At 46.4% G+C, this 121128-nt stretch overlaps 1 protein-coding gene and 1 pseudogene across 1 annotated transcript; both read left to right on the top strand.

Annotated features, from left to right (window-relative positions):
- Positions 1-19544: 19544 nt before the first annotated feature.
- On the top strand, positions 19545-99953 carry LOC142767135 (uncharacterized). The gene is made up of 7 exons (XM_075868357.1): positions 19545-19595; positions 24650-24772; positions 24893-24972; positions 54116-54162; positions 92355-92433; positions 97600-97751; positions 99814-99953. Exons 1-7 carry the CDS (start codon positions 19545-19547, stop codon positions 99951-99953), a joined length of 672 nt encoding a protein of 223 aa, XP_075724472.1.
- On the top strand, positions 93734-96400 carry LOC142771274 (protein cycle-like; annotated as a pseudogene).
- Positions 99954-121128: the final 21175 nt, after the last annotated feature.

Raw genomic sequence — 121128 nt, 5'->3', positions numbered from 1 at the left:
GAGATTTCTCACCCAGTCTTAATAACGTTCACTTAGTTTCGGAGCGACCGACCACGCTGTTAACGAAACGCCTATATACAGTTCGCTGTCACTTTTGTTTCTACTTTAGCTTTGATACACAACTCGGGCGCGTGAAAGCTTCTGTAAAATAGAATTCTCTTTGGGCTGTCAGACGTATTCCAGGAGAAACTGGAAGTTCTATAGCGCCCTTTTAATTTCTTTTGGCCCATCTCATTCAACACGCGTTCGGCTGTAATACACTGTTCTGTAAACGCCTTCTTAAAGGGTAAGGTTAAAGCTCGGGCGAGTTGGATCACATACATGCTTAAAAAGCCGGGCGCAAAAACGGCTGGAAAGAAAGGAGGAGACAGGACAGAGGACAACTAATCTTTATTTAGAAATGCGAACACATATATACCCTGGCAGGCAAACAACACGTGTCCACCACAATATCACAAATTCTCACGAACGTCACCATCACCGTGCCGCCACTCTGCCTCAGCGCACACGTGTTCATCTTAAAGATAATAAATCAATATATTTTTGAGAGAGGGTTACAGACGCCCCACTAACGCATTGATCTTTAAGGCGCGCAATTTCAGCCACTTCCATTATCTCCCTATATAGTTTTCCTTTCTTTGTGTCTGGCAAGGACCTTAGTGTGGCGAAACATTGGTGTGCAGCCGCAATCTCTTCAATGGATGCAAAGGGAAGCTCGGGCAGCTTTTGAAGGGTGTTATGATATATGCCATTTTCAAATGGCACATGCAGTTCTCTAAAACGTAGTGTGGTGCTTTCTACGGAAAAGTCTCGTTAATAATTTTAAACAAACACGAAAAGGAACGATGTTTCGAAAGCATAACAGGTACAGCTGCTTCGTGGGGCGTATACGATGTCGTCACATGCATGGACGTGCAAAGGTTTCTCATCAGGTAAGCCGAGTGTCGACGCACTGACCCCCCCCCTCCCCCTTAAAAATCGGTCAGGTCCGGAAGACTTCGCAATGAATTTTCAAACATAAATGACTACGCGCTGTTCGCAACGGTCCGCTTTAGGTCTCTGGAAAAGTAAACAATTTTCGGAATGCAAGATTGGGGCTCTTCGGCCACCTAAACCCTGCATGGCATAACACTGCAATGTTAACAATGACGGGTCTGGCACGACTAAGTAATGCTATGAGGCAGACTGTGAGCCTTGCGTTACCACGTTTCATTATGGATATAGCCTCATTAGGAGGAGAGGGAGGGAGGGAGGGACGCTTCTATCTCTCCTATGCACGCGCCTATCCTGCCGTAGTTTAAACCCAGTCAGTAGACATGGTCTTCACGCTAGAAAAGAGAAACTGACACGAGTCGTACGAGCTGTTTGGAAGTTTACAACGGCCATTTCAGTGGCTTGAAAGAACAAGGCACAATCAAAATAATTCAAGCGCTCATCGTCAGTAGAACTACCTGTGGTACCGCTTACTTTATACCTCATGAAATTGAAGAACTGAACATCCCCATTCATTGGGAGGAGGCAGAACAACAAGGTAGAAGGTAGTGAGGTTAACCACACACTTGCCCGTTTGGCTACCCTACGCTGAGGAAATGGGGAAGGGGCGCACAAAGATGAGAAAAAGAGGATAGATAAGGGAAATATTCGAGAGAATTGTCAGTATACATGCGCTGGCGCGTATGCAGCGTTGACACTCTCCGTATATACGACAGCCACAAGCATAGAAAAACAAAATAATGCTCGCTTTCCTTGTTAACGAGCTGTACTATTTTGATTCTGGAGTTGGCGCAGTTTTTACACATTTGCTGCACCTTGGCCTTCTCGAGCATTCACTCTGTCGAGCCATAGAACATTCAAGTTCATTGATTCTTTCGCTCAAGTAAGAAAGTTCAGCTGCGTAAGGAAGTTCAGCTTTTCTCAGCTCATGCCAGAAGAGCTCGGAGGTATCGCAAAACAAGCGCAAAGTAGCGGGACGTTCCGGGATCAAAGCGAACGCTATCCTCGGTGCACAAAAGCGAGGCTCATTTATAAGCCGCGCGATCATCGCGGTCGCAAACAAGGAAGCAGCAGAGGCATTTATTCTCTTTCCGTGTTTACTTTGACGGCGGAAAGAATGCGGACAAGAGGAGCTGAAAACGGCGGTAGATGCGTTGTTATCGCTCAGTAACAGAAGCGCCCCTTGGTTTTGTGTGGCTGCTTGACTTGCAAACCTTTGCTCGGCTCCCTTTCGCCGTTTTCGTTGGCGTGCATGTTCGCTGACGCTTCGATAACATAATGCCCTCGGCGTGCACGGTGAAAAATAAGGGGCTCATTCTTTCTTTGCTCGCGCCGCCAGAATGCGCTTGTGGTGCTTGTTGCGGCTAAGTGAAAAAGGCGACCGGGAATACGCCAGAGATTGTCGCGCAAAAAAGAAATGAAAAAAAAATGCGCAGAATCGTGGGCTACGCTCAATAAAGGCGTCAGCTTTGAAAGAAGGGACGCTTGCAGAAATTGCGGTAGATATGCCCTGCGAGAAAACGAAGTTGTGCTTTTCAAAAAAGAAAAAGCCAGTCACATCTACACGGTGCGGGAATAATGGTGATAGCCTAAACAGAAAGTTACAAGCACCTTACGGGCGAAATTCCAAGCGAGAGCACGAACAAGGATCAGACTAGTTGGTGAAGATAGTGTGGAAAGAAGGGCTTTGCGCTTGTGCTAAATCAACACCCCCTAGACTCGAAGGCCTGAAAACATGCCAACGTGACGTCACAAAGCAGCCGCCGCCGTCACGAAGCGACGGCGGCACCTGCGCGCCTCCTAGCAGTGAATTTTAGCGCTTGTACGTACCTTCTTTTTCTTTTTAGCAAGTGTACCCTTTTTTTTGCGCTTCCTAATTCCTTTTGCAGGAGTGAATGAAATAAATGCAAATATTTACGGTCATATAAACTTGACGCATGTTGACATATTCTTTCCCTTGCGCACCGTACGAAAAGTGTGCTTCATATTAAGAATTACAAGCTCTCAATTTAAGCTTGGTAGTAAGCACAAACACATATGTGAAAAGTTCAGAGATGGTAAAAGTTTAGTCTACCGGTTCTTGGACATCCTGTAGGTACAGCGGATAATTGAAGCATCGGAGGCGTCTGCAAGAGTAGTTTCTCTTCTTAAAATTCCTCGACTTGCGCTGTTGCCCACTTGAATTGCACATCGATCTTTTTTGAGTTAGTGGCTCGGCGATCTGCGAAAGTGCCTTAACGGAGCGTCTGTGATAAGTGTGCAAGCCGCCGAAAAGTCGACTTAACGTCCTTCTTGTGCTTCGGCGGCCTATTCCCGTGGACTTGTACGCGAAGCGGTACTTTTCTGGATTTAGATTGAGTCCGGAAGTCTTCATTACTTGAAGTTCAACTTCAAGGTGTCGGAGGTGCTCACCCAAAGTTGAGGTAAACACGAAAACGCAGCCCAAGTACACGAAGCTAGTGTGCTACTTGGCTTCAAGTCCGCCAATACTGTATCCATAACTCGTTGAAAAGTCGAAGATACCGATCAAAGAACAAAATGCATGACCTTGAACTCTATCAGGCCGTCTGGTGTTATAAACGCAGTCCTTTCTCGGTCTCTCTCGTCAACTTCGACTTGCCAGTAGTCGGCCTTGAGGTTCATCTATGCACCGCGTCGCGGAGTCGATCTAAGGCGCCATCTATCCGTGGGAGAGGATACACGTCCTTCTTCAAGATTCGGTTCAGGCAAAGATAATCCATACACAAACATGAGGTTTCACCTTTGTTCTTCACAAACACCACAGGAGATAGCCACGTACTCCTGCCCTGCTGAATGATATATGCCGTCACGTAACATTTCGTCGACTTGTTTCTTGACGGCATCGGATTCTCGCGTCAAAACTCGATACGGGCTCTGCCAGATCGGTCGGGCACTTTCTTCAGTTATGATGCGATGTTTCGCGAGTGAGGTCTGTCAGATTCTTGACAACCCCGAGAAGACATCCTTGAATTCAAGAAGCAAGGCTTTGAGCTGGTCGTGCTTGTGTTTCCGAAGGACCGTGTTGACGTTGAAGTCTGGTGGGCACATTGATTCGTCAAAGCAGGTTCGGTAGTATCGAAGAGAGTGACAGCATTGCTGGCTTGCACAAATTACTCCATGTAGGCGATTGTCGTATCGAAGTTGAGCTGCTTATACTCGGAGCCGAAGTTTGTAGCATTACCTTTGTTTTATCATCATGCAGCTCGGTCATGCTTCTTGCGACGCAAACGTGACGGTTCAGAAGCTGGTGCTAGTCACCCTTGACGTCGCCTTCAAAGTCTATTTTTCAGTGCCGATGAAAAAAGACGCCGGGAAGAGGCGAAACGGTGACCTGCTGTTCTATAACATTCAGTGTTGCGATCCCCTGGCGTCGTGTGGGGCGGCAGTGCTTTTTCCAAGGTTATTGTTATTGACTGATATCTCTGCAGATCGGTGATGGCGCCGTGATGACTCAAGGAGTCCATCCCAAGTATCACATGTAATGTTGTAGGATCACAATGCTCGCAGGATAAGTCGTGCTATTGACTATGATTCTTGCTGTGAATGCTCCTGCCACCGTTATTAGATGAGACGAGCGGTCCACATTTCGAGCATTTCCCGTCAGCCTTGACTTTCTTCAACGTCGTGGCGAACGATTCACTGATGACACAGTAATTTTGTTCCGGTGTCGACAGTGACGACGTTGTGGCCGTCGTTAGTGCCTTTATGGAGGCGCTGCTGACACGTTTTTCTCGTAAAGTACTTTACCATGTACCATTTACCAATGTTATGACGTATATGAACACGTATTCCTTACTCAATTCTCACCAGCACGGCGTTCGTAGTCGTTTTTTGTGTACAACACTGTTACTTGAAATGACATCAGACTTATACTGCATGGTTTTGGTAAAGGTTTCTCAGTTGACTGCTTGCTTCTATAGATTCTGAAGAACCTTTGACGTTGTACTCCACTCACTATTGATTGAAGAACTAAATATGTATAACTTGGACGACACCGTTGTCACTAAATAAACGAGTATTTATATTTAAGAATGCAAGAGGTTGTGTAAGACATCCCGGAAAGTTAATGTGTCCTCTAGCATGCCGCAAGGGCCAACAATGGGTTCGCTGTTGTTCCTCATTTGCATATGACATCTATATAAATGATATAGAGACTCCCCTTTACTTTCATTGGCATCATTGTCTGTCAGTGCGACGCCTGTCGTTGCGAGGAGACGCTATACCACATCCTGTTTGACTGTCAGGTATATGAAAAAAAAAATCAGTAAACAGGGGTTGTCTCGAGCCAACGTTTCGACGAGTGGACTTGTCTTCCTCAAAGCCAGAAGGGAACTGATGTCTTTAGCGCTAGCGCGTCTACGCTTCGTATCCTCTACTCCATCCTAACAAAGGAGGGGGAGAGGGTAAACAAGATAGTTTAGGGCGTCTTGTGGACAATTTTTTTTTCTCCCAATGCTTCCTTTTGGTTGCTCAAGCCGTGAACGTATTCACCTTCGTCGCTACAGATCCTTCTTATACGCCTCGGTTGTCCGACGAAAATCCCTTGTTTGCTGTGTCGCGGGTGGTGACCAGTGTAATCTAGGTATTGTTGGCTGTCTACCGGTGTTTTGATAACACACACAGTCACAACTTGTTAAGTTCAATACACTCCGACCAGTAAGTATGAACGTTTCTGAAGGGGCTCTTGAATTCATTCCGTAAGGTACATACACAAAGAAAACCAATGTGAGTTAAGCCCTTCGTCTGGGAATTTCAAACTTGGCATTGTTAACTTACGACAACCGTGATCCAGCGACGCGTGTACATCCTCACTTCCCCACCGCTTCCTTATTTTCCTTTTATTCACGGAACACCTGTTCCCTCTTCACTCATGCAATTCGTCACAGCACACGCTTTCCCCCTCTTTAACACCCGCGTATCCAATGGTGCCTTCTCCCCCTCCTTCGTTATGATGGAGGAGAGGGTACGAAGCGTAGGCATGCTAGCGCTAAAGAAATCAGTTCTATTCTAGCGTTAAAGAGAACAAGTCCGCTTGTCGAAACGTTGGCTCGACACAGCCACTGTTTACTGATTTTTCATCGCGAGCTTCCATCTTCCCCTTCCCGCCGTTTTTTTTTTTGTTGTCCGGTATGTGGTGTTCAAAGACGGCCGTCCGTCCCAGTGCTCTGTGACAATAGACGAATGTCTGTTTTTTAGTCCATTCTTGAATGTCTACCACAGGAGACACCGCAGCTGAGGGCGACTAAAGAACTGAAGTTTCTAAGAAAAGCTAACTCGGACAAACAGCTGTGACTGTGACGTCGCGCACCATGTGAGCGTGATGAACATGTTACTGACTGCATGTTTGTGTTATATTTCTCTTTCTTCCCACTCTTTCCTCTCCCTCGTTCAATCTCCACCTTCCCGTTCCTCCGTGTAGGGTAGCAAACCGGTTTTCCTGAACTGGTTAACTTCCCTGCCTTTCCTTCCCTATCATTATTTATATTTATTGTCTGTTATTTCTCACTGATATTCTGGTTTCACCAGACATTTCACTGTTTTAAAAGCAAAAGAAATCCCCGGTTGCGAACTTCCACGCAAACGAAGGGATTATCTGAGACTGAGACTTTTTCACGGCATAATTAGTAATCGAACAGGTCTGGACCCCTGGCGATATTTTTGCCAACTGGATTATGCCTCTAGTGACTGGACCACGTCAATAAGATAAAGGAACTTTGTTGCAGGGTTGAAGCATTTAAAGTGTCATTTTTTCCCCGCACGATAGGCCAGTGGATAGGACTGAAGTAGCAGGAGTCACTTCACGTGATTTCCGATGGAGGCGGAAACGTTGTAGGCCCGTGTTCTCAGGTTTGGGTGCACGTTAAAGAACCCCAGGTTGTCGAAATTTCAGGAGCTCTCCACTATGGCGTCTCTCATAATCATATGGTGGTTTTGGGACGTTAAACTCCAGAAATCAATCAATCAATAATCAATCAATCAATCAATCACGTGATGCATCTTCAAACTCACTGCAGGGTTTTCAGATGTGTGCTCGGGGCCCCGCCGCGGTGGTCTAGTGGCTAAGGTACTCGGCTGCTGACCCGCAGGTCGCGGGTTCGATTCCCGGCTGCGGCGGCTGCATTTCCGATGGAGGCGGAAATGTTGTAGGCCCGTGTGCTCAGATTTGGGGGCACGTTAAAGAACCCCAGGTGGTCGAAATTTCCGGAGCCCTCCACTACGGCGTCTCTCATAATCAAATAGTGGTTTTGGGACGTTAAACCCCACAAATCAGATGTGTGCTCGGGCGGTTGCGTAAGCACGAAACGGTGTCATGGAACCTATTTTTAATATTGTGTATGTACTCCCGTGTGCCACTACGTGTGTTCACAGTGAATTGCCCTTTATTGTAATGTTGAAGTGTGAAAATCTGCATTCTGTATGTTGAAATATTCTATACTCTTCCCCTTTCTTCTGTAACGACCTTGGGCGCTGTGGGTACAGGGTGTTCTTGCGATGGTGCTTCAAGCATCGGCTGTCTGTTTGGTGGGCTGCCACCAAACAAATGGACTGCCACCCAAAGGGCATTGATTCGAATCCCACTAGATCCTGGATTTACTTTCTTACAGCGTGCGATAGCGTTAACGGAAACCGGCGGCGGCCAACGACGCCTCCGAATTTGGCTCATGTGACCTCATGGCTTTCACTGTCAAAAAAAAAAAAAAGTATGCCGCTATGATTATCAGTCTTTTGGTTGTTCTTCGTTGTTTATCGTTCATTCGATATAATTGAGACGCAAAGACGGCGTAGCACTTGTTCTGAAGTATGTCCACCTATTAGGTGTTTAGACATTGCTTCGTGATATATTGTTTAAACGTGGCGTTCAGTTTGTGTTGCTTTCCTGATAGAGTATCAGAAAAAAAAACGCGTGCTTTGTCGCACAGTCTCGAAGCTACGATGTTCTTTTCTTGTAAACGGGCTGGGCTTGCGCAGTTGTGAAGGGGATTTCAATTTTATTTTTACACTGAGAGCAGTTTTGAGATCACAGCAAGGGCCGCGCACGGAGCCGTATGTTATCCGCCGGTATCTGTAACCACTATCGCACAAAATAAGGAAAAAAAACTTGGTAAATAAAAGCACTAAACACACAGAAAGATTCGAACCCGGGTCCCCTACGTGCCAGCTTAGCATTCTATCATAGAGCTACACCGCTGATTGAAACTCAAACTTGCCTTAGGCAGACTCGATGTCGAGAAAGGAATCGGGTAATAAGAGTAATAAAGCGTTTTAGAACAGCAAAGGAATATCCAGGCGCCACACAATGCAAATTGCGTAACGAGCGGGTCGTCTATTGATCCAAACCTTTACGAAAACTTGTTCTTGATCACCTATTAACTGTGGCGCATAACCACATCAGTCATACTTCTTAGTCATCGTCAGCCATCGCATAAATACTTTGCTCAATATTCCTCGCAAGTGTGTATAGCGGATACCACGCTTCTCCGGAGAATGACGAAGGATAGCATAATGAATGCCGGACAGAAATTGATTATTTATGGCGTAGTGGCTACCCAGCAAGTGCGCGTGTAGCAAGTAACCAAAAAGTGTTTAGACGAGGCTCTGAGAGGCTGCTCTTCCAGTTTTCGCTGAGACAGTGGTGCGCGTTCCGTGCAGGCCTGGTGGTTTTTGGGAGTTAAGTTTCTTAGGACATGAGTCTGTACATCATATGGGGTTTGTTGTTGTGATGTACGTAGCTACCGGTGGCACATACCCGCTCTAGAATGGGTATGTGCCACCAATGGTGGTACTCGTAGGTGATGCTGCTTGTATGTGATAAATGTTTAAACATAGTACAAGAATGCACCGTTCATACTCGTTGGTGATTTCAACTTTGATAATGCTGACAAGACCAATAATTGGCTTATCCAACATGTGGCTTCTAGACATGCACTCAGATGTATATCGTATGACCACATGAAACCAACCAAGATCCGAGGCACATGAATTGACCAAGTATTTGCAAATTTTCCACTGCAACCTATACAGGAACCGCTCACCCTTCATTTCATGGACCATAAAGCCGTCATATTGAAGGGACATCGCAAGTCATCCATCGTCTCTAAGAACAAATAAAAGTTGATTTCTATATATACACACACATAGTGTTTCTCATGATGTCTTTAGATCATGATCGACTGAGCGAATTGCACACGGAAGATTCACGGTTTTACCGTTTTACCGATGATTCTCCCCAGAGCTTCGCCCATTCGTCATCATTCACTCCGTGGATATGCTGTGACTTTTTTGTGTCGTGTTTCGATGGCACGAACATGAGCCTTGCAAATAGCAGCTATCTGCGAAAGGATAACGTGGCGTAATTAATACGGCTTCGCGTCTGTTGTTCTGGGAAAGAAAGAAAATTGCGAATAAAAAACAGAAACAAAACAAAACACGCGAGGCAATAAGGGATGGCTCCATGATACGAAAGCATGCATGCAGACTAAATAGAAATAAAAACAGCGACGGGGAAGCGGTGTTTAGCCACCCAATGTCGCCACCAGGAGGACACAGGCGGCACGAGAGTGTTGACCGAGCAAACGAGGCCGCTGTTTGCCGCCGCGTCAGGGATCAAGATTCGAACGCAGTCGATGCAAGGATGACTGCCCACGCGAGCCAAACACCGTCGAGTCAAACACGGGCACATGTACGGCTCACGCATTCGCTCTGGCTGCTGCAGGGAAAGTGAAGCGCAAGGAAAGGAACGCCACGCTGGCTTGCAGCGGCGCTAAATGGCTGAATATTCGTCTGTCAGGTGCAGAAAAAAGCTGCACAGCAAGAGCCTGAAGATTATATGCAGAGTAAACAGCGAAAAAAAAAACAGTTTATTTTTATCAGTTCTTTATGTTCTGTCTTGAGTATGTCCCAAAGAGTCCGAAGTTGACTAGGTACGCGCGAAAGTATACGTACGTGATACTTCCTGTATTAGTGCCCACTGTGACCAGGATTCGATGACGTATCCACGTGGCGTCATTTTTTTTTTGGTGGTGGCAGTAGCGCCGTCGCGAGGCGGCCCCACAGATACTGTTTGCGTCAACTGCATTTAGCAGTTCAAAACTACCACCACGCATATTTGTTTTGAACTGCGAGTTATTTCTTGTGCACCGCCCTGCGGCGAGATGTTATTTCGCGCTTGATTCGTTTTGGAGAATTCTGGTGCATAATGTTTTGAAAAACGGGGCATTAAGCGAGTTGGTGTGCCACGGTAAATGACATTTGCCCAAAGAAAGCCGCCGGGCAATCGCCTAACAATATCCAAGCCACAGCAATGCGCCATCTCGAGGAGCAGTCACCGTCAAACCATACCCTCCAACGGCGACAGCAAGAGCGATGCCAGGGGGGGGGGGGGGGGGTAGGGGGGGGGTGAGCTTGAGCCACCCCGTAATTCTCGCCTGCCCCCCTTTGCCACGCTCCCCCAAAGCAAGTATAGTCAAAACACAACGCATAAGCTCTGTGCCTTTCCCCTGAAGAAACACAATTGTCATCGGTGCCCCCCCCCCCCCCCCCATAGAAAACAAATCGCAGCATATCCAGGGAGTGCATGATGATGAGTGGGGCGAAGCATCCGTCCGTCCATTGGTTCTTGCTTCTGACCATCCGTGCGTCAATCCGTCCATCCGTGCGTCAATCCGTCCATCCGTGCGACCGTCCGTTCATCTGTCTGTCAGTCCATCCGTCCATCCGTCCGCTCATCTAGTGAACACTCGAAGTACCACCATCTCACATTTTTCCATCATATATTCGGTATATAGAAGTTCCGCTATCTAGCGGACATTTCAAGGACTAAACGAGAGGTGGCACTCGCGCACTTTTTTACGGCCTGCGCTTCGTGTCTACTTCCCACCTTTGACCGCCGCTAGTTCGTGGCTATATACTAGTTCACTACATTCATGGCACCACGGCCCAACCCTTCGCGAAACCTTGCTAAAACCAAGGAGGTTACGCCCAGCGAGTTTAACGTGGCAACCCTTTGTGGTCAGATCGTGCTCAAAGTGCGTCCTTCTGATACTAGTTTTTTTAGTAAGCATCAAATTCAAGGCAAAGCTTTTTGGAGAACCAATACTCGTCTCTGTCAGTTACCTCCTCAATTGAAAAGGATGCGTGCGTGCTGTTCCTTTAGCCCGGCCGTAGAGGTGGCTACCTACTACTACTACTACTACTACTACTACTACTACTACTACTACTACTACTACTACTACTACTACTACTACTACTACTATGACTACTATTATTACTACTACTACTACTACTACTACTACTACTACTAATACTACTACTACTACCACCACTACCACCACCACCACCACCACCACCACCACTACTACCACTACCACTACCACTACCACTACAACAACAACAACAACAACAACAACAACAACAACAACAACAACAACAACAACAACAATAACAACAACAACAACAACAACAACAACAACAACAACAACAACAACAACATACATTGCGGACGCATGACCCACGGCATAGGAAGCTTCGCCTCCCAAAATTCTGCGCCGCTCCTGGGCGGCAGTCTGCGCAGTCGCCACGCTGAGTTGGCCCTTCGTGGCGCGAGCCGAGCACGAGAGACCCGCGCTTCTACAGGGGTACAGCAGCCAGGTTTGCGCGTGAGTTTCTGACGTTGGAGGTTGGACACTCTTGCAAGGTCTGTGGCAGGCTGCGGTTGGACTCTAGTCTGTCTACGCCAAGCAAAAGCATCAGCCAAGAAGGCCACTTTAAGCCCCTCAGATCAATTATAGCGTCACTGTTTCTTATGATTTACATGGCTGCTGTGAACTTCGTTTTTTTTTCTCTCTTTTCCTCGCTTTTTTTTTTCAGATTTTCTTCCTCAAAGTGTAGTTGGTGTAAAGGCTTTCTATAGTCTTGTAGCGGCCTGAGTTTCTAAGATAATGTCAATTATCGTGTCTCTGCCATATAGTTTTATACACCGGTGGCTATGAGAAAGACTAGAAGAGAGGACGTCAACGTGGGGCTATGTTCTCTAGCAGCCATAAAACCTCGGGGGAATACGTTTCGGCGCGTATTGAGTAACACGTTGTCGACACGGCGCTGCACACAATGCGATGTCGATTATGAGTGAAATAAATCACTGCGAGGTGAAGCAAATAATTATAGCGTCCTCGGTAGCTCCGTTTCTTTGTGCGGTGCGTATACAGCTTTCCCCTCGTTTACTATACGCTTGCTTTTCGGCCCTCAGAGGCACATGTCGGCCTACTGCTGTGTCCACAGTCCGTCGTAAAGAATACCGCTAAAGATCGAAGACGCATTCGAAAGAAAAGTCTGGCACAAACAGCAGAATTGATGATTCTTTTGTGGCGGTTCCTTTCTCGATCGAAGACCTCATCACTTTCAGGGGCCGGACAAAGGAGCGTGTAAGGCGTTACGGCGCTCGGCCATTGTCCGGCGTTCTTCGGGGCGCCGACAATTTTGCTCTGCTTTGTTGTTTTGTCCGCGCCCGTCCTCGCAAACAGCTGCGTCGAGGAGCAGTGAGACCCGCGGAGACGTTTTTGCGGACGAGTGCTTTGAGCCGAAAGGAGCGTCGGCAGCACGATTGGCGCCGAAAATCGGCCGATGCCACGGGAGATGCAGTGGTAGTTGTACGATAGGTGTGATGATGTAACGTCATCACTAAGTCACGTATCAACCAAGTTTTAGGCGTTTTATGACGACTTAATAATGTGACATTGTCACTTAGTTAAAGGGGGTCAATCTCTCAGGCAGTACCGCACCACGTAAGATGCAGAGGGCTTTAGGGAGGCGGGAAATAATACAATCAGCTGAAAAAAAAATGCCTTTAAATTGCGTTAGACGAACGCCTAAGGCACGCTGTGAATTCTTGCCTCGAGGATGCGCGAATACATATATAGGAATTCTATTTGTAGATTTTACACTCCGAATCCAAAAAACCACGTGCCGATTCAAATTTTTAGAATGCAAGTTAAAGAAATAAAAATGCACGTATCTCCACGAAGTTAGTGATGAGTGGGCGAAGCTCGGTCCTAAGGTTCATAATGTCTACGTTGAAGTCGCCGACGGCTCGTGTAGGTGGTTTGTGCTTGTAGTTGTTTTATATTGTTTGGTCCCAATCGTGATTGTTGTTCGTATATTGTAAACCCCCCTTTTTTTTATTCACACACACTCATATCTGTCGTCTATAGCAATGTTTTCTAACCACGGTGACAGCGGACAGCGAGCGCTGAAGACAAAGATAGGTACCAAATGCCATAATGTGTACGTTAAGTTTGCCTACTAATATGAAGGGTTTGTGCTTGTATAGGTGTTTTATATTGTTTTTTTAACATTTTGTTAATGGTGCAGGTGTTTTTTAGGGGCAAAGTTTCTAAAGGCGTTGGTCGCTCGTCACCTGTATGTATGCATGTATGTAATAACTACCTCACAGCATATCCACGGAGTGCATAATGATGGGGCGAAGCTTCGGAGGTTTTTATCGGCAAACCGTGAATCATCTGCTGGCCGCGTCTGTCCGTCCGTCGTCTGTCTGTTTGTTAGACGCACGAATGGACGCACGGACGTACACATGGACGGACGGACGCACGAACGAATGAATGGATGCACGAACGGAGGCGCGGATGGACTGACGGACTCTTCGCCCTGCTCATCCTCATACACTCCGTGGTATGCTGTGATTTTTTTTTTCGCCACTGTGTACCAGTTATAGGTCTGATACGACTCTGGACGCTGGTACATCGACGGATGCCGAACAAGCCTATAGGCCCTAAGGAACTTCGCCCCAAAAAGCGACCATGTACCCTGCCATATTTCGTTGTGCCACGTCCCGTACTCTTGTCCAAGTTTTCTTCTGGCTGAGCTGCATGCATGAACTGCGTTAGAAGCGCACAAGGGCTATTCCCCGCAAAACATTATGAGCTCGACTACAAACGTTGACAAGGATAATTAGCGCATAAACTCAACAAGCAATGAGGGAAGTTAATGAGTGAGCGTGATTACGAAATAGGTACTCTCCGCTGGGGAAGAGAGAGTCGTCTTCGGTCTTGTAGGCTCCATTATTTGTTGCTTTGTGCAGTGAAGCGACCGCCGTTCATGCGAGCGCACGTACTGCGGAAAATTGGTTCCATGCTAATCCTTCAAGTGTGCCTGAAGTGAGACCTCGTTAGTGCGAGCCGCTTCTGCGAGGCTTCTTGTTGGCATAAATTTTAACATTTTGAGATAACCGTGCAACTAGGGGTGCTTTGCACGTGCTGTTTTTCGGTAAATGCGCTCCGATTGTTTGCATAAAATGTATTATGGTCTCTCTGGCTCCTCGTCTCAAGCCAGCGTATGCACAACTGAAGAAGATGACGAACACCCATGGCGATGATTTTATTTCGTAAATTGGGAATCGCTCTGAATTATGAAAATATTCTTTCCCTTGGGGCTTCTTATTCGTGCCACAGAAACAAGAGCGTCTGTATTGCCTCGTGCGAATTTCTTAGAGACATAAGAAGAACGAACTGTCAAGTTATTCTCGACCGAAAGTATTTTTGTGACTTCATCACACTAGTTTGATCGTATTGAATATTAGAGTTTTATACCTATATAATCCTTAGACGAACGCATATCTCATTTTCCGTCACGTAAATTTCAAACATTTTTTCTTATTTTAACCGCCAGCTAAAAATGGCTAATCGCCCGCATAGTGGATACGAGCCACTTGTAAAGGGACACGCAAGGGAGCAAGCAAATATGCGTGAAGAACGCAGACTTGTCTAGTGAACGTCCGCAATATTCGAAAAGGCAATATTTACAGGGAAGAACGAGCTGTTTAATATCAGAGGAGGTTCGAGTGACTGTCTCACGCACGTGGCTGCGATGGGCGCTGGTTCAGAGCTTTGAATGCGCAGAAATAAAGATCCTCCACTTTCATACGAAGCACTTAACCAGTAGCGGAACTGTGACTTTTTTTGGTTTTGATAGAAGTGTTACAACGAGAATCAACGAAAATATGCGTTTATTGAGTAGCCGGCCGGGCGCATATCGCTTGCCAAGCACGACTACTAACACTGGCGAGTAAGGGTAGCTCGTGGTCCGACGTACCATCGGAACTGAAGTTGAAGTGGTGCCAGTTTTAAATTTGCATATTTTTTATTATAATATTATTAATCAAATTCGAAACATCGATTTTAAACGTGTTCGAAATTACTGCGATTTCAATTCAAGATATATATTACTATGTCTGGTCGAAACGACAAAAAATATATATTGCACTCTTTCTGTATTTACGTGTGCTTTATCCTCCTTCTGTTAGGTATAAATATCATTCGAAAGGCCTTAAATTTCATATCCACAATTCTTGGCTAATCCCCCTGAGTGGGCAAGAGCCATACTGGATGCATCATCATCATCATCATCATCATCATCATCATCATCATCATCATCATAATATCGACCAGGTGAACCCAATATATATAAGGAGCGGTGATACGCACATCATAAGTTGCCGTTGTTAGCGTATTTGAGCATGGCGATACTCAATATTGAGTTTGAAGCTTCAAATTCCGGTTTTGGATACTTGCGGTTACGTTTTCTTTTTGGGGGGGAGGGGGGCGAAGATGGGCTGATAATTATAATTGACCGTTTAAATATGAAGGCGCATTTTCATGTCTTGAATAAACAATCACTGAAAAAAATGGCAAAAGAATTGCAGACCATATTTTGGAGAAATATCACTTTTCGGAGGGTGGCTCCTCGAAAGGTTATACGAAGGACTTGCTTCCTCCCCCCCCCACCCTCCCCAAACATAAAAAGACACCTATATAGGGCAAGCGGTGCAGTATATTTTGTAATGGTCGCAACAACCTGCTGTTGGATTCATGCAAACGCATTGAGCAGCCGCCTTTACATGGATGCAGCAGTATAGCATGTCGCATTTTCTTGTCTTGTCTCAAAAACACAGTATGCTCAAATTCGGAGCAGCACTGAAGGGGCTTACACTGCGCGCAAATCGTGGGTCTCGGTGCCGATTCGACAAACTAGCGCAACAATTTCACTGTCCATTGCAGCCACTGGAACCGCCCTCTACCGGACCGTCTTTTGTGTCGCTCGACAAAGAAGGCTTCAAGCGGGAAACAGCTGGCCCCTTCGGCTGTCTCTATCACGCACCCCGCCCCCCAAACTTTCCTTTGGCGCCAGGAGGACATAGCGAGACTGTGGGGCCCTTAGCGACATTGCCATGGGCGCGTCCAAAGAACATATTATAGGAAGAAACGGTTTCTTATTACAATACCAAAGCAGGCGCGCCAACAGCGCTCTGGAAAGAGCGGCTGCTGCCCCCCTTTGTGCTCCGAGACGCCCCAACACATAAGGCACGTCATTAAGGCGTCAGAAACAAACTAATGAGAGTTACTTTCTGACGCGGAAAGAAATATTTCGTTTTGCTTCTTTGCTATACAAGGTGAACGCAGAGAGGGCAGAATTTCGAGCTTGAGCGAGAGCTTATACGTCGTGTAATCGGTCAATACGTCCGAGCACCGAAGCATATCGCTCCACCGAAGGCCAGGTATATAGACTTCGGTATGAAAGCTCTAGGAAACCAATTTGATGCGAAAAAATTATAAGAAAAGTGCCAAGAGATATTTGTTCTTAGAAATTCAAGTTAGCCAAGGGAATATTCTGCTATTGGCAGAGAGATGTTTGCTGGTTTCCCGGGGTTTCAAGGTGGTGCGAGAGCGCTTTTCGTAAATTTAGCAGCCCAGGTGCACCCTGTTGCTTTGCCAATGATTGTAGAAGGTTATATTGAAGGGTGGGTTTGTATACGTGTAACTTGTATGAAAAGCAGCGGGGTCGAGTCCGCCGTTGCCTGTTCACGTGCAGTGCACCACTCCGCGCGAGCTCCACTAGCAAAGCGACGAGTGCCGCAGTGTTCGCTCTAACAACAAACGCTTTGTTGTCTTTGACGCCCCCCCCCCCCCTCCTTTCCCCCATCACAAAGTACAACGTTCACTTCCGGGACGCGGGGAAGAAAAGGGCTTCTACGCCCAGGCGGTACACAAAGGGCACAAGCCGGCAAAATTACTCTTGAGTCGATTCACTAATACTCAGACCGAGCCATGAGTCTGAATCTGGATGATTGATCCTTTGGTGAGTTTTCGTATGGTGAGTCCAGCTGAGAAAATTTTTAGTGAGTCTGAGTCCAAGTGAGTTCGGTTGAGGAAAATTTTGGCGAGTCTGTGTTTGAGTGAACCCAATAAAAAAAAAATAGTATATTTCATGAGTGAGCCTGATTGAGCTTGACATTTTTTGGTAACAGGACAAAGGGGGACCGTGAGCACGTCGCTTCTGGCAATGGCCGCTTTGGCTCACCGTTCTGGGAAAGCTCCCTCGAGGATACATGCTACGCACCCAGCTATGACCACTGCCCTATCGTGTGAGTTAGGGCAGTGGGTCTCCAGTGAGTGCGGCTCAGTGCAGTACCAACACACGCTAAGCACCAGGCACCACTTTTTGGCTAAGCGTACGGATTCGGGTCTAGCACAAAATGTAAACGCTCTCACCGAGGGTGCGGAGGCACCGAGCTAAGCTGCATTCCGGCGATTCTCAAAAGAGTCGTCGACAACACGCTGCAACGAGTGCGCAAACACGCACTCGTTGCAGCGTGTAATCTCGCTCGCTGGATTCCGTGCCGACCGGCTGTGGCATCAGGATCTCCGACGTCAGCGTAGCTCTGGCCGACCAGCTGGCCCGGCCCTACGTCATCTCCTGACGCCGATCTCCGACAACAGCGTAGCTCCGACCTACTGGACTTGCCCTACGCCATTTCCTGACGCCGACAAGAGCTCTCGCAAGTGTTGCCCCGTTCTCGGACCCCTGTGACCGTGTTTCCATCTTTCTTATCTCTCCTATCCCCTCAGATGTCCTCGCTCGCTGTCCCAGTGCATCTCTCTCTCTCTCTCTCTCTCTCTACACCTTTACTCCTACCCTTTTAATCCCTCCTCACCCCCATCCCCTGTGAGCTACTGTTGAGGTGTCGCACGCTGATGCAGACAGTTACGGAGCTCACTTTTCTCTTATTTTCCCTCTTATAGCCACAATCGTTGCAGCGTGTAAGCACGTGGTTTTTTCACGGTGGTGGTGGTGGTGGTTAGAAGAGGAGAAAGGCACCTAATTTCTGCAGTCTGGTAGGGAGCACGGCGCAGTGCCTTTTTTTTTTTTTTTGACGCGGCACCGCGCGTGAATAGGTGAAGCCACTGACCCTAGTAGAGATCAGTGGGCGAAGCTGAGCCCCGTCTTTCTTCTCAGGGGCTTTAGGTGCGTGTGGTCAGGCCTTTACACAGATCCGCTAGGGGTGCGAGCACGTTACCAGCGCGTGCGCGTCTCGAGACTACGCGCAGCGCCACCACGAGAACGAGCACACGAAAAACGGTGGCGCCACTTACTGTCCCGGGTGAACAGGAGAGGGAAGGGATTCGCAGGAAGCTCGCGCGGAGGCTTCGGGTGCACCGCGGGATCCCCACAATTCATACATACATACATACATACATACATACATACATACATACATACATACATACATACATACATACATACATACATACATACATACATACATACATACATACATACATACATACATACATACATACATACATGCATACACACATACATACATACAGTGCGAGGAGTGTCCAACGATTGTAATATTGCGTTTCAAAGGCATGAAAAGATGTGCTTTGCACAACGAGTGGTTGGTTGAAAGGCCCGCTAATTGAAAAAGCGCACAGGCATAGTTAACCTTCATCATCAGTAAAAGCATCAACAAAGTAATCAGATGGGTAGGTGCGTGCGTCGCTTTACCGACGCGTAGTTGGTACGTCGTCGATTGAAAAAATGAAGGTTTATGGCGTTATAGTGGGCACTGCGCAACTGCGGTTGCCGCAGGCATTCCGCAATGAAGTTCTCACTCGGTAGGATACTTTGAAAGGATCGATGGTATACGAGCACAGATGTTGCATTCCTTACGGCACGGTTGACGTATCTACCCGGCAACGAAGTCGGGCTATAGGGAATGAGAAAACGATGCCAGTGGGGCCATATTACTCTATATGCATATTACTCTTGAAAGTGCAAAACCAAGATAGACGGAAACAACGTAGTGGGATAATCAGGGTGAACAGTGGAAGTGCCTCACACAGGCTGGCCGACGTTTCACGCGCCACCATCAAGAGATGACGTCACTACTAACCCCTTTAAAACTAACACGCAAAGGATGACATGGCACCTTTGAGAAAGATAGGTCCTCCAATCGAAACATCGGCCAGCCTGTCTGAGGCACGTCCACTGTTCAGCCTGATTATCCCACTACTCCTGAAAGTGAAATTCAGGTGCCGTCCAAGCCTTTTTTTAGGGGCGAAGCTCGTCTTAGTCTAACCTTGTCATGCGTCACGCGTAACCGAGAGAAGAAGAGACAAGAAAGGCAAGAAGACAGTATCCCCCGAACAGTATAATAGACGGCGGATATTCTATTAATGGCACTGTACCGCTACCCTCCGATTGGCTGCAGCGCGGGCTGTGCCCGGGTACGCGGAATACGAGTGGCTCTCTCAGTCTCCTGGATAGTCGTCATACGTGGCGGATCGTTGGTGGGACATGGACGAAGCAGAGCGGCGGGCGCGTTGAAGACGCCTGCGCTCGGCTTCCTTGGCTCGCGTCTCGTCTGTGTTACCTGCGCGCGCCATCTGCATTCTCTAACGCCATCGGATGCATATACGTATGCACTGACAAATGGACACACGGACGGATGGATGGACGCACGCTTTGCCCAACTCATCATCATTCACTACGTGGATATGCTGTGATTTTTTTTTCTTTCTCTCTGCTTAAATAGCCACCGAGGCATTCATACCATTGTCACATGATCGTGGTAGTGAAGAAGGAAGCAGCCTGGCTTCATTTTCCATCACAGTTTGATTAAAGGAGACGCCGTAGTAAAGGACTCCGGAAATTTTCTTAGTGCTTCTTAACGTGAACTGACATCGCACACTATACTGGCCTCTGCCATTTCGCCTCCACTGAAATGTGAACGCCGCGACCGGGATTCAACCCGAAGCCCTCCCACACAAATCTTCCGTAAACAATGACGACTCCGAGCACGTGTGAATCGGAGCAATTTCTGAGCAAATGCCGATGAGATATTTTGATATTAAAGTCGACTTTGCCATAGAGCACCTGCCGACATCGATACTAGCTTGACGTCAGGTATAACAGTATACTAATTCTGGCACTTCCAAAATGGCAGTGTCTGCGCCACCAACGAAGCTGCGGTGCGGAGCGGCCGTGGAAAAGTCACGATATCTTGCACGACAAAGTCATGAGAAACTCACTCCAACACTTGTTGCGACGCTAGGGTACAGTGAGAATCAAGATTAGCTTTTAAGGATATACTGTAATTACTTGTTCAGGGTGTACTCACCATTATCAGTACATTTTCTAGAACACTGAGTGCTTTGTCTTCTGTACGAAACAAGAAATGAAACTTTTTTGTGAGTATGACCCTTCATAGACAGAACTCTTTGTTAGACGAACATGTGCTCACGAAATGAAAATTCAGTGTAAGCAATACACGCTGTGCCCTGATAGCTCCAGTCGCAGTCGTTGCACGCCGGTAATTGATCAGCGGTAAGGCACGTCGGCAATTCTGCACGTGGCATCGAAGTTTCCAGGCTCGTCGGTAGTGACCGCATTAGTTCCGCAATAAACTGCCCTGTTAGCGTTGTGTGCTCAAGGTTATCAGAACAATTTACAATAATAGGGAATATTCCTAGACAATGTGGCGCAGCGTGCACAAAGAATTGTGTGCGCGGATGTATTTCTTGGGTTGACTGCTTGTATCGTTGAGATGTGCTTCGTTAGGGGTTGCCCCGAACACGTTTGCAAACAAACGTCTGCTCTTTCATTCAACTCAATCAATCAACCTTGAATCGTTGTTGTAATAGTTAATTGTCTAGTATTTTAACTTTTTAAGTAACATACCCTCCAATATCATACGCGCCCAATATTTAACTCGAACCAGAATCTTCGCGCCTGTTTCATTTCTTTTAAAGACACAATGTCTCAAATATGCGTTAAACCAGAAGTGAGAGTTCTACCGGAAGTGCCTGAAAGAGAAACGAGAGCGTCAGTAGTTGCTCGTGTAGCAAATAGATTGCGGGTTTTAACGCACTCTGCACGTCTCTTGTCGTGTCATGCGGTTCACTTTCTCCTTCATCCGTATAATGTTTATTTTTTTGCAACTCCTGTATATTCATTTGAATTCCCACAGTACATGCGTTGTTCGGATTTATAAACACAAACACGCAAGGATGGCTGGCACATTCTGTCCTGGTGCTCTCGTCGCCTCACAGTTTCAACTGACATTGCGGCACACGTGCTGAAAATGCTACGTCATTGAACGCTGCTTTGTACGAGAGCCTTTCTTGTCTTTCCTTCAAGCAAGAGGCCCTCGGACAGTCGCTTCATCTGTCTTCGCTTTTTTTTTCAAGGCGTCGCAATCCTCTCGATCTGCTCTTCTAGCTGCCTGTCTCTTCGTCGATGCCGTTTATTGGCACATTTCCCAGAGATGTATCTTTTTTTTTCCCCTGACACTCTCGATTCTCTGCAGTTTGCGTTGTGTGGATATATCATGGCGAGGGGAGCTTTCTAATATCTTCATTTCGCATTTTGTTGTTGACCCAGTTCTTCTGCGGTGCCTGCTGCTGTGTTCCGCTTTGGGAGCACTCTAGACAATGGGCCTTCATTGCCGATTCCACATGATGGCGCTTGGAGGCACGCTTTGCTGCCACACTGTTCTTCCAACGGCTGTCCAGTCTAACACGCTCATTTTTCGGTTTGAAACATTTTTCTCACGTTCGAATGCCGTTTCAAAGTGTTATTGCGTTTGTTGGACTCTTCCTCGTTCTCTTTTCTTGGTCCTAGGTCTTCTTTTTTACTTATTATTACTCGCCCTGCCACTAGAGTTTGATGTTGTATTCACAGATCGATTGCTTCAAAAGCGATGAAACTTTTTTGAAAAAAAAAAACGTAATTGAAGCCGTTTTATAATTGGCGCAACATTATGTTCTTCACCGCTATTTATAAGCAGTGGGCACACCTCAGTATGGAACTTCTTAATTTACATTCTCTCAACTAGAATACAGGAGGTCGACGTAGGCCCGTGTGCTCAGATTTGGGTGCACGTTAAAGAACCCCAGGTGGTCAAAATTTCCGGAGCCCTCCACAACGGCGTCTCTCATAATCATATGGTGGTTTTGGGACGTTAAACCCCACAAATCAATCAATACAGGAGGTCGACGACAATGTCATTCGGCCAATAAACAGAACTGAAGATGTTATCTGAAAACGATGTGGAGTGGAATATTTTAGGTCGATTCCTTGAATGGTCTTCCAAGCACCCACCCTAGCCGAGTAGTTTCATTGTTTTAGGGCATTATTCAAATGGGCCCCGTGATTAACTTGTAAAATACGCTTGTTGGAATTGACGAGGCATTTCGTTCGACTCTTCTTTATCTTGACACTTCGACAATGACTCCTAATAGATTGCCCAAAAAATTTGCGCATAAAATTGTGTTGTAATACAACATTCCGTCTGGAACTAACGCGCTTTTTTTTCGTGTTGAAAGAACGGCAGTTGTGTGCAACGTTGTGCAGGCTGGAGTGGAGCCTCCACCATTTCTCACATTACGTGTCGCTGCCCCAACTTACGTAGGACGGACACCGTGCATTAGATGCACACTGCTTTGGAAGACCGAGAATGTGAGGTACCTCATGAAAATAAGGTAGATCGGGGCAGTTACTGAAGGTAATAATGCAGTATTTCTCGTCTCCTTTGTGTTTCCTTCCTCCGTGCTTGCGCAGCACACAGCCTGTTCGAAATGAACAAATGCCGTGTTTGGCAACTACCTGCGATAAAATTTTGACGACGCAGTGCCTTCGACAGTGGACCTTGATCACGTAATAAGTCATTTGCTTGCCACGCTTTGCTGCTCGTTGGACACCTCAACCGTACCAGTCTGCTGGCGCAAATGCGGCAAAATTTAAATGGTGGCTATCACTTCACCATAACTTGTTGCAGCGTGGTCACGTGAGAGAAGTAGTATAGGAGGTCACCTTTAAAGGTGTAAATAGGGCGAGGGAGTCAATCGCTCACGCAAACTTCAATATGAATTTAACATACTTTCATCGCTATATTCGCGGTGTATATTTTGCAGTGATAAAGGCATGTTCACGGAAATCGATCTCGCAGGTTATCTCGGCCACAATATTTTGTGTCAGTGCCCCTTGAACATTGTTTTTCAAGCTATCGTCTATTGCAAGTACATCGAAATGCCCGCTACCAAAAAAAAAAAGCGTTGTTTCCGTGGATACACCAAAAGGTCAGTTCTGTCCACCGATCTGGTGGACGATCGGTTAGCTGACACTTGTAACTGGAACTTCTAATAACTGGAAAACAGTTGGGTCGTACATTGCGGGCGCTGGCTTCGCCGCTGCGACGCTCCATGGGGCAAATTGAGAAGCGCTGAGCTTGCAATCTGGAATTTATACTGGAGCGCGCCGGCATAGGCTGGAGTGGAGTTTATACTCTTCGAGCCAATGCCACGCTGCCTTCAGTATTGTGCGGAGCACAATGCGTTGTTATCGTCCAATATCGAATTCTTGATGTGATGCCACAAATGGAGGCTATCCTTACAGGTCCCAAAACCTTTCGCCAGGGAGAAAAAAAAGGGATAAGACGTGCAGTATGTATTGTCATGACAAGTGGCGCAGCCAAGAGATGGCACAGAGGACCCCCTCTTCGCAAATTTCTTCCGCATACATAGCGCAGTATGATCATCATTCTGTCCTGCCCCCGCTCTAGATTCAATTCTGCCTACGGTACCGCACTGTGTCCTCGATGGTACATGCAGTGCGGTAGAAATGAAGTGCATTTACTGAGTCATCGCGATTTTATTCGTTTTTCGTTCACGTCTGATTGAATGCATTCCCTCCTTTTTTATACGCAGCTGTCAGAATCTGAACTCAACTGAATTTACATTTGCAATTAAAGCACCTTCAGACGCCACACGGCATTTGCCACATGGTCAGGCTCTCATGGCTTACCACATGGCCTGGCGAAGACAGCTGAACCATTCGTCACGACGCTTCGCCGCCACCTCCAGAACGTGGCTACACTGGCCGCAAATAACACACGGCAGCAAATTATTTTTGGCCGGCTTTGCATTGTCACGTGTTTCACACTTCAATATAAGCGATTGCTGCAACCAAATACGATGTCACGCAGCGCACACACAGGGGACACAAACGCTTGTGACCACTGTTCAATCGTTCACGGCATTGTTGTGATTCTAAACACACGTTGAAATTCGGTGAATATGCAGTTTCATGCTGACACAAGATCGAAACAAACAAACAAGCGTGTCTTACATTAAACGCAGATATCGACATATATCAGCTCTGATGGAATTGTGTGCGGGAGTCAGCCTTGTCTGTCTTATCGAACCAGCGGTGAATCGCGATAACGGCGCACGAAGGAAAGGCGTCTACAAGCGCAGGAACGCAGCTGTGTAATGTGTAAAAGAACGGCCACTGGGAACCCGTCCCATCGCATTGTCAGGGGAGGCTGTACCTTTCGCGCGCGTGTCGATCAAGCGTACGTGCCGTACGTCATACATCTCTGGTAGCTGTTTCAAGCCCTTCTCAAGTGAGTGTCATTACGCCATGTGCATGACACCACAACAGTTTAGCTGTTGCGGCGTTCATTTCAATCAAGTTGTGCCTGAGTGCCGTTTGACTTCTATTATGCCTCTTCACAAACCCGTAGGTCGAGCCTAGGCAACGAAGAGCTCGTGGAACTACCCTTTCAATCAACGCGGGAGCTTCTAGCTTTGGAAACTCTTTGAGGTGAGCTACGCACACACCTATGCCGTGACACGGCCATTAACTTTTGTTTGCTGTAAAACCGGCTAGTTGTAAACCTGATTGGCCAAATGGGCGCAGTATAGTTGCATTAAATTTGGTACGACGTGCCGTGGCCACATCGGGTCGTCTCCATGGCGGAAGCGGGAAGGACTGGATGGGATGTTGAGGCGCAGCTGACATTAGGCAGGGCTATAGCAAACACTTCGTAGGCAATAGATAGCAGTGGTCCTTTCCGGCTTGCGACAAGGATATGTGCCCGTTCCGCATGTCATTCCTTCACGTTCGTAATTCGAAATGTCGGGAAAGTGAATGGCATGCGGAATGTTAGTTTCACACTTGAAGGTCTTCACTGAAGAATGAACGTTGCCTTCCATCCGTAGCGTGGCAAGCGCGCTGTGGCTAGAGTATGTCGTTGTTTTTTCTTCTTTCCATATCTCGCTTAATTTCGTGCCCCGCCGTGTTTTGGTCGCTGAACGTGATGCCAACCCTGTCTCCTGCTTACGAAAGTGCTATCACGGTAAGTACGTAGTTTCCTCTTCTTTTCGTCCTTGATCAGGCGGTACTTTTATATTTTCAGGTCCGGGACACGCGCTTTGACATCAGGTACATGTTTCTGCACCTGGTCATGTTCCACATGCAGGACGCTCAGCGCCTGGGACCTCTCGAAATGTGACATTTGTGTGTGTAAACCTATATTTCATTCACTTTGCGTAAGTGCATCGAGTTCTTCCGGGCTGTACAGCGAATTTGTGTTCGCGAATTCAGCGAAACGATTGTTTATCGTTTCAGTCTACACGATGAATTTTCGTCCACCCGTTCAGCCATGTCTGACAGAGCTGAAATTCAGCGTCCGATGGTATTCTCCCTCCTGCCTCGCGACTACTGGGCGTCCTGCACCCCAAGAAACCTGCCATTCACGCTTTGCACGTGGTCAACTGTACGCAAATGTACTGACTTTTCGCTACGGGCGCTGCAATCTTGTGCTGGCAGGGGATTATCAGTTGCCTGCTTGTCATTTCAGTTCTTCAGCAGCCTTTGCTATCTGGTATACGCTCGATGAATCGTGTACACTCTGAATAAAGAGTGAGTAAAAAGGGTGTCCTACGTACTACGTCCCTCGTAATACGTAACCACCAGTGGCACATACCCGAAATAGCGGTCCTTACGATTTTGACCTCCAAGGTGGTTCCGGTGAGAGATTTCTTCTGTGCGTTGTTGAACAATAAAAGATAGTGCTCAATGCACATGTTAGTAGCTGCTAAGGGGGAATGAGAGACAGGAGCATTCAGCCTTTAGGTAACGCGCACGCTGCGATCCCCATTAGCAGCTATTGGCATGTACATTGAGCACGATCTGACAAGAAAGGGTTGCTACGTTATACTCGCTGGGTGTAACCTCCTTGGTTTTAGAAAGGTTTAGCGAGCGTTGGGCCGCATAGCCATCAATACAGTGAACTAGTATATACCATGAACTCGTGGTGGTTAAAAGTGGGAAGTAAACCCGAAGCGCAAGCCGTAAGAAAGTGTGCATGTGCCACCTCCCGTCTAGTCCTTGAAATGTCCGCTGGATGGCGGTGCTTCTATATGGAGAATATATGATGAAAAGATGCGAGATGGTGGTACTTGGAGTGCTGAATAGATGGACGAACGGACACACAGACAGATGCATGAACGGACGCAGGCGTGGATGCATGGACGAACGCAGGGACGGACGCACGAACAGATGCACGCACGGACGGGTGGATGGACGCATGGACGGTTACACAGACGTACGCAGGAATGGACGGAAGCAAGAACGAATGGATGGACGAATGCTTCGCCCCACTCCCCATCATTCACTCCATGGATATGCTGCCATTTTTTCAGTGGGTCAGAAGTGATGGCTGCACCGGGCCCATGCCCCTTCAAATTTTTCACTTTTTTTTCGCCATGGCATACAATCCCCAAAATGACACTCGACCACATCTGCCTGTCCGGCCACCACTTCAGAAGAACTGGGCTTCTCTCCTCCTGAAAAAGATTTCTGAATATGCCCCTGATCATTCTGTAAAAAAAAAAAACAAAAAACAAAAGCGATGTTTCCCCATCTTGAAGACAGAAAAATATGCTAATAAACAAAAGTAGAAAACCCTGATCATTCCACTATATTTATTCACGTAGTTTCAGTTACGGCGTCAATATTTGCATAGCACGTGCTGTAGCGGCGAATGTTTGTGTTGTGCGCTTGTGTCCGCACGCGTGTTTCACATTCATGACGCGTTGCTGTAATGTTTCGGTCACTGGGTTTGCTAGTCCTGCGGTGTCAGTGCAAGCAGAGGCAATGTATTGTCTCATCGCCACGCGTTTGGCATGTGAGCGAAGTATGGTTTCACAATCTTTTTCAACTGAGACCAGAAAAACAGCCGTCGCTTGATATCGCCACGTTGCAAACTCATCTCCGGCTGTTCTCGCACTTCCAGTGAGTTCTGCTTAACTTTAAGGTAAGAGTGAAAGATATTTCCAAGTATACATAATCCGCGACCTATGCAACCCACCTGCGCTGTGATAAGTCCCACATACCGCCACTACCAAGTCGGGCCTAGCGTGCAGGCCGAGCACGCCTACAAGCAACCCATACTTTTGAACCAGTTGCGACTAGTAAGAATGTCTGCCAGTATAAGTTAGACATTGGTTAACCTATATTAACCAGTTTTCTAGTGAACAGTAAGCAGAGTGAGGTTTTGGGCTAGTTCGTCTTTCATGGCAGAAAAAAGTGCGCTACAGTTGCTGCGGAGAACGGCTGGCGATCCCAGAATGCATCTCAAGTGAAGTTTCCGACGTCGTTGTCCTAAACACTAATGCAAAATACGTGTCCGCTATTCGTGGCGTCTTACAGAGCGGTGTACTATAACGCATCTTGTTGTGAAGTGGTATTCAAATTCACCCAAATTGCCACAACCTTGTCAAATAGCGGCCAAAATATCGGGTGCTTAGCAGACACTCGCCGCTTTGACGCGGCACATAGGTCTGCTGTTATGCTCAACGGCTGCGCACTTAAGCCACTCTTAGAGCGCAAGAGGCAAATACGGCATGATGTTCCGGCGCGGACGACATGGCAGACTTATTCGCACGTGCTGAGCAAGATTACACTCTCTACGGCTTTAGAAAAGTTTCGCGTCCGTGGACGATGTGACGTGTACATCAGTTTTACAGCGTTCCGCCGATCTCAGGGCAGCACATGGCTTAAAACAGTTAATGTGAATTAGGCGAACAAAGTGAGAATTAAAGTGAACCGAAGTTAATGTAAATTAGCTGAACAAAATGAGAAATAAAGGGAACTGAAGGTTTATTAAGTGGACTTAAGGAGACTGAGTTTCACAAAATGTGAACTACACGATTGAGTGTGACTTCAATATGATTTAGGCTATTGAAATGTTAAATGGATTCACTGGTACCATAAGTGAACCAAATGTATAATGCTCTTTGTGAATCTGTATATGACCCTAACCAAATGTGTGTTCATTTATCGAGTGGCATGCACAGAGAATATTACAGCGAAGGCCTATCCCGCCTGCCTTCTGTTGTACGCTACGGTCGAATACCGCGTGATAACTTGCAATGCAAAATGATGTGGTTATTTTCAGTGCTCACTCTTTTTTTTTCACCTGGGCGGAAGGCATCACTATTTATCTTCAAGTGCATTTGGCTAAGATATCAAGCACGTATGGTCGTCGATCAGGTGGGTGTATTTTGACCGTCCAAGTCAGCTGGTCAGTGATTGTTCCCAAAAGATCACTGCGCGTGTGGTTACGCTGGCGACCACTGACAAACCGACTTTTGTCGTTAAACATCATTCACAGCGGTTTTTCTGTTTGAAAAAAAAAAGAACTATTGACAATGGAACTAACGGAAACACGTCGGCGCGAGTGCCACACCATCGTGTCCGTGAAGTTGGATTCACCACGGTGAAATTGAATACTGGACGCCATTATGCACCACGTGATGGTGCTCGACAGATGGTAGTGTTATGTGCAACTAGGCTTCCTAAGGCCTTACTGCTTCCGCCATGGCAACGCCACTATGCGGAAGTTCACCGCAAAAGGTCCTCGCTCCTCCCGTGTATTCACGTGGCACTTTATAGACACTCAAGGTGGACGATTGGGCCAGTTGGTGATACATGATCTAAGAGTACTACGCGGTAGAAAACACGGGCGGGAAAAAGACAAGCACCAGCGCAGACACTCCCCTATCCTAGGTCACTATATAGAACGAGACGTCTCGGACTGCGGATTTTCACCGTGCTCAAATTGGCACTGCACCAGCGGCCTGACGTTGGTTCCGTCTGCCTCGAACCTGTGCTCGCCTTCACGCTAGAGGTTCTGCAGAGGTTGTGGCATGGAGTGAAAGACACAATGCGGACTGCATACTTTGCTCCAGCATACATTATTTTCTATGACACTAAATCGATGCGGCACTTGTTTCACTTGCCCCGGCGACGCACTCGCATTGGCTGGCTTGGTGCCGACTACATTTATACGTAGTGAAGCCTTTTGAATGCGCAGCATTTCTTAGCTGCACGATGTGGCGCTTCGGCGTCGGCGGTGGTGCTGTCCACACCCCAACTGCGTATGCTCGCTTCTCGTACCGACCCAGGAAGACACCCGCAAAACTGCCTCTTTCATCTCCTCCCTCGGTTCGCAAGGCCATCGCAGGTCGAATATTCTAGTAAAAAAAAAAACTGCTTGCGCTGCACAACCGTTCATTGGCCACCCCGTATATGTATGCACTGGATCGCGCGTTCAGAGTTCAGTCAAGGGCGTCTTTACTTGTCTTTCGCTTGAAGTTGAAGGTAACGCTTCTCCTACATTAAAAAAAGAATAATAAGGAGGAAATAGCAATTAAGCATTCCCAAACCATGCACAATTAGGCAACATTTACGCGATACCTCCACCACTCTGCGACGCGTTTAATCGAGTTCTCCCCGTAGGAAGATGCGGGCGGCAATATTTCCCCTTATCGCTTCGAAGTTGTAGCTGCTGATTCTCCAGGAAGCAGCCACGGAGGATCACACCGGCATGATTTTGTTACCGCTGGCAGTGTTCTTCGTAGCTCTTGGCGATTCCTTGGCACCCGTGGTGTCCAGGCTCGGATGCTTGCGCGGCCTCTAAACAACATACTCCAACCATTTTCAAAAAATTGGAAGACGGCTTTCCGGCAAGGTTGATGCTCAACCAACCATGAGGCGCACGCACGCACCACACACACACACACACACACGCACACACTCACTCACTCACTCACTCACTCACTCACTCACTCACTCACTCACTCACTCACTCACTCACTCACTAGGAGGGATCCCTAGGGACATGGCTACGAAGCAAAAACCTATAGCATCAGTTAAGGAGGCCACGTTGAACTCCTAAGACGGACCAGCTTGGCTGTTCCTCAAGTATTTTTTTTAGCGTTCTATCAAGGCGTACGTAAGGAAATATACAGTAGAGTGACTTGTTGGGCAAGTTGTTTGATTCTTACAGTAGCTTTTAGCGTGAAATTCATCGCGCTTGTCGGAAATACATTGCGCTTGTCCGTCTGTAGTGTTTATTTCGCGATAAAAGGTACCGTAAGTAAGGCAATACGTGCACCTGCGCAGCTGCAAACATTGATGATGATGGCAAATACAACTAAATACAATACGGTGAGCAAAACTAAATATACTGTGATGCACGTACATTTGAAATAAAACGTGGCTATAAAATGCTACCAAAAGCGTGCTGTGAACAGGTATCTTGAAGCAGTGGTTGCAGCATAACGTTTAAAGTGATATCGCAAAGCATGTTGTAAACAGATACTTTGAAAGGGTTGCAGCTTAGTCGAGGACAGTGTTACACTGTACTTGAGGTAAACGACTTTATTACATGGTACTGAAAAACAATTGGCCAAAATAAAAAATCTACATTAAACACTTTGAACAAGTTTTAGGACTAAATGTGTTGGTTTTAAAATTTCGTTAGCTTTTGAAACGCTAGATTGTCATATATAGTCACCATAACAAAATGCTGGTATAGCAAGCTCTTCAGTCTTTCTATTTTACGCCTGTCTTGTACTTGATATCTAAAATCGTAAAAGCATGTACTGGCGACAGGCAGGTCTTCATATTTGTGATTTTTTTGTCTCGCCCGAAAACGTTCAGCCCACTAGACTGATTGGTAGTGAGTGAGCTAACCTTATCAAAGGAGCCTTCAAGTTGGGTCTTTGAGGAGCCGCTCTAGTTCAAGAAGCGGTAAGTGTTCGTAATATTTTCAACACTTGCTTGCATTTGTCTTGCACTACACATGATATTCGCTTCAGCAGTTGCGGAGGAAAAGGCAAGCAGTCTTACTCGGCCGTACGTACATCGTTTACAGGCTTTGCGAACAGAACTGCTTGGGAGTGTATGTCGCGCTCAAGGCGAGCCCGTCGTTCGAGATAATTTGTCTTAGTGGACGTCTCGCGGATTGATGATGGGCTTTACTTGGCGGACCAGGAGGCTTGGACATTGAACTTTTGTCGTAATGGTGTTCTCGATTATAAACTCGTGTGCTCCGGTGGAAACTGTTTCTCTTGGTACGACTGCAAAAAAATGAACAATCGAAAGAAAGAAGGTAGCAACGACTTGGCAAAACAAATTGGATTTCACAAGACACAAAAAGTACTAGAAAGACCTTACTGATTTTTAGGAGGTCTAAAAATAATCATGAGGCAGAGGTAAAAGAGAAAGCATTGCGCCTGTCATTAAGTTTAAGTTCGTGTAGTCTTGCAAAAATTTTACATCCGCAGTTGGAGTATCTGTGTTTTAAAGAATTGCGAGAAAACTCGCCTTACTCTAAAGTTAGCTAATGCCACCATGTATCGTCTAATCGCGAAGATTGAAACTACGTGTTGACGCAGAGGAGCGGGTTTTGAGCAAGGCTAAGCTAGAGTGTTGGGAGCAACACGTCCATCCATCAATAGGGCTGTAACTTTGATAGTTATCGACTATGCGTTATTAAAACTACAATGATAATTGCTAATGCAATTTGCAACTTACACGCATACACGGGTATAATCATCGCCACTCTATAAGTGTTCCATCATCACGTGACCTCTGACTGACATTTACTGCATTTTTTACTATTCTCGAAATATTGAGAAGGATCGTCAGATCTCGCAAATCTCCCAAGTCTCCTGACTCAAGAGACTCGCGAGGCTTTCGCATTAAAGATAAGCTGAATGGCTTCGAATAGGGCCGTACCCAGAATTTTTTTGGGAGGGGGGAAACCTCCATTATTTTGGAGAGGGCACCTCTTTAAAATCGTAATTTCTCGCTCTTTATTCCATGGTGAAAAAAATGGGGGGGGGGGGGCGTGGGCCCGGTGTTCCACCCCCTGGCACGCCCCTGGCTACAGAATTCGGTGAAACCCTTCGTGGGTAACAAGGACCGACGTTATTGTCGGCGAAGTCGTAACTTTTGCATGGTTGTTGCAGCAGGAGACTTAAAATACGTGAAAGAAAATTCGCCTCGCTCCGACCTCGCGAGCTCGCCGAAAGTGTGGGCGTGGAAAGGAACTACGTCATCTTCGGTACTTCTGGCGGAGCCGCGCTACCCTCCCACGTAAGGTTCCCGCAGCTCACTGAACTCTGGGAACTTTGTACATGTATGTACGCGAGGCGCAATAAGTATAGATCGTGGAGGAAAAAGAAAAAAAAAGGAGGGAGCGTGACGTCACGTAGGCTGCCTTGGAAAGCCGCGCCGCTTTGAAGCCAGCGTTGTCCGCCCAACACGTCACATTTTGTGGCACGTCAGTAGCGAGACTTGCCGATACTTCGGGAGTACGGTACCCGGTAGCTTTTAATCTGAAACGGGCTGGTTCGGCACAGACCGGCCAGCTCACGCAGGTGGTTCACGGACGAAACAGCACCGAGAGTATACTAAAACATACCGCAAGCTCTGACGTTTTGATCACTTGTTGGACCGACTAGGTGGGCTTCACTCGTGTGACGCAATGCTCCCTTCTTTCGTTTTCTTCCTTCATGATACAGAGGTAACGAAAGTTGTGCAGCTGGATTATAATGTTTGCCATGACGAGAAACAGCCGAGCGCAATGTGAACAAGCGTCTCGTATCTTCAACCATGGCCTCCGTGACTAACTTCACCTGCGCGCCGTTGCCGGCGGCAACGCTTTAAGAATGCTGCTTTTGTGGATGACGTTCCAGCGAAAGATGCCGCTTTCGTCCCTCCGTTATGCTGCTCGAACCGGCAGTAATAGCGAGGTTAAAGTCACAGTGCCAGCACACAAGACGCCCCGAAAAGAAAGGAAGGACACAACTACGCTTTGTGGGGCGTCCAGAATGTTGGTGTTGTAACTTTAACCTCAGCATTTAGGTCGAGAAGCTTAAATACCACATGAAGCGCGAAAACTGGTTCGCGTCCATCGCCGGCGGGGCGAATACGAGCTATGAAAAAAAAAACCACCATGACGTGATGTCAACGCCATGTTCCTTTTTTAAGTACCACAAAGGCCCGAACGCATTACATATACGAATGACAGAACCATAAATAATGTAGCAGAAAGCAATTTATTAACAAACAGACGTAAGCAATAAATAAAAAGAGAAACAATACAGTACTTGTGTTGGAGCAATATGAATATGTCTCATGAAAAAAAAGTAGAAATAATAAATATAACAGCAGTGAAAACATCCCTGACATTTAAATATGCTTGGACAAGAAATAAATGCTGCACTACACAAAAATAAGAACCATTAAAACAGCATAGAGAGAATAACGTATTGCACTGAATGTGTAATGTATGAAGAAAACGGCATGAAAAAAAGGAACTTTGGCTTTAGAAAGAGATAGATGAAAGTTTAGAAAGAGATAGATGAAATGAAAACGCTGGAAGGTTAACCTGGTAAGCGTAACCGGTTTGTACAATTTTAAGCTTAAAAAACATTTCAGGGTACTTACGAAAGCATTAAGATGACAAATACTTGCAATATCAGCAACAAGCCCATTTCAGTAACGAATGGCAAGCGGTAGCGCGGAGTTAAAGAGAAGATTAGAGCGGGTGCAGATGGGCTCCACATTAAGTTGATGATGAAGTCCCAAGGATACACGGCAGGCTGTTTTGATATGAAAACCAGTGCGTGGTGACGCGTTATGAGAAATATTATAAAGAAATGAAAGCAGCGTAACCAGTATACGTTTTTATGGAGGAACAAGATTAAATGAAGATTTAATTTCTGTTATACTTGATGTTCGCGAGTAGTTTTTGGTGATCAATTGAGCAGCTCTGTTCTGTAGAGATTCCGAATTATAAACGCGTATTCCACGTCAGTGATGCGGATTCAATTGTAGAACATACTAGAGTGGTGTGAGCGAGCAGTTTCAATGCGGCATTCGATCAGTTTAAGTTTTTTGACCACTTTGATAAATTCTTTGTTAACCGTAGCGTCTATATGGATGTGTGATGTCGAATTAGAAGACAAATGGGCGTTTATGTACTTGGTAGAGCATGCCGATACTATAGATGCGTTGCTTAATGTCTGGCTGGATAATATAAAGTTTGTTCTAAGTCATGACGTCATCATGACTTGACAGATTGCCAAAGTGTGTGATGTCAAGGTGACGTCTGTATGACGTCACTGTGACGCCTCATAACGTGATGTCACCTACTGACGTATTCACATGCCCTACTGCCCTGGTCATAGGTGGGGTCGATCACTGAGGCTGTGCATCAGCCGACGTGCCTTCAATCTTGGAGGCAATACATAATCGTGTTAGGTACAAAAAATTTTTAGCTTTGTGTTCCTAACATGATTTGCTTTTTGCTGCGTTAGGCGTTCAAAGCTTTTAGCTTTGTGCACCTAACGCAGCAAAAAGTTTTCTTAAGAATGCATGAGAGGCCCCATGAGTTTTTGAACCAGTGCTAGCCATGAGCCAGCTAGCGCAGTTGAATACAGTTTCTACAAGCAGATCCATCTGCATCTGAGGCTCCAACACACTCACCACTATTGACGGAATAGAGTAGAATGTACTGGCGTTGGTACCGGCGTCGCGGGGTTTCTCATGGGCAAATCATTCCGAAGAGTGCAAAGACTAAAAGTCGGAGGTTCGAAACACAATCAAACCTGCCTGGCAGTCAGGTGTTCTACCACAAATACACGCCAGTGATTGTAACTGTTTCCAGAAAAAAACAATTCTACGCAAAAGTCATGTCCCTATAGATGTAGCATAGAGACACACTTTGTAATGGGTGGGCCGCTTTGAACCATGCTCCGCCCTGGTGGTCTAGGGGTTTTGGTACTCTACTGCTAAGCCAAAGGTCACGGTGTCAAATCCCGGCTTTGGTGGCTGCATTTTCGATGGAGGCGAAAATGCTGTAGGCCCATGAGCGTTAAAGAACCACAGGTGGTCGAAATTTCTGGAGCCCTCCACTAAGGCGTCTCTCATAATGATATTGTGAGTTTGTGACGTTAAGCCCGAGATATGATTATAATTTTTATTAGATTTAAACTACGCCCCCCTTGAACAATTCAGATCGCTTAACGCCTGGTGGGATTTTACAAATTTTTCACTCAGTGAGTGTGAGTGAGTGAGAATTTATTAGATGGCAGAGAGGTCGGCCTGAGCTAGTTCGCTTTAGCCTGCTGCTCTACACAGGGGATAAGGGAAGGGGGAAGGAAAGAGGGTTGAAAGATGATGATTGGGACAAGAAGAGGCAGCGCGTATGTACAGTAGCCGCTTAGCATAGTACCCTACAGTCTAGTATATAGTCCAGTGCTTTCGATAAAGCCTAAAATAGCCTTTGTAGCAGTTTTTGACACTGTTTGGTCGTTCATTGCTGACATTATGTGGCTTTCAGTCAATGGCATTCATCCGATGCTTGCCAACGTTGTAGTTAGCATTTTTCTTTGTGCCACGTATAATGCGCAGTCACAAAATATGTGAGCTAAAGTTTCGCGAACTTGGCAGCGCTCATAATTCTGGCTGTCCGTACGGCCGAATAGGTGGGTGTAGTGACGAGTGAAGGCGACGCCCAGGCGAATCCGGTGCAATATACTAGCATGCCTTCGGCTCATTTTAGCCGGAAGACGAAAAGTCATACCGGGGTCTGTTTCCCACAGACGCTTGCTCCAATGATCTGGTAGCGACCAGTAAGTAGCAGCGCATTTGCGAATGAGCGATCTCATCAATGTGTTGACGTCACTTCGCGAATACGGTACTTTGACGTACATAGGAGCGTTATATACTGCCACTCTTGCTTCGTTATCGGCTATTTCGTTGCCAACTAGGCCGCAGTGTCCCGGAATCCATCGGAGTGTAATCAAGTGACCACTCCTGTGTGTTAGTTCAAATGCTTGGACGATTTCTAACGCTAATGCGTAAAATCGGCTTTTTCTTTAGCAAGAATGGATGGCTTGAAGCGCTGATTTTGCATCGGACAGAATCGTCAATTAACGCGGTGCTTGGTCGTTCACAAATTTTATGGCTTCCTTTATAGCAACAAGTTCTGCAGCAGTCGAAGATGACCTGTGATTTAATTTGTACTGTCGGGAAATAGCGAGTTGAGGGATCACGAAGGCTGCAGCTGAGGCGGATGAAGTTACGGATCCATCGGTGTAGATGTGCACTGAGTCGCTATATCGGCCATCCAAATGTGCCAAGGTGAGTTGCTTGAGGGTAATATAAAAAAACATGCGACTTATACGAAATTCCAGGTGTGTGAAGGCACACCAGCGGTTTAGTCAATGTCAATGTCCATGAAGGCACTGCAAGAATTACGGCAGGTGCAAAGCCTGAAGGGATCATGTGTCTATGCGTATCGAGGCATCGCAAATAGGTACAGCCTGGTCGGTCCGCTTGTACCGAAGACAACGGGTGCTGTGCATGTCGGGTCAGCAGACGAAGGTGCACTCGAAGAAGCTCCCAGGACGTGTAAACCTGTATGGGGTAGGTTTGGGACTCCTCTATAGTGCCAGAGGTTGACGTGCACCGTGGCAGGCCTAGGCATGTTCCCAGTGCTCGTGCCTGAAGGCTCTCTAAAGTACGAAGGCACGTTGCACGCATGCCGGAAAGTACATGTGAGCTGTACCGTATATAACCCACAAACAATGCCTTGTACAACTGTAGAACACTTTTCTCTGAAGGGTCCCATTTCAGTCCTGCTATAACACGAGTAACATGCACAAAACTGATTAGTTTGAACCGCAGCGCAGTCACATGCTTCGACCAGGACAGGTTGCAATCAATGACGACTCCTAAATAGCGGTGGTGCTTGACCGCGGGAATCACTGCTTCGTCAGCGAATATTGGGTACCACCCCACTGATTTCTTTGCAAATGCCAATGCAGAACATTTTGCTATTGAAAGTTCTAGGCCCTGACGACGCAAGTACTTAGATGTTACTGATGTGCCTTGTTGTAGCGTTGCTCAAAGTTGTGGTCGCGTTGCTCCACATGCCCATATGCATATGTCGTCCACATACGCACTGATTCTGACAACGTCGGGAAGCGCAGCTTCAAGGCCGATGAGTGCTATGTTAAAAAGCATGGGACTCAAGACGGCGCCTTGCGGAACTCCACGGCTTACGAGGTGCCTGGTCGTGTCGCCGTCAGATGTCGACATAAAAATTGTACGTCCTCTGAGATAGCTCACTATCCATACATGCAGTCGGCCACCTACGCCGATGTCTTCAAGTGCATCAAGAATGACCTCATGATGGACGCTATCGTACGCGCCCTTTATATTCAAGAAAATGACCCCTACAAATCTCCGACGTTGTCTTTCCTTTTCAACAGAAGAAACTAGGTCTACAACGCCGTCTACAGATGATCGACCCCATACGGAAGCCATTTAAAAAATCTGGTAAGCCGACATTATTCTCCAGCAGCCATCCCAATCTTGCCAGCACCATGCGTTCCATCACCTTACCGATGCAACTGGCTAGGGCAATGGGTCTATAGGAAGACAACTCCGGTGAACACTTGCCTGGTTTCAGTAAGGCCACTATGCGGCTGCATTTCCAACTCTCTGGGACTGTCACTGTTTCCCACGTAGAGTTGTAGAACGACAAGAGAGCCTGCCTTGCTTCCTGGCTGAGGTGATATAGAGCCGAATAAGTAACTCCATCAGGCCCTGGTGCGGACGAGCGTCGGGACACAGAAATCACAGCGTCGAGTTCGTGCATTGTGAATTGTAAGTCGAGGCGATCGTCACTGGATGGCGGTGAGGCGAAACACGAAGGTAATGTCGGTGAGGAGGACATACCTACGAGTGAGTGGCAGTAATCTTCTGCAACCTCTACTTCAGGTCAACCCTGCTTTAGAGCCGAAACTCGGGAAGGGAACAACTGTTGCGTGGGCACCTGAAGGCTCCGGACAGTTTGCCATATTCGAGATAGGGGTTTTATGGGATCAAGAGAGCCAAAAAAAATTGGCAGCATATCCACGGAGTGAATGATGGAGAGGGGGGCGAAGCATTCGTCCGTCCATTCGTTCTTGCTTCCGTCCGTCCATGCGTCCATCTGCCCGTCCGTGCGTGCGTCTGTTCGTGCGTCCGTCCCTGCGTTCGTCGATGCATCCGCCCCTGCGTCTGTTCATGCGTCCAGCCGTGCATCTGTCTGTGTGTCCGTTCGTCCATCTATTCAATACTCCAAGTACCACCATCTCGCATCTTTTCATCATATATTCCCCATATAGAAGAACCGCCATCCAGCAGACTTTCCAAGGACTAAACGAGAGGTGGCACATGCACACTTTCTTACGGCTTGCGCTTCGGGTCTACTTCCCACCTTTAATCACCTCGAGTTCATGGTGTATACTAGTTCACTGTATTCATGGCACTGCGGCCCAACGCTCGCTAAACCTTTCTAAAACCAAGGAGGTTACGCCCAGCGAGTATAACGTAGCAACCTTTTCCTGTCAGATAGTGCTCAATGTACATGCCAATGACTGCTAATACGAAATGAGAGATAGGAGAATTCGGCTTTTACTTTCTTACGGCTTGCGCTTCGTATCTACTTCCCACCTTTAACCACATCGAGTTCATTCATGGTATATACTAGTTCATTGTATTCATGGCACTGCGGCTCAACGCTCGCTAAACCTTTCTAAAACTAAGAAGGTTACTCACAGCGAGTATAACGTAGCAACCGTTTCTTGTGAGATAGTGCTCAATGTACATGCCAATGGCTGCTAATGGGGATCGCAGCGTGCGCGTTAACTAAAAGCCGAATGCTCCTGTCTCTCATTCCCCATCAGCAGCCATTGGCATGTACATTGAGCACCATTTTTTATTGTTGCACAACGCACAGAAGAAATATCTTACCGGCACCACCTTGGTGGTCAAAATGTTATACTTGTTACACACTACAACGGCTACGAGGAACGAACGGGTGCCGTTATAAAAAGCTTCGCCTCTAAAATACCCTCCGCCGTTCACGCAATATTACATGCATGCATTAAGGAGACTTCTTCGAGTACATGACATTTTTAAAACGTTTTTGAAGGCTGATTGAGCTACCGGCGTAGCTCTGTGGTATAACACCTGCTTGTCCAGGACAAGGCCTGCGTTCGACCCTCACTCGCACCAAAAATATCCTTTTAATTTTTCATTCTTATCTCTCGAATTTCTGCTCACAGAAAACGTCAATCTTTCGCTCACAACCATCGAAGCTGACACCAGAATTTCTGCGAAACGAGCTCTTTAACCATATCGCTTGAATCTGCTACTTCGGACCATTCTTTAGTGTGACCCGAGTTTTAAGAGTTTTATCTCTGGCCAATGCAACTTTCTTGTAGATTAATCTTGAATTTGAGCATATAAAACGTACCCACGATCACGGTCTGGTGCTCTCTACGATCAATTTTTTCCTATACGATAGAGCGTGATCACTTGTGTGCTTCGGCCAGTGCAGTATTGCTTTAGTTACCGTGGCCGTGCTAAAGTTCCCTATTGAAGCAAGTGGAGCTTACGGTTATGAAGGGCAAGCAAGAAGAATGAGCTGAAGCTACTTTGTATTTCGCTTCGCTTTTCTTCCTCGCCGTGTCCTGACAAGCAAGGCAATCACAAGCTCCAAATCGAGCCATGGCGAAAAGCAGTTCAAACTAAAAACAATAACACAAATCTCCCTCTTCTGTTCCTGACATCTTTAGAAAATTTCGCCATTCGGCCGAGAGAAAAGCACACGAACTAATTAACGATCATCTCGATTTTCTAATTAGGCTAGTGCTTTGTTTTCTTTAACGGATGGCGAGGTGGGAACGGAAGCTAGAACTGACGCGAAAAAGGAATTGCGAAGCTCTGCTACGGGGTAGTCAAAATGAATTAAAGGCGCTGAGTTTTAGTCTTTTTTTTTCCAGTCGCGCTCTCAAAGAGTTCAGCGTGCCTTTTGTGCTTGCATCTTTGTTTCGAGATCTACACATACGAGCCACGTGGTGTACACCTGCGCACATTTTTGTTTTTTTTCACGTGACAACGCTAAAGAGCTCGTTTTGCAGAAGAGTCGGTGTCGGCGTCAGTGTCCGCGGCGGGTCGTTGGGTGTGAGCGAAAGGTCGTCGTTGTCCGTGAGCGAAAATACGAGATATATGTAAATAAAAAACAATAAAAATCTTCGGTTTGAAGTGAGAATCGAAACCAGTCTGCCTGGGTGGCACACAGGTGCTCCAACATGGAGCCACACCCTTGCCTGGAACTGCGTTGTAAAAAAAAACAAAAAAAATTCTGTTGCGTGACGAGTATCCTTTACGCACGTAATATTGTGTAGAAAAATCGTCGAATTGCACCAGGCGTTGAAACATGTGAATTTCATTATGAGTAGGTGGCTTGAAGCTGCCCACAAAGTCTTCAGCTGCGCAGGTGCGCGTGACGCCTTACTAAGACGTAGAAGGGTACTTCGCCAGCTCGCAAAAGGAAGAATCATAGCGTAGCGGATACTTCGCAACTCTATATATAGAAGGCATTCCAGGTTGGTTTGAAATAGCCAATGTCGGGAGCGCTAATGTCCCCTTTCTTGTGGCCCGGCTGTAGGCGATGCGCGTTGAGCCTGGCTACGCCATCACGTCCAAATCCTGAAGTCGAAGCTCAAGCATTCACCAAGTTTTATGTCATTTATTCTCTTCTGGTGACATTTGATCTTGAAGAAAACTGCATTCATGAAAAGAGTCATTCGTAAAGGATTTGATTAACTAACCGTAGGCAATGAGAGCACAAAAAGAGCAATAAATTTGCTTAAACGGCAGATAGCGAAAAAAAAATTATTGATTAGGAAGAACTGCGTTCCGTTGAGAGAATCAAAAGCACATGCTCTGTGTCACTGGCATGTCTAATCAGATTGCTGCACGTCTCAATTATAACTACAGCATCCAGTTCACAATACCTTCCTGGGCAGAACAAAGTTGTGCTGCACGGTTCTAGGCCGCCTCATTTTCATGCCATGCAACTGTCGTTAAATGTAAGCGTTCCACAGTGGTCAGTATGGTTTCAGGGTTAGCCTATATTAACGCAGATACTAGCACTAATGCTGCTTTGCGAGCGCGCAAAGATACAAACATTTCGGCTTAGCAGCGCCACATTATCTACTAGTCTATTCGTGACACAGTTCACAGCTGAAGGAAAGCAGCAAGTTCCCTCACTTAAGTGTGATTACGCATGATGGATTGAATTTTATTACATCTCGTTTAATTGAAGTTTAAGCAGCGACTTTTGATATTTCATGAAGTACCATCCAAATTACTGTGTGTATGGTATTTGTACGTTTCCGGTAATAACAGCGTCATAAGTTTCAAAGCCGTTGTGCGTCAAGTATTTCCTGCAACTTCGAGGTTCGTATGACGTTGTGAAAGAGACGGGCCACCGCTTCGTACACACTGCCGCAGCCTTACGTGCATCGCCTCGTTTACCCGTCAGCGCTGCGCCTTCAATCGAAGCTACGAAACTTTTCTGAAAGCCGGGGCGGGGAAATGGCCCACACATTTTGCCAGGCCCATTCGAATCTTCCTCTCTGTCCATCCCGAGCAACGTGCTGGTCATGAAGCGTTGAATGACGATGCGCACCGATGGTCCCATCCGGCCTTGAATGCAGCGCCGAGTGCCACCTTTTTTTCCACCTGGGAACCACATATGCATATTACACTCGGTGTTTCTGCGCGCATCTGATTACACCAGGGCGGATATCTTGTATTTCACGAAGTGCTCGAGCATGCGTCGTTGCTACGTTCAATGTACTCTGAATGATTGATTGCAAGTGATAGTGCAGAGAAAGATACGTTGATCGCATAATAAAGATAGAATAATTTCACATATAGAATTATGGACGAATTTGTGCATTTAACTGCCTGAAATGCTTCCCTCTAGCAGCGAAGCTTGGGTCATCGAACTGCTGCGATCGCTTTGTGCTACATGTGCACCAACATGCCTGTAAAGCTTGTTTTGTCTGTAAGGCATAAATGCTTCTAAAGAAAGTAACCTTGAAGGCATCATTAGGTATTAATGTCGTGAGGGGTAAAACTGTTGTATTTTGCGAGCTCTAGCATATGGGGTGAAAACCCGATTATATATATATATATATATATATATATATATATATATATATATATATATATATATATATATATATATATATATATATATATATATTGTAAGAATACTGCTAGACGCACGCCGGGGTAGAGCAACCGTTTATTGGGCCTAACAGCACCGAGACAGCAACCAGCGGTTTCAGCAGCAGCTGCAGCAGCACGAGCCTCCGCCACAACAAACGTCTTCTTCATCGTTTTTAGAGCATGTATTTGTCACTACATTGACTCCCCGGTGCGAAAGGAGCCATCCTGGCGACCTATCGCACAGACAGGACTGGTGGGTCGTAGTGAGGTTTTAGACGCTCGACCTGCACAGTCTCGCGCCCGCGGCGCCGTTGATCTGTAGGTGGCTGAATAGGTTCAACTATGTAGTTGACTGGTGAAGTCTGGCGCAGGATCCGGTACGGACCGTCATACATGGGTATGAACTTTGAGCAAAGGCCTGGGGCAGACGATGGCACGCGGAGCCACACGAATGCTCCAGGCGCGTATGACGAAGGGGATGAGCGTCGGTCATGCGAGTGCTTCTGGCGCGCCCGATCGTTCGTTGTTAGCGAACGTGCTAGCTGCCGGCATTCTTCGGCTTATATGGTAGCTTCGGCCAAAGTTGTCGATTCTTAAGGGTCTGGGCGGTACAGAAGGATAGTGTCTAAAAACGATGAAGGTTCCCGACCATAAAGAAGGAAGAATGGGGAGAATCCAGTTGTCGATTGAATTGCGCTATTGTAAGCGTAAGTAACGAATGGCAGTATGCGGTACCAGTTCGTATGGTCATCAGAAACATACATGGAGAGCATGTCACTCAGCGTGCGATTAAATCGCTCGGTCATCCCGTTTGTTTGGGGGTGGTATGCGGTCGTTGTTCGGTGCACGATGTTGCATTCGCGCAGGAGGGCTTCTACAGCTTCCGACAAGAAAGAACGTCCACGGTCACTGAGAAGCTCGCAGGGTGCACCATGCCGAAGGACGAGGTTGTGCAGAATGAACAGGCCGGCTTCACGCGCAGTGGCCTCGGGAAGCGCCGAAGTTTCGGCGTAGCGCGTAAGGTGGTCCACGGCTACGATGACCTAGCGGTTTTCATTTGGTGTGTATGGTAGGGGACCATACAAGTCGATTCCGATGCGGCTGAAAGGCCGAGAAGGACAAGGCAGTGGCTGGAGTGGCCCTGTAGATGTGCGAGGGGAGCCTTTCCGGCGTTGGCACAAGGAACATGAACGGACGTACTGCCTAACAAAGCAGTACATTACGCGCCAGTAATATCGAATTCGTAGGCGAGCATACGTCTTCACTACACCTGCGTGGGCGCATTGCGGATCCGCGTGGAAGGAGGCACAGACGTCAGAACGTAGTTGGCGAGGTATTACCAGCAACCATTTGCGGCCATCAGATAGGTAGTTTCGCCGGTACAGAAGACCGTCACGGATGGTAAAATGGCGATCAGTTCGTCGAAGTAAACGGTTGTCGGTACGTGGAGACGTCTGAGACAGGTACTCTAAGAGAGACGCTATCCAGGGATCCTGGCGTTGCTCAGCGGACATGTCGGCCTGTTCAAGTGAAGAACATTCGCAGCTGGAAACAGACGCTGCAACATAATTGTGGGGAAGTGGCGAGCGAGAAAGAGCGTCGGCGTCCGAATGCTTGTGGCCTGACCAATAAATTACACGAATATCTTAATCTTGGAGACGTAGTGCCCAGCGAGCTAGGCGACCAGATGGGTCTTTTAATGACGACAACCAACACAATGCGTGGTGATCAGTCACGACGTCAAATGGGCGGCCATATACGTAAGGTCGGAATTTTGTGATTGCCCAAACAATGGCAAGGCATTCTTTCTCGGTAACTGAATAGTTCTTTTTCGCTTTAGTGAAGGTGCGACTAGCGTAGGACACAACATACTCATCGAAACCAGATTTACGCTGAGCAAGAATAGCGCCGAGGCCAACTCCACTAGCGTCCGTATGGATTTCGGTTGGAGCGTCTGGATCAAAGTGGCGTAGGATAGGTGGTGATGTCATAAGATGGCGTAAAGACGCGAATGCTTCGTCGCATGCTGGGGACCACGCCGAGAGGTCTTGGTTGTCGGCAAGTAGCTGTGTCAGGGGTGCGATTATGGTGGCGAAATCGCGCACAAAACGGCGAAAATATGAGCAGAGCCCGATGAAGCTGCGGAGTTCTTTTAGTGTAGCCGGCCTGGGAAAGTCGGCGACAGCGCGAAGCTTGGCTGGATCAGGACGGACACCATGCTTGCTAGCGCCCCGCCGCGGTGGTCTAGTGGCTAAGGTACTCGGCTGCTGACCCGCAGGGCGCGGGTTCGAATCCCGGCTGCGGCGGCTGCATTTCCGATGGAGGCGAAAATGTTGTAGGCCCGTGTGCTCAGATTTGGGTGCACGTTAAAGAACCCCAGGTGGTCTAAATTTCCGGAGCCCTCCACTACGGCGTCTCTCATAATCATATAGTGGTTTTGGGACGTTAAACCCCACATATCAACCATGCTTGCTAACAACATGCCCTAAGATGGTAAGCTGGCGGGCAGCGAAGTGGCATTTCTTCAAATTCAGCTGCAGTCCAGCGTTCGAAAGACAAGTCAGGACACTTTCTAGACGGCTGAGGTGGGAATTGAAGTCCTTCGAAAAAACGACGACGCCATCCAAATAGCACAGGCATGTGTTCCATTTAAAGCCTCTAAGGATGTTGTCCATAAGACGCTCGAAGGTGGCAGGCGCATTACAGAGGCCGAATGGCATGACGTTAAACTCGTACAATCCGTCAGGCGTTACAAACGCAGTCATGAAGCGATCGGCTTCATTCATAGGGACCAGCCAGTAGCCGGATCGAAGATCTAAAGAAGAAAAGAACTCTGCTCCTTGCAGGCAATCGAGGGCGTCATCAATTCTGGGCAGCGGATAAACATCTTTTCTGGTGATCTTGTTAAGACGCCTGTAATCAACGCAAAATCAGATGCCGCCGTCCTTTTTTTTTCACCAGTACAACCGGAGAGGCCCAAGGGCTGTTTGAAGGTTTCATCACACCACGTCGAAGCATATCGTTCACCCGATCATCAATGGCACGGCGTTCAGCGTGAGAAACTCGATATGGGCGCTGGCGCAAAGGTGAATGGCTACCGGTGTCGATTTTGTGAACGATGGCAGACGTGCGACCCAAAGAAGGTTGGCTATGGTCAAATGACATCTTGAAGCGATCGAGTAAAGCCAGGAGTTGGGTGTGCTGAGCAACGGGACGTTTAGGGTCAATGGATGGGGAAAAACCTCCGGAGATGAAGTGGGGGTGGTATCAGAGGTAATGGTGTTTAAGTGAGATGATGACAAGTCATCAGGTAGGTGACTGGATGAAACAGAATCGATTTCCTCAAGGTGACCGAGGAGTTTGCCACGGAATAATATGGCCGGGGAAGGAAGCGAGTTCGTTATATAAATGGAGCCACGTGAGTTTTCTACGGTGACAACTGCGAACGGGAGAAGGAAGCTTTTGCGAGAGCCGAAGGTGTTGGAGGGGATAAAGAGGGCGGTGACAGAGGGTGCGTCGTCGCAGAAGAGTGGCACATGAACACAGGATAGAGGAGGGATGTGAGCGTCCGCGGCTACGGTGACTCGGGAAGATAGCGGCTTGAAAGAAGGTCCTTCAGACGTCGGCGCTTCACACAGGGGCAGTTCACACATCGTCGACAACTCTAGTTCGGCACGCGCACAGTGAACGACGGCATGGTGAGCGAAGAGGAAGTCCCAGCCTGAGATGATATCGTGTGAACATGGGGAAAACACAACGAATTCGACTACATACAAAATATTTTGGATGACCAGTCGAGCTGTGCACGCCGCAGAAGGTTGGATGTGATGCGCAGTGGCCGTGCGGAGAGAGACATCGGTAAGCGGCAGCGTAAGCTTCTTCAACTTGCGGCACAGTTCACCACTTAACACAGACATGGCAGCACCAGTATCAACGAGCGCTTTCGCAGGTACGCCATCAATATGCACTGTTATTTCATTAGCAGGTAAAAACGGAGGCCTTGCAGGTTTCGATATATGCGCAGCTCTTGCCTCGGGAACTGCGATGGTCAGTTTTCCGTTTGGGCGGGTGGTGATCGAGGAAGCATCGGAGAAATAGAGCGGCGCCGTGGTGAGGGTGACCGGTTCCTGTCGAAGCCGCGGCGACGTGGCGGCGACTGATACGACGTGGCGTGGAACGAAGACAGCTGTGGTGGCTTTAATTGCTGCAAGTGTACCAGGATTCTCATTTATTCCTCTATCGTGGGTGTTAAATCGGTGGATAAGGTATGACTCTCGTTGTTCACGTTCTCGATTTGATTTAAATCCCGTCTCTAAGAGCGTTACTGATAGTTTGTCGAATGCATGGTCGGGAAGATTGAGATGTTTTGATAGAGGTAGACTTGGGGCTGATTTAGCATGGGCTCTGTGATTATTGAAGCGAATCCTAAATGGTGTTTCTGTTTGTCTGATGTACTGCATACCACACACGTTGCATTCGAGTAGGTACACCACATTAGAGGAATCGCATGTTAGGTTTCCTCGTATGTTAATCAAAAACTTGGATTGCGTGCTGGTTGCTTTGTCTGTTTCTCGCATCGCCTTACATACAAGACATCGTGGCTTTAAGCAAGGGCGGCATGAATTATTGGGGGGTGATGTGTTAATTTGGGAGTGGACAAGGGTGTCTTTGAGGTTACGTGGTCGTCGGTAAACGACGCCTGGAGCGGATGGGAATGCGCGTTTCAGACGTTCACTTTGTTCCAGAATGTTGTAATGTCGTTTAAGGATTTTGTTTACATTGGGGAAGTTTGTGCTGTAAGTCAAGCAGAGGTTTGTTCGTTGTGGGTCTTCTCGTGGTGGTCGCTTCATAAGTAAGTCTTCACGCTTTAGTTTTCTCGCTTTTTGAACAGCGTCATTAATTACATGTGGGGGGTATTTTTGTTTCTCGAGCATGAGTTTTAGCCTCTGTGAGCTCGTGTCAAAGTCAGCGTCTCTAGAGCAGATTCGCTTAAACCGGTGAGCCTGGCTGTATGGAATACTGTTTTTACAGTGGCGTGGGTGATCGCTTTGGTAATGGAGGTATTGTTGTCGATCCGTTGGTTTGCGATATAGGGTTGTAGAGAGCTTCTCTTCTTCTATCGTTATGGTAACATCAAGAAAATTTACGGTAACTTGCGAGTATGTGTGTGTGAAGTGTATGTTCGGATGTACAGCATTGTAAGTGTCGATAAAGCTGAGAAGTTCGTCCTCGCTGTGGGTCCAAATAAGAAAGATGTCGTCTATGTATCTTCTGTATAACATTGGTTTCAAGGAACTTTGTGCAAGCAATTCATATTCTAGCTTTCCCATAAATATGTTGGCCTAATTAGGTGCCATTTTGGTGCCCATAGCGGTCTCGCTGATTTGTCGAAAATGCTCTTGGTTAAACTCGAATGAATTTAATTCGAGGACCATCCTCGTCAAAGTTGCAATGGCAGAGAAATCTGGGGTGTTAGATTGTCTATGGTTTGTGTACATGTTTTGTAATGCAGCTATGCCGTCATCGTGAGGAATATTTGTATATAATGAAGAGACATCAAGAGTAACCAAGTACGAGTTTTTCGGCACACACAGACCTGCAATGTCTCGAAGAAAATGTGTGGTGTCTTTTATGTACGACGCGAGGGTGCATGGAATGTGGCTTATTAGTTTGTCCACGTACCCTGATATGGGTTCAGTTATTGTACCGATGCGTGATATGATTGGTCGACCTGGGTTACCGAGTTTATGAATTTTTGGGAGGACGTAGAAGCGACCTGAACGAGGGTATGCTGCTCGCATCAGTTTGTGGTCAGTGTTGGTTATCTTTTCTGCATCCAACAGTTTATTTAGTTCTGTTGATACGATACGTTTGTATTCGTCTGTCGGATCACTTGGGAGGCGTTCGTAAAATCTTGAGTCGTCTAGTTGGCGGTATGCTTCTTGTAAGTAGTTGGTTGTATTAAGGACTACAATTGCTCCTCCTTTGTCAGCGGGTTTTATTGTTGTCTGTCCTAGATGCCAAATTTTTCATACTTATTTTTTCAGATTTGGTCAAGTTTTCTCGGTTTCCTTTCTATCTGTGGTATTCGTGTACTATATCTTTCTGTACTGCGGTGATATAAAGGTCCAAGCACTTGTCTCGATTACTGTTCGGTGTCCAATCATTTGATTTACGACGGTGAATTGTTTCGTGGTTAGAAGGCCTGTCCAAGAAATATTCGCGCAACCTTAAGCTTCGAGCGAAGTTGTCGAGGTCTCGGAGCAAGTGGAATTCATCGAAAAATTTTGTGGTCGGGCAGAAGCTTAGTCCCTTAGATAGCAGTTTTTCTTCGTCAGGTGACAAGCTCGTGTCCGATAAGTTTACAACCACAGTGTCACAGGGTGTGTTCCTAGATGGGTGCTCGTTTGTACCATTAGTGATTTCCTGGGTGGTGGTGTTGTAATGATAAGGAACTATATCAGGGAACGCGGGTTTGGGCACATGGTCTCTTTTGAGTTTATGAATTTTTGTGGTCATGATGGCTTGGTATTTATTCTGCTCAAATTCTGTTAATCGCGTGATTTCTTCGTTCGATAAAGTGTTGTGGCGGAGAATGGTGTTGGTCATAGCGACCAGTTTCTTTACCTGCTTATCACTGTGATTAAGAGCGATTTCTGTTAATTTAAGAGATGCCTCAAGGAGGACGTTTTTCCATGTTATTTGGTCGTGTTCATCTAGATTAGTAGCGGCTGGTGTGAAGGAGAGTGTCATACCCTTGGGGGCTATTCTAGCACGAAGGTACACTTGCAATGTTGATTTATGCATTTCATGTCTAATTCGTTTGTCAGCAAGTTTTCGTACTTTAAGGAAAGTGGCGCTGCAACTGGGAAGCGATGAGCTGGACTTACATTTCAGAAGTCAATCTTCTTTTGGGCGCGGGGATGGCACTGATGAGGTGCGCAGGTTGTAGTTATGTCCGGCAGGCCTTCGTCGTTGTGGGGAGGATTTCGGCGTTGGGCTCCCGGCGAACGTGTTCGTTGGTAGTTCCGGGGTCCGCAATAGGGGGACGCGGTTTCGTAGTTCGGCAGGCTTTCCTTTGAGGAGTGGTGTAGTGGTGCTGTCGTGTAGTGCTTTTGGTCTCGACATCCGCAATGGAGGGACGCGTGTTGGCTGTTCTGCAGACTTCCCCCCTAGTAGTGGTGCGCTGTTGATGATGGTGAGGGGGTGCTTGTGGCTCGCGGGAGTCACAGTTTCGCTGATCGTCGGGAACTCATCTGTGATGTTGGGTGGGTGTGGGGCTCCTGGTGTATGTTGATATGCAGAAGTCCTCTCGTGGGTGTCTTGTTGTGTTGAACGTATATTCACGGGAGCTGCTGGTTGAGTCGACCACCCCGTTGTAGCTTCGAAATCTCCACGACCGAGTGCTTTCTTGAGGGTTTCGGCAATCAAAGCGACACCCATAAAACTCGGATGAAGCCCATCCGCAGCAAGAAAGCGTCTTGGTGGCAACTGCTCGAATTGGTAGTCAATGTATGACACCTTGCTCGGTCTTCGGCAGTAGGCCTTGACTGTCTCGTTGAATTGACGAGCGTATATATATATATATATATATATATATATATATATATATATATATATATATATATATATATATATATATATATATATATATATATATATATATATATATATATAGTCTGTGTGAAAGAACTAAGAACTGTACATTTAAGGGCTAAATTTTGGTTAGCCGCAATACTAACATTAACGAGATCTATGAGACAATCTCCTATACTTTCTTTTGAATGATTATCAGTTAGTTCTCATTAATATTGTGTCCAACAAAGAAAACGAGCTCTTAAATGTATACTTCCTTCTTTCATTCATAGCGAGGGTGTTTCATTCTGGCAGACTTCTTGCCTTCAGGAAGTATACGAGGTATTATTGGTCTGCTGCCAGATCGTAATAAGATCTCGTGGTACGTGTTGCCAAAAAGGCAGGAAATGTGTTCCACACTCACCCTCATGGCTACTGACCACGGTGATTGAGACTTCCACGTAGAATCACTGCATATGCTCCCAACAAGAGCAGAGTAGTGCATAGGTTCGCCATCTTGCTTGGTTAGCAACCATAGCTACACCGCTAAGCCGCGCTCGGTTTTTTCTGGCAATTTGCCTAAAGGGATTCTGAAGTCAAATAAAAAATTATGTGAGGGTCAAAGTTCAATGTATGACAACGTCTAAAATGACAATATTATCAACAGCAGTGCCCTTATTACCAAGAAATTAAGGTAAATGTACAAGAACACATGCACCGCACAGCACAGCAAATCAACATTTTGTTCCTCCTTTGTTGCATAAAGCATGTAACAAAGCACGCTTTATAGAAGGTCAAAGGCGATGTGATTCAGCAGTGAATCAAAGTAGTTTCGGCCTACACGCACGGAAGAAAGCGTGTTTGGGAATTGTTTTTGCTCACTCACTCACTCACTCAGTCACTCACTCACACAAAGTCAAGCGTTTGATTCAATCAACATTTTGCTTCTCCTTTGTGGAATTAAGTTTGCAACAGCACGCTTTACAGGAGCAAAAAGCCTATGTGGTTCAGCAGTGAATCAAAGTATTCCGATTATACGCATGGAAGAAAGTGTACTTGGGAATTGTTTCACTCACTCACTCACTCACGCTCACACGCACGCACACCTAGCCAAGCATTTCATTCAATCAACACTTTGCTTCTCCTTTGTTGCATAAAGCCTGCAACAAAGCACGCTTCGCTTTACAAGAGGACAAGTGCGATGTGGTTCAGCAGTGAATTAAAGTAGTTTCGGCCTACACGCACGGAAGAAATCGTTTTTGGAAATTCTTTTCACTCACTCACTCACACACTCACTCACTCGCTCACTCACACTAGGTCAAGCGTTTCATTCAATGAACATTTTGCTTCTCCTTTGTGGCACAAAGTTTGCACAGCACACTTTACAGGAGCACAAAGCCGATGTCGTTCAGCAGTCTATCAAAGTAGTTTCGGCTTACGAGCATGGAAGAAAGGGTACTGGGGAATTGTTTTCACTCACTCTCACTCACTCACTCATTCACTCACTCACTGACACCAAGTCAAGCGTTCTATTGATTCAACATTTTGCTTCTGCTTTGTTGGAATAATCCTGCAATGAAGCCCGATTTACGAAAGCACAAAGCCGATGTGATTCAGCAGTGAATCAAAGTAGTTTCGGCTTACACGCATGGAAGAAAGCGTATTCGAATTTTTTTCTCACTCACTCACTCACTCACTCACTCACTCACTCACTCACTCACTCACAAACGCGTGCACACTTGGTCAAGCGTTCTATTGAATCGACGTTTTGTTTCTCCTTTGTTGCATTGAGCCTGCAACAAAGCACGCTTTACAGGAGCACAAAGTCGATGTGATTCAGCAGTGAATCAAGGTAGTTTCGGAAGAAAGCGTACTAGGGAATTGTTTTCACTCACTCACTCACTCACTCACCCACTCACTCACTCACTCACTTATGAACGAACGCACGCACACTTGGCCAAGCATTCTATTGAATCAACGTTTTGCTTCTCCTTTGTTGCATTAAGTCTGCAACAAAGCACGCTTTACAGGAGCACAAAGCCGATGTGATTCAGCAGTGAATTAAAGTATTTTCGGCTTACACGCACGAAAGAAAGCGTATTTGGGAATTTCTTTCACCCACCCACTCACTCAACCACTCACTCAATCACTCACTCGCACCGGCACACATGCACGCACACCATACCAAAGGTTCCCTTCAATCAACACTTTGCTTCTCCTTTGTTGCATAAAGCCTGCAACAAAGCACGCTCTACAGGAGCACAAAGCCGATGTGATTCATCAGTGAATCAAAGTAGTTTCGGCTTACACACACAGAAGAAACCGTATTTGGGAATTTTTTTGCTCGCGCACTCACTCACTCACTCACTCACTCACTTCATTACTCACGCTCGCACGCACGCACGCACGCACACCATACCAAAGGTTCCCTTCAATCAACACTTTGCTTCTCCTTTGTTGCATAAAGCCTGCAACAAAGCACGCTTTACAGGAGCACAAAGCCGATGTGATCCAGCAGTGAATCAAAGTAGTTTCGGAAGAAAGCGTACTAAGGAATTGTTTTCACTCACTCACTCACTCACTCACTCACTCACTCACTCACTCACTCACTCACTCACTCACTCACTCACTCACTCATGAACGAACGAACGCACGCACACTTGGCCAAGTATTCTATTGAATCAACGTGTTGCTTCTCCTATGTTGCATTAAGCCTGCAACAAAGCACGCTTTTCAGGAGCACAAAGCCGATGTTATTCAGCAGTGAATTAAAGTAGAGCAGTAAAGTGAAGCAGTAAAATTACACACACGGAAGAAACTGTATTTCGGAATTTTATCGCTCGCGCACTCACTCACTTACTCACTCACTTCATTACTCATGCTCGCACGCACGCACGCACACCAGGCCAAGCGTTCCATTCAATCAACGTTTTGCTTCTCCTTGCACAAAGCCTGCAACAAAGCACGCTTTACAGGAGCACAAAGCCGATGTGGTTCAGCAGTGAATCAAAGTAGTTTCGGCCTACACGCATGGAAGAAAGCGTACTTGGGACTCGTTTTAACTCGCTCACTCATTCAATCACTCGCTAATTCACTCACTCACTCACTAACTCATTCGATCACTCACTCAGTCACGCACGCACAACAGGCCAAATATTCCAATCAATCATTTTGCTTCTCCTTTGTTGCATAAAATTTGCAACCAAGCACGCTTTACAAAAGCACAAAGCCGATGTGATTCAGTGAATGAAAGTAGTTATGGCGTACGCGCACTGAAAAATATTATTTGAGAATTGTTTTCTGCTACAAGACCTCCACCAAGTCCTCCCTCACACGCACAATTGCCTATTTTAGGCTCAACTCTTAGGCAGCCCCAGTTATTGGTATAGTTTTGCTTTTCACTATGGAGGTTGCTCTCTTTTACGAAAGAGGTCACACGCGTGCACACACACACACACACACACACACCCACACACACCCACACACACGCACACACGCACACACACACACACACACACACACACACACACAGAGAGAGAGAGAGAGAGAGAGAGAGAGAGACACGCACGTTATATTACGTTAAATATTTATGTTGGGTCTAAAACCTAACAATTAAGACATATCAGCATGGCTGTTTGTTCACTCATGCTTAGGCGGCCCCTCAAACGTGGAAATGATGCTAGTGGTACATTGGATTTCACCATCCTCTGCAATTAGTGGTGCAACCCCCCGTGTTGGTTCGTACAGCTCCTTGCGGCGATGCGCACCGTTGCCTATAGCCATAGGCATGGTTTAGCGTCGCACTGTAGAAATTTCTAAGAATGTATCAGTTATGGCGTGGTACTTTGCTTCTGTAAGCAGAATGTGAAGCGGCCATTCACTGTGAGTGTGATTACAACATTTTAGCGTCAGCTCTGCATTTACCATACTTTTTTTTCATTTTTAGGGAACGCGCGCTGCTGTACGTACAAGTTTCGCCAGTTACTGCGTGCGGTAAGTCTGATTCTGTGGTCCAGAACTAACCGTTAGCAACAAAATAGGCAGCTAAGGGGACAACGGTCATCTTGAGTGTTATTTTAATCATCATGTAGAAATAGACAGCAGCGTGAACACAACACTGAATTATCCAGGATGCTTTGTTGTCAAAACAAGATGGCGGCTGAGCGGAATGTTTTGTATTGTCACAAAACAGCCATTTGGGTTGAATGGTGTTGATTCATCTCAAGTGCCAAATATGAGGTGCGCCACAAAACAAGGACAAAAGAGAATGACGATACCGGCGCCCGCTTGGAACTGGCAGTTTATTTAAAAAGCAGCACATGCATACTTCACAAATTTAGCACACAGTATAGTTTCCCTCTTCGCCTAAAAACAAAATCACTTGGTATATTAGGCAAAGACTTGGAAGACGCAAGATATGCATTTTAAAGACGATAGTCTTTCTTGGGGACCTTCAATGCAAAAATGTTGGTCTGTCTGTCTATTTGTCTGTCTGTACAATTGTCTGTTTTTCCAACCCCCAACGGTACCCTAAACAGCACCAAAGTGGCCAAACGATTCTCGAAACTGCCAACCCCTTGCGCAGTGCCCACCAATATTCTCACAGTTCAGCGTTCATACTTCTTAGATTGTCAATTATTAAGCAATTATTGTGCATATCTGAGGAACTATAACAACACGTCAATATTACGTATGTGAATTTTTTACTAGAAAAGGCATACATAAGTAATTATAAGGACCGTACCGTTTATCACGCTACGCTGACCATGCAACGCTTGCGCGAATACGCAAGTGTTTCCGACGCTTTGCTAAGATTGACATGGTGATGGCACATACCCGTTGCCTTGCGTTCTACACATTATGACCTCCGAGACGAGCGCGCACGCCACGCGCCCTGTTTTCCAGGATAACTGCCCAATAGCGCTCATGTATAACGTGTGACGTGAGTTGATGCGCTCGTTCGCCTCCAGTGCACACTTGAGGCACTCTAACGCAGCGCCTCCAGAATACCATTCACCAATTTTCTTGCGTAGAACATCAAATAAACATTTTGTTCGCTGTCTCCGGACGCAAGACGGTCGTCTTTCGATGACATTTGCAGTGAAACAGGCAAATACGGGGTCAATCTTTTTAAAAGTGGAATACTTGTATTTCGCCGATAGGGTCGTCTCCTTAGAGCTACACGCCTTTTTACGCGCTTGGTGTAAAGCACGTTCAATTTTTTCACATATTCCAACACGGAACAAATAAGCATTTTCCTTGTTTGCTAGCCCACGTGATCATTTCACTACCTGGCACAGGCATTATGTGAATGCGTTATTACATTAATAGAATACTGTCTTGTAAACTGTCAGCGTAGACTATCTACAGTGCTGGCCAGTACGCACCCTATGAATACATTTCACAACCGAGTCTAGATTGTGCTCGGCGCGATTCGAACGTCGGGGCGCAAGTTTAGTGCAATGGTTATATTCGAAAATTGACAGCGTATGAACTCTAAACGAGGTGATGACAGACTGAGCATTGCCGTGGCGAAACCGGCTGCTTGGTTATCATGACGCGCCTCATGTGAGATATGGTCATGGTTAGCTGTGCGCATACTCGCCATTTTTCTCTCGGTCGATCCGTTTCCGTTTTAGTCTGCTTTGTTCTTTTATTTTGTCATTACCGCTGAGCAATTCCCGAAGCGAGAACGCAAATCGGCGGCTCTGCTAATTAGAGAAAAGAATGGGTCATTAATCAGAGCTAAGCGAAAATCGTTTCTATGGTGCTAAGGAACACGCTAACGGCGAATGTGGCAACCAAAGTGTCGGTAGTGTTTTCTTCGTTAATCTCGATTTCCTTGCCTCCAGCCGCAGGAATCCGCTGTTCCCCGTATTTACAAAAACATTATTATGCTAGAAAAGCTCGTAATGCCAGCTGCTTTGAGTTTTTTACACCGAAGGCGGCTCGTAGATGTCAGCTTTTGTGTATTTAATGTCTGGATGGATACAACATGGAACCGAATGAGGAATATGGTGGATTTATTGTTACTAGCGCATACTTTTTTAAACAGTGCAGAAATGGTACGCAGAGCAAGAGATACACCCCACTTTGAACACCAATTTATTGAGGAACACGAAATATATAGATGGCAGAACAAAACGAGAGAGAAAGGCGAAAAAATGGCTCGGTTTGGTGATACGATACGTGACTTTCTTGTTCTGTCGCTACGCTTGTCAACGAGATATGCTTCAGCGTTTTGGCGCATGAGTTTATTCACATTTTCTTTGACGACGATAAAAAAAAAATCGGGGACGCACTTCTGAAACCCACAGTGTTTTTGCTATATTTTGTGCTCTTGGTGTGCTTCTGAAGGCGAACGTTGGGACAGCATCTCACAGGAATGTCAGAAACGGCTCCGGTAGCATAGCTGGCGAAAGAGCGTTTCACATTTCTTCACGTACCTTCTTTTTTCGAAAAAACCTTTCGGTTGACCTGCTGGCAGAAGGCTCTCGGCCAGCCTGAAGCCTGAAAAAGGAATTACGGGAGCTGGCTTTGCACTAGTGGCGCCAAACCTGAAGGAAGAGTTGGTTGGTCCCTCAACATCTTGGCGCAACCCACTCTGGATGATAATGATGATGATGACAAGGCCACGAATCGGATGGTGCTTACTTGCTTGCTCGCTTGTTACTATGTTTTTGCTCTCACCTACTGACAGGAATCAGCCAAGAAGCCGGCGGTTAGCGTAAGTTACCAATTAAGGATCATGCAGGGTGAAAGTAAAAGTGATAATTTGTTTGTAACAGAATATAATAACTTTGATGCAAATAGGAAAAAAGAAAGAACATAAATAAATGTGGGCTAAGCTTAAGCTTGGTTTGAAAAGAGATGATCAATGACTCAGCAAGGTAGTCTCCTTGTATCACCGAGGAATTCGCAGAGGGCCCCGAAGACGTTCCTGTCGCGAAACTCCAGAGAAGCAGCTCCGCTTTCCTTGTCTCTTTCTCTCTTATTGCAATAGCAATTATATGGACACTTTCGGCTGGATTTCGCCGCCGGCGTCGGCGTCGATGTCATGTACCGTATATGTATACGTATCTATATATATGAATACGCAAGAAAGAGAAAAAAAATCTAGAAAAAGACTCCGGTGCGTGGAATCGAACGTGGAACCTCCGCGTCGTGATTGCGAGGTGCTAACCTTTAACTCACTGAGAGCTACCTCTTTCTTCGTTCAAATGGCAAGCTATTCATATCTACCACTTACTGCTGTTGGTGCGCATCTCGGGGGGGGGGGGGGGGACTATCGTGTTTTCAGCATTATCAGCAAGATGGCACAGTGAGCGCGTGGAGGCTCTCATCTCTCACGCGTACTTTGGCCTGCGTAGAAAATAAAGGGGTGTATGCTCTATCGCATGCCATTATATTGCAGTGGGGATAATCGTACGTCTTGGCTAGCCTTTGAGTTTCATCGGAAATATGAAGCGGGCGCACAAAGGTCACTGCAATCGTTTCACAGCCTCCGCTTGCGAAAAGGGCGCGCTTTTCAGACACAGCTAAATAACAACTGAGACGCTTATTCACGTTAATCTGTACCTGTGAGTACGTTTCGTGCGTCCTTTGTGTGTGAGAAACGCGGGGCACTTTTCTAACTGCTTGCCATTCTGCGCGTGACCTTCCAATTTGTTGCTATCACACTCATTGCTTCGCATTTGCGGCATAGCTGTGACTTTTTTCTTTCTTCTCTATCTCTTTGTTCTTGGTATTTTTTGTATGCGTTTCTTTCTTTGTATCTCTATGTATTCCTCTCTTTTTTTTTTCAATTCATTTTAGTGTCTGTTTCTTTATATCCATTTCTCTCTCTGTTTTTTTTTACTTTGTCCTTCAGCCTGTTCATGTCTTATTTTCTTTGAATATCTCTATTCTCCCTTTCTCTTTCATTCTATCACTTTATTTCTCAGTATTTTTAATTATTTTTCTATCGCTTTATTTTCCACTCTCTTTACTTTCTCTTCCTTTCTACATATTTATTTCTATCTCTTTCGCGTTTTCAATTTCGCAGAGCAGAGTTTTGATGTTGTACTCGGTAGTGGTGTTCTTTTTCTTTCCGACTATCTTCTCCGCCTGACTCTATATTTCTGTCTTTTCATCTGTCATGTATTTATTCCCTATTTTTCATCAGGACTTTTCTCTTCCTCATTTGTTCTTCTTTTTTCAAGTTTTTTTTTATTTGAGACTGGCTCCTTTTGTGCATGGTACTGATGCTTACCCAATTCATGTGTCGAAATCCAATCTGGGGAGTTTTGCACTGCGGAGCCCAAGTTACCGATAGTCTAAGCAGTTTCATTGTGAAAAAAAAAAGAAGTTTGTGAGCGTAGCTTCATGATGCTGAGAGATTTTTTACGATGACAGATCACAAGTTGCCGACACCTTTAAACCACTTCGCTGTTAACGCTTGCCTCTGATATACGAAGCACATTCGAAGTGACAGCCATCTGTATGGGTCTTGTTGGTTCTTTTTACTCGGTGTATTTTTACCGCAATGTACCTCGGAAGCGTGACAGAGATTCGGAATTCTCTCTGCGGTAACACTCGCTGGTTGTTACTAAAATATATTTTTTTAGTTGCGATTAATTTCATCTTTCCGATATGTACTTCCTTCTCTGTTATTGATTCTTTCTAGATGTGTTTGTTTTCTAACTAGTATAGTAGTGCTTTCTTTCACTTGGTGTCCTTGAAGTATCGATCTTTGCTGTGGGCTACAATCGGGCTTATTGGCGATAAACAGCGCACCGTGTGTCGCAGGGACTGTTTCTTTAGAAATGACCTACTTCGTTGGGTGGTAGTTTTGCTACAAATAATTTGATTTTAATGTGGTTTGCGGGAAACGTTATAGGTAAATGAAAATTTAACGACCAGTCCCGTTTTTCTATTTGAAACACCCCTCCCCACACACACACAAATAATTGAGAAGAAATATTTAAAACCAGAAAGTGCCGATCAAAAAAGGGTGAGTCAGGCACAGCTTTCGCGTCAGCCAGCCATGGTGGAAGTTGGCGAGTCCGGCTTACGTTGACGCGTAAACCGAGCCCTCTACTATTAATCTGTAACAAAACTACTACCATAATAAATAGGTCAGTTTTAAAAGAATAACATTACTTGCGATCAGTTAGTAAATGTTCTGCGACCTGTACGAAGCAGCACCTTTTACAGGTTGTAAAAATGCGAGAACTTGTAGCTATATTCTTGGACCAATTCCAGGCAACCACACACAAAAAAGAAGAGTGTAAACACAATTTGATATTGTGTTTGTTTTCTGACAACATAGTGTATATAATCTTGTGGCATAACAGACGGAAGACTGTGAAGCCACGGGTAACAGTAACAGTATAACTAACAAGACAACCAGTCTCATTTCGAGACCCTACAAGGGGGCATACGTTTACACACAACTTGAAGCATTAAGAACAGGTACAGCAGTTTAAAAAAATGAAAGTATGAACATGAGTTTTAATCAAAAACAGTTACAATGACGTAATCAATGCAAACAAGTACACAAAGAAAAAATAAATAAATGGAAACTGGAGTGAGTTGGTAGGCGTGTATATTTGTTTGAAGCAGCACACACTGGACGAAGCCGAAGAATTAGGGGAACATTATATAAACTCCCCTATTCTAAAACTTCATACTACTTTATAAATCCACTCGATTCTTGGCCAATCCTCACTGTAGGTGTCCGCCACAGTTAGTAGGTGAACAAGAACGAGAAAAAGCGCTGTTCGGTGCTTCTATTTCTTCGTTTTTTATTGACGTGATGTAAGGAGATGTTGGCACATAAATAGGACGCCGGCTATTCTTTATCCCTTCGAGGGGTCCAATAACAAACAAGTCTACAGCATATACAATATTCAAGTTAGCTTAACAGTTAGAACATCAGATTAAAAAAAAAGAGTCGTGTCCAACAGTCACATATATGTGCATATAGAGTGATGTTTACAACTTGAAGAGCACCCACTGCATACAGTCAACAGCCACATAATTGTTAACATTACAGTCGACAGTCCCATACACATGTGCTGTCACGTAAAAAAATGAAAAGAAAAACTTTAATGCATTGATATCGGCCCACAATGCCGCTGCCTTCGAAAAAAAAACTTTTAATGCTGTTACGGCGCTCTTTTGCAAACTTCTTGTTCGGGATGGGCCTGATCGTGCGATGTGTGCTGCTTTAAGCAAAAAAGAAAATATGGTGCGAAATTATCCGCTTACTGGACTAAGCAAAAGCGGCTGAGGAGATCGCTTAGAAACTCGAGAATAATCTCCGTTAAATTCTGAATTATCCTAGATTTAAGCTATTCCCATAAGTTTCTCGCATGCAACCTGTTGAGACACAATGCGTTTTTTTTCATAGCTTTTCCCTGTCACCGTGAGGTGGTATATGAAGTCAGACAGACGTTTCATTGATGCACGTCATAACGTTCTTTCAAGTTATGCCGACTAGCAGTCATCACATATGTGTTTTGCGTTATGATTGGAATTGTAACATATCCCTAAAGCACAAAAAGAAGCATTTTGAGACAAGAAAGAAAATAACACGAAGAATCAAACGCCGCAGAACTTAAGGTTATTGCTCAGTGCCTCAATGAAGCTCCCTTTTCGGCAGGAGAAAGGCGTGAAGCCCGAGGGCAGTGACAGTAAATGAATGAATGCCTCAATAAGAAAGAGCCAAGCCTGTCTTTGGAAGTGCTCTTCAGAATAAAAGGGATGATTATTCTATCGACATGCACGGAGTATGGAATGATCATGACGCAGAAGGGTCTCTCGAAGGGCCAGTTTGTATATATTGTAGTGAAGAAGAGGAGCTTCAGCGGCATTTCTCGGCGCATCAGGGGCATCGCCATCAGCATAAGCTCGTGCTTGCTGTGCTTGGCCGGACGCTGCTGACTGCTTCGCTTTCTGCGTTCTGCGCTGCAAATAAACCCCGTTACAAGTGGTGGAGGTGCTGGGTTTCGATCACCCTGGAGCTTCGGAATCGCATTTTACCATCCACTATGCCTACCGACGCAAGCGCCGCTCCAACTCCTCCATCGGCACCGCCTACTGTTCTCTGCGCCGGTTCTCTGCGCCGGTTCTCTGCGTCTGCGAGATCCCCCTGTTTTCTCAGGCACAGAAGACAAGGACGTTGACGACTGGATTTCAATGTACGAGCGAGTGAGTACTCACAACAAATGGGATGACGCCGCCAAGTTGGCCTACGTCTCCTTCTACCTGTCGGAAGTGGCGAAGCTGTGGTTTATAAACCACGAAGTGGAACTCCCTACATGGTCGGTCTTCAAAACGAGCCTCACACAAGTTTTCGGGCGGCCTGAGGTACGCAAACGCCGTGCCGAACAACGCTTACATACTCGGTCCCAGCAGCTTGGTGAGAATTTCACAAGCTATATTGAGGACGTTCTCGACCTTTGCAAGCGAGTCAACGAGTCCATGTCCGAAGAGTTTAAGATCAAGCATATCATGAAGAGCATTGAGGACGACGCTTTCCAAATGTTGCTTTCTAAGAGTCCTCGCACTGTCCTAGAACTGACCGAGTTATGCCAGAGTTTTGACGAGTTGCGCAAGCAACGTCTTTCCACCCGACGTCCCTCGGTGCTCGACAACTCTTTGTCCAGCCTGTCCACCCTCGGCATAGGAGAAGACCATGCCCCTTTTCTCTCCAAGATCCAAGAGTTCATCCGCGCTGAGGTCGCTCGTCAGCTCTCTTTGATGTCCTGCTTACCCGATCAACCACGCAGATCGACGTCTACACTCCGCGACTTCATTCAAGACCAGGTCGCACAAGTTCTTCCTCCCGCTCGTGAACCGCCGCCAGTCGCCGCACCTCTCCCGTACGCCGAGGCCGTTTCTCGACCTCAACAGCCTGCGTTCCAGCCAGCGCCTACGTATTCGTCGCCGCCCTTTTCGCCGCCGATCTATTCACCGCCGCCTATGCCGATACCACCTCGGCCGCAGTTTTCTGCCCCCCAGCCGCAAGTCGGAGTCTAGTCCGACCAATGGCGGACCCACAACAACCGTCCCATATGTTTTGCTTGTGGTGGTGTTGGCCACGTGGCACGTTATTGTCGTCGTCGCCAGGCTGCTCAGAACATTCGACGGATGCCCTCTTTCGACCCTCAGTTTTCTTCTACGCCTTCAAGCCCTCCTTCCTCTTCATTTCCTTCTGATCGTCCACACGGCCCGACCCGCCGCTCCCCATCTCCACGTCGACGTTCGCTTTCCCCTATGCGTCGCCGTTCCGGACCCACCGACCAGGAAAACTAACGGCCGCAGTTCCCGAGGCATGAACTGCGTCCCCGTCGCCATGCACAAGTCCTCGCTCCTGTCCAGCTAACGTCATTGAAGTGTCAGTAGATGGTATCGTCGTCATGGCGCTTGTCGACACCGGAGCCGCTCTATCCGTCGTTTCCATCAACCTGCTTTCTGTGGCGCAATTATGTAAAAGTTCCAAATCCGGACAAAGGCGGTCTCTTCCATTGAGTCGCACGCGATTGGCCCATACAAGCTGTGACGAATGCTGTGACGTTATGAGTGACGTGGACTGGGGTGTCACGTGACTCTTTTTTTTTAGGTTTTCGGAGAAAGGCGAAGGAACGGTCGGAGAGACTGTCCGAAAGCAACCGGATGGATCGAAATGGCTGCAAGGTGGCCTGGATTGGATTGAAATGGAAAAAATGCGCGACTTTTCGGCACCGGGGCACTTAGACAACATGGCGTTTCTCACTAACACGGTACTTCGCCTTGCCTGTGCGGTAGCTTTAACCGAGCAGAGGCGAGGACGCGAGGTAAAAGATGCATTTGAAGAGTTCAGCGAAGAAAAGTTCCGGCAATATTTTCGTCTGTCCAAACGAACAGTGCGTAGCTTGTACGACGAACTTGACCCTATCATCGGATGCCAGCGAGCCAGTGGCCTTTCCACAGAGAGAAAGGTGTGCGCGTTGCGATTTTTCGCCACCGGTAGCTTCCAGCTGAGCATTGGTCGCGAGGAACACATCGGCATGTCTCAGCCGGCGGTGAGCAACACCATCCACGAGGTGACGGAGGCGGTCATTACCGTGGCTGCTAGAAAAAGGGTGGCGGACTTCCTACTGACAACAGCTGCTTAGGATGAGGCAAAGGTGGAGTTTGTGCTACGCGGTTGCATCCCAGGGGTGCTGGCGTGTGCCGATGGCACGTTGGTCACCATTCGCAAGCCAGAGGGATTCAGACTGGCCGACACAGCGAGCTTCATGTCCAGAAGGGGCTATTATGTCCTGAACGTCATGATCGTAAGTACTGTTAGGATCGTTTATTACTCGCCCTTCGGAGCAATTGTTCAGTTGTGACGCCAAAGCTGGAAAAAGTAATAATGCAACGAATGAAAAAGAACCTGCAGGGAATTGAGTGCGAGCTAGATGGTGGCTCGCAAGGCCTCGGTAATAATAAGTGGCAAGTGTTTTGTGCGTGAGCCAGTTGCCATTTTTGCACTGGCATGCATACGCAATTGAATTGTGCATTTTAGAGGTAATCGGTAATATGGGCAGCAGACGTAGCAGAAGTATATACACGACAGGGAAGTATTTCCAACCCGAAAGTGCTTACATTCACTATTGCAGGAGCTGGCTTTGGTATTTACGAGTGTTCTTTCCCAAGAGCAACGCGTAGCTTTTCACTTATCGATCATTCAGTGGAAGTCGTAGCCATGTGTACAGCAGAGGTGGGGTCGTTGCCCCCACCCTCCCCCCTCCTCAGTGTGCTACACCCTGTGTTTCCTTCTAAGTGAAGCCCCTTGTACCAATGACTGTACTAGTACGCATTGTTTCCTGCATATGCGTAGAAAAAAGGGATTTATTCTGAGTATAAATGCAGTAATATTTTATATCGCTCCTCATCGCAGATATGCAAAGCATGGCTGCGCATAATTGTCATAGACCCATGATTCCCAGATTCGTGCCACGACTCCTGGGTGTGGGAACACAACCCTCTGCATGCACGCCTAGCTGCACATCTGCAGCCTGGCGAATATCTGCTTGGTAAGTATTAATGTTTACTATCTGGGCAGAGCACTCAGCTTTGCTTACATTGCAGGAGACGCAGGCTATCCCCTCAAGCCATGGCTCCTAATTTCAGTCCTTGGCAGTCAACTGTGCAACACTTCCGAAGGCCGATACAACAAGGAGCACGCATCCATGCACAATGTTGTGTAAAGGTGTATCGCCGTATTGAAAAGCAAGTTCCGCTGCTTGCAGCACTTTCGAACGATGCTCTACAACCCCGATCGGGCAGCGCAAATCATCTATGCTTGCTTTGCTCTCCACAACATTGCGTTGCATGCAGGCGACTGGACCTTGGACGAGTATGTCGTGGACATGCCACCAGCTGAGGATGACGATGGAGAGCCAAGGGGGAGCCATATGCTCACACCACGCAACGTGCTGCTCAGAGACGGCAGCAGCGCTGTCTTGGACCTTTTTTGAAGTACACAGGAACGGTGAGTTTTCATGTTTTCATATCCCACACATAATTTATTTACACTGATTCTAGTGCATCTAGACATGAAAGGGCTGTGTTTGCCACACTTGAATACACAAAGTACTTACTTGTGCTTCAATATGAAGCAAGGTGGCAATGTCAAAATGCTGCATATTCTTTAAATGGCACATCAAATATGCAACAGAAACACCCTTTTCCATATTAGTGATCACAGTCACAACAGACTAGATTGAAGCAAGCATATATGAGGGGCACTCTGTGCTGAATGTTGCTATCACAAAATCATGAGAACAATGCAGCAACGTCTCAAAATTCTTTTCACCAGAACGCATAAAAATCGAGATTCCATTAGTAACATGTTGTATGAACACATGATACATAAGTCCATATCTTCTCATAGTGACTGACTACAAGCATTCAATTGTGCACGCCAGGCTTGACGAGCAATTGTGCTCGTCAAGTTGTGCTGTTTTTTTGCTCATTGTCCTAAACATTGCGTGAATGTTAAAATAACATTTAATTTGAATTCACGACTGCAGTCATGCTGCAATGCTAAAAAATACGCAAATCAAGACGGCAAACAACAGGCGAGTTGTTTTGATAACATACAGCATGAATAATTCGCTCAGCCATCTCGCGGCTCCCAAACCATACCACGTTCGAAATTTATTCCCGCAAAGAGTCGTTTACAATGAAAACTAGATGAAATCAATCGCTCGCATGTTGCTGTGATGACCATTTTCCTTTGTGAAACTGTGCGAGATGACCACTTACTAGCTTAGCGCTCCCAAACAAGATTCAGAATGTAGTTGTTGCATCTTAGCCTCATTGTGCTGAAATGAAAATATCACAGTGAACTGCAAAACAGTGTGATGCAAAAAGATATCACATTACTACACTATGTGGTAATGCTGAATAAAAATCACAGTGAGCTAGAAAACACTGGGACAATACAAATATCACAGAAACATTAACAGAAAATGTCAACTATACACTCGTGGTCTCCGTGTGAATGACTAGACACCTTTGAAATGTGGGTAAAAAACACTGCCACTAGAACAGCTCGAACATACATTGAGAAATGCATATATCGAACATAAAAAATGCTGCACTCCTTGTACAAAGTAAATGCTAACCTAAATCTAGTAATATGTACTAAATGCAAACAAACAACGAATATAAAATAGAACATGAACAGCAACACGTAAACATATCAAAAACACTAAACCAATTATGAATGATAAAAAGTTGAAAACATGGCGAAAAACAAACTAAACTATGTATATGTCTCCCGAAGCGTATAAAATTGAACATGAACAGCAGCACCTAAACACATTGAAACCGACAAATCATTAATGAGTGATGACAAGAAAAAACATTGAACACATGACGAAAAATTAAACTAAACTACGTATCCCTTTCTCGCAGAAAGCCCTCAGTTATGGCCAGTGCCCTCCTGCACCGCTGCCGCCTTCTCCTGTGCCGCTGCCACACGCCGTGCTGCAGAAGCGATGCGGGTGGTTGATTTTTCATCTCCCACAGTACCTGCGATGAATCGTCATGGTGTAAATGTTTAAGTGAGCTGCCGGTAAACCCTTAAGCATCTCGTGGCTGGAAGCTGCTCCTGCTGCCAAGAATTGCAACGGGCACAACAATTTCCCCCCAGTTGAAGATCAACTGGCCTGATGGCATCCTTTGAAAGTGTGAAGCTTTGTGTACAAGCTACGCCCTCCTCGTGCGGACCTACAAACATTTGTTGAAACTGCTCTTTATTAATGTCCTCAAATGCATCTCTCACCATGAAAGAGCCCCAGGGCTAACCAACCTTTTGCCCGGCAGTTTATCATTGAAGATACCAGATACCATGCCCTCAATACAATGCATGGTTCTTGTTTACAGCCCAAGTTGGTTTCAGTCATCATAATAGAACATGGAGAATGCTTATGCCACTTATGTAAAATGTAAACAAAGGGTCTACTCACCTTGAGCAACTTGTCGCCCTGCTCAAGGTTCCAGTCCTGCACTCAATAAAGCACTAAGTTCTCAGATGCTTGCGTGTTAATGTGTCACTGCCATCTACAGCCGCTTCAGTGGCCTCCACATCCATTTCCACTGCAGCAGTGGGAACATTCGCCTGCTGGAAAGTGTAGTAAGCATGATCTTTCAGAAAGTGGGTATTCGTTACTCTGGCTATTTTGCAACCTTAAGTACTAAACATCTGCGGAAATGTTCTGCAGCTATTCAGTGGTCATTGATGTCATGTATTACCATTTTAGTGCATGCACTTGCCCGCAGTCATTGCGTGTTTTATGATAAATTAATACCCCTTGTACTGCAAGGGCTGCAAACTGAGATTTTAGTTAAACCTACCCACTTTTGATTACTTTCTCGTGCGCTTTATTCCCGTTTAACAAGGTTCCGCTAAAGGCACCCCTTCAGATATCAAACTCTGTCATGGTACCGCTCAGGAACCCGTGATACTGCGGCGGCAGAGTGCTTACCTGTTGATAGGTGAGACCAAAAACGCCACTGAAGCGTGTCATCCCAGTCAACTGTAGAACCCGGCCGCGGAAGCCAGGCAGCCAACCCCCTCCAGTGCCCCTGAATATATACACTAATGTCACAGAACAAATTGCCCGTGCCATTCGACGGTCACTCACGTTTGTGCGTCTCTGATGGCGGTGGTGTCACGGCGGGCCTCGTGCACCGGCCTGCGCCACCAAGCCTGCCATTCCTGCGCAGGCACTTCATGGTTCAGCGCGTCGCTGAGCTCTTGCCACAGCCGCCACCGGTCGGTGATGGTGACGCCGTGCCGCAGCTCGATGGCATTCGCCACGAGCTGGGGATGTTCGTCCATAAAGGCGAGCACCAGCGCGCGCTGAGCCTCGGATAACGCCGATGAGCCGCTGCTGCTGTTGACTGGTACAGTTGACCTCCGCCACGATTGCGCTCGACTGAGCCAACAACTTCGAAAGTTGCGCCGTTTAGGTTTGTATAGTGAAGGAGATATGAAAACAGTAACTGCTTGAAACGGGGTTGTATTTAGCGCCATCACGTACCGTCCCGCTAAATTTAGCTTTATTTCAAAACAATAACGAGAAAATTACGTTTATATTGTGCCGTATTCCTTAATAAACGTTTGAAAACTTGTGCCAACACAATTTGATAATGATTAATAGTAGTTAAACATTTTTCAACACGTTACAAACACTTTTCACTTTGCTATACGGTCCCCAAGTCCACGTCAAAATGATGACGCGAGGCTTCATTTCGCTCATTGGCTGTTCACTTCCCTTTGTCCTCGCGATTGCTGCGGACCGCCCAATTTTTGACGTCACCGACAGACCGCCTCCGTCCGGATTTGGAATTTGTATATAATTGCACCACTGCGTTCTGCGCTGCAAATAAACACCGTTACAATATGATCGTGAGGTAAAACGGTGCGAAAAAACGGGACGATGGAAGAATGATCACAATACACAAGCGCTGACGAACAACTGTGTCTAAATTTATTACACCGGGAAATTTATAGCTGAAAAAGGAAACAGGATTAAGACAATCACGTGCACATAAAGATAAAATGCAAGAAGAGTGTGCCACGAGTCGCACATTCTTCATGGTACATTCTTTATGGTCGTACATTCTTTATGGTAGTATACAGCTGCGACAGGCGCAGCATTTAAAAGTACACCGATTCCTGCACGGGAACTATATTAGCATCACGTTAACCGCAGAATTAGCTCTGGATTAAAGCAGCATTAGAGCTACTATAAGCACCGGATTTAGTTTTTGTCTCTCTGACTATAGGCTCTAGCAGAACGGCACGACAGAATCGCAACCTCGATCTAACTGCAAACACATTTCCGAAAAGGAAAGAATGAGATAGAATCGAAATACAACGTGTTCGGAGGTCACAGAGCAGCGATATTTCGTCGCCGCGTCTCTGACCATTCGCGCTAATGATATCGAGTCACGCAATATTGGCCGAGGTGTCACGTTGTCAGCGCCTGAGACGATTCATCGGTTTGAAACCGGGACAAATTTTCGTCTTTTTTTTCCTCCTTCAAATTGAGTGAAAGCTAGCATCGATAGGAATGTACACCGACGCCTCGAACAATGTGTCCCGCCTCGCAGTGACGTGGTTTAACGAGCCCGTGGCGTGCTGGGCGGCGCACTCCGCACGGACGGGGTGACTTCGTCGCCGCTCTTCTAATCTGCGGTGCGCGGGCTCGCCCTTCGCTGCTTTGGCTCAACGAGACGTCGAACGATGCCCGCACACAGCCGATATCAGAGGGGCAGGCAGCCGCTGGTACCACGCAGTCTCAGCTCTCTCTGGTTCGGGTGGCACCTTCGATGGACTCTCCTGAAATGTTTATTGAAAAGGAAACAGCGAGATTTTTTTTTCACACGGGGCCAATGGTGAAGGAAGCGACACTGACAAGCTTCGACTTTTATTCGAAATTTTATTTCACACAAAAGGTATATATTTGACAAATTTTTTTTCAGTGGAAAAAAAACCATTATGCGGCGTGAGTTACGGGCATTATTACTCGTGTTTTTCTCGAAATGACGGTTATTTCTGGTACAGACATCTACAGCAAAGCATCTGTGTCTGCGACAGATGCTTTGCTGATGCATGGTGAGCTTTCACGCGCTATCTGGGCGGCTTCAATGATTTTTCAGCCACGTTGGTCTTCATGTCTGCTGGGGACTATAGGCATTTCATATTTCGAAGGTGGTCGGGACGTTGGCATAACTAGTTTTGAGTTAATCCCGCACACATGCATAACCGACACTCAATATGAGGTTCTGTGAAAAGGATGAGCGTCTTGCCCTGTCTAGATATCACTGCTATTTTTATAGCGCGTGTTTTGAAATGTGGAGTTGCCTCAAAACTAGGTGAATTTAAGCCAACACAAAAATACGCGTGAAGTGGAAAACAAAAACAAAACAACACTTCAGCTCCGAAGACGAAGGTAAATAAAACGATGCACTACGTGGTATCTGAATGGTCGCACTGTCAGACTTGCCTAACGCAGTAGCAAACGAAAGTTTCAAATTCCTTTTCGTGCATTGGGGCGTCCCTACCCCTTACCCCCCCCCCCCCCCCCCCCCCCCATCGTTTTTCTTTGCTGGGTGGAACTTGGTTTCAGGTGGAATGCCTGCAATTCAGAAGAAGCCGTGGTTTTAATGTGTTGGTTTCAAGGATTAGTTTCCTTGCGGGTGTCGCCTGTAAGCTGGATGGCGTGCCCCCATTCATCATGAGCTGTCATGGCAGACGAAACGAAAGCAGACTCCGCCGTTGCGTGATTTATGACTCCGAGATTAATGAATCTACAGGGAGGGCCACGGTCGCCTCAGTACAACTTGTACCTTTCGATCGTTTGTGTATGAAATAAGCGGACAAAAAAATGGCTGCTTTTGTGGATGGGCTAGTGCGCGTGATGGTGGAACTGCAGTAAAACAAGCTGCTGTAAAACAGCCAACTTCGCAATTCGTTTCTTCCTACGTTAAAGGTAAAACGGCGAGCTACAGCACGCCATTTGAGAGATGAACTCAATCAACTCACTCTGCATAGAATTGTTTCTATTATATTTGATTTTCATCCAAGACGCGCTCTAAGCCTGCATCCATCATTTACTACAACAAAATACGCACGCTTTATGCACTGCATGTTTCTGTCACATTTTTTTACGCGCTCTAATGTATTCAAGCGTAATATAGGCAGAGGCAAACGAATCATACCGACAATTATGTCAGGGAAATCATAGGTGACTTTAATTGTTGCGTTTAACTGTAGTGTACTAGCTTTGGCGTGAATATGAACCCACAACCTTATAACTAGAAGGCTGTGGACTCAGTGGTGAAATAATTGTTGAACAATATGGCAGTACAAAAAAGTGATGTCCATACCAAAAAAAAAAAAAACAGTTTTTTTAAATATGATAATCGGTGACTACGGCTTCATTCTGTTCCTGCAAAAAAGTATTCACTGCGCCCGAACGTCACTTGTAAAACCGACAGGTTCAACGCGCTGTGGTGACAGGAGAGGCATTCGCAACTCAACCATATCACTAGATGCCCCAGCATGCCCCAGCAGAAGTTTCAATTTATTGCCGAGGTTTTTCTGTGGGGCAGCGCTGAAACTCGGTTATTCTGAAATTTATGTCCCCCCACCCCCCAATCCCCCCTCCAAAAATATTTGCTTACTCCCGTGGCTGCAGGTGCCAGACTAAGCTATCAAAATTTGTAGTAAAAACAACGCGATACAACAAAAACCAGAAAGACCAAACAGCACTCACGTGAACATTCCAACATTAAAACTAAAACAGGTCGCAATTCGGCAATATATTGTGCTGAATGTGGTTCCACACCAAACTTCCAGCGGAGGCGCATTGTGCACAGCTGCCGAGATAAGAGCGCCCAAGAAACATTACAGGTCATTCATTTATTAGCTGAGCTCCCCGTCTATCACACTATATGACAAATCACGACATGTGCTAGGAAAATGTTCTCTCTCTAGCTCTTCTATCTTTTGCCTTTCGAGGGATGTGTGCATGATCACATTGCAAAAATAGAAGCAGTTGTAGGTAGTCAGCTCTGATATAATGTTAAGTCTCTCTCGTCTTTGTTATACCACGCAGTTTTCTCCTACAAGTATGTACCAAGAAGCCCAAATTTCTTAGAATATAGACGAATAATCGTGTTAAGTACATTGTTGGAATTCGTCGTCTTCAAACGGGCTTTATCGTCAGCATAGACAACACGAGTGTTCCCGAAAATCGGTTTCCTTCATATGACATACCGAGTCGAGTCATGAAACATGCGGCCCCGCCGCGGTGGTCTAGTGGCTAAGGTACTCGGCTGCTGACCCGCAGGTCGCGGGATCGAATCCCGGCTGCGGCGGCTGCATTTTCGATGGAGGCTGAAACGCTGTAGGCCGGTGTGCTCAGATTTGGGTGCGCATTAAAGAACCCCAGGTTGTCGAAATTTCCGAAGTCCTCCACTACGGCGTCTCTCATATTCATATGGTGGTTTTGGGGCTTTAAACCCCACATATCAATCAATCAATCAATCAATCAATCAATCAATCAATCAAGCAATTGAATACATCGAAATAAACACACTTGGTGCTATACGGACGCGAGCCGCCGAGAGTATCTCGGCTGGCAACGCAAGGGCTAGAGAATCTTTATTACAGAAGAAGTGACTGTCTTTGCACAGAATTAAATATTCTCACTACACGACTGCGATCTCCATGACAGGACACGTTTCATTAAAACATTTTACAGTGAGGAAAAAAAAGGAAATATTGCAGGTACACCAAGTTTTTGTTACAAGGTTCATCTGAAAATCGCTTAAAATCGAAATAAAAAAAGGCCTAGTTTAGCTGCCTGAATATGCATCGCAGTGCGTATCAATTTGCCAATGCAGTGCTCCCATTTTCTCTGTGATCGAAAAATGACTTGGAATGCGTGAAAGCTCTGAGGTGTAATTGAGGAGGCATGCCATTTCAAGAGCGACTACTTTTGGGCACGTACTAAATACACAACCACAAAAATTCCCTTTAGCATTGCTGAACGAATGCCAGCACTTCAGTCCCAAACCGTCTTACTTGATATTCTTTTCGCATTAAGCCGTGCCATATCTAGCGTGCACCCCCTGTACGTCACTCGTGTCATCTGTTTGGAGTTGTTCTTTGGTTAGTTCGCCAGGCTGGATGCTGGTTCCATCATTAGCGATTACTCTTTTTATTGCTGGAGCGTGGGAAATTAAAAAAGAAATCCCAGAAGTGTTGACGCCCTCGTGGCTCTTATCTCGCTCATCGCATTTTTTTTTTCACCGGCTCTGCTCCAACCGAATGTGAAATTGGGCGGCATCTGTATTCAAAGGAGTATAATTACGAGCCTGGGGTCTCAAAGTAAAAAAAAAAAGCGCATTCATGATTTACGACCTGACAGGATTTTTTGAATTTCTTTTTGTTTCTGTATGCGCTGTCCCAAGTGGGCGTATCCCCCACTGCGCCTGCCTCCTCAAGGGACTCTTCGAGGCTTTACAAAAGCACGAACGTTGCTTGTAACTTACACGTGAAAACGCGCCTAATTTCATGGTATTTAAATTTATTAGGAAGTTTCTGTTTATTTACACAAGAATGTTTTCATCATCCCCATATCCAGAGAATGCCTGGCTTAACGAAAATTTTTCTATACTTACGTGTAAGCAGTACACACGTATTCAGCAATACAGCACTGCGTACAAAAATGTGAGTCACAGCTTCGACGACAGAGAAAGCATTGCTATAGCTATAGCGAATTACGAGAGAACTGCATGAATAATTCCCGTGTGTGGAGCGTGTAATGTTCAGCAAACAATCGACCGTCAGTTGTTTGACAAGCATGGTGTAACACGTGCATTTGTAAACAGAGTAATAATCTGAGGAGTTTTACGTCCCAAAACCATTACAATATTATGAAAGATGCCGTAGTGAAAGGCTCCGAAAATTTTGACCCTCTGGTGTTATTTGACGCGCACGACATTACACTGTGCATGGGCTTCTACCATTTAGCCTCCATTGAAATACAACCCCCACGGCATGGGATTGAATCCGCCATATTTGGGTCAGCAGCCGAATCCCATAGCCACTGTCCCAACGAGGCGGACCGAAGTTGCTTATTTCTGTCAAATAAAAAAAATCAAGTGAACAGTTGATGTCAAAGAGATAGAAAAAAAAAGGCTATTAGAAAGGCAGGGACGTTAACTCGACTACGTCCAGTTTGCTATCCTACACGGGGGGAGAGGGGAACGAGGGAGTAAAGGAGAGATAGGAGAGGGAGGAGGAGATACAAATTGCACATAACACAAATACCGCACACACACAGAGCAGGTTTCACAGATGGTCGCACAGTGATGTTTCCCTCAATAATTGTAGAAGGGCTTGTGTGGCTTTCTGGGCTGATGTACTTGAAGGCCACGCACCCAAGATCTCCAGAGTAAAGGGTCGATCATCTTGCATGTGCAGGTATAAAGGCTAAAAATAAGCGGTTTTATAAGCAAACTAATTGCATCTGTTGAGGAAACAAATGCTATGGTATATAAATTAAAAAAAAATGTAGACGCCGAAAAGCGATGGAAGTGGTCGGTGGTGAACCCTCGTGTAGAATAGAGCAAGTGTGCGCAGACCACGGAAACGCATGGCGGAAATGACACAAACTATTGACGTCACGCCTATTATGAAGCACATGGCCGTGCCGTCATTAGCAGGTGGCCTCTCATGTTGCTTTTTTTGACGGGGCTGCGGCGCTCATAGCCATAATGAACAGTGGCTTTCGTTTATTTGCTCCATCGAATCTGCACCGGTCTTTCACGCAGTGGCTGCGGGGGCGTGTGCTTGCGTCCTTTTTTACACCGGCTAATTAGCCTAACTAAGCGAAGATAGCATCGTATATATAACCTAAGCCAAGCATACAAAATTCATTTTTTTTCAGTCTAGCCAGATGAGGTTCGTTAAGGCAAAGCAAGTGTAGCTGAAACTAATCAAACCTTGTGGAGTATGCTATCACCTGATAAAGTAAAGCATAAGTATGTTTAATTATTATAGTTTTATTTGAACCTAATCTAGCTTGCCGTCTTCATATAAGCCAAGTTGAGATGAGCCCAGATGAGTCGAGGTAAGTATAGTGAAATCCAATTAGGCATAGTTGATCATGGTATCCTTTTATTTAGCTGAGCATAACTAGACTAAATAAAGTAAACCTAATCTCGTAGGCTGTCATGAATCTCAGGGCGAGCACTTTTGCCGATAGATTAAGAGGACGCTGGGCTGCACAGCTAACATCATTTAATAGTAACCAAGGAATAAAAAAAACTGAGGAAGAACTTACTACTCCGTAAAGCAAACAACACAGTAAAGAACTTAAAACTTTAAACTAATCTTCAAAAGCAAACTGTCACAAAAAATAATCACTTCTTCAGGGGCGAAGCCCCTAAAGCAGTAGGTCTGTCCATCCTAGCTCGTCGTGGTGCGTGGCTACCTAGTTCAATAACTCACTCAGCAGGAGCGGACGAACGGACAGACAGACAGACAGACAGACAGACGGACGGACGGACGGACGGACGGACGGACGGACGGTAGCATGAACGGATGGAAGCAAGAATGAACAGGCGGACAGAAGCATGGACGCATGGTCGGACGGGCGGATGGACGCTTCGCCCCACTCATCATCATTCACTCCGTGGATGTGCTGTGATTTTAGTTACATTTAACTACAGCAATCAGCTATAAACTGGACACTTAGGCCTCACAGTCAGATCGTAGTCCGAATAGAACACTCTTGCTTTGTTCCGTCCATCGCCTTAATTCCGACATTCGTTATGTTGGGTCCTTGATCCTGTTCAATCGTCGCTACGATGGGTGATGGTCTGTTACGGTGTTGTGGGCCTTGTCCCTATCGTCATGAGTGACGTGGCTGAACGACTTTGTCGATTAGGTCTAGTACCTTCGCGGTCTCCTGCTCGACGCGATGACGTGACGTTCCGAGAATTGCTGTTGGCCCATAGAGTTTCTCACAATACTTACTAGAGGGAACTCTGGCGCTAGTGTCTGTGGGAGCTGCAACATACAGCGCTTCACCGAGCATGGGAATGATGGGTAGTACACACATTTGTCTAAACTTCGTACTTCTGGCCTGCTTTTGACTCCGTGTGTGTTCGTGTGGGTTAAAGCTGTTTTCTCATGAAACAAAAATCGGCAAATGTTCAGCGATTGCGCTTCACCACCCTATTTTTTTAATTACCTTTTCAAATTGGGTCACGGAGTTTAAAAGGGTTGAATCTTTCTTTCAAAACAAAATTGAAACACAGCAATAAACGAACCCGCAAGTACGATTCGCCAACCGCAAGTACGAAGACTAGGCAAATGTGTGTACTACCCAACATTCCCACGGTCGCTGAACGATCGCAGCGCCAGAGTGCCCTCTAGTTAATCTTGAGAAACTCCATGTGTTGGCCGACGTTCGGTGGGGAATGCTGCTGGTGCGATCGGAACTGCCTGAAGATGCTGCAGAACCTCCGAGGAGCCTAGGCCGAGCATCGTCGAAGTCAACAGCCATGCCAGGAAATGCCAGCGTCACAGTCTTCGGAACGGAACGATCGCTGCTTAGCGTAGCTGCCAATGCAATACCTTTTTCTCCCGTAGCCACGCAAGCAATGCCAGCTCATCGAACTGCCACCTTCGCTCACGGCTCGTGTCACGTGCTTCGAGCCGTGTTCTCCTTCATGCACGCTCTCGTGCCCCTTCCGCGTGCTTCTCCAACTTCGTCGTCTCCGATCATATACGCGAAATCCTCACTCATGACATGGAATTAACAAGACTTATATGTGCTCCGAATTTTATATGTGCTCCAAAATGTGTTACTTTGCTTAAGAAGCATTTGCTCTAATTCTTTCTTTTTTCCTTCACACCTTTTCACTTTCAATTGCTGTAACTATTGTGTAATGCTTGTAACTATTGCTTATATGCCCTGTTGTTTCTAATCCTATATGCACGTTGTTTTTTTGTCCTATCATCCCTCTTAGGCCATAAAATACAATCTTGTAACGCGTCCGGTTTGTTTTGCTGTCTGCCAGGCTCTGCCACTCAAGCCACCAATTGGCTTTGGCAAGCCTAGTCACATGTACTGTTTAATTTGAAGAAATAAAAAGTATTATTATTATTATTATTATTATTATTATTATTATTATTATTATTATTATTATTATTATTATTATTATTATTATTATTATTATTAAATAGTCAGGTGAAGCCATGATCAACCATGCTAAATCAAATAATCTATGCCTATCTTAGCACCGCCTTATTAGCTTAGTTCTTCATAATTAGTACCATTAGCTATTTGATAATGCAGTATCCAGGGCTTGAAAAGTTTGGTGTCAAACTAATTGCGCAGGCATATTGAATATCCGTCTCAAAACTGATTACCCATGTTTCCTTAATTGGTATTGAATAGGTAAACCAGTCTTCTCGTGGGCTTGGCTTATCTGAGCTCATAGAGAATTCGAACTCGTCTTATTGAGGTTAAATATGCTCGACTAAATTAAGAGATACCATAATCAACTGTGCCTAATCAGCTTTGCCTATACTTACCTCGACTAACCTAAGGTTAACTTGGCTTAACATGAAAATAGCAATGTGGATTAAGCTTAATTAGAATCAACTTGATTTAACCTACTTTTGCTTGGACTAATGAAATGATGGCATGCGAAACTAGGTTTGACTAGTTTCCACTACAATTTGGCTTAACTAGGCTCATCTGAGTTTAACTTGGCTTAACGCAGCAAAGATAAGCTGGGTTGAGCAAATTTAATTGTTTATGCATGGCTTCATTAAGGTATACGATGCTAGTTGTGTTTAATTAGGCTAATTACCTAGTGAACGGAATGACGCGAGCCCGGGCCTTGAACAGATACAACCGCGGCCGCTGCGTAAAAGAACGTAATATATACTCGAACGACGCACTAAATAAATGTGTTGAAAGTAGCGCTTTGGCTCGTCTACTCATGTTTGTATCCGCGTCTTATTCGTCGGTATTATTTTTAAAACAGCGCAGAATCAAGGCTTCAGCATGAACCGACCAGCAATACACCGCGATATACAGTGACTCAAAACCAACCATCAGAGTGTTCAGCAGGGACATGATCACACCACAAGCAGTTAGAATTATTATTAGTAAGCAGTCCATTGATACACATTACGTATATTGGTTCACATCGCACCTCGGATCACTGGATGACATTTCCATCAATTCAAATGAATCGTCCAACAGCGTTGCCCGCGAACATACAGACCAGGACGCTTTTACACACGGCTTTGATACTGCTGAATTCAAAAATCTACGACGGGATACGCCCATGATATATAATGAAATGACTAAACATTACTACCTGTGGAGCAGAGAGTTTGCACCCCCTCACAGTAGACTAAATAGAGCACAAGTGGTCACACTTAGACAATAACAGACAGCCTTATTACTCACCGGCACAGGCAAAAGAATGACATGATATAAAAGATGTGGATGCTGTTTTCAAGGCATGCAAGAAAGAAGCATGCACGCTTGAGCATATGCTGTGGGAGTGTGGGTCGCTTGACGCTGGCATTTCCCGGGAATGGTTTACAGGAATGATAAAGTCCAACAATCATATCCCCCAAGTCCTGGTGGTCCAGTACACCCATGAGAGGGCTAGGAGGCTTTACCTCCCAGTCTCGTCATAGGATTAGCTAAGTAGGTGGAAACACCCTGTACAGAACGTATAAATAAAGTTGTTTCCATCCAGCCCAAATCATTGCCTTACAGATAAGTTTGAAAGAAAGGCTAAAAAATAGGAAGGAGAGCAGATGGAGGGAAAAGGGGCTCCATGATTTGTATAGGAAGAGTGTTGACCTTTGGAGGAAAAGAACTAGGAGGCTCACTAGAAAGTATACGGCTGTTAGTGTGAGCAATATGGCAACAAAGAGCGCTAACCGAAAAGTCAGGGAGGCAGATGAGATAACTGTAGCAGTGATGAAAAAAAAAACAGCAAAAGAAACATCACGTCTAAGAGTAACTATACCGACCTTGCTTTACTGTTAGAAGGGACGTCGCATTGCCCTAGAGCACGTAGTTATAAAACGCGATTCAATGAAGAAAAAGAAAAAAAAAAGTGGCGCTATGGGGAAGCTACAGGGAAGCGACGCAGTATGTTCTGATTGAGTGTCGAGATATCCACCCTCGTGTATGTTTGGGCACGAACCTACATGACGCCTCGGGTTTTAAGGACGGCAATGGGAAACTGAACACGTCTGCGATGGAAATTCTTACTGCACTGGAGTGACCGGCATGGTAGCGTGCGAGGTTTGCGGCACCGAAGACAACGTCTGCGGCACCGAAGAAAACGAAGACTCTGCGCCAGATTTACCTCTGAAAGAAGAGTGCTTTGTGGTGCATTGCGAAGACTGAACGAATGGCTGTTCCCCGCGCTGCTGGAAAGCAGCTGCCTGTGTCCATCGCTCGTCGGCCCAGGAGACAGTGGATGAACTTTCGTGCTTTTTGAGGACCACGCGCTCGTGTGAAGGCCTCTGACTGCTGTACTGTAGCCCAGCGAAGTTATTGCTCACCTCCTCTCTCTCCCTGTCCCGACCTTGCCCGCTCCTCCAAAGTAGTGTATTCAAGCAGACGTTAATCTTGTTATGCTCCCTGCTCTTCTGTTGCTTTCCTCCCTAAAACGCCCTGTACAGGGTTTCACTACCTTGCTGTACAATCGTATTTATCGAACCTGCAAGGAAAAATGCCACGCACGTAAAATGTTCCGCACGGCCGGCCATGGAGAATAGACAGGCGGAGAGAGCTCATCTTACGGCACTTATCCAAACGGGCACTGACTCAAGTAAGAAAAGCGTCCGCTATATCACTTCTCATAAGAGCCACGCCCCTCTTGCCGTATATACCGTGCTGCAACGCTCCCTGTGTGATACAAGTTTCGTGTAAGGAGTGAATAGTGAACGAATGCGAGCAAAATTACACTAAAAAGGTCTCTTCTTAAAAAAAAAAAGCGTCCCTTTGTCGACTGTGAAACCACGTTTGAACTGATATCACAAATCAAATATTCCACTTCAAGGAGTATTTTGTTCTGACGTTAGAAATATTTGATGAAGGGTACGAACGCAGGATTTGACTAAAGTGCTCTCATGCAGCCAATCTAAAAGAACGTTTCGTCGGAGATACTGGCAGTCGTAAAAGAACTCGCGCGATCCGTACAAGCTTTCTTTTCATTTCACGCTGAGCCTACTGTCCTCGCAGGGTAACGCAGGGCTGTCAAGGCCGGTACACGTGAGATTCGAGATTGGCTTCACCGAACTTCGTACGCGTAAAAGTACTCTCGCAGAATGACATTCTTGGTATGTTTAGAAGGAGTTCTCTTTGATAAAGTTGTCTCAAGGTTCAAACATGAGCTCGAAAAATTAGTAGGGCTAGCTAAGCAGATTTCAAGGCGAAGTGATGTTTTCACGTGTGAGCGCGCATACTTTACCGAAGTTGCAGCACAGCATGCGGCTACATGATTCACACCTCACGTGCTGACTTTATTTCGCTTTAAAGTTTTGTACATTCATCATACTAAGAGATGTTCGAATGCCGCGTGCGGTATTTAAGATTTTTTACCAAAATTGCCGGAAAAATTAGCGGGCCTAGGACTTGGTCTCTCGGAACAAAACGGTTGGTAGTCAAATTGTATATTGTGGCAACACGAGCATAGTCTGTCTGTGAAAGGCTGTCTTTCATCAGCATGCGCATGCTAGAACTGACGCGGAAAGCTGAGGGTTTATAGGTAAGCTTATCAGGTATAACGACAGCGAATGTCTTTGAGGGGTTAATGTGTATTGCGTGTAACTATATCTGGTTGGCGAGCCTGGCTGTCTATTCGTCATGGTGCTCGACTTTAGACCCGACGGCCAAATTTTGGATAGTGGCTAAAATGCCTCGAGGCATGTGTGCTTAGAATTAGGCGCGGGTTAAGAAGCACCAGGTAATCGAAATTTTCGTAGGCCTACATTGGGGTGTCACTCATAATCATTACGTAACCCGAGAAGCAACACTACCGGTTCTGATTGTTCTAGTATTAGACAACGAAAAGATTCCTTGTGTTGTCCTTGAGCTCCGGTTGTCGGGTGTCCGCCGCAGTGATGCAGCAATTACAGTGCCCGGCTTCTAACCCGATGGTCGCGGGTTTGATCCCGGATGCGGCGGTCACTTTTCGATGGAAGATAAAATGCTTTGAGGCATGTGAACTGTGCGATGTCAGCGCACGTTCAAGAACCTCAGGTGGTGGAAATTCCCGGATCCCTCCACTATGGCGTCTCTCGTAATCATATGGTGGTTTTGGGACGTTAAATACTAGATGTTATTGTTATTGTCAGCTGTGATAATGACCGTGTTTTCACGAAGCGGTTCCACAGTATAGCGCTCGTCAGTGGTAAAGAAGCAAACTTGCTTCGGTGCAACTGTAACGCCGGTGCGGGCTTCATTTCGGTGTGACTGATAATCACTGGCTTAGTTGACGAGTCCTGCAGTACAGACCACCTTACTCATGTGACGTCTTATGAGGGGAATATAGCATTAAAGCTAAGCCAAACTCGAGAACTGAGACTTCCGCAGGGTCAAGTCTGTGTGTAGACATTTTATGTACCGCCACTCTAGAGCCGTGCAGCTTGGCTGACTGGAAGAAGGTAAGCCAGACTTTGTGTGACCTTTGAAGGTCCTTACCTTAGTCTGCTGATTGGCTTGCAGCTGCATGCATAAAAAATGGTCCGGACAGCAGGACTCAAGGCGACCCCGAAAAAAAAATACGTTTTTTCTATTGATGTTTCAATAGAAAAAGACGGTTCTTTTTCGGCGTCGCAGAAACACGACACACACCGAATGCGACTCGAACAGGAACTCCACATGCTAGATATCGAGCGACCGTTTGCGTTGGATAAAATACTAGGTCTATGGCCATGTAAGATAAATGGCAAAGCAATGAAGGTGCTGCAACGCTTTTTCGAAGAAAGAAAAATTTGTGACCACCAATGAGCGTACTATATTTAAAAGTGAGCCTGCCGGCTACGTGTTTGTTCTGCCCATATGAGAACTCTTGCACTCGCCTATGTAGGACTGCATATATGCATATATGCTAGTTTCTTCTATTCTTTATTTGTAACAATCAAGTGGAAAGGGGTAGCCGTGTCCAAGTAATGGTGACCACAACTCCTTCGTTTATTTTCTATTTCATTAAAAGAAAATAAACTGCCTTTTTGAAGTTTCCAGGTCCTTAAAACATTGGTTAATTCTCAAATTTTTGTCGTTGCCTTCTAAACTTTTAGTTTACTGGTGTACTTTTTTGTTTCGTCACGTCTCGGTATTGATAGTTCTGGTTCTCCAAATACAGGACGTAAGAAGTCGTTCTCATATAGTGGTCAGAGCCTCACCAAGCGCTACACAGAGTCATGATTGGCGCGTCGATCTATCAAAGACACATTGAAATCGTCCGAGTAGCGACTGGCGGTGATATATACGTATTTGCACAATTTTGTTTCAAGCAATTTGCCTACATCCACTCGCTTGACGCGAACATGAGGGGGCTTTGCTCCGCCGACGTAGGCACCTCGTTGATCATCGCGCTTCGAGGCTCAATCGAGAAACACATGGAGGTTCACTATAGCAGAGATCATAAAGCCGGTACGGCGACGTCGGTGTTGTTCTGTTGCGTATCCGGTCGGACCTTTTCTTTCCGTGGCAGTGGACGTGGCTCCCTGCATTATAGATCACTCGGTTGCTTCCATGCTCGAGTGGCCAATCCTTTCCAATTCACTTGCTCTGGCGTGGTGCCACTTCCGAGTCTGACCATTTCCACCCGTACAGAACTTGACTTCAGTTGCATTGTGCGCTCTCACGTCGTCGCTCTTTGTGTCGTAAATGTTACTGTTTTTTGTTGCTTGCGTATGGCAGCGTGGAGCATCTTTATTTTGGAAGCATGGAGTGCCCTCACACTAGAAGAACAGAGATGTGGTGCTGCGCCCTTGTTGCAGCGGGTTCATACACAGCGGAAATGCTTCCTGACCCGTCACATTAACCTGTAGATTCTTTTTTGCCTAATGTCTACCTACTACTGTCCATCACCAGTACGTGCTTTGCAGCATACGCAGCATGTACATACGTCAAACAGCAAAAACGTTTCCTCAAGCTGCACCCCTTCACTTTGCCATTAAAAACAGGGCTTCAAGAAGGGTGAGAATGTGTGCTCTGTACCGTAATGTCTTCACAGAGTGTACTGAAATGTCTTCACGCCGCTTTGACCGAGTACAATCTAAGAGCTGAAGAGAAAGCACAGAAAGGGCAACGTTGCGTCTTCTCCTTTTTGCACCACTCGGCCATGTTAAGACATGCGCGCACCAACTTGCTTCAGAGAGACATGACAACCAACCTACCGAACATTATTTTGTTCTTTGGGTGACACGTTATATTTCCTGGATGTTTTATACTGAATAACGACAGATAACTTCGTATCAACTCTGATGGTTTGATGCTCCAAGTGTTCAAAAAAAAAAGCACCGATAAGACGACATGCGATTTGTGCGTGATGTCCGGAATTGACACGGAAGTCGTTAGGTGGCTTGTAGCATAGCGCAGAAAAATCACAGCAAATCCACGAGGTGAATGATGACGAGTGGGGTGAATCGGGTGGACGGACGCATGGACACACGTAAAAACGCACGGACGGACTGATGGACGCTTCGCCCCACTCATTATCATTAACTCCGTGGATATGCTGTGACACCGTTTTTATTGACATGCAATGCAATGAAACTGGCTACTACTACGACTACGACATGGGACGTCGTCGTCGTCGTCTTCGTAGTAGTAGTAGTAGTAGTAGTAGTAGTAGTACGACTCACGGCGTAAGAAGCTTCGGCCCTAAAAAAACAAACAAAACAGGGGCACAGAAGAAGTACAAAACGAACACGATCGATTGTGTTCGTAGCGCTTGTGTACGTCCCGTACTTCTCTGTCCCTGCTTCTTTTTCCGCGATATGCGACAAACTAGTTTACAAAAAACCAACAGGGCCATATTGGTACCCGTATTGACAAAGAAGAGCCGCATGGTTGACCCGAAGCTCTCGAGCAGCTCCGTCTTACGAGAAGAGGCTGCTCAGGTGTGCACTGTTGCCTCTACCGGGTCTGGATTCCACACTTGAGCTGGTTTGCTTGAATTGTGAACATTCGTTTGACTCGCGGGAACAATGTGTGTCTTGTGCATACGCACCCAATCAAAATGCAAATCACGCTTAACAAGTGCATGTGACAATATTTCTTCTTATAGAGCAAAGTTTATTCAAATATAATTTACAATACAACATCATAATGAGTTACGAGAAAGAAAACATCTAAAAACGACAATAAAAGTGTGAACAGTAAGAACCCTGAACATAAGGGCTATAACAGTTAATGCTGTTAGTAATTCTGTACAGGTGTACACAAATCAAACGTGGGTCGCTTCTCGGTTTAAAACTATTTACACAACACCTATCTGTAAATGGTTCGTTGAGGTGGCAATCCTGTCACTTATGCAAATTTTCTTCATTGTGCGCACGTAGAGTTTGCAGCTCAACTCGTGGCGAACACGACCGTCGGAGGGACAGCAGACGTCCAGGAACAGGGCCTCCTCGCCACGGGCCAGGACCAGGTCGGGCCGCACGCGGGACACGCCGATCTGCTGGTTCTCTCCGAAGATGGTGTACCGCCCAAGGGCCGCGGGAGACACATGGTGCGAATTCGGATGCGATTTGCCGTACGGCTGTTCGTGCCAACAGCCGCATCCGACAGGCGTCCAACAGCATGCGGCGACGATTCGCACGCCGCGCGTGCATCCAACTGCACGCCGAGTCGCACGCCGTGCGGCCGCAGCCAATGGCAGCGCAGGAGCGTGACAAGGGGTGCCACAGGTGGGCGCCGTCGTAAGTTTCTGCCTTACGACGGAGACTGACATGTGGAGAATTGGCATGATTAAGAAGTCCGCACTAGATATCTATCGAACTTTTAAGCAGGAAATTGCCAAAGAAAGGATCTATGATAATACTCGGGGTAGTTCTCTACTGTTTGAGGCCAGGACGGGAGTATTGCGAACCAAGACAAAGCGGGCCAAATACGTGGGGTAGACACCGTATGCAGTGCGTGTGGAGAGGAAGAAGGAACTGCCGAACACTTGATAATGTTCTGTAAAGGGCTTCACCCTATAGTTCCGGATGATGGCGCAGAGTTTTTCAAAGCACTGGGGTTTAGGAACCGGGAGGGCAAAATAGACATTAAGCGGGTAGACCTAACTAAAAGGAGGTTATCTGATTTGTGGCTAAAGTCAAGGCATGAGTGAAAATTAAACCCTTCACTGCAAAGCACCTGTCCAACTTTACTATTTAAAGGAAAAAAAAAGATGAAGCAAGTGGTTAGTTCGTTAAGTATTACGGCTAGGTGACGTTAGCCGCTGCCTGATCTAAAGGGTACAGCCACATACATCCATCCATCCAGCCTCGCTGCTCTGAATGCCCTTGTATTTTTCAATATCGCCGTTGTCAGTGGCATCAAAAACATTACATAGACTGTTTCTGACATGAAATAACTCATGATTGAATAAAGTGATGCTTGAAGCATGTTATTTCTGCAAGGCAACCCCCGTTTCCGAACTAACGACGAGATGAGCCGTGATGGAAGCCCATTTCGCAGGTAAACAAACAGTGGTACCGGCGGTCTCGGCGAACCGGCCCACTTCGTTCCCACCACTGCTTTTTACATCGAGGCCGTCGATTAAACCAGTTGCATGGGTGAAAGCGTCATATAAGTGTACGAGGTTTTATCGTGTTGGTAAAAAGAAGCGCTCGACAATGAGCTCACGTTGGAAAGAGAGCGGCGCTAGCGAGACCGTCGGCCTTGCTAAGCCTACGCTCGGAGTCGATAATGAATGTGGGCTGTGTCGATGTTTGTCGCTCGCGAAGGCGTAGCTTTGTTGGCTATGTTATTAGACAACAAGGCATGGCTGCGTGAGCTTCTTTGTTTGGCGCTCAGTAAAGAGGATATGATGCCTTCCGAGCGGGCAACCTGAGGCGGCCGTATGGGCCGAACGACACAAGGGCCGTTCGCCCCATGTGTCGTGAACCGTCGTACGCCGCATCGGATGCCAAATCGCACCATGTGTCTCCCGCTAAGGCGCGCGACGATGGCGTTGTGGCGCTCCGTCATGGCCCGGCCTTGCGGCATGCACAGACAGAGGACGTGCGGCAGTGTCTCCTACCCGTACCCGCATCACAGGCACCTTGATACATTTAGACACCTTGATACCTTTAGACACCTTGATACCTTGGCATTTTTAGACAATCTGAAGAAGAGCACAGACAAACTTGTATGCTCTAATGATACACTTGTTTTTATCACTTCATTGACGTTCTCATTCAATTAATTGATTGCCCTGGTCCTAAATCCTTCTGAACTTCACCTATGGTCGTGCTACCTCCGAAATTGGTCCAGTCTATTCGCGGCAAGATCGGGCTATAGGTGGCAGCACCGTCCCAGCGAAAGTGTGGATAGACGGTTGGCGGCGCGTATACCAATACACGTAGCGGCGCTGCATTGCGTGTGGTGTGAGCCGATTGTCGGTGGATAAAATGCGTGGACTACAGTTTACGGTTAATATCTACACTCTTCTCTACTTAATCGGTGCACGACGCCTTTGCAACGTTAATACTATCCTCAAGTAAAGCGCATTCGCCTTTCATAGGGATGCTCGCCCTGGGTGACTCTTTTCACACTTTCGCGCTAAAGCACACCTTCGCTTGTACAGAAATCATGGTACAGAAACAAGAGGATCACCCACTTCTGAAAAATGCCGTAACTATACAACACGTGGTGCTGCGCTAAACCCGCTTTCCTGCAACGTTCATGGTTTCTCAGGTGCTTTAAGTTTGCTTCACGGCAAAACAGGCAAGGCGTGCTCCACGCTTTCAGTCGCAACGAAGCCCTGCTCTACGCTCTAGTGCGCCTGTGTCGGTGAACTTTGATGCGTGGTCGTAGCGCTAGCACTGGCGCACCGCGGAGCGATGCCACGCTGCATGGTGTTCGTACTAAGAGTGGACAAGCCTGTACCTTCGGTTCATGAAGAAAACGGATGTCGACGTCAGCTTGACGAACGACGCGCTCCCATTTCGTTCTTCAGTTGCCCTTAGGAAACGAGAACACTCGCAGTATCGGTCCCTTTGACGCGACAATGAGCCACACAGCATCGCCCAACCGTTCGGTTTTCCAGCCGTAAAGATTGCGAATATCCAGTGCACAAAACGCAGCACACATCCACGCTGCAGTTCACAGACAGAGAAAAATATGGTGTGCTCAAGTCGCCAACAAGAACACAAGCACACCACGAAAACTTTCGTCGAGCTTGGCAATCCATGGTTGTCGAGCGAGGAGAGCAAGCGTAGGCACGTCTGTGCAGCGAGACACACTGGTCAAAATGGCGTGACGTCAGAGCCCGTGGCCGACACAGTGAGCAGGCCTGGAATTATCTAGGTTGCATTGGGTAGTCTCATCTAGAGTTAGTGTATATGCTACCTTCGGGTAGCAGAGCTGCGCATACATTTTCCTACCGCCGCTCACGCCGCTATTCGGCGAGCACTGTCACGTGGTGCAAAGTGACCTTGAATGGTCAATTTCACGTGGCGAAGCCAACTTTACGTGCACGATGGCGCGGCGCACGTGCGTTAACGGCCGGCGCCGACTTCAGACGCATATAGTGACCGCCATTAGGGGCTCATTTTGGTTGAACAGCGCACACGAGACAGATACGGGCGCTGACTCGTAACTAACATTTATTTGGGAAAGAACAGCTGATATATAGGTGAAGTGGAACTTAGCAAAAATGCAAAAAATAAACAAACAGCAATACACCCGAACCCGCCGCAAGCAAGGGAAAAATATATATACATTGGTATCATCTTCTGCAGGTGCGAAAAATATTGCTGAATTCTGCGTCGCTCAGCGCAATTGACGGCATGCTGACACACTTATCGTTTTTCCGTCGGATGTGGAAGCCTTGAATCCCTTCTCTTGCTAAATGATTTTTTATGATGCGGCAATATCACTGTGTCGTTGAAGAAGAATACGCAGCCACATTCGTGACAATGAGTGGCGAGGGAGCACGGTCTGATAATGAGCGTTCGTCTTCCCGAAGGCGAACGTTGATGCATCTCCCGCTTTGGCCATGATAAGTGGCCAAAAGTAAGCCGCTGAATGTAAGCCGTGCGTCGTAATAAAAGAAGTTAAGTGCTCGAGGTTTAGTACCGAAACTAGCCCGTGTTTCCGTATTATTGCTCAAGCTTATAGCATGCGCTGACGAACAGACGTGACTTCCGGTCTGCTTGTCATCGCCTTCTCACCCTCCTTCGTAGCTTTCAGCTCGCTTGCTGAGAACAAAGTGCTTAGAGCGTGCGACGAATCCGTGTATCTGCGCTGACACTTGGCGCATTCTAAAAAAGGTTTTTGCGGCACTTTACTCGTGAGGCGATGAACTCATTGAATGAAGCTACTGGGCAAAGAGTTGCAGGGCATCTTTAGGGACTACTTTATTCCAACAGAGGCTGCAGGCCTCAGCGGTGACCCAGTTTCTTGTCTACATGCGCACGTACCACGGTAGTAGGATCAGCAAAAGGTCTCCGGTTGTTGCTGGTGTCCCGAGGGACCAAGTTGGGTGCCCTCCGGCAGCCCTGATGCCATGTTCCGGACAGTCGAGCGCGTCCAGCGACGGGGCTACTACCTGAGCGCCGTGGCCACCACTGCTCGCTGGCCATACGAGCAACACCGGGTTGCCGTGCCACTAGCGGCATCGGGGTGGGAGCCACTTCGCCCCCGCCCCGTGAACAGCCAGGCGTGACGGAACGAAGAGTCCGCATCGCCAGTCCGGAACAGCTTCCAAGACAGGAAACTGCTGCAAAAAGCGCTTACGTTTCAAAGGTACGATATTCACAGCTTCTGCGTTAATCGAACTGACGAAACAACGGAGATGCTGGCGAGTTTTGATAAAAGAGGAGCTTTCGTTGCTGCTTCAACGTGGTTTCCCGTGCGTTCGTTCTCTTTCTCTTCGAAGTTCTGCAGATGAAGAGGGACATGTTTGTCTGGCTCGGACATAAATAACATGAAAACCATGTCGTGTACGTCATGAAGCTCTTTATCTCAGTCATGTGTTTCACATACCCGTATACCACGGGCTGCATTATGTGGGTATGCGGCTATGCGACTTAAAGTTTGTATTTACCTAAAAGCGACAACAACAGTCGTCAGTAATTTAAACAGGAGAACCTTTAAAAAATCCGGCCTCGGCAGCGTTGATCCGACGACTGCAAAAAATAAGCATCAGGATCTTAGCAGGAATCCAACCCAAGCGCTACGTGGGCATTCATGCATTTTACCACTAAACCACGCAAAGTCTTGTATCTACTTTGTAAAATGCAGGCATCAAGTTGGTGCAAAGCGAGTATGGTTACAATGCCAGCGATTTAAATTTATAGCAAGGAGATAAGCATTGCGTATGTACTCTTACATTAAACTACCTTTCATTACTTCCTTTCCAATTGGTCGTTATCTGTATATGATTGGCCTAAATATGCTGTGTCATGCCCACAGCACCAGCTCGTTACGCGAGGCACCAATGATGCGAAAACGATTCATCGCGTAATGACCACTTCTGCACGACCACGCAATACATAAGAGAATGAACTATTTTCAATACGGCATATTGGTTGCCATTGGTTCTTCGACATTTAAAAATTTCAGGCTGCCATAAAATTGGCTACTCGTTACATGACGTCACTAATCTATGAAACGTCGTGTTGTTTATTACAGTGCACACACATTAAACAGCGCATTAAGAAGCTGAATAGTACCTAAGGCTTTTTGGAGTTGCCGGAAAGCATCTCATTTAAAATGTAATTCAAATAGGCTAGCCGCCGATACATTAGCAGAGGCTACTTCTATAGCAGTTAGCGAGATGTAATAATATTAGTATAACAAAATAATATCACTATGCGCTAGCTTGTGGGCATGTGCATTTCTGTGAGCTCACCCTTTCTGAGAAAGAGAGGAAGAGAGAGAACGAAGGAACGCTGCACGCGTTCCTTCGTTCAATTGTTCAAGACAATTGCTTCGTTCAATTCGTTCAAAGACAATTGAAAATGAATGAAAACCAACCAACCAACTGGCTCGACTCTTAATTGAGCCTTCATAGTGGTAAAAACTATGGTCTTTTACATTCTTCCTGGTGATGTTGCAGGGCAGGCTTAAAAGCTGAGCTTCCAACTGTGCTGCAGTCCATAGCCAATGAGGGTGGCGACTTGGGCTTGTTGGTATGGTTGCATGATGATGATGGCAAAATTGCAGAGCTAGGTGACACGTGTGTGAGCAGCCCATCAGTGGTGTTGACAGATAAGGAACTTGATTACATGTATTCGCGATAGGGTTTGTGGTAACATGGGATAAAAGGAAGAAAGAAAAAGCAAAAAAAGATTGAAAAATATAAAATTGTAAAGTATTGGAACACGCGCGTTGGTTATATTTGATGGTTTTTAGAGCTACGCACGTGCGACGTTGGCGTGGTGGATCGCATACACCACGGAGATCTGCGTGTAATAAACTGTTGTTGAAAGTTAGCGCTGTGTTGTGTCTATGTGCCTTCTCTTGTCCGTGTTCGTTGTCTGCGCTACCATCTATCATCATGCAGTCCATAGCCTTTATTCGTCGCCACTTCGCAAGCTGCCGCCATCGCTCCAAGTTACTGTAAGCAAGGCTGAGCAAGTTTATCAAAATTTAAAGTGGAAAGCTTTTTTTTTTTGGTGCTTCCAGTACGGCAAAACTAAATCATTAAAAAAACTCGCAACACTCATCGGCTCACAGCAGCTTAGATGAGCAACGGTGGTTCTATTCCTTTTCGATGAAAAAAAAAAGTTACTTTCCAGAAGCAGCAAATGCTTTGACCGGTCGATAAATAGTTAGCTCGTTCCCATATGTATAGCTCCATCTGCCAGTCACGGCAAAATAAAAGCATGAACAAATGATGTAATGCTATGGGGCCCCTGTTCAGCGCTAGCCTGCTCTGCAATACTACAGCAAAAGGCGCGAAAGCGCCGCATATACGTAGCCCGTACCACAAAGAGCCTATTAAGAAAATTGTCGCAGTGGAAATGGTGGAAAAACTTGACTATATATTAAAAGGTTCACTCGTAGCATTTTCATTTCCTCGGAATAATATAATTATGGAGGCGCCAAAACTGTAGGCCCGTGAGCTCAGATTTGGGTGCATGTTAAAGAACGCCAGGTGGTCAAAATGACCAGAGTCCTCCACTACGGCATCTCTCATAATATTATGGTGGTTTTGGGACGTTAAACCCCACACATCAATCAATCAATCAATCAATCAATCAATCAATCAATCAGAACAATATAATTGAGTGATTACTGTGGTAAAGGAAAAGCTCGCCTCAGTTTTCCCAGCGTGTAGCCAATAGTGACCATTGTCGAAAGGGAGGACGGGGGCTCAGCCCCCTAATTCTTGTGAGTGAGAAACACGTGTTCTTCTCGCCCCCCCCCTCCCCCGGCTGATACGCCTAAGGGATATGCTAAATGACCGCTGTCACATGACAAAAAATGCACGTGCCCAACTGTTCTTAGGGGTGAAGCTCCTTAAAGCGGCACCCGTTCGTCCCTCGTTGTCGTAGTCGTATTGTGTAACCAGTGTTACATTTTGACCTGCAAGGTGGTGCCGATGGGAGATTTCTCCGGTGTTTTGTTGAACAATAAAAAGTTCGCGAAGTGCGCGTTACCTAAAAGCCGAATGCTCCTGTCTCTCATTCCCTATTAGCAGCCATTGGCATGTACATTGAGCACTATCTGACAAGAAAAGGTTGCTACTTTATACTCGCTGGGTGTAACCTCCTTAGTTTTAGAAAGGTTTAGCGAGCGTTGAGCCGCAGTGCCAGGAATACCATGAACTCGAGGTGGTTAAAGGTGGGAAGTAGATACGAAGCGCAAGCCGTAAGAAAGTGTGCGTGTGCCACCTCTAGTTTAGTCCTTGGAATGTCCGCTGGATGGCGGTGCTTCTATATGGTTAATATATGATGAAAAGATGCGAGCTAGATGTGGGTACTTGGAGTGTTGACTAGATGGACGAACGGACACACAGACAGATGCATGAATGGATGCATGAACGGACGCAGGGGCGGATGCATGGACGAACGCAGGGATGGACGCACGAACAGACGCACGCACGGACGGGTGGATGGACGCATAGACGGTCACACAGACAGACGCATTGACGGACGGAAGCAAGAACGAATGGACGGACGAATGCTTCGCCCCACTCTCCATCATTCACTCCGTGGATATGCTGCAATTTTTTTTTTTGAGCTAGCGGAGTTCAACGACTTTTGCTTTTGATGTGCATTGCAGGAAAATGTGTGCCTGCGTTTTATGCCTATTACGAAGGAAGTGTAGCCTTTATTTCTTGGTGCTAAAAAACGACAATAGAAAGATATCGTAAAGGCGTTACCGCTGTAAACGTGTCGCTCTAAGTGTTTCGCTACACGTTCGGCCGATGGGCTCACGGCTGAATCTGGATTTGCAGGCAGAACCACTGCTAGATCGAGATGTGACTCCGAGACAAGATGAACATGTACATCAGCGAGATGGCCTCCCCGGTGCCCATGTGCAGGGCCATGTCCCGGAAGCTGGGCAAGTTGACCGTACTCCGCATGGTCGAACAGCACATCAAGACATGCTCGTCACGATCACTGAGGTCGACGAACAATGTTCCTTCGAATGCGCGTGCTTTACACGAACTTAGCTGAACATTTAATCCACTTTTAATGATCAATGATTGCACATAAAGCGGTGCCATGTATTCGTTAAGCGATCGTTCGTTGTACTGCGATACTTCGCAGCGCTTGCTCGCATTACGAATATCAGTCAGCAAATCAATCTCATTAATCGACTAATGGATCATTTATGCCTAAGAGCATTACTGGTGTTTATGGTGGGTGGTCGTATTTAGCTCATACCATTAATATGTCTTCAATCATGCAGGTTCCATAAATTTGTACACGGAAGGCACTACGAGCTCCCATGGTTGTTGGAGGAGGACGTCAAAAACGTTGTCTTACAGGTAAGTAATAGCGTAACTTGAATTCTGAAAGGTCATTCCCCTAAGTAACCTTCGTTTAACTCAAGTTCGAAGTTACCCACAAAGCTTATTTTCACTTGCGATCAAGATATCAATCGACTACCAACCTCTTGTCGTATATACTGCAGTTACTCTGAGGCTGTCTTTATCGGACATTGTTTGGTGCCACGTTGCGCATTCTTTTGTACTCCCGCACGAATAAGCTTTTGCAGCAAGAACCACAAATTGTTTATCTGATGATAACAACGCGGCGGGACATTCCCTCTTTGCAAATGCTCACCGTGAAAAATCGAAGTTCATAAACTATAGACGAGAGCACACCTATCTCGCACCCAGGCGCCTTTGGCGGTATACTCTCGCTCCCAGAGACACCATAATTTGTTTGGAACTGCCAAGGCGCGCCTCGCTAGCATGGCATGCAGTGGCTCTGGGAGGTTAAAACGCGAGAAAGCGCCTGTTCACGCTGCGCCCGCTTATAAAATGTCATCTGGGTACCACTGCACTGTCATCTGATGCGACAACAACCAGCGCAAGATGAAGAGATTGCTGAGCATAGCCTGTGAAGTTCACAGCGCATCGCGGGAGTCGTGTCTCTGTGGTGTTTTGCGATTGCACAGATTTCCGTCCACAACGAAAAAGCTTAGCTCCGCCGCCCTATAGGATATAATTGCAATCAGCAGGAAAAACTACGAGCCCAGTGAAGTGTACGAATAAGTATACTTATTACGTTTATTCGCGCGACTCCAGCTGTCCCACTTTACAGCAGCGATTTGCGTGCAGTATACCCGTAGTATGTGGCACAAAACTGTTGCCGTACTCTTTCGCAGGCCACATGTCAATAATTGGATATACGCATTAAGACTCACGCGTGGATGCACGCGCCGCGCATGTTTAGTACAACTGTAACGGCCTACTATCGCAATGCAAAGAGACGTGAAGGGCGTGGAAATCATGGCTTTCGACTCGGTCGAACTGCGACATGCCTTTACTGTCACTATGCGAATCTACATGTGCTTTCGGCCGGCGTCACCATAGCATTTTAAAATCTTGTTCTGGCTGGCACGTTTGCACCGCGTGTGTGTTCTCAGTGCCCGACAGGACTGGCAATTGATAGACATGCTGTGCATGAGCGTAAGTAAGAGCCAGATTCTAGTGCTTCGTTGACGCCGGCTTACAGCACAAATTCTGCCTTGTCACAGCCATGGCACGCCACAGTTAACGCTGTTCACGTTTCTTTCAGTCAGATAATACGTACCTGATGAAGTTGCTTCTGCAGTCTGCAATGCACGTGCTGCAGACCTTCCGGACTGTCTACAAAGGTCTCATCGACGTTTCACACAAAATCAGCATAAAATTCCAGCTCGAAACAGGAACAGCACGAAACATGCTTACAGCTGCACTCGGGTTGTGAAGTTTCGCGTTTGATTTGCAGAGCGTCTGCTCGCGTGGCAGTGGAGGATGTTGCTTCGCCGCGCTTGCAGCAGATGGCGCCACGTGCTTTTCAATATGGCAGTCAGCATTGAGCTTGCTGTGTTCCGATATATAGCTAATGTGACGTGAGGGTTTCCTACAGTGACTTTAACCAAACTCTTTCAGTGAGGCATTGAAGAACATGTATTATAAAGAATGACACATTTAAAAAGCTCTTACCTAAGGTATTTCTGATGAATTTTCTTTTCATTTTTTTTGCGGGGTGCTGACGGTTTTTTTGTTCGTTGTGAACTGTGACCACGGTCGCATCCTGTAGATGTCGGAGTCGGTGCAACAGACGCTCAACTACACTCAGAGGAGGGAGAAAGTGCCACGACATTCTCTCACACTCATCTCGGACTCAGCATAAAATACGTGGTTGATCCCACTTTTTAGGAATCATTATAACACAAAAGTGAAATGCGTCATCTCAGAGGTAGTTGAGCATTCATTGTGCATTGCTTCGTCACAAGGGCTAAGGAATGAATGCTGCCGTAATAAATTGAAATGTCACGCGAAGAACGGCAAGCAGCCCGAAATTTGCAGCGCGTACCTCACAATTTTTACTTGGTGTGTGAGCAGCTCGCTTCTTTTGTAAACGCGGCCGCGGTAGCGATAGAATTGACATTGGCGCTTTCTTCAACCACTGTAATTACAAAGCAAACATACGGTGGAAGCACAAGAGGCACAAGCACCCCAATTTGGAGATAAGCGTGCGCGTGAGTGAGTCACCACGCTAAAGAACATCTAACGCCCTTTGGTCACGCCGACCACGCTATGTGGAGGCGCTAGGGAGCCTTCATAGGCGTGCGCTTCGGAGCCTGCGCGCACATGCGCAGCGACGCGTGGGTAGGCATGGCACGACGACCTTCGGAACGCGCCCGCCCAACGTGTGCCCGTCGTGCCATATCGCTACTGACTACTAAAACGTGCTGTAGTTTCCGAGCTCTGAGGACTGCCAGTGGTACATGGTGTATATAAATGATTCTCTGGTAACATGTTGGAGAAGGGTCGCTGTGTGGTTTAGTGGTTAGCGTCGCGCACTGTGAAGCGTGAGGTCACTGGTTTGGCGTCCCCCTGAGTTACTTTCTCTTGTTTTTTTGTAATCTGTAAGAAAATATTTCACAACGTCATATGCGTGACGGAAATACGTTACGAAGCCGTTGTGGACCTTGGCGTAAAATACTTTCGTGTTAAAAAAAAACGAAAATGGTGCGGCAGTTCACGTATCTTGTTTTTCACAGAAATGTAGTAGAAAACGACCCACACGACCTGCTGCGACCAATGTTTCCGAGTCAGAGTTTGAAACGTATGTCTGAAAGAGAGAGACAAGAATGTGATGAACAACCATTGTGGAAACATAGGGAAGTTGAATCAATACTCTGTTGTTTGTAAGTAGGCTCAAAGCGATAGGTTAAAGAAAAAAAAGGAGAAAGAACCGAAGAAGAAAGGCAGGGAGGTTAACCAAGCTTTGGCTCGGTTGGCTACCCTACACTTGGGATTGGGGAAAAATGGGAATGATAGAAAGGAAGGGATAAAAGATGAACAATTAGAAATAGATAGATGAGCACAATTGTATTACGTAGTGTCTATAGAAAGGAATAATCATGAATAGCAAAGGGGACAAACAATAGGATGCAATAATATAGATGTTCCCACCCAAAAAATTAGGTAATAAAGTGTCACTACTCCCCAACGAGAATCACCACCTTCCGGTCAGAGTAAAACCAACCCAACCCTCACGCTTCACACAGGTGGTAGCAAGGCGAATCTTGCTCAAGAGTGTTGTGGCTCGGGCGAGTTGGTTACCCACGGAGATAGCTCGAATTAGCGTGGCACGTTTGAAAAAAAAAAGGAAAAGGTGACACAGACGTCAAGAAAGGTGGGCGCTAAACGTAAACTCGTGAACAGAACTTGCTGGCAGAGACGCACTTGGCGTTACAGCTCAGAACGTAGGACCTTGCATATCACCTCTGAGGAGGCTTCATCCTGACACCAGGACACTCTTCTAGGATCTGTACGTGTAAAACGACATTGTCCTTTTTCAACGTAAGTTTAGTCTTCTGCCGTATGCATAGGTTGGTGAACTCACTCATGAGTTGACTCACTGAGACTAAGGTCGAGCCATGAGCCTCAGTCAGAATGAGTGCGGGTGAGTAATAATTTGGTGAGTTTGAGTCCGAGTGAGTCAGGCTCAGAAAAATGTTGGTGAGCCTGGGTCCGAGTGAGTCCAGAGCACCAGATATGTTTCATGAGTGAGTTCAAGTGAGCTGCACAATTTCTGCCGACCTATGTATTCGCAATTACCCGCGACCCATTTGCCCCGGTTCACGCAGCGATGCTGCCCCTGTAAGGGGAATTTCCAGAGCGGCAGAGCAGGCTGTGTCCTGGTGCTCGTCGCTTCTTCTTCTGTTGGATGAAATGCAAGACGTAGGCGACCCTCAAGGAGGAGGCCGACACCGCGACGGGAGGCCAGTGACACTGAAAGTCGCACAGCTTCGACAGCCGATACTCGGTCATCCACTGCACCGGCTACCTCAAGTCGTGGGCACTCGCCAAGCTCAGTTTGTACGAAGACGCCCCAGCGGACGGCTGCGTAGGGCGCGAAAACTACGCAAGCGCATTACAACTTAGAAGGGTATCGGCGTGGGATAGTTGGTATGGTAGCGCTCGTACTTGTTTCTCTAGTTGTCCTAGTCGTCAGTTCCCGCAATGCCAATCATCATGAGTACATCATCTTTCTTTTCTTGTTGTTGTAAACTGTCAGATTGGATACGTAACTTCGTACATAGTAAAGATGGCGCTTGCAAGAAGACGCACTCCCCTCCTACCCTCCAATAATTTACAAAACAGTGGGGGGGGGGGGCGGATGGCAGGTATGAATGACATCGCTCTGGTCACCCTCCTCCCCCCGCCCCAATCCAGAAAGTTGAGAAAGGTATTTCGGGGAAGTATACGCAGTGAGAAAGAGACGAGATCATGTGGAACTGAACTGGGCCTGTTCGTATTACCCTGTTTGGAGAAGGTTTCAGAAAACGGGAAAGAAAGATGAAGAAATCGCACTTGCCAGACTTGCACTAGAAATAAGCCAAACGCGCCGATGATGACGGTGGTGGTGTTGCAGATCTGGCTGGTAATCTCTCCTCCCCAGAGTCTCTTTTGAGGCATTATTCTTCACCGCTACTTACGAGTTTCACTTGGGCTAGTCTTCGGCAGATAAGTTCAAAGTAATTACCGATATTCCTTAACGCACCATCCATTCGCCTTTGGGATACGAATGTGTTCATTACAAGGACGATGACATTATGGCGTGACCATCGCAGACTGCATATGCTGATTTCGCTTCTTGCGGCGAAGAAATTAAATTAAGCTTAGTTGCGGCGTTTAACACTCAATTTAAACTGTGCAGAGCTAAGCAACGGTATTGCATTTGCCTCTAAGTTTGGAATCTGTAACTAGAGTACGAGGCACAGTTTGCAGGTAGTGGGTGAGAAGGGGGTCTGCATTGCGTCACATCTCTCGAGTGATGGTTTGTTAACGTGTAACTAGATCTCAGTACTTCAATTTCTTTTGAAGCTTCTGTGCGGGAGCTCCTTCTGTCGGATATACGCTACGTTGACACCTCGGGGGTCTCTTAGTCGGGGTGCCACGAAATAAACTCTGCACGTTGTTTTCCAGGTGCAACCTGAGCTGCTTAGTGTCCGTGGGCAGGGTGCACGGAGATCATGCCAGCAGCTCCGTGACAAGGACCGCACTCGATCCCGAGGCGGTACAGTTCGTCTCTAGGCACGCTGCCGACGGGAAGTTTCTTTTCATAGACAAAAAAGTGAGTGCTACTCAAGCTTTCCCATAGATAACCTCGCCCTCGTATTGCTGCAAACACTCTCCCAGTCGAAGAATAACTCCAGCATTGGTTGCAGAAAACAATGCCTCTTTCACTATTTTTTTATATGCGAAGCATGTCATAGCGAATTTCGGTGACATTGAACGTATCTATCTATCTATCTATCTATCTATCTATCTATCTATCTATCTATCTATCTATCTATCTATCTATCTATCTATCTATCTATCTATCTATCTATTTATCTATTTATCTATTTATCTATTTATCTATTTATCTATTTATCTATCTATCTATCTATCTATCTATCTGTCTGTCTGTCTGTCTGTCTGTCTGTCTGTCTGTCTGTCTGTGTGTCTGTGTGTCTGTGTGTGTGTGTGTGTGTGTGTGTGTGTGTGTGTGTGTGTGTGTGTGTGTGTGTCTGTGTGTGTGTGTGTCTGTGTGTGTGTGTGTCTGTCTGTCTGTCTGTCTGTCTGTCTGTCTGTCTGTCTGTCTGTCTGTCTGTCTGTCTGTCTGTCTGTCTGTCTGTCTAGCCACCTATGACCTTTAGCTCTCCTGGCCGTTTCGAAAATAAGGCATCGATACCAAACTTGACATGGCATAACATGACTGTATGAAGAACATATTTGACTAGTCATAACATGAAAATCATGACATGGATGTCATGAATGCCATGATTTACCTTTCATGGTCTTGCAGCTCTCTCAGTGGTTTTGTTCACATGGCATGTTGCAAAACTTGTATGGTATGGCATCATTGCATCGCGAACACAAGCGACTGACCCTAACATGATAATCATGAGATGCGTGTCATGTAACAACATTACTACATGCCACGCTCACGATGCACTGGCGGCCGTTTTGCTAGCTTCACTTATACCAAATTTGGTATTACGGGACGTGAATGAATGATGGAGGTATGATACTGATGCAAACATGATATACACAAGGTGCGTGTCATGTAACAACATGACTACATGCTACGCTCATGATGCGCTCGCGGCTGTTTCGATAGCTTCACATGTACCAAACTCGGTATTACGCGTTGCGAACGAACTACATAGGTAAATTACACATACAAACATGATAACCACGGCATGCGTGTCATGTAACAACATGATTACATGCCACACTCATGCGCTTGTGGGCATTTAGCTAGCTTTACATATGCCAAATTTGGTATTACGTGACGTTAATGAATTACGAGGTATGTGACTGATTCAAACATGCTAATCATGAGATGTGTGTCATGTGAGAACATGACACATGCCACAGTGAAGGTGCCAATACATTTCGACGTGACGCGGTGCGCGTGCTCATCGGCGTTCATTTTGTCGGGTCACACCAGCGTTGCCACGCCAGGCACCACTCCTTCCGTATACTAGTAGGCGAACGTGTCCCTCTGTCACAAAAAGAGGGAGACAGTGTTGTCTGAGTAGTGCAGCGTGTCGCATTTCGGCTGGTTGCCGTCGGGCAGCGTCGACGGACGCTGGTTGCACCGCTCGTGCCTGGCGTCAGATTATAGAGTGGTCGCGTTTTGCTAACGTAGCGTCGCTGGGCCCAGCGTGCGCGCGCGTCAACGCTACATCGGAGTATATGGGGCCCTTCATGATGCACCCGCAGCCGTTTTACTAGCGCCACATATACCAAATTCGGTGTTACGTGACGTCAATGGATGACGAAAGTATATGACTGGTACAAACATGATAATCCTGACACACGTGTCATGTAAGAGCATGGCAACATACCACGCTCATAGCGTGCTCGCGGTCATTTCGCTAGCTCCATATATACTAAATTTGGTATCACGTGACGTGAATAGATGATGAAGGTTAACGACACATTCAAACACGATAATCATTACATTGAAGTCATGTACGGCATCATTTACCTCCACCTCGTAACGTTGTGCTGATTTTAGAGTGACATATCAACCTTTCTCATTCGTGCTTCGCATATCATGGATTCCCACTGTACGTGGGATCTGCCAATTTTTTACCTAAGTAAAATATCTTGCCTGTAGTTTTGCGTTCTGCTTCTTCATCCTAGATCTGGACCTGGTGAACAGCTTCGTGAGTAGGAACATCCTGACAACCGGAAATCAGAGCAACAGTGAAGGAAACGACGATGCGGCCATGGCGGTCATCATGAGCTTGCTGGAAGTGGACTTGGTGGGCCAGTGGACTTGAGTGGCATGCCATGGCCCTTGCCTTGGAACACCCGTTTGCACTCCTGTTAACACGGACCTCTCGCGAACCATTTCTTGCATTGAACAGAGAAGAATACATCATCTATGGACACTCATGTGAAAAACATTGCATCTAGTCTGTATTAACTGTGAAGTGCGTGTACGTTACCGCACAGAATTGTAAGTCACGCTTCGGTAAAGACCGAGCCCAGCAGGAAACGTTTCAAGGAACTGACGTCCATCTCTTCCAGCGGGGTTCGCGGTAAACCACGTCGCGTGCTTGTCGTAGAGTGTTGGTCTTATTATTTAAACTTCCTGCGTTTTAACAGCGAGTTCTACTTCTCTACAGCGATGCTGGTTGGGCTCCACTATTTCCCTGTCCACAGATAGACGTGGGACCATGTCATATGGCCGCTTCGCAAGCATCGTTAAGATAAACTCTATACCCTTGCTGCACGTTCCCTGAATGCGTAAACGCACACATTTGGAATTGCAGGCCTCAGAAAAAGATTAACTAATGAGCACTGTGATGAAGCACTGCGCTGACAGTGGTAGAGATCACTTGCAATTGGACTGGAGTACGTTAGAAGATACTTGTACAGTACTCGCAAAACAGGCAAAACAAGTGTCTGATTTACCTCGATTCTTCGTCGTCTTCTTTGCAAAACGTCAGCCGATGCCCATACTGTGAGCCCTCGAAGGCACGTGATCTGATGCGTGCTTTGGCTGACACGCAGTTGAAAGTGATAGAGGTACAATTCTGTGTATACGCATCATGTCATATTCGACAAGTCTAGTCATCGCTGCCATGTTGGCGACATGATCTAAGCTGTGATACGACGGGATATACCAAAACACCACCCTACTTGCGCCAAAGGTAAATAAAGTTAAAAATGAGCAACAGTCCAAGTCACGTTCTGTAAGTCTCAACGGCGTGCTTGAATCACGTTGTGTTTTAATCACGATAGTCTTAACGATAATCGTGAAGGCTTCGTTAGTGTCACAAATTCCACAACAAATGAAGATATGCAACCAATTAAACTGAGCGATGATTCTGTGTCCGCCATAAGGGGTCGGTTGCGACGGTTTTATAGTAAAAAAATTAGCGCAATGATATTTCATGGTATATATGAAAAAAACCCACGGCGACTGTGCTCGTAAAATGAAGAACCGAATATGCGAATATTTGTGTCAAGATCAAGGTCATTACATGAGGTCGCGATGTTATTGTTCCATGGCCTATTGTAATAAAGTTATTCACGTTATTGTGTTCAAAATATATGTGTTTGAAGGATTATGGCATGCCTGTTTCTGTTGTCGTTATTCTAGTACCCTTGTGCAATCGGAGGGTCGCTTGTTTGCACGAGCTCTGCGACAGAAAAAGATGTTTCTAATGAGTCTGACTCTGGGTGCTCATCACACAGGTAACACACGACCCCGATTGGAAGCACTCTACTAAGCGATGGTTTGGGCATTTGAAACTTAATTGCAAAATGCTCACGTGGAACAGTGCGCTACGTATACCTACCCAAGGGTGCTACCCAAGGTAGCGATGACTTATGAAAGGTAGAAAGGACAGCCACTCATTCGTAGCATGAATACACAAGGAAATCCGCATTCCGTCTACATACTCCTATTCATTCTTTAATATGGGAGAGAGATAGATCAACGAAGGAGAGAGGTAGGGAAGTTAATCAAGCTAGGACATCGGTCATTGTGCTACCCTACTGAATCAGAAATCTATGGCGAAAAAATGGCTCACACGGTAAAATATCTTCACTGAAAGTAGGTCGGCCTAACTTTTGCAAGTGTGCTTTTTATAGCCCAGTGACTGAGACACTCGACATTGGAGTGTGGCACCATGGATTCAAAACTCAGCACAGCCTCGAAGTTTTCCTTACTTTTATACGTCTATTTATCCTTAGCGCATTAATAAGGTTGAAAGATACACACGTCCTCCAAGTCTGGGTCTTTAGCGCAACGGGTAAGACACACTTCTTTAAAGCGTCTGGTTCCAGGTTCGAGACTCAGTGCAACCTTGAAATTTTTTATTTGGCATGTAAATTTCTTCATGGCACATTCACAAGGTTCAGATATAGTGATGCTGTGCATGCCTGGGTCTTTAGCCAAGTTGTTAAGGCACTCGCCTCTGTAGCGTGAGACAGTAGTTTTGAAACTCAAGGCAGCCTACAAGTTTTATTTTGTTTTTTATATATGTTTGTTCATTGCGATTTGTATTACGTTGCAGAGAGATTGATAGATGGACAGACACCTTTAATAATTGAGGTGGCTTCTATGCTATCGACGTATATAGAAGCTACTATCACAGTCTTCTTTACGAGTAGTGTAAGTAAATAGTCATCAATCTTTATTAGTCGAGTAAAAGAACAGGTGATACAGTGCAGGTGAATAAGCAGGAAATGTCCCAAGGTATGGAGGCGGAAATGTTGTAGGCCCGTGTGCTCAGATTTGGGTGCACGTTTAAGAACCCCAGGAGGTCGAAAATTCCGGAGCCCTCCACTACGGCGTCTCTCATAACCATATAGTGGTTTGGGACGTTAAACCCCACAAATCCAATCCAAATGTCCCAAGGTTACAAACTGAAGGTTGGAGGTGATTAATAGGCGGGAAGTTTATTGTAAGAAACTGTGATAGTGGCTCAACTTTAGTGTGACGTCAACCGTTCAAAGACGGACCTCTCGTGCACCTAGGAGCGTCCAGAGCAGAAGCTTCCCCTGATGTTATGGCTTTCCCACAGTGCATGTCGAAAGTTAGTCGAAAGAGTCGGGGCTTTTATCACTCTTGACAAGGCTAAAGTTTTGTATGACGTCACAACTTGCAGCGGAGGATATACTGTGCGTTTACATTGAAGCATCCCGAGCTGAAGCTTCCCCTGATGCATTTATATTCCCGCAATGCATGTTGAAAAGCAGTCGAAAAAAGTTGGGGCCCTTATCGCCTCTGATAAGGCTAAATTTTTGTCTGACGTCATGAGACTTTTTGGCCATTTCTGACATATGTGAAACGAAAAGATACCATATTAGGTCCACCGCTTCAAAGTGTGACGTCAGACAAAAGTTGAGCCTTATCAGGGGTGATAAGGGCCTCAACTTTTTCGGCTACTTTCTTGACATGCATTGCGAGAAAGCCAACAAGCAAGGAATATTCAGCTCGGAAGACCCTCATATAAACGTACCGCATATCTTTCGTTGCACGATGTGACGTCAGGCAAAGTTTGAGCCTTATCAGAGGTGATAAGGGCCTCAACTTTTTTGGCTACTTTTTGACATGCATTGCGAGAAAGCCAACAAGCAGGGGAATATTCAGCTCGGGAGACTATAACATAGACTTACAGTACATCCTTCATTGCACGGTGTGGCGTCAGACAAAGTTTGAGCCTTATCAGGGGTGATCAGGGCCTAAACTTTTTCGGCTACTTTTTGACATGTATTGCGGAAAAGCCAACAGATCAGGTGAAGTTCCTGCTCGGGAGACTCTAATATAAGCGTACAGTATATCATTCGTTGCACGGTGTGCCGTCAGAGAAATGTTGAGCCTTATCAGGGTTGGTAAAGGTCTCAACGTTTTCAGCTGCTTTTTTGACATGCATTGTGGGAAAACCAACGCATCAAGGTAAGCTTCAGCTCAAGAGATTCTAATGTAAACGTACAGCAAACGGGTAGCGTAACTTCTACGGAAGCCAATGGATCCAGTAGTGCGCGGCTCATAGCCACCGTCGCCATCTACGTGAGGAAGGGACAACTAAGAACAAACAAAAAATGAAAAAATAAAATATGACGTCATAATCGAAAGCGGTAGCGTCGTCCCGAATTTGCCCGACATGGCGCGAAATGGAAACTTTTCTTAACTACTGACCTTTTACGTGCCGTTAATAATACGCAATTTCGTTGCGCCCTAATTGTGTCTCGCTAATTGCATGCAAGAGAAAAAAGAAGCAAACAAAGATTGTGGAAGCAAAGTTGTTTTATTAACCAAATGACGTACTCGCAATATGCACACGAAACTTCGCAGAGGCAATTGTGCGACAACTGTTCCCTAACACGATAGCACAGCAGTTCAAAAATTCACGTTGCCCAATCGTCGCAAACCACTTGCAGCAAGACCGCAGCTTTGAAAATATAGCTTTTGCAGCCGTAGAGTACAGAGTCTCTTTGCTTAGCGTGTCATGTTCACCGTCTCCAGCGAAAGCAGTCAGCAGTGACAGGAGCGGCTCTTGACGCATTCAAGTTGAGCTCTGAAATGCCAAACCAGTAAACAGCGCATAAAATATAAGTAAACTACTGAAGGTGCGCACTGAACCGCCACAGAAACGTGAGCGATGCCACCTTAGTATGGCAATGCGCTGAATCTAAGAACACGCTAAACTAAACAGACACTCCAGGAAAAACCATTGGCTCATGTTACCAGACTGCCTGCATATGCCCGCTGTTTCTGAAACTAAACGAATGAAATCGGGTGCTCAACCACCTACAAATGACTAAAGTTTTCTTAAAGCAATCTACAAATGTTTTTGTAACAAATAATATAAAACTATCGAAAATAACGGGTCACTATTTTTTTTTTGCTTTCAATATTTGTCCCCTCCTCATCTAGTCGCACTTCAATCGTCACGCAGTTGTTAATGTCTGTCGCAACAGGTTTCGGACCGCTTTTCGTTCCAATTTTCGTGTTGTGTACAGTACATCATTCGCTGCACTGTGACTTCAGCAAAAAGTTGAGCCTTATAAGGGGTGATAGGAGCCTCAACTTGATTGATGAGTGGGGTTTAACGTCCCAAAACCACGATATGATTATGAGAGACGCCATAGTGGAGGGCTCCGGAAATTTCGACCACCTGGGCTTCTTTAACAAGCACCCAAATCTCAGCATACGGCTTGCCCCTGTCATCCCTCCCTGCTTAGTTGTCAGCTCTTTCGCCGGGACGAGAGAAGAGAGAGCGCAATTGCAGCGTGCGACAAATCTGTCAAAACTCTGCTCATACTGGACGGATTCTTAAACGTTTTGCAGCGTTGAATTCGTGAGGAATTGGGCTCTTTTAGTGATTAGTGAGTCCATTCCATGATTACTAGAAAAAAGTGTTTCAGGACTCTTTTAGGATGTTTGCGTGAGTAACGTGGCAGCAGCAAGTACAGGACAGGGTCGATTGGAAGAACATGCATGAGAGAGGCCTTTGCCCTGGGCTTGGCGATCTTGATGATGATGATTATGATCATGATCATGATGATGACGATGATGATAAGCGGGATATCTCAGGTGATTTCTAACGTGGATGGTCGAAACCTTCATGAGATACTTCTACAGACCGCACAGCCAGAAGTCGTCACTGATGCGACTCGGGCTTGTTTTCGGCCTTTACGATGTCAGGATGCCTACTGCATGAAAGATGTTAAACGAAAGAGGTCTGTTTCATTCCTGTCGTGCTTATGATCGTCATTATCTGCCTTGTTTATTGCAGACAATAAATTTGGCTCTTAAGGTGGGCACCTACCAGTTCGTGGATGATATGTCGTGCATCGCGTGGTAAGAGCTCTGAGGGTGTGTGCCGGGCTAATCAAACATAATGGAACTTTGTTTCTGAAGTGCACAATTTCGTTAAGGGGCAAAGCTCCTTATGGCGTGGCTTGTGCGTCTCCCATGGTCGTAGTGCGTAACCTGTGACACATACTCGCATACCAATGGCACGTACCCACCCTCGGGCACATATTCGCATGTCCGCATGTTACGAAAAACGTAGTACGGCATCGTTATCACGCTCTCGGTGTTAACAAAGCACTGACAGCAGAAATGTGGTACATACTCTTGTTTAGTCCTTGGATTGTCCGCTGGATGTCGGTACTTGTGTATGATGAATATATGAGAAAAAGAAGTGAGATGGCGGTACTTGAAGTGTTCACTAGATGGACAAACGGGCGTATGGACGGATGGACATACAGTTAGACAGACAGACAGACAGACAGACAGACAGACAGACAGACAGACAGACAGACAGACAGACAGACAGACGGACGGACGGACGGACGGACGGACGGACAGACAGACAGACAGACAGACAGACAGACAGATGGATGTACGAATGGACGCACGCATGAACGGACGCACGAACGGTTGCACGTACGTATGGACGGACGCATGGACTGAGACACGGACGGATTGACGTAAGTTTCGCCCCACTCAACACCATTCATTCCGTGGATATGCTGTGGTTTTTTGCAGCCTGAAAGCCGTGGCGGGTATCAAGAGTTTGTTCATCCTGTATATATTCATCTTTGAATTAATTCTTCAGCCACCTTTGGCAACAGCGACTCACCGTCTTGAAAATTGTGTCACGGCAAACAGCAAAGACATAGAACCTTGCGTCTTTCATAGAAGTTTTACAATGTCCATCAAAAATTCACTCTTATTGCTCTTGGTTCTCCAGTGAGCAGTCTATCCCGGCCCACCAACTTTCATTTACGGCTCGTCCTAAAATAAACCTGGTTTCGTTCCTTATTAGACACGTCTTTTTAACCACTTCACTCAGCCTAGAGATAGTCGTGCCAGCCTCTACGTTTCCTATCGACTTACAGCGAACGCCGTAGGCTTTTTAATTCAACCGAATGCACTTTATCTAGTTTAACTTCAAGACGTCTGGATAGTCAGACCTTACGTACGACGTGGGGAATTCCTTCGCCTATTCATAAAGTGCGCTTTAAAAAAGAAAAAAGAAGATGATATGGCGACCCTGCATTCCTGCGAGCAATTAAACGAGCCAGGGAGGCTTCGAGCGAGGCCTGAGAAGTCGGCTCCATTCTCACCGTCGCAATGCCCTTGCTCTCTGCATTCCCTGGCACGTTCATCTGAGGCCCTTAATATTCACTGGCTTGACTTATGAGACTTGCGCATAGAGTCTTCGACTGAAGTGGGTGGTAAGCAACCACTGTCGTGACTACATCAATGAAATCTCTTTTGATTGCTAGACTCAGATTCAACGCTCTTGTTCTTTCTAATATTACTCCGTAGTAATATCGTCTGAGCCTTTCCAGGAGCGCGACGTTGATATTATTTTTACACGAATGAAAATCTCTTTAGTGGCTGTACCAGTGACGTCAGGCGTGTCGTACCTGCACAAGTTACACGAATATACGGAGAGTGATGGTGACCGAAATTTCGCCATCTCGCTGTTCAGGATATGGAAACAGGCCGGTGAAAGAGAGAGCTAGTTTAATGAAGAACGCTAAAGGCGAAACGTTGAGTGGCGGAAACGCATCGGATACTGTTGTGGCATCGATACTTGAAGCAGACATATACGCGCCGACTTTGTGTAAATTCAAGAGGATCAAAAAAGTGCGCGCTATTTAGAATGAGTGAAAGAGTTACGAAAAAAATGATAGGCGTGTACTTCTTGGTCTACCTAAATATCTGTGTCGAGAAAATTGAATTAAATGGCGTTAAATAATAAATAAGCACCGCACATATATTTCCCTTGCAAGATATCGCTTTGTGCACTAAACTGAACAATTTTTGTTTGAGTGTAAAAAGGATTGACGCTGCGTCTTCTTTATTCCTACCACTTTCAGTGCCGTTACGCTGTTGCAAAAAAGAAAAAAAAAGCCACGCGTCTCCAAGAACTGAATTATAATGAGTGGGCGATGCTATAGCTTCGCCCACTCATTATGAACCGTTGTACTTATAACGGCAAGGGTTCCTAGCGTCTACATTGAAGTCACCGTCTATAGTATAACTGAAGGGTTCCTGCTTGTAAGTGTTCTATATTGTTCTGTCACAGTTATGATTGCTGTTCGTCTATTACAAGCCTTTTATTTTATTACAAGCCTTTTATTTTAAGTCTATAATGGCACGTTGAATTAATCAACTAATTAAAAGTGTTCGTGCTTCTGGGTGTTTTATATTGCTATAAATGTCCCATTTTTTCTTTCTTTGAACCTTTTGTTAGCGGCACAGGTGGGTTTTTCTCAGCTGCGTAGCATGCGTTTTGGTACAGTGTGGACGCCGATACATCGGACAACAAGGCTAGGCTCTGAGGAGCTTCACTCGTAAGAGTTCACTGAGCTACTGTACAGGTAATTATTTTTTGTAGTTTTGGACAGTGAATTGAGAGAGATAATTCATTAGTAAGCTAGCACATGTGTCCCGAAGGCATCCTGCTAAAGCACTGACATTTGGGAAAGTGGGATTTAGTTGAACGAGCTGAGTGGCTTAAGCGCGCAGCGATCGAGTACAGAGGCAAAATGTTTGTGTTTCATCTTTCCCTTCGACCCGGTTCGTTTCGCGCTGAAACCACTTAACGTGTTTAGGACCTCCTGAATTGCGGTCGGTTTTACGAGATTCTCCAGTACCTTGCAGAAGTTGTACCCTTCCAGGTGAGCTGAGTATGCAACGGAAGCAGCCAAGTATGGCTCATCGTTGATTCGTGTTAGAAAGATTTTTCTTTATTTCTTTTGCACCACCCTACGAGAAAGCATTCAGGAGCAGTAAAGAAGCCACTGTCGGTGCCCCATCCGGTTTTGTGCTGTGCATCTTGGAAGGCGCTTCTTCTTTGTCCATTTAGTACATTTTTTTTCGTTTCAGAGCAATTTTCTTGCGCTTGAGTTGGAAACGCGCTTCAGTATTGCGTGTCTTATCAAAACTATTCTCTATTCCGGGCAAGTTAAATAAAAATTCGGGATATTCCAGATAGTCTTAGCTCTTTCAAAGATTAGCGAAGGTGAAGGTCTACTAATGCCTTCTGTTGATGTGCTGTTGAGGTTCCGCTAATGTTCTGCACTTTATGAACAACGCTCTTTTATTGGGCTTTTTGAAGTATGTGTTCAACATTGTGTTCACGTCTAACATCGCGGTCATATTCGGTCAGACTCGTATTTGATTACACTTTCTGCAAGGCTTTTGAATAAATTCCTATTCATGACATTCTGCTGGCGTTTAGGAACCGTTATATTGCGGTTCATAGAACTTTCATTTGTCGCTTACTATTTTTCCAGATTTTTCCAGAGTCGTACGGTACAATCGCCGGACTCACATTTAAGCACCTTTGTGAGCTTTCGAACCACTTCCTCTTTCTTGAGTTGCAATGAATTCCGGTCTCGCGAACTGTGCTCTGTGTTGAATTGCACATTCTATACACTGTCTACGAGATCCGACTTTCCCAGTACACACTTCAGCCGTCACAGCTCATATCTACCATATCCACTCCCAATGGCGCCTCACTGTTCATTTGATTCAGAACGCACGGGCGTACACCATCCCCATTCCCCAACCTCCGACCCCTCGACCCCCCTTGAGCGGGTGCTTGGTATGTAGACTAACAAGCATCACCTTCTCATCTCTTGCTGTTTCACATATGTTGGTCAAACGGGTCAATGCCAGAACGTACCGTCAAACGAGCACAATTTGAAGGTGCAGAAAAGAAACTATGTTTTTTTTTTGCCCAGGACCGTGCTCAGAGTGGTTGTACTCGTGGGTTTGACCCAGCTGTGCTTCTGGCAAGACATGCCAATGATCACACAAGGGCGATCACTGAAGCCTCGATTATTGCCAGTGGTAACTGTATTAGCGAACCCTTGGATGCCCTCACTTTAAAAGGACTGGTATTTTTGACAGCGCAGACTATAGCACAAGTTTCGCATGCACTTAATTTTATTCTCGTTCATTGCTGTATCGCCTCCCGTGGTACGTCCTATAAGATTTTTCTGCTCAACTTGCTGACGCCTGTTCCTGGTTGTTCGCGTGTACGTACGAGATATGAAATGATGACGCTCATGATATATTTGATTCCCTTAAGTTTCTGTTATGAAAGATGGATTACCAACTTGCCAAACCTAAAACTTAGCTTCCCTTAACTTAAGATCTGTGAGTCTTAAAGCGCAAAACACACATGATACTCAAGAAGAGCTAGACGAGGCACGTTTCTTGTGTATATTGTGTGGTCTGCGCTTCCATGTAACATCATGAATTATTCAACCTCGCCCAAGCATCTGTTATCCTGAATAGTGGGACGATTTCACGTAGTAAACGTGTTGTGATATGTCACACACACCTCTGTTTTCATGCATCATAAAGCTGAGTTAATTAGGAGAAACCTCGACAGCAAATCAAAGCTACATCCCAGTAGCCTGTCGTCTTCCCATTTCTGCCCCACCGCGGTGGACTAGTGGCTAATGTACTCGGCTGCTGACCCGCAGGGCGCGGGAGGAATCCCGACTGCGGCGGCTGCATTTTCGATAGAGCCGAAAATGCTGTAGGCCCGTGTGCTCAGATTTGGGCGCACATTGAAGAACCCCATGCGGTCGACATTTCTGGAGCCCTCCACCACGGCGTCTCTCATAATCATATGGTGATTTCAGGACGTTGAACAACACACATCAATCTTCCCATTTTTATATAGAAAACTCTGAGCGCAACGAAAGTTAGTATCTTTTACTCATGCACACCATGCAAAGACGAAGCTTGTATAACAGCATTGTATAACGTTGTGCAGCAGGGCTGTGGGAAAGGGAGTTGAGCACGATGAGGATGAAAAAGAAAAGGGGAGAGTGTAAAACATAGCGCAGATGGAATGGAAAAGAGAGAAGCAGAAAGAAACACAGAAAAGGAGACAGAGAAAACAGCAACAGCAACGAGACGTAAGTAGTAGAGAGAGAGAGAGATAGAGAGAGAGAGAGAAAAGATAGAAAGAGGAAGGAAACATCGCGTCATCGAACGCATAAACTTTCCTAAAAATACACCACAAGAAACTCTGGCGCTAGTGCCTATGGGAGCTGCAACGCACGGCGCTTCATCCAGCATGGGAATGATGGGTAGTGCATTGATTCGCCTTAATGTTCGTACTTTGTGCTCTTTTGGCTTGGCGTGGCTTGAAGCCGCTTTGTCATGAGACGACAATCCGCAAATATTCAGCAGTTTTATGTCACGACCTTAATCTTTTACGCTCACAGATTAAGGTCTCGTTACGAAGTTCCAAACAACCCGTTCTTTTATTCGGAACAAAAGGGAAACATAGCGATAAACGAACCCACACGTGTGTCCGAAGCCGCAAGCACAAACACTAGGCAAATCCAACTACTACCCATCATTTACATGATGACTCAACAAGCCTTATGGCCTAGCAACCACACTGCGCACCACCTAGCTGAACTGTGCATGCACAGTGGCTATTTACGCTGTACACTGATAGTGGCGAACAGGGCGTAGGCCATCGGTAATCCTATTATCGGCGGGACGTGTCGTCTTTTGTATACAGTGGTCGCCAAACCTTCCAGAATGTATTCCTGGTGCTCGTGTAAGCTCTAGAATAACGCCATTGCTCGCGTTCTGGCCGAAATTTGTACAAACTAATCTACAACAATCGTGAACCTTCTTGAAAGCTGAGGCATGGCTTGATTGATTGATATGTGGGGTTTAACGTCCCAAAACCACTATATGATTAGGAGAGACGCTGTAGTGGAGGGCTCCGGAACTTTAGACCACCTGGGGTTCTTTGACGTGCACCCAAATCTGAGCACACGGGCCTACAACATTTCCGCCTCCATCGGAAATGCAGCCGCCGCAGCCGGGATTCGAACCCGCGCCCTGCGGGTCAGCAGCCGAGTACCTTAGCCACTAGACCACCGCGGCGGGGCAGGCATGGCTTGTGACCAAGGGTTTCTAACAGTCTTTTCGGATGAAACTCGAAAGGGGGGGGGGGATAAACAACAAGAGGGAAGGAAGGGAGGTTAACCAGGCACATGCCCGGTTTGCTACCCTACGCTGGGGGAATAGGAAGGGGGCATAAAAATGAGAGAGAGAGGAAAGCGAAGTGAAAGAGAGAGAGAGGGAAAAAAAGAGGATTGTCAGTCAATCGGCTGGCGCGTATGCAGTGGTGGCACTACACAAAAGTTAAAGGTGGTCACGTAGGCCTGTAGTCCTCAAAAAGCACAAGACAGCTTTGACTGCTTTTTGAGCCGACGAAAGGCGATGGCGGTGTTCCAGTAGCATATGCACAGAGAGTGGCCGATCGCCCAATTGTCGCAATGCGTCCGAAAGCTTCTGTCTTTCTGAGGCAAATCGAGGGCAATGGCATATCAGATGGTCGATGTCTTCTTTGGTGCAGCAGACGTCGCATTCCGCATTGTCGGTCAAACTCGAAGACATCACAATAAACACGCGTGGTAATACCAAAGTTCGCGTTAGGAATGCTAAGAACACCAGCGACGCATGTCACTTAACTGAGTTCGAACTGAAGGACAAGTGATTCTATCAGACACGCCAAAAAGGCAGCCGAATCGAAAGACGATGTCACGGAAACGAGAGGCGATAGAAAAAGACGCCTGAGGAGCAAGAGCAATAGAAAGGCACGGAACGGAAAGTGAACTAAGAAATAATCCGAGACTGCACAAAACATGTGTCTTTTTCAAAATGACGTTGACACGCCATGCGTTCCGTCATGTCTCACTTATATTTAGTCTTTCTACTCGTCAACCACAAAGGCTTCAATTCGAGACTCACAATATCTCTCACTATTATATATCTATAGGTCTTTCTTTCTTCTTGTCTGTGCAATCGACTCCTGAAATAGATTACTTGTCGGCTCACATGCTTCCAGCTGGCAACGCTGCCACGAAATGATAAAAGAAAAACTCCGTCTAAGCATACTGAAGTAAGAATTCAAGTGAAGATGCGATAAAACGCGATACTGAAAAGGAATATGACGACCAAATCGATTTTGGCATTTCTTCAGGTTCGAGACTGTGGAGTCCGAGTGAGAACCGAGGCCCATCGATCTCCCTGAGGTTTTCCAATGTATACGGAGAAGGTCCTTCTCTGGAATGGACTCTGAGAAACAACAGTAATACTGTGGAGAGAACTTAGGACTCTTCCATTTCCATTTACAGCGACGGATAGCCCGCTCTCAGCGGCATTTATAACTCGTTCTCGGTCAACCTGGCTAAAGTCGACACAAGCGCACTTTTTTCCAGGCATCGCAAAAAACAACAAAAAAGTGACAACCAAAAAAGTGATAACAAAAGCAAATTTTAGAAGCTTGTGCGATGTTCTATTGAATTCCCAGCCTCGTTTCTTTTTGCTTGACTGCCACAATTCATTTATTTATTTATTTGATTTGCATACACAGATACACAAGGACACACAGGAAAGAGGGAGAGAGCAAGCTGGCAACTGCCACCTGGAGGCGCTTAACGCCTGCTCACTCTTTAGGGTGGATGGAACAAACAGAGGAAACAAAGAATAGATGGGAGAGAGGGGAAGGAAGATGAGGAAGAGATTGATTTCTGGGGTTCAATGTCCCAAAATCACCATATGATTATGAGAGACGCCGTAGTGGAGGGCTCCGCAAATTTTTACCCCCTGGGGTTCTTTAACGTGCACACAATCAAATTTGTTCTCTTTTATTACGAATGCCGCCAGAACTTCACGCGTAGTTTTATCTTCACTTCTAATATAGATTGCACGTTAATACGGAGAAGTGCACGGAAGCGCTTCAAAAATTGCCAGATTCCACGTACAGTGGGAATCGATGATATGCGAAGCACGAATGAAAAAGGTTGATATCTCACTTTAAATTCAGCGCAACGTTACCAGGTGGAGGTAATGGATACCGTACATGACTTCAGTGTTATGATTATCATGTTTGTATGTGTCGTTTACCTTCGGCATCTATTTACATCACGTGATACCAAATTTTGTATATGTGGCGCTAGCGAAACGCCCGCGAGCACACTATGAGCGTGGCATGTTGCCATGTTCTTACATGTCACGCGTGTCAGGATTATCATGTTTGCAGCAGTCATATATTTCGTCGTCCATTGAGGTCACGTAACACCGAATTCGGTATATGTGGAGCTAGCAAAACGGCCACGAGCGCATCATGAAGGGCCGAATATACTCCAATGTAGCATCGACGTGCGCGCACGCTGGAAACAGCAACGCTACGTTCGCAAAACGTGAGCACTCTATAGTCTGACGCCAGGCGCGACCGGCGCGACCTGCGTCCGTCGGCGCGGCCCGACGGAAACCGGCGCGAAATGCGACATGCTGCATTTCGTGCCTATGCGTTACCCAGACAACACTGTGTCTCCCTCTTTTCGTGACGGAGGGACACCGAACGCGCTGAAACGCGCATGCGTGAAAGTAACGCAGCGCGCGCCTGCGAGTATACGGCAGGAACGGCGCTTGGCGTGGCAACGCCGGCGTGACGCAACGAAATGAACGCCGGCGAGCACGGGCACCGCGTCACGTGGAAATGTATTGGCTACTTGACTGTGGCAAGTAGTCATGTTCTCACATGACACGCATCTCATGATTATCATGTTTGCACCAGTCACAAACCTTTGTCATCCATTGGCTTCACGTAATACGAAATTTGGCATATGTGAAGCTAGCAAAACGGCCACGAGCGCGTCATGGGTGTGGCATGTAGTCATGTTGTTACATTACACGCATGTCGTGATTATCATGTTTATATGTGTCATTTACCTATGTCGTCCGTTCACGTCGCGTAATACCGAGTTTGGTACATGTGAAGCTAGCGAAACGCCTGCGAGCGCATCATGAGCGTAGCATGTAGTCATGTTGTTACATGACCCGCATCTCATGATTACTATGTTTGCACCAGTCATATAGCCCCACCGTGGTGGTCTAGTGGCTAAGGTACTCGGCTGCTAACCCGTAGGTCGCGGGTTCGAATCCCGGCTGCGGCGGCTGCATTTCCGATGGAGGCGGAAATGTTGCAGGCCCGTGTGCTCAGATTCGGGTGCACGTTAAAGAACCCCAGGTGGTCGAAATTTCCGTAGCTCTCCACTACGGCATCTCTCATAATCATATGGCGGTTTTGGGACGTTAAACCACGCAAATCAATCAATCAATCAATCACAAGTCACATACCTTCGTCATCCATTCACGTACCGTAATACCAAAGTTGGTATATGTGACGCAAGCGAAACGGCTACGAGCGCATCATGAGTGTGGCATGTAGTCATGTTGTTACATGACACGCCTGTCATAATTTTCACTAGGGTCTGTTGGTTGTGTTTGCCATGCAATCATGTCATACCATACTAGTTTTGCAACATGCGATGTTAACGAGACTACCGCAAGAGCTGCAGGACCATGAAATGTAGATCATGACATTCATGACATAGATATCATAATTTTCATGTTACGATTAGTTAAATATGTTTTTCATACAGTCATGTTATGCCATACGAAGTTTGGTATCGGTACCATTATTGGAACAGCCAGGGGAGCTAAAAGTCGTCGGGGGCTAGATAGACAGATAGACAGACAGACAGACAGACAGACAGACAGACAGATAGATAGATAGATAGATAGATAGATAGATAGATAGATAGATAGATAGATAGATAGATAGATAGATAGATAGATAGATACGCTCCAAGTCGCCGAAGTTCGCTAAGAAATGCTTCGAATATAAAAAATGAAGCCCAAATGGGATCAGACTGCTCGCAGCGCTGCGATCGGTGGTTTACAATGTGTCTACGTTCAAAATTTGCACACGGCTCCACCAGAGCGGTGCAGGGGCAAAATTTTCGCTTCCCGCGGCTCAAGTGCTCTAATACGAGGTGACATCATCAAGAGGGAATTCATAGCAGACGACGGGACTAGTTGAGCGAGCATTGTGGGCCTGTGCTCACAGTCGGCCTGTTTGCAACTGAGCTCCATAATACGGCACTGACGCACACAAACGTCACCGATCATGCACGCTAGTGAAATATTCGGGTGGCTGTACAGGTGCGCACAAAATTATTGGGAGCGCCGGAGTGGTGGCCGTTCGTCAGTTGAGCGCGCCGGTGAAAAAGGGTCTGCGCATGTGCGATCCCTCGTTCCTCAGTATATCTAAAAAGGCGTTGCCTTGCTCTAAAGAATAGTGTTGGGTGCCTTTCAGCGTTCCAAAAGGGTGCTGTGCGGACGCGGTCTCTCAAACGCCGTGTGCGCGGTGGAGCGTATCGGCGCGCTTGTCTACGCCTGAATCGGCGTTGCTGCCCTTGAATGCAAAATACGTAACTTGATTGCTCATTAGTCGCGCGATGAGACCTCGCAGTTAACCTTTGTGGGCAGCGTTTGCGGTAGTTTAAATCAGAGAGCAGCTTACTACACCTTCAGAGTTCAATTAAGGACGTAAACGTTAATTATGCAACGAGTAACTCAGAGAAACTCAAGAATTACAAGAATAAAGAAAGTAGCATAATTTGTTTAAACATTGGAATGTGGACGTCAGGCACCTTAATTAAACCACGATAAAGTGAGCTAGTGACTACGTGAACACAATTACGGGTAATTAAAAACAACTAACTGTTGGGAACGGTAACGGAGATCACTCAATGTCAAGACTCCGCGACAAGACTGGTGACGCCAAGTTTGAACTCATTGGTAGTTAATTTAGGTTCATTACCTATTAGGTGTCAGCTAAAAGTACTCAAATTTGGGCGAGATCGTACTTGAACATAGTGGTATTTAGAGCGCGTAAACAGACAAAAAAAATGGCAGCATATCCACGGAGTGAATGATGGAGAGTGGTGCGAAGAATTAGTCCGTCCATTCGTTCTTCCTTCCGTCCGTCCATGCGTCCGCCAGTGTGACCGTCCATGCGTTCATCAGCCCGTCCGTGCGTGCGTCTGTTCGTGCGTCCGTCCCCGCGTTCGTCCATGCAGCCGCCCCTGCGTCCGTTCATGCGTCCATCCATGCATCTGTCTACGTTTCCGTTCGTCCAGCGATTCAACACTCGAAGTACCACCATCTCGCATCTTTTCATCATATATTCCCCATATAGAAGCACCGCCATCCAGTGGACATTCCAAGGACTAAACGAGTGGTGGCACACGCACACTTTCTTACGGCTTGCGCTTCGAGTCCACTTCCCACCTTTAACCACCTCGAGTTCATGGTATATACTAGTTCACTGTATTCATGGCACTGCGGCCGAACGCTCGCTAAACCTTTCGAAAACCAAGGAGGTTACGCCCAGCGAGTATGACGTAGCAAACTTTTCCAGTCAGATTGTGCTCAATTTACATGCCAATGGCTGCTAATGGGAAATGAGAGGCGGAGAATTCGGCTTTTACTTTCTTACAGCTTGCGCTTCGTGTCTACTTCCCATTTTTAACCAGCTCGAGTTCATTCATGGTATATACAAGTTCATTGTATTCATGGCACTGCGGCTCAACGCTCGCTAAACCTTTCTAAAGCTAAGGAGGTTACACCCAGCGAGTATAACGTAGCAATTCTTTCTTGTCAGATAGTGCTCAATGTACATGCCAATGGCTGCTAATGGTGATCGCAGCCTGCGCGTTAACTAAAAGCCGAATGCTCCTGTCTCTCATTCCCCATTAGCAATCATTGACATGTACATAGAGCACAATTTTTTATTGTTCAACAACGCACAGAAGAAGTCTCTCACCGGCACCACCTTGGAGGTCAAAATTTTATACTCGTTACATACTACAGGGGGACGAACGGGTGCCGCTATAAGGAGCTTCGCCCCTAAAACGCCCCGCCGTTGTGGTCTATATTGGCTGCGGTACTCGGCTGCTGACCCGCGGGTCGCGGGATCGAATCCCGGCTGCGGCGGCTGCATTTCCGATGGAGGCGGAAATGTTGTAGACCCGTGTGCTCAGATTTGGATGCACGTTAAAGAACCGCAGGTGGTAAAAATTTCCGGAGCCCTCGACTACTGCGTCTCTCATAATCATATGGTGGTTTTGGGACGTTAAACCCGACATATCAATCAATCATCATCAACAAACAAAAAAACGAAAGACAGAGCGCTCATTTGTATAACCGTGTCGTCCATTTGTTGTCTGTTTACGAGCTATAAGTACCACTAAGCTGAAGGTGTACTTATCTCAGAGTTCATTACGGTCGCGCGCCACAAGGATCACTCGTACGTTTAGAGCTTCCGCTGCACGGAGCGCGAGAGCGCTGTATATGCTATACAGGCCACGATATGCCCTGGACGTGTCATCGCAGTGCCGGGAGGGGCAAACCGCATGCTTTTTTCTAACGCAGGGCAACGCCTGCCTGGAGATACTGCGACGAAAGGCGCGCTTGCTCGGGATGCCGTGCAAGCTCATACCATGGCTGTATTTCTGCGCCGGTGTGCTCCGCCGACGAGCGGCCACCGATGCGGAACTCCGAATCATTCTGCGGACACCACCGTTTCGCGGCACGCGAAGCAGTCCGATGCATGACGTAAATTTTGCTGGGAGTTTGCCGACAGGGGCACCTGTGCCTGCAGCATCTATCGATGATTGATATGTGGGGTTTAACGTCCCAAAACCACCATGTAATATCATGAGAGGCGTCGTAGTGGAGGACTCAGAAAATTTTTGACCCCCTGGGGTTCCTTAACGTGCAGTCGAATCTGAGCACACGGGCCTACAGCATATTCGCCTTCATCGAAAATGCAGCCGCCGCAGCCGAGATTTGGTTCCGCGACCTGCAGGTCAGCAGCCGAGTATCTTAGCCACTAGACCAGTGCGGCGGGGCCCCTGTAGGATCTAGGTGAATTAGAAGATACAAAGCAGAAACAGGACGGACTGAACCTTCTACAAGAGGGTCTAAAATTACGAGAAATAGAAAAAAATGTTGTCACCCATCTTTCTAAAGACACTGAGCATACAATGCATACCTAGGTCGAGACCCAAACCGAAAATCAACAAATATTTGCCATATCGCCATTTATATATTTAGGTCGTGACGGGCCTCTTAAATTCACCGATTCACCAATTGTGTGAAAAGTAGCCGCTCCCCTCCACGGCCGCCCCTTGCTTTTTGCCCTTGCCTTGTGCTCACGCCTATCTCTCGAAAGCATGCATCGCAAGTTCGAAGTGTTAGAAAAGGGAGCCCACACAGCTGTTCGCATACATATGACTGTGCTTCGCACGGCTGTTCGCAAAAAAAGAAGAAAAAAAGAAGGAAAACATTTTCCACGATGGAGAATCAGTGAACGGGATAGCAACAAAACGGAATGTTATACCTAGGCAATGGCTCTCGTCATCACGAAACTCAACAAAACTCTGGCGATAGGTTGCGGAGGTGGTGAAGTGGTTCTCGTGCTGTCTCTTCAATGAGAAGTGAGCGGTGATAGAACAGCACGCTCGAGGGTAGAGCCCCTGCGACCACTTGATCAGAGTTCTCAGCCGCTGCCAAAGTGACCTAGCCCCTGTCCCTTCTCACGGCGGAGCCCTCCATTGTCCACATCTCTGCTAGAACCGCGGCCGTGTGCAGCCTTCGCAAGCTATCGCTCGCACATGGAACGCACGATGTGTGGGGTGTTATCAATCCGAACGTTTTACGGAACATGACGGCGACGGCGGAAAGTCGCCTCGAATGTTTGTATGATTGCTATCGAAAATGAAAAAAAAAAGTGTTCGTAGGAACGGAGTGAAACGCTCGCGTAGGAGTGAGGAAATAAAATATCAACAGCTGCAACGCCAAGCAAAATCGATGGGATGCAGGGACGGACCACTTCTCGAGTGGGCCGAAAGCGCCCGCCTCGCCGAATACTCCGCGTGCCAGAGACAATAGTCCACTATAGCTGGCTTCCCCAAGTGAACAGTGTCTTTTCATTCCCTTTGCACGATTTACGCCCGCATCTCTGCTTCTCGCTCCCTTTTTTTTTCTTTTCGGTCGTTATTATATCATCGGCCTACAAAAGCATTCGTACGGAGAACAGGCCTGGCCATGGCGCTTCAGTAGCATTCAGCGCAGTATGAACGCATAGCCCCGAGCATATTTGTTTCTAGCTCGGCGTTTACATCTGCGCTTCGTCCACCCTGCACGCAGAGTACGCGCGGACATGCTATAGGCGTAAGTCGCGTCTGGAGATGCAGGGACGGCCGAATCCGACGTTATTTGTCTCGACAGAAGCAAGATGCGCGTGAACGTCCCGAAGGAATCTCAGAAATATGGCGGGATCGACGAAGAAATAACAAAGGCACCAAGCGCGAACTGAAAGCATCACGACGCGAAAAGAAAGCAAATCAGCGCAGCGGCGAATGCTTTTAGCAGGGACGGAGCAACACGAATATTTGTTGTCAGCGCTGTCTTCCACGCGATGTATGTACTTTTGTGATTACCGCAGCAGCCGAAAGAAGCGCACGGTATAAAAAAAAGGGGCACAGTGTGCCGGAAATAGGCCGTATTAGCGCAGCCGCGGCTATCATTCACCAGAAAAAGATTCTTGCGAATTTTTTCCAGACTATGCCACGAACATTCTCAAAAAAAAAAAACAGATCCCACGTCTTGTGGAAATCGGTTTCATGCGAAGCGGCCGGCCAGTGATGGTCTTGGTCGCTTTTTTTTCTTCAATTTGAGCAAAGAGTTAGACCGTAGACCGACGTGTTTTTGTAAGCGTAGTAGTTGTGTGCACTGTGCACATCATGTGTTTACCAGGAACGTCCACTACAATGGCCTTTAAAAGGCAACGTTATGGTCTGACGTAACGTCGGAACTAACATTAGAGCACGTACGTCCGTATTATGGAAACGAAGCCCACTTTGCGATGTGACCATGTGATGCCATGCGTAAATTTCGTTAGCGTATTTCTGCGAGGTCGAGTAACACTTGAATATAGCTGGCTGCATCATAGCAATACGAATGTAATATTTATTTAACTGCTACAAAGACGGAGTCAGCACTGGAACCACAATGAAAATTTACCTTACATCACGTCTGCATGATACGAGTAAATATGCAATGTTTATTAAATGAGAATGCATTTCTTAGTCGGGCTGTGTCAGGCGTTCGTCGGGATCCGTCCACCGTCCTCACCCATTGCAACAGCTGTGGGCGCGCGCTTATTCTCGCTTTTAGCAACCGGAGCCCCAACCACTTTGACTTAAACGTGACTTGCCATCACCTCAAAGCAGACGCACGACAGACGCATGAACGAACGCTAAGACGGATGGACGCACGGACGGACTCACAGATGCATAGACGGATGCACGGGCTCACAGACGGATGGACGGATGCACGGACGGACGAACGGAACTACGGATGGACTGATGGACGCTTTGCCCCACTGATCATCATGCACTCCGTGGATATGCTATGATTTTTTAGGGGCGTAGCCATAGGTCGTACGTACCCGATGTATGCAGTAATAGCAGTAGGTAGTCACCTCCCGTTTTGTCCATGGAATGTCT

Source organism: Rhipicephalus microplus, chromosome 1, assembly GCF_043290135.1.
Source record: "Rhipicephalus microplus isolate Deutch F79 chromosome 1, USDA_Rmic, whole genome shotgun sequence".
NCBI classification, from domain to species: domain Eukaryota; kingdom Metazoa; phylum Arthropoda; class Arachnida; order Ixodida; family Ixodidae; genus Rhipicephalus; species Rhipicephalus microplus.
The sequence above is the reverse complement of the archived record's forward strand: the minus strand, read 5'-3'. Positions and strand labels throughout refer to the sequence as shown.

Bases quoted from the DNA above. Each gene is read 5' to 3' on its own strand.
- LOC142767135 (XM_075868357.1), top strand. From the start codon at position 19,545: ATGGCACTGTACCGCTACCCTCCGATTGGCTGCAGCGCGGGCTGTGCC. The intron at 19,596-24,649 runs GTACGCGGAATA...AATGTGTAAAAG, and splicing joins GCAGCGCGGGCTGTGCCCGG to AACGGCCACTGGGAACCCGT. The intron at 24,773-24,892 runs GTGAGTGTCATT...ACAAACCCGTAG, and splicing joins CTGTTTCAAGCCCTTCTCAA to GTCGAGCCTAGGCAACGAAG.